This window comes from Podarcis bocagei, assembly GCF_964188305.1.
Source record: "Podarcis bocagei genome assembly, chromosome: 14".
Taxonomy (NCBI): domain Eukaryota; kingdom Metazoa; phylum Chordata; class Lepidosauria; order Squamata; family Lacertidae; genus Podarcis; species Podarcis bocagei.
The window spans coordinates 701,260-823,155 of record NC_138139.1 but is presented as its reverse complement, the minus strand read 5'-3'; the positions used below and the strand labels follow the sequence as shown (position 1 = coordinate 823,155).

The window sequence follows — 121,896 nt, the reverse complement described above, 5'->3', positions numbered from 1 at the left end:
TTAACTCAATAATGTGCTGAAGCCACCCATCCCAGCAGCGCAGGAGGAGTGTCTGGCTGAAGAAAAGGATCTGGGGGGGGGGGGGGTTTAGCAGATCACCAGCTTAACGTAAACTAACAGTGTGATGCAGCAGCAAAAAAAGGTAATGCACTTGTAGGCTGAATCAACAGAGGTGTAGTGTTCAGATCAAGGGAAGTCATAGCCCCACTCTATTCTGCCGCACAGACCCCACCTGGAGTATTAACAGACCAACTGACCATACATTTGCTAATATATCTTTGCATTCAAAGGCTAGACATTTTTATTTTTAAAAAACACTGGATGCTGAGGTCCTGAGGAAGCTGGATCCTGCAAGGCAGATTCTGCAATTACAGTCATACCTCATGTTATATTTGCTTCATGTTACGTCTTTTCAGGTTGTGTCCTGCGGCGACCCGGAAGTACCGGAAAGGGTTACTTCTGGTTTCGCCGCTCACGCATGCGCATAAGCGCCAAATCGCGATGCGGCACTTCAGGTTGCGGGCTTTACATGTTGCGAATGGGCCTCTGGAATGGATTCCATTCGCAACCAGAGGTACCACTGTATTCTGATCCCACCCACTTTAGTCTACAGACAAAAGCATGCATTTAGTACTTGCTTATCACAGACACATTGACTCTCGCATGTACTCTTCACATCCAATAGTTTCCTTTTTGCTGCATGGACAGCTCTGTGTTCTCTCCACACGTTGACTGATTTGGACCAATTAATTAATAACCCTGTTCTTTCTCAATATTTTTTCCAAAAGTGCTTCTATTACCTGCAAATTTTCCAACGGATTTTCAATTGTTAGCAAGGTGTCATCTGCAAAAAAACTTCTTTTCTCTTTTTCTTTATTGCTTATTCCTTTTATATTTCCATCTTCTCTAATTACATTGGCCAGAGTTTTAATGACCAATACAAATAAAATTGGGGGAAGGGGGCATTTTTGTCTTGTACCTTGGGCTAGTGTTATTTGTTATGTTATACCATCGTTCACTAAGTTATATGCCTTGTTCCTCAAGTATAATTGATTTATTAATCCTTTAAATCGTTCTCCAAATCATAAACTTTCTATAATCATTTTTTAATGATTATTAAAATGCGGTCTTGACTATGCTACCACTCAGTGGATTTGTAACTGGCTGACTGACCGAACCCAAAGGGTGCTCATCAATGGTTCCTCTTCATCATGGAGAAGAGTGACTAGTGGGGTGCCACAGGGTTCTGTCTTGGGCCCGGTCTTATTCAACATCTTTATCAACGACTTGGAATGATGGACTCAAGGGCATCCTGATCAAATTACAGATGACACCAAACTGGGAGGGGTGGCTAACACCCCAGAGGACAGGATCACACTTCAAAACGACCTTGACAGATTAGAGAACTGGGCCAAAACAAACAAGATGAACTTTAACAGGGAGAAATGTAAAGTATTGCACTTGGGCAAAAAAAATTAGAGGCACAAATACAAGATGGGGGACACCCGGCTTGAGAGCAGTACATGTGAAAAGGATCTAGGAGTCTTGGTTGACCACAAACTTGACATGAGCCAACAGTGTGACGCGGCAGCTAAAAAAGCCAATGCAATTCTGGGCTGCATCAATAGGAGTATAGCATCTAGATCAAGGGAAGTAATAGTGCCACTGTATGCTGCTCTGGTCAGACCTCACCTGGAGTACTGTGCCCAGTTTTGGGCACCACAGTTCAAGAAGGACACTGACAAACTGGAACGTGTCCAGAGGAGGGCAACCAAAATGGTCAAAGGCCTGGAAACGATGCCTTATGAGGAACGGCTAAGGGAGCTGGGCATGTTTAGCCTGGAGAAGAGGAGGTTAAGGGGTGATATGATAGCCATGTTCAAATATATAAAAGGATGTCATATAGAGGAGGGAGAAAGGTTGTTTTCTGCTGCTCCAGAGAAGCGGACACGGAGCAATGGTACAAGAAAGAAGATTCCACCTAAACATTAGGAAGAACTTCCTGACAGTAAGAGCTGTTCGACAGTGGAATTTGCTGCCAAGGAGTGTGGTGGAGTCTCCAACTTTGGAGGTCTTTAAGCAGAGGCTTGACAACCATATGTCAGGAGTGCTCTGATGGTGTTTCCTGCTTGGCAGGGGGTTGGACTCGATGGCCCTTGTGGTCTCTTCCAACTCTATGATTCTAATGCCAGCCATTCTACTCAGTCAAAAGCCTTAAAGATATCCAATGCTACTATACATGTTTTCAATTTATTTCTTCTTATTGTAGGTATTTTATTCAACACTCTTCCTATTAAACTAGACATCTGTTTTCCTACTAGAAAGGCTCATTGGTTTTTATTTATATATTTATACATGAAATTAGTCATCGTTTCCCCCTACTGATCAGAGAACGGAATGAGTTCACCAACAGAAGCCTCTGAACACGACGGCTCCACATATTGCTCCACAGCTTTAATTCTTTTAAACAAGCCCTGCTGCTAGCAATTAGGATTTACATCTCAGGCCTCAGCTAAATAACTTGCGATGCCTGGAGAATTATTACCCAAAGTACTGTCAAAACAGAGCTGCTCCCATGTTAAGTTTCTTTTGCTCTCCTCCTGAACATGGAAAAGCAGCCACCCCAGGCTACCTATCAATTCTCCATCTTGCTCGCAGAGTCCCTCAGAGCCGAGGGAAAGCCTTCTGCTTGTGGTGTGGACAAGTGTTCCAGTTCATAGCGGCCGTCCTGGGGGGCTGTGCTGACACTGGAAGAATCCTCCTTGGCGGCCTGCTGTAGGCTCCTCTTACGCTCCACGATCTGCTGCAGCTGGAGTCCCGCGTAGTCTGGCTTGGCCGTCAGTGGGCAGAGGGGGACAGGTATGCCCAGGATGTCTGGCACCATGTACGGACGGAGCCAGCCCACTAATGGGGTGCTACCAGGGTTGTAATGAGTTTCCTTGTGATAGAAGAGGAGCCCGTCCACCTAGGAAAGAGAACAGAGAGAAACCAGGTGGGCAGCAGCCTTGGGTCTATACAGTCCATGGCCTTACATGAGGCCTTACCTGAGCCCGGTCTTGGCTGGGATATAAATAAAATTTTTTATTATTATAATTATAATTATAATTATAATTATTACAGGATGGTCCAGGGGTAACCTGCCTTTTGAAAAATGGGAGAAAGTGCTGTGGGCATCCCACCTCACTTCCTGTTCTATTGGTTAGAAGGAAATGCTTCTTTCAAGCTTAAATCCAACAGGAGAAGAGGGGACTCTATGGGTATGCCTTTGGTGACAATTGGGATATTCTGTGGATTCAAAGCACACCCCTTTTGCTGTGGGAATCAGCTATAGCCTCTTTTAAAATAATGGCAATTTTCTTCTTTTACAAAAAGCCTACACCTTTTAAAAATTTCCACCTTTATTTTATGGAAGTAAATCACACAAACCAACAGAATAAAAATGACAGAAGTACATAAAAACAGTGCAGTATAGCTAGGAGAGACTGCCTATTAGGTTAGTAAAGAACTTAAGACCCTCAGGAAAGGCCAAATTTCACAGTGTACTATGGAGAGGGTGTTCTGTGAGTCTGTCTTTCCTGTATATAAGATAAAATCCCACCAAACGGCACAGAATTTTTCAGGGTCCTCCAAGCCCCTGGCAATATATACTGTAATTTACTAACTGCAGCTCCAATTCTACGGAGGCCAGCTTACTGTGCGGCACCGTGGGAAGGACAAGGTGTGATGATAGGCACCTTGCAGACCTTGATACCTTGAGCTCCTTGGATGGGAAATGATAACAGAATCTGAATCAAGTCCTACTGAATTCAGTGGGACTTGCCTATGAGTAGGCATGGATAGAGCTGCACCAGTTGAACTGAAATCCAATGTACATTTACCTGGAAGTCTGTCCCACTGAGCAAATATGTTAAAGGTTGTGCTTGTGGAGCAGAAAACATTCTTCCAAGCCAGGGGTGGGCAACCCGTGTCCTCCCAGATGCTGCTGCGCTACAGCCCCCGTTTCCCCAGAGTATTGGCTGGGGGCTGATGGGAGTCAGATGTCCAGCAGGAGCTGGAGGACCCCAGGTTCCCTCCCGCCATCCTCAACTGAAAACTGCTTTGAACACTTTGGCACAGCATGTGTTACCAAATAAATAATATGAAAAATGAGGTGCATTGATAGGGTAGCCAAGTAAAAAGAGGAAGTGGTGGTGGTGGTGGTGGTGGGGAGAATCCCCTCTTCTCTACAACTATTACAGCTGCAGAAGCCCTGTCTTTTTCTTTTAATCACCAGGCCACTGTAAGGTGCAATACAGATTTATAACTCTCTTGTGTACGCCATCACATGAGTGGCTTTTCATCAACTAGCCAAAAGTCTCTCTGTAAAAAGCTCCAACCCCACCCCCACACTTGGGTTATTTTTTAAATAGATACATGATTGGGTTTTGTATTTGCAAATCTAACAGCTTAAGGAGAAGATACCTGGATATCTAGTGCTGCTTAGTAATTAAAGCTGCCTGCATAATCCTGCTGGCATGTCCATCTGGCAAGGTCCCCATTGGTTGGGATGTAATGAGAAAACAAAAAAACATTTGCCTCCTTACTTACTTACTTCACCAAACCTTTATTAGACATTACAAATATAGGCCATCATCAAACATCCATATTTAAAAAAATATACAAATAAACAGCCATGTAAAATATGTAACAAGGGTTTTCATTGGAGTTTCTTCCCACTAAATAGTGCTATTCACCACTCTGAGATACTATTGACAAAAAACTCAGCCACCTTTGCAGTTACTTCCAGGTTAATGTCAGACAGATTGAATCTGATATTTTCACCATGCCGTGATGTTAGACTACCCAAAAAGGGGGATAGCACACGTTTGCGTAGCTGATTGTACAATGGACAGTAGAAAAGAATATGTTTTACAGCATCTAGCACATTCAAAGAACATCCACAATGTCTATTATTTCTGGGGATGTTTGAATATCTGCCCTTGACAAAAACTGAGGGGAAAACGTTCAGTTGGGCTAACATAAAGGCCCTGTGTTGGACTGGAATTATTAATTGTGAAATATAAGTGACCCTGTTATCTGTTGTATTTAAACCATAGAACTTGGGGGAGCAAATTTTATTTACAGCTGACTTGATATTTCGTTTTTCAATGACCCTTAATCTGGATTAAGTGATATATTGCTCACTTGAATTATACATGAGTTCCAAGTCGGTGCCAATAGATCTGATTTTGTTATGTAAGAGTTAGAACCATTTGGATTTATAAAAGTCCTCAAGTCAGAGAGCAGACTCGAGGGTTGGCAACGGAAATGGCAACGCAACCAGTGTTTTCCAGTGCTAGCCCACACCCAATATTCCATTGTGTGTATACCTAGTTCTGCACACATCGTCTCATACTTGATTGAACTTGGGAGCCCCAGGATACGTCTCAAGAAACTTGGGTGTATCTTATCTAAATCACTATTATATGCTTGTATCCATATTGGGATCCCAAAAAGTATCTGGGACGACACTTTAGTTTGAAAAATCTGAATATCAGCTGGTATAAATTGGTTACCTTTCTGAAAAGAAAAGCGAGCTACTGTTGAGGAGGTAAACTTTGCCTGTTTCATAGCACTTACGTGATGGTTTGACCAACTTGAGTTGCTCTGGAATAAAATTCTGAGATATCTTTGAATCTTCACTTTACTTGGATTTCGTGTCCTCTAATTTTCCATTTCTCTAATTTCCAGGAATTAGAGAAGATCAGAAATTTTGTCTTCTCATAATTTATTGAAAATGTATTGCTTTCATAATAGGAAACCAGGGAAAGTAAAAGATGTTTCAGACCTATCGTCAGTGATAATAAGGCCACATCATCCGCATACAGTAACAATGGGACCGGGTTTTGATTGATTTTGGGGGCATGTGATTCTACTTTTTCAATGTGCTCTGGAAGATCTGATAAAAATAAATTAAAAAGAAAAGAGGCAAGAATACACCCTTGTTTTACACCTTTCGTATTCGGGATGTTGGAATAAAGCTGACCTTTGGCATTGAGTTTGATTTGGCAAATGTTAAAGAAATATAAATTCTGTATTAAGATCAGCAAATGATGATCAATTCCTAATTCCACAAGCATCTTCCACAATATATTTGCCATTGGGGCAGAGTTGCTTGCAAAACAAGATTAGCTATGCTATTGCTTCTGTCCAATATGGAGACACCATTAGACATTTCCCAGGAAATAACGCTTATGTGAGATTTCAAAAGCAAGGTCCTATTAAGACCAATTTTAAAGATTTAGTACCCTACTTTGTTGACCACTGGGTCTACAAAGCCTTTGCCGAAGCCCCATCAGTGCAGTCATTGTGGAATGAGAAAACAGCAACATTGAAATTAATTTTTTAATCCATCACTTTGCTTCTATGTTGTTCAAGATAGTTCTTAAATGCAAAGCTAACTTATGGAATTTCACTGCAATAAGGTCCAATGGTGGCCACTAAGTTTGCGGTTTTTAAAAGGGGATAGGACAATTTTTTGTGACATGGGCTGTGGTCTAAACCACTGAGCCTCTTGGGCTTGTCGATCAGAAGGTCCTTGCAATGGGGTGAGCTCCCGTTGCTTGGTCCCAGCTCCTGCCAACCTAGTAGTTTGAAAGCACGCCCCCCCCCCCAAAAGTGCAAGTAGATCAATAGGTACTGCTCTGGTGGGAAGGTGAATGGTGTTTCCGTGTGCTGCTCTAGTTTCGCCAGAAGCGGCTTAGTCATGCTGGCCACATGACCCGGAAAAACTGTCTGCGGACAAACGTCGGCTCCCTTGGCCTGTAAAGTGAGATGAGTGCCACAAACCCAGAGTCGTCTGTGGCTGGACTTAACTATTAGAGGTCCTTTACCTTTTAGGACAATTTTATGGAGCAAGTTACTAGCCATAATGGTTCCATAGAACCTCCTGGTTCAGAGGCAGTATACCTCCAAACACCAGCTGCTGAGGGGGCAAAGGGAGATGATGTAGACCAGGGGTCTGCAACCTTTAAGACAAAAAGAGCCACTTGGACCCGTTTCCGAAGGGAAAAAAACTGGGAGCCGCAAAACTCGTCATTATAAAAATAACTTTTTTGTCACTTTTTTATTCTTTGTTTGACCCCTCAGAATTACTCCTCCTCATAGAAATAAACGTTAAATTAACAAGTTACCTTTTTGTGTGTGTGTGTTCTTCACTCCCCTTCAAAACAGTGACCAGCGTACATGCCCCCTTTCAATGCAGTGACCAGCGTACATGCCCCTTACAATGTAGCGGGTGGGCGGGAAGGTGACGTCGGGACGGTGCGTGACTAACGTATGCACCGCCCCCATGCGACGTCACAGCCAGTACAGCGCCCGCCACAGTGGGGAGTGTCGGGGCGCACAATGCGCCTCCTCCCCTCACTAGTATCCGCCCCGGAGCCGCGGCAAAGGTGTAAAAGAGCCACATGCGGCTCCGGAGCCGTGGGTTGCTGACCCCTGATGTAGACCCTTGTTGGATGCTTGATGGAGGCATCTAGCTTTCTATCGTGGAAAACAGGATGCTGGACCGGATGAGCCTTTCATCTGAACTGGTAAAGCTCTTACATTTAATAAACAATCAACATTTCCACAGCATTTCAAGTGTTCAAAGCACTTCATATGCAAATCCCCTGCTGTAGCTTCCTCTGGGGATGTCCCCATTTCTAAAAGCGCATTGTTTCATGAAAATAATACCAGCCAGACTGGTTAGTCTCAAATGTTCTAACTATTATTTTCAGAGGCAGCACCTAGGAAATACTTCTAAATATCTAACAAATGGCATTTGGGGCACACTAAATTAGAACGCAAAAGTTCTGCAATTCTTGTATCCCTTGAAACTGAAACAATGTCAGGGAAGTGCATGCTGCTGAGTGACCAAATCTTCTAATAAAAATGGAAGGGACAAGTCAAGCCTTGCACTGGCTTGAATGCAACCTTAAACATGCATTTAATAATAATTTAAATAATAATAATTTAAATAATTTAAAGTGTGCTTCCTTGGATACAAATACTTCCATTCCATTGAGATTCCAGGAGGGTGGGGGTGGGAATTGAGATTTGCATCCCAATGAATTTAGAATGTGAAAAATAGTTGCTGGTACCTCCAGCTTCATAAGGGTGGGGAGGGAGGGGAGAGTGGCTGTGTTTTGTATCTTCCTGCTTGCTCAGGCTGAAGAAATCCTTAACATTCCCAGGATCCTCCTCTCCTCTGACAATCAATGTGAATTAAGAGCATCCTGTGCTTTAACAAGCCTTAACTCTTTCCATCATTTCCTCTTGCTGCAATACTGCAGCTGGCGAATACTCCACACCCCTCCTGCTAGTCCCATGTACATACATTCCCCCTTTGGCAGTAAGAAAAGAAAAGAAAAGATTTTTTTATTACCCCTCATGTTCAGCTCCCCAAGGGGAACAGAATTTTACAGATAACCTGCTGTGGAGTTTCCTAAGATTTGAGCTTTTGCTACTTTCAGCTAAATTGGCCTGTGCTTTTAAAAGGCAATTTATGTGCAGGGAAGTGATGACTCTGGAAAAAGGAGCAGCGGAAGCTGGGAAGAAGTTGGGGGGAGAGAATGATGACAAAAGACACAAACTCTCTGCAAGCATTTCTGGCCGGTGAGGGGGGCTCCTCATTCCCACTCCAGGACTGCCTTTCCTTACGAGCTCTGGCTCGAAAGAAGCAGCTTTGATCAATGCCGCCAAAGCCAGCAGCATCAACCTTAGAATCACAGAATCACGGAGTTGGAAGGACACCAAGGATCATCTAATCCCAGCCCTTGCAATGCACACTGTCTTTGGGTGGGCTCCAGCCACCAACCTTCTGGTTAACAGCCAGACCCACTGACCCACTGCGTTGGCAAACCACAGCTTCCCAGGGACCACAGCCAAGACCCTTCCGAGAGAGACGTCATGGGTAATACCTTGGATTTTGTAAAAAGAAAATGCCCTGTTAGATCAACTCAGAAGCCCGTTTACCGGGTATCATGTTTCCCGAAGTGGTCCAACCAGATGCCTCTGGGAAGCCCACAAGCAGAATCTGAGCACAACAACACACTCCCCACTTGCAACTTCCAGCAAGTGGCACTCAGAAGCTTGTTGCCTCCACCAATGGAGGGAGAGCAGAGTCATCAGGGCCAGCAGCCATCCAAGTCAGTGGCCATCACATTCCTTCCTTCATTCCTTCACTCAATACCTCCTGTGGAAGCACATTCCGCAGTTTAACTATGAGCTGGGGGGGATACGTTCCTTTGACTGTCCTCTTTCAACATTCAGCTTCACTGGATGAATGCAAAGCTTGTAGCATCATTACAAAGGTTTGGTGTGCATGCTTTAAAGTATGTGTATCAGAACATACGGCGGGGGTGGGGAGGTGGCACCTGGCCTGACAGCAACACATGAAAAAAAGATCTAAGGCTCTTAGTAGACCACAAGCTAAACATGAGTTCACACAGGGTTGCAGCAGCAAAAAAAAAGCTAATGCTATTCTAGGCTGCATCAACAGAAATCTAGTGTCCAGATCAAGGGAAGTCACAGTCCCACTCTCTTCTGCCTTGGTCAGACCACACCTGGAATACTGTGCACAATTCTGGACAACACAATTTAGGAAGGATGTTGACAAGCTGGAACATGTGCAGAGGGCAAGCAAGATGGTCGGGGGTCTGGAAACCAAGCCTTATGAGAAACGGTTGAAGGAGCTGGGCATATTTAGCCTGGAAAAGAGGAGACTGAGAGAAGATACTATCAGGTTTTTAAGCAGAGGTTGGGTGGCCATATGTCGGGGTCACTTCCAACTCTAAGATTCTATGTGCATGTAACATACAGTATGTGTTACACCCACACATTCACCACAACACCCATCAACCAGGGTTCAGCACCTCACTCCCTCTGTATCCCTGGCACTCAGTTCTCACAGGATTGTCGGGTTCCATTGTCCCTTTACACCTTTTAAATTGGATGCTGAGAGTTTTTCTTGCACAAAACAACCTTCATTTAGTCATTTATTTTAAAAAAGCTCAGAACATGTGACCCAAACAAGGTTAATTGTTTTGGCATCTTATTTCCCATCTGTTTTTGGAGACTTTGGAAAAATTCAACCAGAGGGGCAAAGGAAGTATTGTCACCCTAACCCCCTCCCAAAAAACACACTGTTTGTGTTTGCTACTTTAAAAACTAAAATACTTACAAGAATTCAGTACCTGCACCCCTTAGGTCAAAACTATACAGCTATATCTTAAGCCAGCCTTCCCCAGCTGGCGCCCTCCAGCTCTTGGACTCTGATGCCCCCCCAGCCCATGCTGGTTGCAGTCCAAAACTAAAGGGGACACTTGTTTAATGACTGCATGGTTATCCTGCATCGCCCATATGGAACGGAAGATGGTATATACATGAGGTTGTTCATATTGCCAGCCCTTCTCCAGTTCAGACACTGGCCAGACCAAAATCTGCTTGCTTTCAGGATGGGGGCTGGCTGTACCATGCGCTTTTGGACCTTGCCCAACCACAGCCTTCTCCAACCAACATTTCACACTGGACCTCCCAACAGCTGGAGCCAGCTGGCTTGGCTGATGAGAATTACCAGGATGGACACTTTCAACCCTTCTAAGTGCATAAATCAGTTTCATACTATTTATACTGTTTGGGACACAAACAAAGAAAAAAGCTTCCCAAAGTGGGGGATGCCTGCCCTCTCCTAGCTTTTTTAAAAAAGAAGACTGAAGGGTTTCCCACTTGGTCACTCCAAAAGGAAGAGGATCAAGCCACACTCTCCCGCCTCAGTGCCCCCCCCCCAAAGATCAAGGCATTTAGGGAAAGTCCCCGGAGAGCAGCAGAATCCGGAGGCTCAAAGGCACTGCCTTTGTTAATAGCCTCTCCACTTTTCAGTAGCCCAGATTATTCCATCCTGTGAAGCTGCTCGTGTTTATTTAATGCACCGTCTGCCTCATTCCCACTGACTCACGGCACTGACGCCAGCTGAATCAGGAAGGATGGATGAAGTTACTGTTTGCCTAAAAGCCTGGGGTCTGACCGGCAAGGAGTAGCATCAGCACTTTGCTCTCTGGACAGCCAGAGGTTCCAGACTCTCTAGACGAGACAGAAGCAGCTGAGCTGCGAACTGTGGCAGCAAAATGGCCATGCGTGAGGCATGCTCAGAGCCAGACATGATGCTGGTCTCAAACCAAGGAACTGTGGGTGGGGGTGCTTTTGTTTTAAAAGGGGGCTCCCCAGAGACACATTTCCATCGCCACAAGCCATGCAAGTAGGGATGTGGCAGTGTGTGGAGGGGTGTCCATGGCCCCTTCAGTTGTTGTTGGACTGTAGCTCCCATCCTCCCTGACGGTTGACCATGCTGGCTGAAGCTCATGGGAGTTGGAGTCCGACACGATTTGGAGGGTCCCCTATGCCTGCCTTACAGACAGTGTTGCTCAACAGCTCCACCTAGGTTGCAGTACAATATGGTCAGCTGACACTCTCAGCTGATTCCCAGGGGCCAATCAGGTTCCGCCAAGCATTATAAAGCCACAGCCTCAGCCCCTGCCTTGCTGCCTTTCCGCCAGCGGCTTGCCTTGCTGGCAAGGACTTTGCCTGGCTGAGCAACAGCTCCCTTTGGACCCTGGGCTACACTCTGTGCCTCAGCCCCTCCCTCTGCAAAATGGGGAATACTACTGTATTAATGGGAGCAAAAGAGGACGGGCATGTAGTACTGCTGAGGTGTTCTGGGAAAAGGTTCCAGAATTTTGGATGGCTCAGGGCAACCGACACAGGGCAGTAAACGCTGCAAGAGGACACGAGAAGAGTTCTGCCAGATATGAGGCGAGAGGCCCATCACGTCCGCCTTCAGGAAGCCTCCAAACTGGACATGAGGGGGAAAGTCCCTTCCTGCTGTTGCTCACTCAGCCACAGGTATTTCAGTGGTACAATGCCTCTGGATAGGGAGGCTCCATTTTGCCTCCATGCACAGGGACCTAATTTACTCTGGAAACAGCCCTGTTTCTCTGTGTTTATTTTAGTCTGTTTCTCAGGTTTGTACTAACATTGTTTTTTTCTTTTTGCAGAGAGAAAAACCAAACACATACTAACACAATCATACACTGAACAATAATCATCCTTGGAAATTAGAAGTTTCCCAAATGATAGAGAAGGGGGGAAAGTAGGATAAATAACCTAATTATCTGTATTATCCTAATTATATGCACTGCACAACTCTTAATAAACTACAGGGCTGAGTATTATCCTGTACCTATTTTTGGTGCATCATGAACATGGAGCATTTCTCTACAAAACTGATGCATTGACTTGTTACATGCAGTACTCTGGAAAAGTCACAGCTTTTCCCCAACCTACAGATTGCTGTGAGATTATAACTCCTAGCAGCTCTGACCACGATGGCCAATGCTCAGGGGATGATGGGGCTTGTAGTCTACAATGCTTGTTTTACTGTCTGTATTTAAAAATATCTGCAAGCTTCAACATTACTGCACATCCCAGATCCCACTCATCCAATTTCTCAGTGATGGCAGGTCCCTCTGTTTCCACTTATGGCCAATCGCCCGCCTGGCTGCCGTTAGTAACAAATCATCATCTGTCCATCATCCATGAGTACTTTCTTTCTTACACTGCCAAACAATGCAAACAGCAGGCCGAATGACATGTTATAGCCTGGAATTTCCCAGCTATGACCCCACACCATTTCTTACTAATTACACATTCCCGAAAGAGATGTACCAAGCTTATTTCTCGTTAACAAAGAAGTCAGGGATCTAATTTGTTCTCATGCAAATGGTGCTGAGTTTGTTCAGATGCAGAAGACACCAGGCAGTTCCTATCACAGGAGGGAGGTATGGCTTGGCTGCGACGGAACGGGCTCTCTCCAGTGGAACATAATCATTCCTAAACTAACTGGAGCTAGATATTACCAGCATTCATACAACATACGAAGCACCTGCTGGATCAGGCCAATGGCTCACCTGTTTCCAGCATCCTGTCTCCAGTGGCTAACCAGATGCCTGTGGGAAATCTGCAAGCAGAACCTGAGTGTAAGAGCCCCCCCCCCGTGGTTTCCAGCAACTGGCATTCAGAAGCGTTCCTGCCTGACAGGGGAGGCAGAGCAGAGGCATTATGGCCAGGAGGCATGGATAGTCTTCTCTTCCATGAATTTGCCCAAACCTCTCTGAAAGCCACCCAACTTGCCTCCTGTGGGAGTGAGTGCCATAGCTTAACCATGTTCTGTGTGAAGAAGTCCTTTCTTTTATCTGGCCAGAACTGTCTGTATGTCTTGAACCGTCTGAATCTCCAGCTAGAGCTTAGGACAATGCTAGTCTGAAATTGCTAGTCTGCATGAAGACAATACTTTATCCTGATGTTAAATGGACAAATGGTCTATTCATCAGGATAAAGCAGCTTCTTTCTATGTTCCACTGAGCCAAGGAGTGCACGTGCCCCAAGGAAAAGGAAGGGGCAGAGCCCACTTGAGCTTGCAGGAAATCCCAGATCACCAAACCATGCTTTGCAGGTTGGGCAGTGCTGTGATATCCAACATCTATAAGTCACCCACACAGCCAAGTGTAGCATTTTTCCACCCTCGCCGCATCAAGCAGTTGGTCCCTTACCTTTCCTGCCCCGACCTGGCCACAGTGATCCATGCAATGGTCATCTCCAGGCTTGACTACTGTAATTCGCTCTACGCGGGGCTGCCCTTGAAGCTGTCCCAGAAACTCCAGCGGGTGCAGAACCTCAAGGTCCATAAATAGCAACACCCTAGTGGTCCCGGGCCCTAAGGAAGTTAGATTAGCTTCAACCAGAGCCAGGGCCTTTTCAACTCTGGCTCCGGTCTGGTGGAACGCTCTGCCTCATGAGACCAGGGCCCTGCAGGATCTGATTTCTTTCCGCAGGGCCTGTAAGACAGAGTTGTTCCGCCTGGCCTTTGGCTAGGAGCCAATTGATTCCCTCCCCCTCTTTCTTTTCCTTTCTCCTCCTGTGATGAGGCTGCATTTTAATGTTTCAATATTTTAATGTTGTATTTTAATCTTGTTTTTAAGTTTGTATTCATTCAGCTTGTTTTTATTATTACTTGTTAGCCGCTCTGAGCCCGGCCTTGGCTGGGGAGGGTGGGGTATAAATAAAAATTATTATCATCATCATCATCATCATCATCATCATCATCATATTACTGAATCAAGTCATTAACAAAAAAGGAGCCTTTGCTCCCAAGCTAGGCTTAGCTGCACTAAACTTAAATGAGGAAGAACGGAGTCTCCGTTTGTGTGTGTGGTCAAAATAGGCTTCCATTGGCCAAGTTCTGCTGGCACAGCTGCATTTCAGTTAGAACATGCAAGGGACTCCTCAGCAGTTTCCTTGGATCCTGGCCAGCAACTCCGGCGCCTCCCTTGGTCCCAGGACGGCTTGGAAAGCGGGGACCTGCCAAATACTGCTCAAATCCAGCTACTGCTACACCAGCCTGGTCAGAATCTGCAATGTTCAATAGCTGGGGCTGGGGGCTGCTCAGAAACAGGAGACTCTCCACTTGGATTTGGAGGATCATTCTGATCTGAGCTCTGCCAGTTGCTGGAGCCATTGAGGGCTTCATTCTACATGGAAGTACATGGAAGCAGCACACAGTTAAACTATGGGACTCCCACAGGAGCAGTGATGGCTACCAAACTGGATGGTTTTAAAAAAGAATGAGGCAGATAGGGGACGATTGATGGTCCAGGTTCTTGAGTTCATTGGCCAGTCAGTGAGTCTCTCTGTGAGTCGGCGTCTGCGCTACGTCTTGAAGCTGGAGCAACAGGGAGACCACAGGAGGGGAGAGGGGGCTGCTCTTGGGCTCAAATCCCGCTTGCAGGTTCCCTTGGGGGCATCCAGTTGGCCACTGTGAGAACAGGAGGCTGGACCAGTTGGACCCCTCTGGCCGGATCCAGCAGATGCTCTGCTTTGGTTCTTAAGAGAAGGTCTCCAGAGCTGCATCTCTTATTGCTTCACTTTCTTTCACTAGCAGCAGCAGCAGCAGCAGCAGCAGCAGGAAAATAGGCTTCCTCCTGCTTGCCTCTCCTTGCAAGCAAGAGGGAAAGGAAAGGGTGTTTGATTCCCTGAGACTCGGTCAGAAAGGAAGAATGTGATCTGAAGGGAGGGAGCTGGAGGACAGGCAGACTCGGAACGTCTGGTTCCAACATGTGGCACAAACAAGTTGTTAAGCCCTCTTGCACAACAACAGCATGGAGTCTGTAAGCAAATCCAACACATTCCCACTTCCTAACCTGATGCCTCTGGGAAGCCTGTCAGGGCAACGGCCCTCTCCACCTGAGGTCCCCACAGACTGGTATCCAGAGCCTGCTCCCTCTGAGTGCTGGAAGATTCAGGACAGATAAAAGATTTTTTTCTGTGCACAGTGCAGAGTTAAACCATGGAACTCACTCCCACAAAATGCAGTGATGACCACCAACTTGCCTGGTTAAAAGAGGACTAGATAAATTCATGGAGAGAGCTGACGATGGCTCCATGGTCGGAGGCAGCCATGCTTCTGGATTTTTATTTTATTTATATACCACCCTATACCTGGAGGTCTTAGGGTGGTGAATGCCATTTGGGAGAGATCATACGAGGGGAGGGGACTAAAGTGCTTGAATCCCACTTGCAGGTTCCCCACAGACATCTGGCTGGCCAGTGTGGGAACAGGATACTGGCCTAGAGGGGCCCCCATGGGCCGGATCCAGCAGGCTCCTCTTAGTGGTTCTGTTCTCTAAACCTGGACGTGGCATAGAACCATCATGACAGCAGCGACTGATGGCCTTATTTACTCATTTGCTTAGAGAACTGTTTTACTCACTCTTAAGCCCCCCAAAGGCTCTCATGACAGCAGCTAAGTAATGCCCAACAGAAGAGCACCCAACCTCTTTTTAAAAACCTCCAATAAAGAAGAGTTCACCACCTTCTGAAGTAGTCTGTTCCACTGCCAAACAGCTGTTACCATCAGAAAGTTCTTTCTAATGCTTCTTAACAGTTTGGTCCAGTGGAGAGAATGAGTGCTTCTAGAGGGCAACAGCATAAAAACCACCTCCTGAGCTGTAGCTGATGCCTGTGCCAGACCCAGCCATGTTCGCGAGTGACTGACAGCTGCCATCTGCTCCCCATCCACATGGTACTGGCCCGTTTCTCTTCCTTCCTGCTAATCCGAATATTTGTGGCACACATGTTCTCTGCTCCCTCAAAAGGACAGGGTCAGATCTTTGGGGCTTAAGTTAAAGGAAGGCAATTTCAGCAGAACATTGGACAAAACTCTGAAACCGTAACAGCAGCAGGACATCAGAGCCGACTCCCCTTGGGGGCAGGCTGGCTCTCCCTCGCTTGGACGGTCAAGCACAGGCTGGAAGCCATACTTGGGGGTGCCCAATCACAGCTCTGGGCTGTCTGCATCAAGCAAGGGGTTGAGGGCTTTTTCAGTCCAAGGCCTGCAGTCCCTCCCGGGTAATCTTTTGCATCCTCCTTAAAGCCATCCAAATTGGTGGCCATCACTGCCTTCTGTGGGAGCAAGTTCCATTGCTTAACTATGTGCTGCATGAAGAAATACTTTTTTATTGGTCCTGAAAACTTTATTAATTGGGGGGGGGGCAGTAAGCAGTATTGCTTAGCTGGAACCTGTTGCCCCTGGGGCTCCTACTCTCCAGGTTCTTTTGGGGGTCTTCTCCACCAGGAATACAAGTCTTGGGGTTGAAAGAGACAGAGCTGTGGTGCCAACAGATGACTGCTTACCTCAAAGGGGAAATCTGTGGCCAGAACCTTGCACAGGCTTTCCGGTGTGCAGGAATAACTCTGCAGTCCCACAAATTTAAACTGAAAGGGAAGAAAAAGGGGAAAAAAAGAAAGATCAGAACTACAAGTGCTCACATCTGAGACTCTCCCATGCATCTCTCAATGGCTGAATGGAACCTCCAGATTCAGAGGCAGTGTATCTCTGAATTCCTGTTGCTGAGAAGGCTGCTGCCCACAAGGAAAGGGCTATGCTCCCCTCACTGGAGGAATCCTCTTTGGTGGGTGACCTGGAGCTCCCACAGCAAAGCATCTTAGAGCAGCAGCCTGTGTTGAAGAACCAGGGGGCATGCCTGAGGGACCCAGCTCTCCCACTGGAGAGCCTTCTGATAACCTGTGGCTGAGCCATGGGCTATGTGGCTGGAGGGCCACAGGTTCCCCATCCAGATGGGCTTGGACTCCCACTCCCACCAGCCCAGCCAGCATTATAATGGTTATTATTGTTGTTGTTGCTATTATTATTAATAATAATTTAATTTATACACTGCTATAAAATAAATAGATGGTGAAGATGGGTGTTAGACACAGAACATACACATGGAGTTGGGGACCCACATTTCTTTCTTCAACAAGCCTTTAAACGGTGTTCAGCTCTCCAAAGTTTCCCAGAGAAGCAGTCAGCTGGCAGTGGAGAGGAAAATCCCAAGAGCCATTTCTGAAATCTTTCCAGACCAGAAGCCCTGTGTGGTTACAAGGGGGAACCCTTTGTGTGTGTAAACCAGAGAAAAGTGGGGGTTGGAGTGTCCAAGAAAGAGCATAGCTGGCAGGAATCCTGAAGAGGAGCACCCTATGCTCCAGCATTTTGTTGCAGCAATTAGTCCAGGGGTCAGCAAACTTTTTCAGCAAGGGGCCAGTCCACTGTCCCTCAGATCTTATGGGGGGCTGGACTATATTTTGGAGGGGGGGGGGGAAATGAACGAATTCCTATGCCCCACAAATAACCCAGAGATGTATTTTCAATAAAAGGACACATTCTACTCACGTAAAAACATGCTGATTCCCGGACCATCTGCAGGCCGGACTGAGAAGGCAATTGGGCTGGATCCGGCCCGTGGGCCTTAGTTTGCCTACCCATGAGTTAGTCCTTCAAACATAAAAGTCATCCACCTGAGACTAATGTTCTAAGGGGCTCTTTAGCACACTGTGGGTCAAATCAAGCAGTGTTCCTTTTCTTCATCAAAGCCTTCTACAAACTGAAACCTGGAGAGATGTGCTATTTGCTAAAGTTTCCCTGTACAGAAGGCAGGCAGATTCTGCCCCTGCCAGCTTCTCCTGCCCACAGTATAGGCACCAGGAGAACGCCCCCCACACCAAAAGAAGGTAGGTGGTTTCTGTTTACATCTGCCTTTGTAACAGGGAGAATAAAAGCAGGGATGAAGTCAGCTAATACCCAAATAGTAAGGAAGGAGGCACACACAATTTAATCTTCCGGAAGGTTTGCCTTATGCCCGGAAGGTGGTATTTCACCATTGGGAGATGTTACTGTGTCCAAGATTGGCAAGTCCAGGATAAGCAATTCTTTACTGAACTGATCTGCATCATGTACCCTGGGGTGGGGAACCTCAGGCAGGGGGCCAAATCCTTCCCAGACCTGTAGCCAGAGGAGCTGCTTTATAGATGCTCAATTTCTTCTTTGCAATGAGAAGAGAACAAAATTGTATACCTTGCAACTAGGCTGCTGCATTGCTGGCTGGCAGCTGCTTAGCAACTGGAAATACTACTACTACTAGTAATAAACATTTAGACCTCCTGCCTGGCCCCCGGGAGTCCTGGCTGCAATGTGTCCTTGAACTCTGATCCCGCCTCTTGCTTGTCTGGATGGATAATAATAATAATAATAATAATAATAATAATAATAATAGATTATTTATACCCCGCCCATCTGGCTGGGCTTCCCCAGCCACTCTGGGCGGCTTCCGTTTAGGGCTTTAAAGGTCAGCACCAACACTTTGAATTGTGCTCGGAAACGTACTGGGAGCCAATGTAGGTCTTTCAAGACCAGTGTTATGTGGTCTTGGCGGCCGCCCCCAGTCACCTGTCTAGCTGCCACATTCTGGATTAGTTGTAGTTTCCGGGTCACTTTCAAAGGTAGCCCCACATAGAGCGCATTGCAGTAGTCCAAGCGGGAGATAACCAGAGCATGCACCCCTCTGGCGAGACAGTCTGCGGCCAGATGGAGCAGGTAAACAGCTGCCCTGGACACAAATTTGACCTGCGCCTCCATGGACAGCTGTGAGTCCAAAACAACTCCGAGGCTGTGCACCTGGTCCTTCAGGGGCACAGTTAACCCATTCAGGACCAGGGAATCCTCCACACCTGCCCACCTCCTGTCCCCCCAAAACAGTACTTCTGTCTTGTCAGGATTTAACCTCAATCTGTTAGCTGCCATCCATTCTCCAACTGCCTCCAGACACTCACACAGGACCTTCACCGCCGTCACTGGTTCTTATTTGAAAGAGAAGTAGAGCTGGGTATCATCCGCATATTGATGAACACCCAATACAACCCCCCTGATGATCTCTCCCAGCGGCCGCATGTAGATGTTGAAAAGCATGGGGGGAGAGGACAGAATCCTGAGGCACCCCACAAGTGAGAGCCCAGGGGTCTGAACACTCATCCCCCACCACCACTTTCTGGACACAGCCCAGGAGGCAGGCACGGAACCACTGTATAACAGTGCCCCCAGCTCCCAGCCCCTCTAGACGATCCAGAAGGATGTTATGGTCGATGGTATCAAATGCCGCTGAGAGATCCAGTAGAACTAGGAAATAGCTCTCACTTTTGTCCCTAGCCTGCCTCTGGAGATCATCGACCAGTGCGACCAAGGCAGTTTCAGTCCCATGATGAGGCCTGAATCCCGATTGGAAGGGATCCAAATGGTCCGCTTCTTCCAGGCGTGCCTGGAGTTGTTCAGCACCCACTGGCTCAATCACCTTGCCCAAGAATGGAAGATTTGAGACTGGGCGATAGTTGACTATATTGGCCGCATCTAAAGATGGTTTTTTAAGAAGGGGTTTAATAACCACCTCTTTCAGCAGATCTGGGAAGGCTCCCTCACAGAGAGAAGCATTCACCACCCCGCAGAGCCCATCGCCCAGCCCTTCCCGGCTAGCTTTTATAAGCCAGGATGGGCAAGGATCAAGGAGACAGGTGGTTGGTTTGACTCGTCCAAGCAGCCTGTCCACATCCTCGGGGGTAACAGATTGGAATTGATCCCACACAATTTGACTAGACAGGACTCTAGCACTCTCCCACCCTGGCCCTGCTCCCACAGTGGAGTCTACTTCTTCCCGAATCCGAGCGACTTTATCTGCAAAAAACTTTGCAAAATCATTGCAGGAAATCTTGTGGCCCGTACTGGGCCCCGATGTAGCAGGTTGTTCCGCTAGATTGCGAACCACCTGAAAGAGTCTCCTGCTGCTGTTTTCTGCAGATGCAATAGAGGCGGTGAAGAAAGTCTTCTTCGCCGTCGCTACCGCCACTTGGTAGGCTCGACATTGAGCTCTAACCTGTGTCCGGTCAGCTTCAGAATGAGTTATCTGCCACCAGCACTCTTGCCATCACAGCGATTGTTTCATTGCCCTCAAATCTGTGGAAAACCACAGGGCTGTCTGGGCTCCATGCAATCAGAGAGGGCGCTTTGGAGCCAGACAGTCAATAGCCCCGGTTAACTCCGCATTCCAGCGGGCCACCAGGGAATCAGCTGAAAGGCCATCAACATGGGATAAAGCATCCCCTACCACTCTCTGGAAACCATTTGGATCCATTAAGTGGCGGGGGCGGACCATCCGAATCGGTCCCACCTCCCTGCAGAGGGGATGGGTCGCGGATGACAAAGAAGGGTGGATGATCCTGTGTAGAAGCTAGCACATGGTGCAAAAGCGAAGTCTATAGCTTTGTTCTCTGCACACTGTTGCCTCTGGCCCTGCCCACCAGCAGCATGTGGCCCTCAGAAAGCTGCCCAGAAGGGAATGTGGCCCTTGACCTGAGAAAGTTTCCCCTCCGATATATTGCCACAGCAAACTCTATTCTCCATGTGCCTGCCAGCCCTTGCGCATCCAAAACCAACAGCACCCAAGCACAAGGAGAAGGCATCAGCGAGTTTGCGGGTGAACCCAAAGGTATGCAGAAGCACCCACACAAAAAATAATAATTAAAAAATATTTAGGAAAGAACACCCTGCACCGCAAAAAAAAAAAAAAAAGCAGATTGAAGGCTGAGCATGCTGGCTGGTGGCAGGGGAGTGGGGAACAGGACAGAACACCAGGGATGGGGAGGGTAAATGGAATGGAGTATCCTGTAAGGGGGCCCTGAACAGGAAGACTTCACAGCAGATTGTTTCCTTGCAGGTCTCACTTGTCTAGAACATCCACACTTCTGGGCAAAAAGGACTTACTGGATTAAGACGGCTTTTCTTTCCCAGGCCATCCTCTTCCTGCATTTTTGAATGCAGCCAATAGAACCTGAAGTCTGTCTGGGGGGGAAAAAAGAGAGGAGGAGGAGGAGTTTGGACTTGATATCCCACCTTTCACTCCCCTTAAGGAGTCTCAAAGCAGCTAACAATCTCCTTTCCCTTCCTCCCCCACAACAAACACTCTGTGAGGTGAGAGACTTCAGAGAAGTGTGACTGGCCCAAGGTCAGCCAGCAGCTGCATGTGGAGGAGCGGGGAAGCAAAGCCGGTTCACCAGATTACGAGTCCACCGCTCTTAACCACCACACCATGCTGGCCAGGAGGGTCATGTTAGGGGACTAAATGATAAGCAGCAGCCTCTAGAGCTCTGCCCTGAATATGGGAAATCCATCTGAATTTCTATGAGCTCCGCATGGAACAGCCCCAAAAGGAGGCAACACAGAAGCTTTGTAGAAGCAGAGCAACTGCTTCTGCTCTGGATTGTGAAGCAAACTATCATGACTTCAACAGAATCCCTTATCTTGCTAAGCTCTTATGTTGGTTATAGATTAAAAGAAAGTATATGGAGAGGTGGCCAAGACAAACAGGGATCCACTATTTAGGGCTAGTCTTGGTCGCCATGCCAAAAACCGCAGTCAGCTGAACATCGGAAGCTGCAGCCAGCGCAGAATGCTGCAGCATGGTTGCTGACAGGAGCGAGGCCCTGTCAGCGTATTAACACCTCTGCTCAGAGATCTGCACTGGCTGCCAATTTGTTACTGGGCCATGTTCAAGGTGTCACTATTAGTATTTAAGTCCCATAATGGCTGGGGTCTACTTTGCTCCCAGAATTGTTTTACCTCTCATATGCCCCCCATTAAATAACAAAAATTAAAATTTAACTATGGGGCAACATCTCCAAAAACACCATTACAGGTGAGTTTTAGCAGAATCCAGGAAGTGTCTCAGAAAGGGAACAGAGAGGAGGAAACAGCTGCCAGGGATGCAAGCCAGTGGCAGGACCAGAGGCAAAAAGGTACCTGGCAGTCGTACACAGGGTGTCCCCGCCAACACATCACATCGAGGATGTAGTACATCTGCTGGGCCTCGCTGTAGATGCAGTCCAGGATTGTGTATTCTTCACACAACAAGAGGCAAGAGATTAATCTTGGCCAGTGGTTCCCAAACTTCTTTGGGCCACTGTCCCTTGCTTCCATACACTTATCCCCAGTGCTCCCTACCCTATAACAGGCATTATTTAGAATTGTTGTTTGCACAACCACTAAAGAAGAGCATTACACAATAATTCAAAATTTTGTTGTTGTTTAGTCGTGTCCGACTCTTCGTGACCCCATGGACCAGAGCACGCCAGGCACTTCTGTGGTGAAGTTGCGGTGGCGAAGGGGCTTGAATAACTCAGAGAAGCCATGAACTATGCCGAGCAGGGCACCCAAGATGAACAGGTCATAGTGGAGAGTTTTGACCAAACGTGATCCACCTGGCGGAGGAACCGGCAAGCCACTCCAGTATCCCTGCCAAGAAAACTCCATGGACAAAGACAACAGGCAAAATTCAAAATAGGAATGAATAATTGCACATTTAAAATCCAGTTAAAACTATTTGCTTTAGTTAATTCAGCCAAACTAAGGAAAGTCATCCTGAAGTTGCAAGAAAACAATGTTATAACAATGAACAATACAAATATGAAGAAACTTTGATCAAATTTACTCTAAGCTGTATAAAGCTCAAACAATCTTGGGGGGGGGGCAGGGTCGGATAGATGATTACTTGCAAAAACAACATCCAGCAAAAATCTCAGACACTCCCAAAAATAGATAAATAAAAATCAATGGCCCTTTAACAATTCAGGTGTTATGCGATGCTATTAAAAAATCCAAGAAAGAAAAGGTACAGCGGCCAGCTGCTAACTATCAATTTTTTGAAGAACTTTTACAACCCTTACAACAAGGACAATGAATAATATACTCATAAACCAGATAGCTAAAAAGATTTTTGGGATACAGAAAAAGCTTTTGACATTGTGAACTGGGAATTTCTGTTTAGAGCTTTGCAGGAAATGAACTTTGGGTGAAATTGATTTACTAAGCAGAAGACAGCTCACATAATTGTTAAAGGAGAATTAACAAAACCTTGTGAGATACAGAAGGGAACAAGGCAAGGGTGCCAACTGTCACCATTGCTTTTCATTTTGGTTTTGGAAGTCTTGCTTAGAGATATTAGACAAGATGAGAGAATTAAGGGGATAAAGATTAAAAAGGGAAACTACATTAGGAGTTTTGCAGATGATCTGATGATAGTTCTGGAAAACCCATTACAGGGAGTGGAAACTCTTATGAATAAATGATGGAGGACTGCTGTAGCCACCCCAACGACGTTCTCAAGATGGAGGGGGAGGGAACAGCTGCAGTCGCCTGCGGTTCCTGCACAATGTTTGCCATCTTGCCAAAGGTTGCAGGCAGCTTTACCTGCAGCAATTGCATGTTGATTGCCCTCTTAAAAGACAAAGTCCAGCAACTGGAGGAACGTGTAGCTACACTCCAAAGAATTAGAGATCTGGAGCTCTTCTTGGAAGCAACAGAGCACACCATCTCCACCAAGGAGGAGACAGGGGACTCCCCTGAGAAGGAGGCTAGTTCATTAACACAGGAGCCAGATATATGGAGAAACGTGACTCAAAGAAGTAGGAGGCCCAGGGTTCGTTCTGATTGTTTAGAAATACACAATCGCTTTGAGGTCCTCTCCCCTAGCATGGAAGATGAAGAGCAGACTCCATTTGAGGATCTCTCCCTCATTTCAGTCGATCAGGTATATGAAGACGAGCAGCAAAGTCAGTCCTCAGGGAATGTGCAGGTGACCTTGGAACGGACAGCTCATGGAAGAACCCCGACCAAACCTAAGAGGAGGCGTGTAGTGGTGATAGGGGATTCCCTACTGAGGGGAACAGAAGCAGTGATCTGTGGGCCTGACAAGATGTCTCGGGAAGTGTGCTGTCTCCCCGGGGCTAAGATCCAAGATGTAACTGAACGACTGCAAGGAATCATAAAACCCACTGACAAATACCCCTTCCTCTTGGTTCATGTGGGAACCAATGACACTGCAAGCAATAGCCTCCAGAAGATCAAAAGAGACTACGAGGCTCTGGGCAGGAAATTGAAGCAATTAAATGCACAAATTGTCATCTCATCTGTCCTCCCAGTTGAACGACGTGGCCCAGAGAGAGAGGGAAAAATAGTGGAAGTGAACAGCTGGCTTCGCAAATGGTGTAAACAGGAACGGTTTGGATTCTTAGATCACGGACTGCAGTTTCTTGAAGATGGACTTCTGGCAAGCGATGGGCTGCACCTCACAACGGTTGGGAGAAATGTTTTTGCCAAAAATCTCAGAAACCTCATCAGGAGGGCTTTAAACTGACTAATGTGGGGGAGGGAGACAGTGCTCCTGAAGGTAGGAGTCTATCAATTGATGAAGATGATCATCCAAATGTCATAGACCAAATGGAGCAAACAGCACGCAGACCTAGTGGTGGGAGGAAAAAAAACCTTAAATAAGAGACATGGGGGAATGATTAATGGACTTCAATGTCTGTACACTAATGCGCAAAGAATGGGAAATAAACAAGATGAGCTTGAGCTCTTGGTACAGCAAACTAAATATGACATAATAGGCATCACTGAAACCTGGTGGGATAAGTCCCACGATTGGAATGTAATAATGGGGGGATACAATCTATTTCGGAGAAACAGACCAGACAAGAAAGGAGGAGGAGTGGCGTTATATGTCAGGGATGTGTATACCTGTGAAGAGATCCAAGATTTAGAACCTCAAAGCCAAAGTGAGAGCATTTGGGTCAAAATTAAGGGAGAGAAGAATAACAGAGACCTCATTGTGGGAGTTTACTATAGATCCCCTAGCCAAACGGAGGACATAGATGATGCCTTCCTGGAACAGATGGCCAAGCATGCAAAAGGAAGGGAGATAGTAGTAATGGGGGACTTCAATTACCCAGATATTTGTTGGATGTCAAACTCAGCCAAGAGCATAAGGTCAAACAGATTCCTCACTGGCCTTGCAGACAACTTCATTGTCCAGAAAGTGGGAGAAGCAACAAGAGGAACAGCCATTTTAGATCTGGTCCTAACCAATGTTGATGACCTGGTTAGTGGGGTAGAAGTGGAAGGATCATTAGGCGCGAGTGATCATGCTCTTCTGAAGTTTACTATACAGCGGAAAGGAGCAGCCAAGCATACTAGGACTCAATTTCTTGACTTTAAGAAAGCCGACTTCATAAAACTTAGGGAAGTGCTGGGTGAGATCCCATGGACAGTAATACTAAAAGGAAAGGGAGTTCATGATGGCTGGGAGTTTGTTAAGAGGGAGATAGTAAAAGCACAACGTCAGGCAATACCAATGAGACGGAAACATGGAAGGGGCCTAAAGAAGCAAGGGTGGCTATCTAAAGAACTTTTAACTGAGTTAAGATTAAAAAAGGATGTGTACAAAAAATGGAAAAGGGGGGAAACCACCAAAGAGGAATTCAAACAAATAGCCAGCACGTGTAGACACAAAGTCAGAAAAGCTAAAGCACAGAATGAACTCAGGCTTGCTAGAGAGGTTAAAAGCAACAAAAAAGGCTTTTATGGGTATGTTCGTAGCAAAAGGAAGAACAAAGAAACAGTGGGGTCACTCAGAGGAGAAGATGGTGAAATGCAAACAGGAGATACAGAAAGGGCTGAACTCCTCAATGCCTTGTTTGCCTCAGTCTTCTCCGATAAAGAAAACAATGCCCGACCTGAAGAATTTGGAGCAAATGATTCAGCAAAGGAAACACAGCCCAGAATAACTAAGGAGATAGTACAAGAATACTTGGCTAGTTTAGATGTATTCAAGTCTCCAGGGCCAGATGAACTGCATCCAAGAGTATTAAAAGAACTGGCAGATGTGATCTCAGAACCACTGGCAGTCATCTTTGAGAATTCCTGGAGAACAGGCAAAGTCCCGGCAGACTGGAGGAGGGCAAATGTTGTCCCTATTTTCAAAAAGGGGAAAAGAGAGGACCCAAATAATTACCACCCAGTCAGTCTGACATCAATACCAGGGAAGATTCTGGAGCAGATCATTAAGCAAACAGTCTGTGAGCACCTAGAAAGGAATGCTGTGATCACCAATAGTCAGCATGGATTTCTGAAAAATAAGTCATGTCAGACTAACCTGATCTCGTTTTTTGACAGAATTACAAGCCTGGTAGATGAAGGGAACTCAGTGGATATAGCCTACCTTGATTTCAGTAAGGCATTTGACAAGGTGCCCCATGATATTCTTGTAAAGAAGCTGGTAAAATGCGGTCTTGACTATGCTACCACTCAGTGGATTTGTAACTGGCTGACTGACCGAACCCAAAGGGTGCTCATCAATGGTTCCTCTTCATCCTGGAGAAGAGTGACTAGTGGGGTGCCACAGGGTTCTGTCTTGGGCCCGGTCTTATTCAACATCTTTATCAACGACTTGGATGATGGACTCAAGGGCATCCTGATCAAATCTGCAGATGACACCAAACTGGGAGGGGTGGCTAACACCCCAGAGGACAGGATCACACTTCAAAACGACCTTGACAGATTAGAGAACTGGGCCAAAACAAACAAGATGAATTTTAACAGGGAGAAATGTAAAGTATTGCACTTGGGCAAAAAAAATGAGAGGCACAAATACAAGATGGGGGACACCTGGCTTGAGAGAAGTACATGTGAAAAGGATCTAGGAGTCTTGGTTGACCACAAACTTGACATGAGCCAACAGTGTGACGCGGCAGCTAAAAAAGCCAATGCAATTCTGGGCCTCATCAATAGGAGTATAGCATCTAGATCAAGGGAAGTAATAGTGCCACTGTATTCTGCTCTGGTCAGACCTCACCTGGAGTACTGTGTCCAGTTCTGGGCACCACAATTCAAGAAGGACACTGACAAACTGGAATGTGTCCAGAGGAGGACAACCAAAATGGTCAAAGGCCTGGAAACGATGCTGTATGAGGAACGGCTAAGGGAGCTGGGCATGTTTAGCCTAGAGAAGAGGAGGTTAAGGGGTGATATGATAGCCATGTTCAAATATATAAAAGGATGTCACATAGAGGAGGGAGAAAGGTTGTTTTCTGCTGCTCCAGAGAAGCGGACACGGAGCAATGGAGCCAAACTACAAGAAAGAAGATTCCACCTAAACATTAGGAAGAACTTCCTGACAGTAAGAGCTGTTCGACAGTGGAATTTGCTGCCAAGGAGTGTGGTGGAGTCTCCTACTTTGGAGGTCTTTAAGCAGAGGCTTGACAACCATATGTCAGGAGTGCTCTGATGCTGTTTCCTGCTTGGCAGGGGGTTGGACTCGATGGCCCTTGTGGTCTCTTCCAACTCTATGATTCTATGATTCTATGATTCTATGAAATTAAAGGAATTTGGCATGCTAGCAAGTTTTAAGGTTAATCATTAGAAAACGAAAATTTTAATAAAGAATATGACTACAGAAGAACAAGACTTTGACAGAGAAAACTGAATTTCAAATTGACAAAAAAGTAAAGTACTTAGGTATTAACCATGAGAAATTTGAATTGTATGTTGTTTCAAAATAATTATGTTAAGACGTGGGTGGAAATTTAAAAAGATATGTTAAGATGGAATAAATTATAAGTGTCCTTGTTGGGTAGAATTTCTGTGATAAAGATTAATATATTGCCCAGAGTGATGTTCTTGTTCCAAACAATTCAAGCAATGGCAAAAAGAAAAGAAATGAATGGTACACGAAAGTTGGCTTTGAGTAAGGACCTGGAGTGTCTCTTTCAAGCAGATCTTTGCCCACTGGGAGATTGCAGAAAGGGAGGGGAATCAAGAGGTTACCTTTCCCTGTTGCTGAAGTACGGCGACTCCCACCTGGCAAAAGAGAAGGGAATCGGTTGACACAGAAACCGCTTTTGGTGTAAGCTGCAGTGGAGCCCTGGAAGGAGAGAAGAGAGGGAGGAGGAGGAAGGGATCAAGAACAAACAAGAGTGATCCCCCCCCACTGTAAAAGGACTTCCTAAATTGTATACTCCAAGGAGAGCGGGGGGGGGGGGAGGCCCCCAAACCCCACATATATTTTATTATGTTTATATCCTTCCTTTTCTTCCATTGTGAAGCCCAAGGCAGTATTGCATGTGGTAGTAGTAGTAATAATAATAGTAACAACAACAAGAATAATTGTACCCCACCCATCTGACTGGGTTGCTGCAGGCACTATGGGTTGCTTCTAACATATATAAAAACATAACAAAACATTACACATCAAAAGGCTTCCCTATACAGGGCTGCCTTCACATATCTTCTATAAGCCAGATAGTTGTTTATCTCCTTGACATCTGGTGGGAGGGCATTCCACAGGGCAGGCATGACTCCCAAGAAGGCCCTCTGCCTGGTTCCCTGTAGCTTCGCTTCTCGCGCGGTGAGGGAACTGCCAGAAGGCCCTCGGCGCTGGATCTCAGTGTCCAAGCTGAACGATGGGGGTGGAGACGCTCCTTCAGGTTTTCAGACAACCGCCTGTTCAGACCCAGAACTGCTTAGCTTTAGCCTCATGTGCCTTTAGACCAGCTAGCTTCAACCTTTTCACACTCAGGACCCACTTTCAACCCAAATGTGCATTTGGGGACCCATTTCTTAATCTTTTTACCATATATTTGCATGGTGGTAGAACTCCTATTGCGACCCACTTTGGATCAGGCTGTAACCCACTAGTGGGTCCTTCCCCACCAGTTGAAGACCATTACTTGAGACTGTACCTTGGAACTGTATTACTGTTGAAACTCATTGCAGTGATGGCTGCTCTCATTTCTTTTTTTAAAAAAGAAACATATTAAGAGAAAATTATGGGTTTTTTTAACAGCAGGAGTGGGGGACCTCTAGCCCATGGGCCAACTTTGGCCTGCCAGGCCATTCCTGGCAAGCCATGCCAACAGATGCCAAGTGGATGCTGGAGGAAGGATGGAGACATTGGCTCCTCCCTCCGCCAGCTTGCTGACTCACCTATATGGAATTTTTTGTCACCTACAGTGATCATGCAAGTTGTTAAAAACAAGGCTGGGATCACAAAAATGTTAAAGGCCACAAACACAATGCACAATTAAACAAACCTATCAACAAAACAGTAGATAAGAAGCAGCAGGGAAAACAAGTTCTTAGAAATCATCAAAATACTTTTTAAAATGGAGTGTGTTTTTTAAAAATTAAAAAAAAATGCTCTGTTAAGCCCTGTTAAAATGCAGCTTGTTCAGATGGGGCGAGATGGAACAGATCCATTTCGTAGTCTTGGAGGAGTTTCACATGCAATAAGCCTTTGGACACGGACGCGAGAGTTGCCAGATTTCAAAGGTTCCTCAACCCCAGCTTGCCAAGCTATTAGAATGCGGCAGGAAGACAATTTACAAAGCAGCAAGATAAAAACTCTTCCTTGGTTTGGCTTGTGGTAGAAGCCACGGTCTCTTACCTGAGATGCCACAATAAGAGCCCTCTTCCCCACAGGGCACACCACCAGCAGCCACTCCTGCACCAAATCTGGGGGCACGTCAATCAGCCATTCAGACAGCATCAGCTACAAAGGCAGTAAAGAAAATTGTTCACTTGTAGCACTGGGGAAAATGGCAAATGTCACAGCCTTCTCTGGCCTGGTGCCTGCCAGACACTGTAGGATACCACTCCCATCAGCCCCAAGCAGCATGGCCAATGGTCAGGGATGATGGGAGATGCAGCTGGAAAAAAGTGGAGGCACCAGGCTGGGAAAGCGTGGCGCAGAAGGAGAAATGCAACCAGAAACCTTACTGGTTAAAGCCAGGCCTGAACAGCTGTCAAGGCTATGAGATGGCCATCACCCAGCGGCAGAGCACTTGCTTAGCATGCAGGAGGCCTCGGGTTCATTCTCCCCTGGAAAGGACTTCCGCCCAAGAGCCTGGCAACCCAGTCAGTACTGAGCCAGCACTGGATTGATGATCTGAGGATACCTTCTCTGTTCCTCTTTATTTTTATTAATCCTGGCCAAAGAGCCACTAGATGCAGCAAACTCCAGAGCTGCCACAATGAAGCAAACCGCAGAGCTCTAGGCACCTCTTGGGGTTTGAGATGGAGGAAGCTGCTGTGGTCAAGAGTGTTGAAGTTTCAAATTCCAAGAATGAGGGGTGCTAAAAAGTTGCAATGTGGCTCAGGAATTCTAAAGATACTTTGGTAAAACTGATTGATAAGATTGATTGATTGATTGATTGATTGATTGATGGATAAGAGTGACTGCTTGGTAAGTAAAATATGTGTAAAATTGCATAGAAAACAAAAAAATGATTGCCAAGTGCTTGAAGTTTTATTATTCATTATTATTGTTGTTATTATTAATCACTTTTCAGAAGGTAAACGTCTTTCATTTTCTGAAAGCTGTTTATATGCTTCTTAATCAAAAGTAGACTTACTAAGCTAAATGTTTTCCAATCACAAAAATAATTGCAAGTGTGAACTCACACCCAAAAACATATTTTTAAGATCCCTCACTGAAGAAATGTACAAAAATTAAGTTTCTCCCCCTAAAATGACAATTCCAGCCCACTGCTGTAGCTCTAAGCCCTCCAGATGTTATTGGCCTACAACTCCCATGATCCCTAGGTAGCAGAACCAGTGGTCTGGGATGATGGGAATTGTAGTCTCTGGTGGGCTGAGTTTGAGGAAGGCTGCTCTAAGCCACTTCCTTGGCTGGCTGGCAAGAAGGGAGAAAGAGAAAGCTTATCGCTCAGCAAAGGCTGATAAGAAAGGCCTCCTTTTGCAGAGAAAGCCATAACAAGCGGGCACCTGCTTATGGACAGCATTGAAACAGAACGTGCTTCCCAAACCAGTGGGAACTTAAAGAACCCTGGCTGCATTTGTCCCTAGAAAACTAAGCAAACAAAGTAAGTCAAAGGCCCTCAACAGCCCTCACAGTAAAGCCAACCAAGGCTTCCCTTTCGCCTTCACCCCAAGGGCTCACTGAGTAAGCCCTGCACTGGCAACTAGGAAGGACTCTTCAAATTTAAAATGCTTTGTTGCTTCAAAGTTGCCATGAAACTTCAGCATTCCAGGAACTCTTATGTCGCAGGACTAGAGGGATTTGAGGATGGAACCATCCGTAGGGGGAGACTAGCTTTGTCCTCGTGGTTTGTGGGCTTTTGCTATCATTTTCATATGACTTTTTAAAAATTCCTTTCCTATTTATTACATTGAGTATTATATCACTCCCTTTTTGTGGTTCTTGCTAAATTACCGTATTTTTCGCTCCATAGGACGCACTTTTTCCCTCCTAAAAAGTAAGGGGGAAAGTCTGTGTGTCTTATGGAGCGAATGTGTGTTCCCTGGAGCCAAATCGCTGTTGTCCTGTGCTCCTGGGCTGCTCTTTGGGGGTGGGGGGAGGAGCCACGGTGCTCTGCCGGCAGCCTCTGCTTTCCCCGAAGTCCCGACAAGGTTTGCAAGCAGCCGGAAGGCTGTGCGCTCCCGGGCTGCTCTTTGGGGGTGGGGGGAGGAGCTACACTGCTCTGCCTACAGCCTTTGCTTTCCTCTGAAGTCCCGACAAGGTTTGCAAGGTTTGCAAGCAGAGGGAAGATTGTGTGCTGCTGGGGTGCTTTTTGGGGGTGGGGGTGGGGAGCTACACTGCTCTGCCTACAGACTTTGCTTTCCCCTGAAGTCCGGACAAGGTTTGCAAGGTTTGCAAGCAGAGGGAAGGCTGTGTGCTCCTGGGGTGGAGGGTGGGGGTGGGGAGCAACAAATTGCTGTCTCTCAGTGCCTCCTAATTCAACTGCAAAGGATTGCCTAACTGGATTCTGAGCTCCATTTGAAGTTTAAAAATAGTAAGTTTGGGGATTTCTTCAAGTAGCAGTTTTGGGGAAATAGTCATAAATACATGCAAAGCATCTCCACAAACCAGTAATAGTAATTTCAGCTAAAACTGAGCAGGTATCTGGCTCAGGAACAGTTTAAACTGCACAGCTATAACCAGACATCCTGTGTGTGTGGACCATGTTCCTAGTAGCTAATCTTTACTGCTGAAAAGAGGCTCTGATATTCCACTCCAACTCTATAATTTATTATACAAATTCTTACAAGTACAGTCCACCTATACTAAACCAAAAACATTGTGTTCTCTTGGTATTGAATGGAAGCTATTTATCTGCCCTTTTTTCCTCCTCTGTTCTTTGCTCAGTCACTCCATTTTGAATCTTCCTTTCAAAACAACCATGCCTGTTTTGAGAAAACTTCAGAGATTTAGGAACTGGAGCACAATCATTTGATCTTTAGCTTCACAGTATTTTAATATTCTTTTGGAAGCCGCCCAGAGTGGCTGGGGAGGCCCAGCCAGATGGGCGGGGTATAAATAAATTATTATTATTATTATTATTATTATTATTATTATTATTATTATTATTATTATTATTATCATCATCATCATCATCATCATCATCATCATCATCTTTTTGCTGTTCCTCCATACTCCAAGCACTTCTCATTTGCACAGCCCTGGTTTCTCTCCCTGACTATTAATATTCTTGATTAATAACAGTAAAATGCTCAAATTTTAGTTTTTGTGACTGCTGCCAATACTGACTTCCCAGTGATAATGAAAACAGCTACATTATAATGGAATGTGTCCTTTTTCCATTCTCATCATTATATACCATGGCTCGCTTTAAAGCAGCAAAGTGGACAGGAGCCACACACTTTGCTGTTTTAAATAGTTTAGTACAAAATTTGAGTCAGATTTTTTTTTCTTGTTTTCCTGCTCTAAAAACTTGGTGCGTCTTTTGGTCAGGAGCGTCCTATGGAGCGAAAAATACGGTACTTCAGAACTCACAGTAATGATTAGGATAATTTAAAATGCAGGGTTTGATTTTCATTTTAGTTTAAAAAAAGCAAACAACACTGCATTTTTGTAAGTCATCTGGAGACTATTTTTTATTAGGAGACTCATAAATGAAATAAAATCAATAAATGAGAAATAGTCACATTAATATCACATAAGGGTCATTCCCTCAAGTAGTTTATTCTTTATGTTTATTTTCCCACTTTTCCTAGGTTGACCATTATACATGAGTAAACTCTTTAATTAAGCATAGAACTGTAGAGTTGAAAGGGTCCTCAGGGTCATCTAGTCCAACCCTTGCAATGCAGAAATCTCAACTGGATCTCAGTTTCAGTTACAACTTTCAAGCTGTATAAGCACAATACATTTAAAGACCATCCCCCTTAACTCCAAAAAGAACAATGGGAAATGCAGTTTGCTAAAGGTCCTAGGAGTTCTGTGAGAGGCAAACTACAGTTCCCAGGGTTTTAAATGTATGGTGTGTACATAGCCTGAATCTGTGGCCCTCTGCAGTTCCACTTTCTCTTTCTATAATGCTCCCAGATGACCATAATTCCATTGCTTGTACTCAAAGCCACAAAGGAGAAAAATCAAATAAGGTTGTAGTCAACCAAGTTCTACTCAGAGGAGATCCACTGACATGAATGTACTCAAGTTAGTCATGTCCATTAATTTCAATGGATTCCCTTCAAGTATTCTTAGGATTCGATATAACCCAAAATCTATTAACATTGTACCAACTATACAAAAAACAACAACAACCCACTCTCTTAATGGTGGTTATTATTTCTTAGATTTATAATCAGTCAGACAAACTTATTTGCTAAAAAAAGCTTGATCACTACAAAATACCAGATTGAGAAAGTTATAGTCTAGCACATGTGGCCCCCAATATACTAGAATTTTTTGTCTGATTTTCAGGGCATCTAGAGCAAACAGAGCACAATTTATCCCTAACAATCAATACTTGGCAATTTTCTTTCCAGCAATTCAAAAAGAAAACTGTCCAAAAATCCTATTTAAAACCCTACGGTAGTTATATACAAGGAGCAATATAACAGTATATTAACAGTATATTCCACCTCTGCTTGGTCACAAACACATTAAATGGTGTTGGATTTATAGTCATTCATCAATAAACATTTCCTGGAGAGCTTACAACACAATATAGAATAGCATTAAAAACCAATGGCAAATGGTATGAAAATATTTCCTTCCCTAAAGAAAGGAAAAATTGTTCACAACCTGGATTTAAAATATAGTGTGAAAGTCTATGCTGACTATATGAATGCACCTAACATATTAATTAGGACTGTATCAGCAAATAATAGAGGAACTGAAACCATGCATTGTCCAAGGGAGGTACAAATCTAGTTCATTCCAACACCAAACTAATTGGTTTGATTGGGATTGTAAAAAGTCTCCTACAGTTGCAAATATGCCAGAAAAGTCAAGACAAATCACTCTCCAAAGATTATCAAGGAATTTATAAATAAGAAACACAGGAAGCAAATTAGGGATAAGAAAAGCGCTTTTCAGAGACACTTTTGGCTTAGCTCCTCTCTCTCTCAATATATATAACTCAGCCTTTTGGGTGGAAATTAATTTATAATTGTTTGAACAGAGATAATTTTTTATTAAGTTCCCAGTTTGTCAGATTAGATTGGGGGAAGTATTTGTACCTCATCTTTTTAATTCTGACCCGCTTCCTCAGGTAGATCAACCATTAGGTTCTGCTCTCAGAACCACAAGTCTACAGCCTCCTGCCTCCACTCTAAAGAGCCAGAAACTTGAATTCACATTTTGCTAACAAATAAGGCTCTGGGGAAAATTATGTCCCAGGAGGGAAATAATCAGAATGATACCTCATATACACAAAAGCAACAAGGGCTGGCTTCTATTTGGAGCCCAGTTTTCCCCTTGCTCAGTTTTCCTCTCTGCTACCAGTCCCCCTCACCTGGTTGGCGTAGCGTTTTGGTAGCTTCGTCCCGACTTCCATCTCCATGTCTGCACTGTCTGCACCTGCCCCCTCCTTCTCCTTCTCCTCCTCCTCCTCGGTGCCTGTCCAATCATCCTCTGCCAGCCTCCTAGCATGGTTGACATAATCCAATCGCTTACTTGTCAGGAGAAAGAAAAAGAAGGAAAGATTTGAAATTTCCCACCAACTTAGATAGTAAGGAAAATTCTTTATATCCTGCCCAGTAACAATAGCTTTCGGGGTGACATACAAACAAAACAGTAATATTTTATTTAATATATATATACAAAAATAAAAAATCCAATAAAACAAGGGTAAAAGACAAAACAAAACAAAATCAGTAAACAATGCAACTACTATATTAGAACAAACCACCATTCCAAAGCAGAGATAGTAAGGAAAATGTCATAGAACAATAAATTAAGGAAGAAATGCAATAGCCCTAAAGCGATCAATTCCATAGTTAAAACCATTATACTAAATCCACCGTGCAGCTTTTGTATGGTAGCATCCTGCCTTCATAAGTCTGCCTGCCAGGCTGACACTTTCTGAACTTTTCATTAACATAGGGTTGCCATATTTCAAAAAGTGAAAATTCAGACAGAAAAGTTGATCAGCTTTTTTTTTCTTTCAAAATCTTGAAATTTTTTTTAATTTATTTTTTTTGCAATCCTAATTAACACTGACTTTGATGTCTTGCTATGGTCTGTTGGTTTCAATCTGAGCTGACCAATTTTATTCCATGCTGTGAATTTAAGATCTTCCCTCCACAATTTTTGCCATTCTGAGAGTTGTATATTATGACCTAGATCTCTTTCCCACTTTACCATGGCTGATTTTACCTCCTCATACTTCACTGACCATTCTAATAAAATGTTATACATTTTGGACAGTGTTTTGTTGTCATTATATATCATCTATATCTATCTATCTGTCTATCTATCTATCTATCTATCCATCCATCCATCCATCCATCCATCCATCCATCCATCCATCCATCTATCTATCATCTTTTAAATTTTATTCAATTTACAACACATATACACACACTTGTCAAACTGAACATAAAAATAATAATACAGAATCAAGAGAGAAACAAACAACAAGACATAAAACAAAACAAAAAAGTAAACATATGAAAACTTATACAAAACAAATAGTCATACACACACACACAATATTTCAGTTCTTCCATTTGATTTAATCCTCAACATGGTTCTTTTATCGTTTTTGGTAAACTATCTCCTTTTTAGTTCATTATTACTCCTTTTTCTTTGTTTTTAATTTAAGTACCATAAATTATTTTGCAGAAATCAATCAAAATAAGTCCAAGTATTAATTTGAGGGCACTGCTCTTAAAAATATTCTCTTTGTTTTACCCATTCTTTTTGGAATTTTTGTTTGGTTTGACCCCTAATTGCCTCTGTCAATCTGGCCAATTTAATATAATAAAATAATCTGTCTTGCCATTATTTTTTTGTCGGGATTATTTCTTTTTTCCAATTTTTGGCAATTAGTGTTCTCGCCACTCCCATGGTGTAAAGGAATATTTTCTTATTTTCTCTGGCAATATCTATGTCTAGTATCCCCAATAAAAAAGCTTCTGTTTTCTTAACAGTTTTGTTTAAACATTTTCTTTTAACTCTTCGTACACTATATCCCAGAAGCCTTTGATTTTATCACATGTCCACCACATATGTATGAATGTCCCCTCTGCTTTGTTACACCTCCAACACAGATTTGATTTTGTTTTATGTATTTTATATATTTTGGTTGGTGTTAAATACCATTTGTAAAACATCTTTATCAAATTTTCTCTTATCGCTTCATAAGTCATCATCAAGTCACTTTTGAATCTTGAAGGTTCTTTACTAAAGCCCTTTTTTATCTTGTTTAAATAAGTCACGTATTTGGTGGTATTGTAACCAATTGTTGACTTTAGTTCTTATTTCTTCAAAATTTTTGAGTCTTAGTTAGTTGCCTTCTTCACAGATAATTTCTTTATACGTAACCCATTCAACCATCTTGTTAATTTTCTTTACTGTCATGGCTCCCATCGGCAACAACCACCAGGGTTTCTTTTGTTCCAGGATACCCTTATTTTTTGTCCAGACTGCATATAGAGATCTTTTTATTACATGAGTCGTAAAATCTCTGCGAACTCTTGCCTTATCGTAGCATAAGTAAGCATGCCAGCCAAACAGTTGTTAAAACCCTCTGTCTAATAAGTTGGGACGTGGGTGGTGCTGTGGGTTAAACCACTAAGCCTCTTGGGCTTGCCAATCAGAAGGTCGGCAGTTCGAATCCCCGCGACAGGGTGAGATCCCATTGCTTGGTCCCAGGTCCTGCCAACCTAGCAGTTCGAAAGCACGTCAAAGTGCAAGTAGATAAATAGGTACCACTCCAGTGGGAAGGTAAAGGGCGTTTCTGTGCGCTGCTCTGGTTCACCAGAAGCGGCTTAGTCATGCTGGCCACATGACCCGGAAGCTGTATGCCAGCTCCCACGGCCAATGAAGTGAGATGAGCGCAGCAACCCAAGTCGTCGTGACTGGACCTAACGGTCAGGGGGCCCTTTACCTTTTTAAGTCTAATAAATGACCTGGTTAGGGACCTGGTTAGTGGGGTAGAAGTGGAAGGATCATTAGGCACGAGTGATCATGCTCTTCTGAAGTTTACTATACAGCGGAAAGGAGCAGCCAAGCATACTAGGACTCAATTTCTTGACTTTAAGAAAGCTGACTTCATAAAACTTAGGGAAGTGCTGGGTGAGATCCCATGGACAGTAATACTAAAAGGAAAGGGAGTTCATGATGGCTGGGAGTTTGTTAAGAGGGAGATAGTAAAAGCACAACTTCAGGCAATACCAATGAGACGGAAACATGGAAGGTGCCTAAAGAAGCCAGGGTGGCTATCTAAAGAACTTTTAACTGAGTTAAGATTAAAAAAGGATGTGTACAAAAAATGGAAAAGGGGGGAAACCACCAAAGAGGAATTCAAACAAATAGCCAGCACATGTAGACACAAAGTCAGAAAAGCTAAAGCACAAAATGAACTCAGGCTTGCTAGAGAGGTTAAAAGCAACAAAAAAGGCTTTTATGGGTATGTCCGTAGCAAAAGGAAGAACAAAGAAACAGTGGGGTCACTCAGAGGAGAAAATGTTGAAATGCAAACAGGGGACACAGAAAGGGCTGAACTCCTCAATGCCTTCTTTGCCTCAGTCTTCTCCGATAAAGAAAACAATGCCTGACCTGAAGAATTTGGAGCAAATGATTCAGCAGAGGAAACACAGCCCAGAATAACTAAGGAGATAGTACAAGAATACTTGGCTAGTTTAGATGTATTCAAGTCTCCAGGGCCAGATGAACTGCATCCAAGAGTATTAAAAGAACTGGCAGATGTGATCTCAGAACCACTGACAGTCATCTTTGAGAATTCCTGGGGAACAGGCGAAGTCCCGGCAGACTGGAGGAGGGCAAATGTTGTCCCTATTTTCAAAAGGGGGGAAAGAGAGGACCCAAATAATTATCGCCCAGTCAGTCTGACATTGATACCAGGGAAGATTCTGGAGCATATCATTAAGCAAACAGTCTGTGAGCACCTAGAAAGGAATGCTGTGATCACCAATAGTCAGCATGGATTTCTGAAAAATAAGTCATGTCAGACTAACCTGATCTCGTTTTTTGACAGAATTACAAGCCTGGTAGATGAAGGGAACGCAGTGGATGTAGCCTACCTTGATTTCAGCAAGGCATTCGACAAGGTGCCCCATGATATTCTTGTAAAGAAGCTGGTAAAATGCGGACTTGCCTATGCTAACACTCAGTGGATTTGTAACTGGCTGACTGACCGAACCCAAAGGGTGCTCATCAATGGTTCCTCTTCATCCTGGAGAAGAGTGACTAGTGGGGTGCCACAGGGTTCTATCTTGGGCCCGGTCTTATTCAACATCTTTATCAACGACTTGGATGATGGACTCAAGGGCATCCTGATCAAATTTGCAGATGACACCAAACTGGGAGGGGTGGCTAACACCCCAGAGGACAGGATCACACTTCAAAACGACCTTGACAGATTAGAGAACTGGGCCAAAACAAACAAGATGAACTTTAACAGGGAGAAATGTAAAGTATTGCACTTGGGCAAAAAAAATGAGAGGCACAAATACAAGATGGGGGACACCTGGCTTGAGAGCAGTACATGTGGAAAGGATCTAGGAGTCTTGGTTGACCACAATCTTGACATGAGCCAACAGTGTGACGCGGCAGCTAAAAAAGCCAATGCAATTCTGGGCTGCATCAATAGGAGTATAGCATCTAGATCAAGGGAAGTAATAGTGCCACTGTATTCTGCTCTGGTCAGACCTCACCTGGAGTACTGTGTCCAGTTCTGGGCACCACAGTTCAAGAAGGACACTGACATACTGGAACGTGTCCAGAGGAGGGCAACCAAAATGGTCAAAGGCCTGGAAACGATGCCTTATGAGGAACGGCTAAGGGAACTGGGCATGTTTAGCCTGGAGAAGAGGAGGTTAAGGGGTGATATGATAGCCATGTTCAAATATATAGAAGGATGTCACATAGAGGAGGGAGAAAGGTTGTTTTCTGCTGCTCCAGAGAAGCGGACACGGAGCAATGGAGCCAAACTACAAGAAAGAAGATTCCACCTAAACATTAGGAAGAACTTCCTGACAGTAAGAGCTGTTCGACATTGGAATTTGCTGCCAAGGAGTGTGGTGGAGTCTCCTTCTTTGGAGGTCTTTAAGCAGAGGCTTGACAACCATATGTCAGGAGTGCTCTGGTGGTGTTTCCTGCTTGGCAAGGGTTGGACTCGATGGCCCTTGTGGTCTCTTCCAACTCTATGATTCTATTCTATGTCTCCGCCCCTCCGCCTTTCCCTGCGTCGCTGTGTTTGTGTGTTAGCGAATGTGTTGTTGGTGAGCAATTTATTTTAATTCTGCACACTTACTGTTTAAAAAAGGGGCAACAACTTTGACCTGCCCCCCTAAAAAAAGTTCAACTCTGAACTAACCCCCCCATGGGTAGATCACTGCCAGTCCCCCCCCCCCCCGGGAGTAGATCGCAGTCTCTTGGGAGCTGGACGTCCCTGCTCTAGAGTATCTGGAAGTCACAATCGAAAAACAGGTAGCACTGTTATTTATTGATGCAGAGAAGGCATTTGACAATGTCTCCTGGAGGTTTGTGAAAAAAAATTAGAAATGATAGGAGTGGGAGAATTTTTTTATAAAGGTATAAACGCAATATACTTGCAACAAAGAGCTGAACTAGTTATAAATAACAATCTAACAGAAAATTGTAATATAAAGAGAGGTACAAGCTAGGGGTGTCCTTTATTCACATTGTTATTTATATTGGTGTTGGAAATTCTGAATACGAACATTAGAAAAGAAAAGAAAGGAAGGGGTATAATAAGGGGTATATTTGTTGGAAACAAGACCTTCAAAGTAAAAGCCTTCACCAGTGACCTGACTATAACCACGGAGAACCCAAAAGAAAGTGTGCCAATAGTGATAGAGAAGATTACGGAATTTGGGCTAGTTGCAGGCTTTAAACTTAAGAAAGAAAAAACTAAAATGATAGTCAAAAATATGAGAAGAGGATAGAAGAGAACTACATCATCTTACAGGTAGAGTCCATTTCAGATACAACAGCTAAAGGCCAGAAATGATAAACATTTAAGAATTTAAGAGACAGCACCTGGCATGTTGCCTGCAGACAATTATATATATTTTTAAATATATTAACTATTATCTTTCCTGAGCGACAGGTGAGTGTGGCAGGTAACTTAGTGGCAAATGTGTCTGCTTCTTAAATTCCCCACTCCCTGTCTTCAATATGGCAGTAACGGTACTTGCCTGCTTTACAAGGTTGTTGTACAGATGAACAAGAAGACAATGAGATGTAGTCAGTGTGAGCTCAGAGCCAATCCATTGAAACGAATGAACATTATTCATTTAGGTCCATTGATTTCAATGGGTCTACTCCAAGGAGAACTTAGTTGGATACAATCCAATGTTTCATATATACCGTATTTTTTGCACCATAACACTCACTTTTTTCCTCCTAGAAAGTAAGGGGAAATGTCTGTGCGTGTTATGGAGGAAATGCCTATGGGTGGCATGCCTACGGATTTTCCTCCTCTAAAAACTACGTGCGTGTTATGGTCGGGTGCGTGTTATAGAGCGAAAAATACGGTAATTTGCTTCCATGGCTCCTTTTTATGCCGCTTTGGGAGATTTATAGTTGCCTAATTATGTGGAATGACTATGATTAGCATTCTTTCGTTTTGAACGTGGAATTTGCATTCCCATGTTATATTGATGGTTTGGTTTACATTGCTTGGTTAGTATTGGACCTGAGAGCCCAGGATTCCAGCCCCACTCATTCATGAAGCTCACCAGTCTCTGTCTCTCAGCCTCACCTACCTGCCAGGGTTGTTGTGAGAATAAAATGGGAAGAAGAATCACCATGTGTGCCACAGTGGGCTCCTTGGAGGAAAGGCAGGATAGAAATTTAATAAATAAATAATACCTGCAACAACATGGAAATATAGCCATTTAGAGATGCCCCTTACGTTTTCTGAAATGCAAGGAGCTGCCGTCGCCTCTCTGCCTGCTCCAAGGAGCTGTACTTGGATTTGTACTGTGCCAGCCGGGGGTGTGGTGCTGCTGTGCTGTTGAGGTCCTGGGAGACAGCAAAGCTGAAAGCGAGAGCTTGGCTGAGCTCCTCCATTGTTTCTGTAGGTGAGACAGGGGAAAGAAAGCCAGACCAAGACATTTAGGTACAGCAGAATTAATTTGGTTCAGCTCAGAGTAGGTCAAGCCATTGCAAACACAACCAAAGGTCCATCTAGTCCTGCATCCTGTGGGAGTGGTCTAGATGATGCTTGGGGTCCTTTCCAACTACAGTGGTACTTCTGGTTAAGAACTTAATTCATTCTGGAGGTCCGTTCTTAACCTGAAACCGTTCTTAACCTGAGGTACCACTTTAGCTAATGGGGGCTCCCGCTGCCACCACGCAATTTCTTTTATCATCCTGAAGCAATGTTCTTAACCCGAGGTACTACTTCCGGGTTAGCGGAGTCTGTAACCCGAGGTGTTTGTAACCCAAGGTACCACTGTATACGATTCTACGATTCCTACAGTGGCTACCCAGGATACCTCCAGGAAGCCCAAAGGCCAAAGATGAAGCTCACAGCTCTTAAATTGAGAGGAAGACTGCTCTGAGCCAGGAATGTCTCACACCTAGGGGCCAATGTGCCCTTCAGAACTCTTGTCTGGCCCTTGTCACTCTCTCCAGGCCATGCCCCTTACTGGCCCCAGAGTTTTTGCCTGGCTGAAACATGTCCTTGAACTCTGATGATTCCACTTGTTTGTCTGGATGCAGGTCAAAGGTGTGTGTGAAGAAAGCAGCCTATTGGACCAAAATTAGATTCACTCTCATTGCTCCAATGGCCTTTTAGTCCATAAACGTTTATACGGCGATGAATCTGTCTGCTTCATCAGGTGCAGAAAGCCTTGTCTTTAACGGACTGAAATCTGCTAACTAGCTTGTCTTTGCGTCTCTGCTAACTAGCTTGTCTCTCTTGTCATCACCAAACTCAGCATGAGGATTCCCAAGTTGGGGCAGCCTCTTCACCCACATTTGGATGCCATTTTGAATCAAGATGGGAGACCAAAACATGGCCTGGCATGACTTCGTCCTTTTTTTGGCATAGGTTCATCTGCCTCTCGAGATACCACTGCTGAACTTGCATGAGACTTGGTGGTCTCTATCAACATTTGGACGCAAGGCACCATATGGAGTCCAGACGGCAGCTGAAACTTTGCCTGGTTTTTTGGCATAGGCTTGCCCACCTCTCAAGGTACCATTTGGCGAGGGCTCCTAAGACAGGAAACGGGGCCTGTCCACACTTGGGCCCCAAGCTGAATAAAGGCAGGGGACCAAAGCGGGACTTTGGCTTCACATGATGTTGGGGGTGATGGCAAACTCAGGAATTACACTCCCTACTGAAACAGCCCTCTTTGGGGGCTCCTGGAGTTTCCTGGGCAGTGGCGGGTGGGTAGACCTACATGTAGGTAGGGAGCGCCCGGCACTGCATCACCATCTTTATTCTCTCTCTCTCTATACAGTGGTACCTTGGGTTACATACGCTTCAGGTTACAGACTCCGCTAACCCAGAATAGTACCTCGGGTTAAGAACTTTGCTTCAGGATGAGAACAGAAATTGTGCTCCGGCGGCGCAGCAGCAGCCGGAGGCCCCATTAGCTAAAGTGGTGCTTCAGGTTAAGAACAGTTTCAGGTTAAGAACGGACCTCCAGAACAAATTAAGTTCTTAACCCTAGGAAATAAGCCCCAGATCCGAAGTTAACCCCTTCCGACTGTGATGACACGCCCTGGGGGGCTTCCCAGCATCCGTCGCCCTGGTCCGTCGCCCGGCCGGGGCTCCGCGGCTGGGCGGGGGCGGCGCTGATGCTTCTCGGCCGCCCGATATCTCCGCCGCCCCCCGCCCGCCAAGCCGCCCAGTCTCCCGCCGGAGCTCACCGTCCCCGCTGGACCATCCAAGGCGGGGTCTCCCAGGCGCCCTTACCAGGCGCGCCTCGCTGCCTCCCGGCGGGACTCGAACCGGCAGACTTCAGGGCGCGGAGCGAGCGGCCGACCGTCACGCGCCCGCGGCCTCCGTCTCGCCTCGGCCAACCGGCTTCTTCCCCGGAGTTCGCCGCTCGGCGAGGCGGAAGGGCGGGGCCAGGAAAAGCCCCTCCCCGGCCCGCCTCTCCCCCGCCTCGGGGGGACGCATGCGCATTCTCCGCCCCGCCCCTCGGCCGCTTGCTTAAGGTCGTATTTCCAAAAGCGCTTTGGTAGAGGCGGAAATGAAGAGAGCGCCTGCCCCAAGGAGACAGCCAGCTTATAAAATGTGTACGGCACAGAGAAAGCGTCTAAAGAAAAGATTCCCCCCTTTCTAGAACCTGTGGACATCCATTGAGGCTGAATGGGGGAAGATTCAGGACGGATAAATAGAAGTCCTTCTTCACATAGTTAAACTGTGGAACTCCCTTCCACAAGAGGCAGCCGTGGCCACCAACTTGGATGGATTTCATAGAGGATTAGACTAATTCATGGAGGCTATCAGCGGCTACTAGATGTGTGGCATAATGGATAGAGCGCAATGGTATCCTGGCTGCAAGGCCATGCACCATTCTTTTGGGAATAAGCCCCATGGGGCACAGACGGACCTCTGGTTGAACATGCATAGGATGGCACTGCCTGGCAGTTGCTCCCCCAGAAGCAGAGCTAATATGAAACGTGCTTTTGCAGGCATCCACATGTGACCTTCCTGACTGGCATTGTGGACCTTATTATTTTTATTGCGTCATTTATACTGCACTATCCATGCATATGGCCCTTGATAAAGTCCCTGGGGGCAGCAGTCTTTCCTGATGGGATTGCAATCTAAAATAGCTATAAATGAGAGTTGGAACAACCAGCTGCAAATCAATTCTGATAATCATATTTACTGCAACAGACTGCAATGGATGGAGGTGAGTATCAAGTTATTGCCCCTCACAGCAGACTCATTGAAATTAATCTGCACACCCATTAATTTAATTGGGTCTACTCTGAGTAGGACTCTTTGGATTTAACCCCTCACCTGGGAGGTTTGGGTTTAAATCCCCATTCTGTGAGAGAGCTTGCCTGGGCTCATCATTCTCTCTCTCATGGCCTAGACCAGGCTTCCTCAACCTTGGCCCTCCAGATGTTTTTGGCCTACAACTCCCATGATCCCTAGCTAGCATGACCAGTGGTCAGGGATGATGGCAATTGTAGTTTCAAAACATCTGGAGGGCTGAGGTTGAGGAAGCCTGGCCTAGACTACCTCCCACAATTGCCTAGCCGTGTTGGTCTGCCGTAGTCAAAACAAAAAAAAAAATTCCTTCCAGTAGCACCTTAGAGACCAACTAAGTTTGTTATTGGTATGGGCTTTTGTGTGCATGCACACTTCTTCAGATACCCACAACTGCCATAAGGGGAAAGGGGCAGCAGGAAGAGCATCAGCTCTTCATCAGCATTACAGGGAGGGATAAAACCTGCAGCACAACGTTGCAGCGCAGAGTGCTCTTGCTCAGGGTGCCAGCTATGACTCTTTCCAGGGTGCTCCATTCCACCCCACCAGTCTTCTTTGGGGCCCTCCCATTATTCAGTAAGCAATCCATGCCCACTGAGCATGCTCATTCCTCATGGGGTTGGTTTTTTTATCCCCTCATGCCCTTTCCTTAGACTGCAACCCGTTCTCTGACCTGCACACTAATTTGGGAGCAAGCCACACTGAACACAGTAGGACTTCTTTATGAGAAGACGTACATTGGATTACTCTGGTAGGGTGTTTTTTGTTTTGTATTTTGTAGACCTTGGTGTCTGCCCCCCCCCCCCAGCTTGCTGATGCCTCCTTCTTATGTGGGAGGGGTGCCATTTTGTCTACACAAGGAGCCACCCTTGGCACACCAGTTCTTTGCATATAGGATTAGCATGCACCAAGCCGGTCTGACCTGAATCTCTAAAATGCATCTCCTTGGAAGCAAATTCCACTTAAATAAACAATACTTTAAGTGAGCCTGAAATCTGTATAGGATAGAAGTATTGTTCTAGGTAACATGGTTACCTAGACGTAAGCACAACAGGGCAGTGAGTACCACTATCAAACAGGATCAGGCTGTACAGCTACAATCTGAACACAGTATTCAGTGGAACTTCAAAATAAGTGCAGGGTTTTCTGGTGTGCATTGAGAACTGGGGTGCAACGTTCACTCCAGGGGTCTGCCTTTCACTGATGCAATCATTCAGTGTTTGGACTGCAGGTGCACAAGCAAATGAAAGACATGCGTGCCCCTCCATATTTCACTCATTCCCTGGGCATAGAAAACCACAGGGAGCCCAATTTAAATGACTGCTTTCAATTAAATGTTCCCATCCCATGTAATTCCTAAGCAAAGTCTGTGTTAATTGGCTGGAATAACTTAAAAGCAAAACTGAAAAGCTGGAGTCTCCATACCAGCTAAGCCAGTGGTCAGTGAGGGTGCTGGAGGACCACTTTTTCTTAAAGATAGCCGTGGGTCACCTGAACAAAGCTGACAGGCCCCCGGTGGTCTGTAGAGCACAGCTGGGGAAATGCAACTCGCAGCTCTCAGCTGGCTGCGGATGATGGGAGTTGTAGCAGCAGGAGAAAAACAAGAGGTTGTGTTTTCGTTTTCCTTGAAGTCCGCTTGACGTGGCCTTGGCGCCTGCCGAGCTTCCCCGGAGAGCGGGCGCGGCTCCGGCAGCGGGCTGCAGAGGGCAGCCGCGGTCCTCGCTGCCTGCCGGGGCGGCTCTGGGTCGCGGCTGGGCGGGAGCGTGCGCGCGTGTTCGCGGCGGCCAGCCGGCGCCCCAAACTTCCGAGGCTGCCCGGCTCCTGGCGCGCGTCGCGGAGCGCGACCGGGCCGCGAGAGCAGCGCTGCGCCCCCGACGAGGCCGCGGAGGGTCGGGGCGGCGGGGGACCTTCGGGGCTTGAGGCAGCCTCGCGGGCGAGGGCCGCCGGGGGGCCGGGCAAGGGCTGCTCCGCCTCCCCGCAGCCCCGGCCTCGTTCTCGGCGGAAGTGGCTCCCGTTGGCCCGGATCCTGCTCTCGGCTCAACCAGCCGGGCTCCGTCGCAGCAACTCCGCGGAAACTTTCGGCGCTCGGCCTCCCCTTGCGCGGCGGGACGGAACCCGCGCTCGCCCGGAGGCTGCCCTTGACACCTGGACTCCGCCGGCGCCGGGAAGCGGCGACCGCCTCGCGAGAAGGACTTTCCTGCCCCGCTCTTTCGCAGCGCCCCTTTCTCTCCGCGCAAGAAGCAGGAGACCCCTCGGACGAGGCTGGCGGGATCCGCTCTGAAGGAGCCCCGAGCAAAAGGCACCTGCGGCCTTGAAGGGATTTCACGCTCAGCTGGCGGAGCGGAATCCCTGGAAGCGAGGAGATCTATTTGGAGAGCTGGTCACGTTGCTGCGTGGAATCCTCCTGCCTTTTCGCCCTCCCAAGGCCTGCAAAGCAGCAAACGACTTCTTCTGGTTTCTACTTCATTTTCTTCCCTCCTGGCAAAAGACATCAACAAGTCCTCTTGAACTCTCTGCCTGCCCTGTTGAAATAGGAGGGGCTGTGCATGTTTGTGTTATTCTGAGGACTAAAGGCGTGACCCATTCCGTTTTGGATGGACTTGCGACTTTGAATTTTTTTCCCCACCCCTCTGGAGGGTTGTGGATTTCGAATCAGACCCAAAAGGCTTGCAAAGGCTTGCAAAACATTTTCAATCTGTAATAACAACAGTAGGTTTTTTTCAGTTGTTCTTTTTTAATTCTTCTTGAAGGCGTTTTTTCCCCAGCACCATGATTGTGTATTACGCTGGATTTACTTTCAGATGAAATTGAGCAAAATTATTTAATTTTAAAAATATACATACATTTTGAAAGATAAACTTTCTTTACAAAAGCCCTATCTTGGATATCACTCACCTAATGGGAGACTGCTAACTTTTATGGATACCTCAGGTTTGGTTCAGGAATAACTTGTTTGCAAGATAAAATCAACACAGGACTGACAGTTTTCTAAATTATTCATGGATCTGACCAAGTCCTGTATAACCTGAAAGGGGGGCAGGGGTTGACAATGCTGTTTCCTTTGCCCTGAGTGGGTCACCCTTGACCAGGGCCTGCCGACTTGTTGGACCTGATAAACCTCAGGACTGATTCTGAAGAAAGAGACAAATTGTTTTGGTCTTTTCTGGGAAAGTCTATGAAACCCCTTTGATTTCGCAAAAGTGTTTCAGATTTTAAGGCACATGGCAAGTGCTGTGCTTAAGTAGGGACTTAAGTAATCAAGGAACAACGGCAGTGCTTGTGGTGGGGAGACCTTTTTGTGTCAGCAGCGGGTTGTGCCACAGTGAGCAGCCATGGCAATGAAAGCCAGAGCTCTCTACAGCTTCCGCAGCGAAAACAAGGAGGAGATCAGCATCGAGGAGAACGAAGAGCTGGTCATCTTCAGTGAGAACTCGTTGGACGGGTGGTTGCAGGGGACCAATAGCCGTGGCGAGACAGGCCTCTTTCCCGCGTCCTACGTGGAGATCCTTCGCTCCAGGACAGCCTCGACTTACTCGGACTATTCCAGCAGCCCAGCCAGGTCCCCTGGAAATGGCTCCTCCTGCTATGGGACCCCGTCCAACACCAGTGTCTCCCACCAGGGCAGCTTCGAAGATGACGATGACGATGACTGGGATGAGTGGGATGACGGCAGCACTGTGGTGGAGGAGCCCAGGAGCAGGCCTGGCACCAACGGGCACCCGTCCCCACACCTGTCTTACCCTGGGCCGTACAATATGGGCTACCGGCCCAAGCCTTCCTTGGAGAGGCAGGACAGCATTGGGTCTTCCAAGAGGGGCAGCGTGGTGGGGAGGAACCTCAACCGCTTCTCTTGCTTTGTCCGGTCTGGGGTGGAGGCCTTCATCTTGGGCGACGTCCCTATGATGTCTAAGATCTCAGAGACCTACTATATCGACATGGGCCCCAGTGGGCCCCAGTGGAGGCCCAGTCCGCACCCTCTGGTTTGCTCCGTGGAGGATCCCACCAAACAGACCAAGTTCAAAGGCATCAAGAGCTACATCTCCTACCGGCTGACGCCCAGCAGCACCAACTCGCCAGTCTACCGGCGGTACAAACACTTTGACTGGCTGTACAACCGGCTGCTGCACAAGTTCACTGTCGTCTCTGTGCCCCACCTGCCCGAGAAGCAGGCCACGGGGCGCTTTGAGGAGGACTTCATTGAGAAGCGCAAGCGGCGGCTGATCTTGTGGATGGACCACATGACCAGCCACCCGACGCTGTCGCAGTACGAGGGCTTCCAGCACTTCCTCACCTGTGGCGATGACAAGCAGTGGAAGCTGGGGAAGCGCCGGGCAGAGAAGGATGAGATGGTGGGCGCCAGCTTCCTGCTGACCCTGCAGATCCCGACGGAGCACCAGGATTTGCAGGACGTGGAGGACAGAGTGGACACGTTCAAGGCCTTCAGCAAGAAGATGGATGACAGTGTGCTGCAGCTGACCAATGTGGCTTCTGAGCTGGTGCGGAAGCACCTGGGCGGCTTCCGCAAAGAGTTCCAGAAGCTGGGCAACGCCTTTCAGGCTGTGAGCCAGTCCTTCCAGATGGACCCTCCCTACAGCTTCAGTGCGCTCAACGGTGCCCTCTCACACACAGGCAAGACCTACGAGGCCGTGGGGGAGATGTTTGCTGAGCAGCCCAAGAACGACCTGTTCCTCATGCTGGACACGCTTTCCTTGTACCAGGGGCTCCTCTCCAACTTCCCAGACATCATCCATCTTCAGAAAGGTAAGTGCAGAGCGCTCAGCCATCCAGGAGGGTGCTGCCAAGTGCACCTTAGGGGCAAAACACTGCTGGGGAGGAGGAGGCAACCGGTGTGGCTCGGGTGTTGCGTTCAACAACCGAGTGAGAGGCCGTCTGTAGTGGTGCCTCCTTGTAGCATCTCAGAGTGTGTGAAACGTTATTGTGTGTTGCTGCTACAGGACCATTGGCTCGCATGGTTCTTTGCAGAGTGGAGGAAGTCGGGTCCCGAGGGGCTTACGATCTACAACCTGCCCCCTCTCCAGAAGCTTGGGACTACAGCTCCTCTTAATGGGGCTGATGGGAACTATAAGCATAAACATCTGGGAGGGCACCAGGTTGGAGAAGGCTGTTCTTAGGAAAGAATCGGAACCCAGTGGGGAAGGAATATGTAATTCTTTCACTTATTGTTAATTTATTTTTAAATGTTTGTTGCTGATTCCTTGAAAATGGTGTGCAAAAGATAAAAACATCCAATAGATGATAGAAACAATGAAAAACCCCTCAATAATGCAAAACAGAACCATACAATCTACTCTCTGTGGTGAGCAAGCAGGTTTGCCAATCCATATCGATGGTAGAGCAGAGACAGGGAGGAAGATGGACATCTCCAAATGATGCTGGGCTCCAGCTACCCTCCCTTGACCACTGGCCATGTTGACTGGGCCTGATGTGAGTTAGAGTTCAGCATCCTCTGCATCCCTCGGAGTAAGCACGGAGTCTCAGGGTGTTGGTCCAATAACAAGGGTGACATATTTATTCCACTTAACTCTTCTCCAGGCTGGGCTTCCTGTATCCTCCCAGACATTGCAGGTCTCACAACTCCACTCAGCATCAGCCAGCTGGAGGGGGGTGGCAGCTGGAGTCTAGCAACATCCAGCGGGGCATAAGTTTCCTACATAAGACCCCCCCCCCCGGTAAATTAGAATTTGAACTTACTAGCTTCCCCCAGAGACAATTCCTGAACCCATCAGTATTTCACAACCAGACTTCTTTCTTTTCTTTTCTTTTTTAAAAAGAATTATTTCTGCCTGAAAAATATTAGAAGCCTTTCCATAGGAAATGGGCCCTGGCTCCTTTGGGATTTAACTGTTGGAACTGATCCCACTTCTAAGTGTAGAAGCCATTTAGAATCATAGAATCATAGAGTTGGAAGAGACCACAAGGGCCATCGAGTCCAACCCCCTGCCAAGCAGGAAACACCATCAGAGCACTCCTGGCATATGGTTGTTTGGGAGTTACAGTGCCATGGCATTTATTGCTTCCCTAAGGCCAGACAATAAGTGAGAGGCTGAGAATCCCAGGAAGTATAAGCAAAGGATTGTGGGTATTTTTTGGACTCATTCCCTTGAGGAAGGGGGACCATTTTCACAAGGGACACTTCCTTTTATCACACTTACACTAGGTGTGCCTGCTTGGAAGCAAGTCCCAATGAATCCAGTGCTTTTTTCTCACAAGCTCTTTCTTGTGTGTAGGTAGCCTTAAGTCAGGTTTTTTTGCACCACCTGCCTTGGTAAATCTGCTCTGTGTTGGTTTGTTGCTGTGGAGCCTCTGCAACTGATTGCCTAAGTTGGTTTGACAGCATGCCATGGTTGGAAGCCTTGCAGCTGCTCATGCTGCAGTCTGGTTTCTGTGAAGGAAAGGGACATTGCTAGCTTGGCTGGGGTTAACACCCTCATGCAGTCTCAAAAGACAGGGCAGCTTTGCAGAGCAAGACTGGGAGGCTAAGCGGGAAGAAACCCTGTGACAAGGAAGAGGAAGGAAGGGTGCAGAGGATGCATTGGGCTGATGACACTTGTCGGACACTGACCACTACACAACCACCGTCTCACTACTTCAGTGGGTCTGCTCTGAGTAAAGCTGACTCAGTGTAGTTGACTACATAGCAGAGCAAGACGTTGGGCACCATCTTCGCTGCAGGAGTTGCTGAAGGAGGCATCCTTCAGCTCCTAGAATTATTCAGCCCTTAGAATGATTCGTGGCAAAGGCTTTCAAGGATTAGAGCACCCTCCATTGGACGCAGGAATCATTTTCTTCAATACACACAGGAAATCATGGTAAATGGTTAAGGCAGGGAGGGGGAACCTGTGGTCCTTCAGGTATTGCTGGACTACAACTCCCAGCTTGCATGACCACTGACCATCTGGCCTCTGGGGCTTTTGGGGGTTGACATCCAGCAGCACCTGCAGGGTCACAGATTTCCAGTCCTTGAAGCAGTGCTGAAAGGTGATGAAACTCCTTTCATCACCGTCTGTGATGTACCGTCTGTGATGTTTCAGTACAAAGTTCAGCTGCAAGATAAGCACCCTGACCTTCACTGTAGCCATCACTGACAATGACACCATCTTCCTTGCTGTGGCATTTTGGCAATTTCACACCTGTAAGTGGGAGAGACCAGCTTAACTCAGACTGAGGCCTAAGCATATAGAAACCAACTGGCAATTTCTTGCTGGGAATATTCCTTGGAAGGTCTTTCATTGACCTTCCTGTCAGCAGCTGAGCATCTGGAGGGTCTGAACTGTTCTCCACCCAATTCCTGAATGCTGAATTTTTTGAACTGCATGCAGTGAGTCCAGCAAAAGAGTCTTGAGATCTCAAAACACACATTTGCTAGAGAATAGGGAAGGGACCCTAGCCCAGCACTAGAAGCTAGGACACCTGCTTGGCATGCAGAAGGTTTCAGGTTCTGTCCCTGGAATGTCCAGTTTAAAAATTTGACTTGCAGGTGGGAGGAAGGGCTGCTCCTGGAGGCCCTGAAGAGCTGCTGCCAGAGTTGGCCCAGACATGAGGCCAGTGAGGCTTTAGAAGCCCTCTAGGTGACATTCCTGGGGGTGCCCCGCCTGCCCTGCCCCTCCGCCATCAGCACTGATTTTAGACAAGATCACAGCCATGTTGGGCAAGATCTCACCCAAAATTGGAGCGAACTTGCCCAATATGGGCAGAGGTGGCGATGTTGCTTCTTTGCCAGCAGCGGAGGGGGCAAGGCACATGGCGGTGGCAGAGCAGGTGGTCACAGGAGCCTCAAGCGGCAAAATGGGACGTGCTGCTCCGGCTGTTGCCAGTCAGAGTAGACAATACTGACAAGTACCTGGCCTGGTCTGAGCGGTGGTGCCTGGGGCCTGCTGGGGAAAGCAAAGAGCCCAGCAGCAGGTGGCACCAGAGCCAGTGGCAGGTGGAGCCTCCCCATCCTAATTTTGTCTCCATCATTGTTGTGTTTCCACAAAGTTGGCTCTGGGACCAAGGATGAGGAAGGTGACTGGCAGGGCCATCCCTCAGACCAGATGCAATCAGAAGGCAGAGAGCTGGGGGTCTGCTGGGGGCAGAGCCTCACTCGGGGCCAGGAAATTCCCAGGGAGAACACTGAGCATAACAAGGTCAGGAACTGAGTGTGGTGCTGGGGAAAAGCATCTCTGGGAAAAGGGCCTGGCCATCTGACTGCTGCACACTTTTCTTGGCGGGCTCACAAGGTGACCTGTGGGGCCTCTGTGGTGATGGCAAGTAGCACACCAGCCCTGCCGTGTCTCCCTTTTTGAGGCAGAAGCCAGGAAGGATGGGAATGTTAGACATAGCTGTGTTTCCACCCAGGTAAAGGCTGCAGGATCAGGCCTGTGGGGTGGCTATATTGAGATGGTGGTTGTGTGATGCAGGGATAATTTTTACACCTGGAGTTTCTTTTCCTATGCTGTGCAGGTTGTGACCAAGATCTCTACATCTCTAGCCGGAATGTACCATTTCAGGACTGGCGCAGGATGGAGTGCTTTTCTCGGGCCCCTTTTGCTGCCCCAAATCCCTTCCATGCAGAAAAAGAGTCTGTCAGGGAGGAGGGAATGCAGCCCAGCCTTCATCTTGATCTGCTAGTTTTATGTGACTGAACTCCTAGGCATACCCTCAGCAGGCCTTGCTCCAGAGGGAGGGTGGCCCACCTGTTCTGGGACTCCCAGCTCCTCTCAGCCCCAGCCAACATGCCCAGTGGTCAGGGATATGGGAGTTGTAGTCCAGTAACACCTGGAGGGCAGCAATTGCCCCGCCCTGCTCCAGAGTCATCTTGCATAGCATTGCACTGCATGTGTATATAGTGGTGAATAATCTGAATCAAGTGGGTCCTGCAAGCCTGGCAGTGCCACTCTCTAGTGTGTCATGGGCCCCCTGGGCTACACAAGGAATGCCACTGGGCTTTGGAAATAGGAGGCAGGGATGCTGTTCCCATGTTATACAACTACCGCCCTGTGATTTTGTGCTCAAGGACTCCAGTGCAGTCTGTTTCTCTAGTCACATGCCCTAATTGCCCTCTGATTCAAAAAAAGCATGGCATGGGCTGAAGTGCAGTAAAAGCAGATCACTTGGATGAAAAGTGGGACATGTATGCTAACATCCCCTGTATCTGATAGATAGGGAGCCTCCCTGTTCCCTGCCCCCATAATGTTCTCCTGGAGGCTCAGCTGTGCCTGTTGTCTACATTTGCTGTGTCTGCCCTGCATGGTTTTAAAAGTCAGCCCTGCTTTATTTCCCTCTTCCCTGAGGCCATAAAAGAAACGCAAAAAAAAATAAAAAATACAGTGGTGCCTCGCAAGACGAAAAGAATCCGTTCTGTGATTCTCTTCTTCTAGCGGTTTTTTCGTCTTGCGAAGCAAGCCCATTGAAGGATTAGCAGATTAGCTCTATTAGCGGCTTTTAGCGGCTTATCTGCTGATCGGATCAGCTGATAAGCGGCTTAGAGGCTTAGAAAAGGGGGGGGGAGGGGAAAAAAACCAGCAGGAACTCGCAAGACATTGTCGTCTTGTGAAGCAAGCCCATAGGAAATTCGTTTTGCGAAGCACCTCCAAAACGGAAAACTCTTTCGTCTAGCGAGTTTTCCGTCTTGCAAGGCATTCGTCTTGCGGGGCACCACTGTAAACAGTGCATGAAATGGCTGATGACAAAACCTACAGGCTGTCAGGACAGGCAGGAGATGGGTCATCCGGTGTTAGTTGCCTCTGCGGCAGCAGCAATAGCAGTGCACAGAACAAGGTTCGGATAACTCTGAGCAGCCTTCCCCAACCTGGTGCCCTCCAGAAGCCCTCCCAACATAGCCCAGTGGTCAAGGTTGATGGGAATTGTGCTCCAACAAGGCCTGGAGGCTGTGCTGAAGCACAAGATGCTGGCGTGAGCAACCCTCCTTTGCTAGCTGACAGGCTTTTAAAGATCTTTGTTTTTTCCTTGGAGAGAGGCCAGAGCAAGGGAGCTAAGGTGGCACTTGCAGATGAGGCCAGACTGCAACTCCCATGATCCCTGACCCTCAGCCATGCTGTCTGGGGCTGATGCGAGTTGGAGTCTCACAGCTTCTGGAGGGCACCACGTTGGCCCTCTCTGTGCTGGAGAAACACAACTGTCCACATATGTCAGGAGTGCTCTGATGGTGTTTCCTGCTTGGCAGGGGGTTGGACTCGATGGCCCTTGTGGTCTCTTCCAACTCTATGATTCTATGGTGCGCACCGACCCCTCTCGCTCTCCAGGCTTCAGCGAAAGCCTGCATTCGCCCCATAGGACGCGCACACATTTCCCCTTCATTTTTGGAGGGGGAAAAGTGCGTCCTATAGGGTGAAAAATACGGTACTTTCACATTATTTTGCAACAGATCTATTTCAAACCTCGACCTCTCTGTATCAAAACCTTTTTTCTTATCTACTTTAAAGACGTCATTTTATTGATGATACTGTAACCAATCTGTTAATAACTCTCTTATATCTTCATTTTTAGTTGATCTTCTGCTTCTGTTAACGATTCTTTATAAGTGGCCCATTCTCCTCTCATATTCAATTTTTTAACCTAAATTGCTTCCAATGGAGAGTCACCATGGTGTTCTCCGCTCCAATAAACTTTTGTATCTATCCCATACCTCATAGATTGATTTTCTTACCACGTGGTTCAGGAATCCCTTGTGTACTCTCATTTTTTCATACCATAAATATGCATGCTACCCAAACCTATTATCATCACCATCCACGTCTAAAGATCTGGGGTTTTTAAAAACAAAATCCAATCCTGAAGCCAGAAAAGGCAGGACGCTTCATAATATAACTTCAAATCTGGCAAGGAGAAGCCACCTCTATCTTTAGAGTCTGTCAGTAACTTATATTTTATTCTTGGTTTAGTCCCCTGCCAGATAAATTTAGATACTGTTTTTTGCCATTCTTTAAAGTGCCCTACCACACTGATCGTGGTATTGATTGAAACAGAAATAGTATTCTTGGTAGCACATTTATTTTTATAGCTGATATTCTTCCCTAAAATGATAAATTCATCCTTCCCCACACCTCCAAGTTTCTCTTTACTTCTTTCCACATAGGTATGTAATTATCATTAAATTTATTAATATTTTTTGAAGTTAACTATACCCCTAAATAGTTGACCTTTTCCCCCACAGTTATTTCTAAGATCAATTATTTAGATTGTACTGTCATATTTTTGACCAACATTTTGGGTTTTGTCTTATTAAGTTTAAAACCAGCAACTTGTCCAAACTGCTGAATCTTTTCTAGTGCCTTTGTTGCACTAGTCAAAGGTTCTTCAACTGTTATTACAAGATTGTCCGCAAAGGCTTTCAATTTATATTCTTTGCTCCCCACCGAAATTCCTTTCACTCCTGCTCTTACATTTCTTGCAGGACTTCTAGGACTAAAATACTGGTAAATAATAATGGCAACAGGGGACAACCCTGTCTAGTTCCTTTAGTAATGTCACATTTTTCAGTCAGTACATTGTTAACAATCAGTATGGTTTCTGCTCAGAGTATATAGCGCCAATTCCTTTGAGAAATGATTCTCCAAATTCCATCTTTTCCATAGTCCATGAAATATTGTCAAAGGCCTTCTCCGCATCAATAAACAGCAAAGCTGCTTTCTTATCATTCTTGGTCTCCAGATATTCTATTACAGTGATGCCTCGGTTTAAGTCTGCTCTGTCGGTCGTCCATTCCGTGGAACATCTGTGGCAAACCTGGAAGTACCGCAATGGGTTAATTCCGGGTTTTCCACTCACTCACACACAGAAGCTCTAAATCACGCATATGCAGAAGTGCAAAACTGCTCCACACGCGTGTGCAGAGTGACGCTCTGTCGAGCGTCCGGGGCTCCAGAACGGATCCCGGACTCAAAACGAGGTACCACTATATGTCTATTATATTATGTTGTCTTTCATCTGTTGGCCAGGAAGAAAGCCCACTTGATCTTGATGAATAATATCTTTTAATACAGTATTTAATCTATTTGCTAAGATGTTGGCATAGTTTCTAATCATTATTTAGCAGCGAGATTGGCCTATAGTTTTTAACTTAAAGTACAGTGGTACCTTGGGTTATAGATGCTTCAGGTTACAGACGCTTCAGTGACAGACTCCGCTAACCCAGAAATAGTACCTCAGGTTAAGAACTTTGCTTCAGGATGAGAACAGAAATCGTGCTCTGGCGGCGCGGCGGCAGCGGGAGGCCCCATTAGCTAAAGTGGTGCTTCAGGTTAAGAACAGTTTCAGGTTAAGAAGAGACCTCTGGAATGAATTAAATTCTTAACCCAAGGTACCACTGTAAATCCGAATCCTGTTTAGGAATTAATGTAATATAGGCCTCCTTCCAAGTATCTGGTAATTTACTGTATTTTTCGCTCTATAGGATGCACTTTTTCCCCTCCAAAAATTAAGGGAAAATGTGTGTGTGTGTGTGTTATGGAGCGAATGCAGGCTGCGCGGCTAAGCCCAAAGCCAGAACAGGGAGACGGAGCGCTCCGCAATGCTCCGTCTCGCTGTTCTAGCTTGGGGTTAGCTGCTCAAAGCCTCCGCAGGGCAGCGGGGTGAAGGCACCCCGCTGCTCTGCGGAGGTTTCAAAGGCTGCGCTCCGGGGGCTTCAGGTAGCTATCCGCAAGCCTTCGGAGCGCAGCATGAGTTCCCGCTGTGCTCCGAAGGCTTGCAGATAGCCGCTTGAAGCCTGGAGAGCGAGAGGGGTTGGTGCACACCGATCCCTCTTGCTCCCCAGGCTTCGCTTTGCTGGAGAGGCGCTGCACAGTTTTCCCTCCCTGCGCAGCGCCCCTTCAGCGAAGCGGGAAGAGAAATGGAAGGGGCTCCGTTTCTCCTACCCCTTCACTGAAGGGGCGCTGCGCAGAGAGGGAGAGCTGTGCAGCACCCCTTCAGTGAAGCGGGAGGAGAAATGGAAGGGGCTGAGCAGAGAGGGGGAGAAATCCCCCCCCTGTTCTCCCCCTCCTATGGTCCGGTGCGTCCTATAGAGCGAAAAATACGGTGCCTCTACTCATTCTTATTCATCATATCTTTGAGTGGAAAACTAGTTGATCTTGTATTTTTTTTATATATTTAGCTGAGAGTCCATCTGGTCCTGGCAATTTTCCTGATTTGGCTTGTCCCATTGCTTGTTGTAATTCCATCATGTAATAGGTACATTTAGCTGGTATATCTTTTCTTTTGGAATCTTTGGTAATTTATTCTGCTTCAAATAGTCCTAGATTTTAACTATATCTTCTTTTCCAGCCCAATATAGTTCCATATAAAATCTTACAAATTGTTTCCTAATCTCTTTTGTCTTCTACTTTCAATTTATTAATTGTATTTATACCTTTCTGAAGCACAGCATAAATTAATAATGCAGAGTCTTCTTCAATAAAAGCTTTACTGAGTTAAAATAAACTTGTTTGCAAATAACAGCATAGTGAACAGAAGATTAAACTAGCTTCAGAGCATACACAGAGTTTCCACTGAGCACAGGCTTCACAGGCTCCGCCACACACATAGATTGAGACACTGCAGACACTGACTGAGTCACTGAGTATGCCTGCAAGCAGATACAATACTTATACGGGGAATGAGTCATCCTCAAGATGAGTCACAGTGATTTAGCATGCTAAATGATTCTGAAGCTTTTTAGCATTTCACATTTCTAGACTCCTTTACTGCTTCTGCTCTCAAATACCTTTGTCACATGACACCTTCTTCCTTAATTGCCACACTAAAAGTTTCCCTGGTTTATTAAGAAATTCAAAATTTTTATGTTTCATCAATTTTTCACCCACTCAACTTCCTGATTTATTAGCATCGAAAATTGGGTTTGTAACATCTTAATACACTGTTTTATCAGTTTGTTTCCGGGTTTCTTAATTAATTGCTTTTCATAATCAACTCATCTAATAACTCTTTTTCTTCTCCCTTGCCTTTTTCTGCAAGGTGTTTTGTTGTGTAAAGAAACCTCTCATCACTGCCTTACTTGTGTCCCAAACCACATTTAAGTCCGTACCATGATTCAAATTCAATTCAAAATAATCTCTCAGGGTTTTTTGAGCTTTCTGCAAGGTCATTTGATTATCTAATAGTCCTTCATTTAGCCTCCACCTAAATGGTGAGTTTTCTTCTCTTCTTAATTCCAATAAAATTGCATTATGATCCTAAAGTGTCCTTGGTTGTATTTCCACCTTTCTCGTTCTTAATGTTAGTCACTGGAAATCCATATTGAGGCTATTCTTCTAGCAAATTGATTTGGTTCTGCGAAAAAAGTATATTCCCTTTCCAAAGGGTGTTTGAATCTCCAAATGTCCGTTAATGTAAGATTTTCCACCAGATTAAAAAAAGGTGGCAAGTAGTCTCCCTTCTTTCGAATCCGTCTTCCTTATTGTTCTATCTATATCCAGGGACACTACCCCATCAGTGTCACCCGTAAATATTATTTTCTGATCTGTAAATTCAAATAATTTTTCCTCTTAACAGTTTATAGAGTTCCGATTTTCTTTCATTCGGTGCGTATATTCTATTACATTTTTTTTTTTTGGCCTTGTGATGTTATCTGTTTGGCTATCATTCTTCCCTCCTCATCTTTAAAAATTTGCTGCGGGTCATATCTGTCTATACATAAATTACTCTTTTTTGTCTTATCTGATGTTATGAATTCTTTTTCCTAATCTTTTATTTGTTAAGACTTTTCTCTGTTTCCTCGCTATGTGTATAGCAGTCTTGTATCTATACTTCCCATTGGAAAGATCGTACTTCCAGAGTTCAAGTAAGTCTTTATTTCCAAATTATAGCTCCCCCTTTATGTACAGGGATGGGAGTTAGTCCTTCTTTATTTTCCAACCCTGTAAATTATTTAGTGATAGTTATTTGGCAGCAAAAGAAAAACAAAATGCAATCCGCTACTCTAGCACTTGTAGAAATTCCCCATGCAGAGTAGAGCTCATCACAGCCAGGAAAGACCTCCTTTTTTCATCCCATCTTTTTTGCCAATTATAATCCAGATTTTTTTGCCAATTAATTAATCCTTTTGGCTTTTAGCTTTAATTTATCGGAGAGCTTGCAGCTTTTTTGCTTGGAGCCTGAGGCTTCTCACCACAGGGTAGCGAATGGATCCTAGCACTCGCAGCTCAATCTCGTCCTTCTTCCCTGCTCTTTATAGGGCGGATCGGGGGCAAGAGAGCTTGCTAAGTGCGCAGCCATATCCCCAGCGCCCAAAACATCCTTTCGGGCTTCTTCCAAAGGTACACAGCGCCTTTGTGTTTCCCCTAAATCCCTTGCGGCGATCGAGTCTGTCCCAGAAAACTAGTATCACACTCCAATGCGATCCGCAGCAAACCGGAAATCCACAGTGGGAATTCTGTGTCCATGTCTCAAAGCAGTTTCCGTGTGGCTTAACCTGCAGTGTCCTCGCAATCCCCAATGAGGATGGAACAAGGATGGCCAAGTTGGGAGGGCGAGAAACTGGCTGTTTCACAGGAACATTTCTGGGGAATTAAAGGACCTGAGGCCCTGTCCCCCCCCCCCCAGCATAAAAATTTGCATATGCAAATTATCTGTAGAGATGCCTCTGGCAGATTAAAGTGAAGGGGAGCAGAGACTGTACTTTGCCCAGCTGTAAAATAAGTAAAACAAAACAAAGTTTTTAAAAGGGAGGAAAGAGGCAGCAGATCTGGGGCCTTAGCACAGAAGTTCTAGAGCTGCCCCTGTTTGCTAGCTTGTTGAACCAAGCCAGTCTCTCTGGAAGCTTATTAATGCTCTGATCTCAACCCCTTGTTGCATGCATTTCGCTCAGCTTTCCCTATGGGAATTTTATTTATTTGTAACATAATTAATTTTATTCATATCCTGGGCTCCCCCTCCCTTCCAGCTGTTAATGCATGCAGATGCAGAATAGCTCACAAACTAAGTTAATGGAAGACTAGAATTTAAAATATAGTACAATAAAGAAGTACAATCCCAGGTTACTTTCAGGATTGCCTTACCCCAGACATGCCCTTTTGATCATGTCAATCTGCAGAACTGGTTACAGGTCCACATCATGCTTGCTCCGCACTCGTAAGAAGTCAGTCTTGTAGTGGAATAGCACCTACACTTTGGAACTCCCTGCCTGTTGACATTAGGCAGGCATCCTCACTGCAACCTTTCAGCACCTGCTTAAAATATGTTTGAGAAATTTACTTTTTTGATAATTTGTAAGCAGCTTAGAGGTTTTCTGTAATCAAGCAGCATATAAATTTTGTTATATAGGTAAAATAAATAAATGTAACAGACATGAAAGCAGAATTGAAACAAGGGATCGGAAAGGATTCCATGACACCCACTGCCTTGCCTTTTGGTTTCATTACAAAGAGCCGCTGCCTCTGTGTGTGAGAGAAACAGAGACAGAGGCCGGCTGAGACTTTCCTCCCTGGAACTGTGCCCAGGCATTGAGAAGAAAGGCAGACAGTTACACAGAGATCAGCGGCTCACAGGGGCACATGGGCATGGTTACACAGAGAGCTTGTCACCGCACAGGCAGCATTGTGGTGGCTCTTGGTGCCAAGACCTGGCGAGGCTGCCACGCTCTGCAGGGGGGGCAGAAGGAGGGCCTTGCCAGGGGCCTTGCCAGTTCAGCTCTGCTTCCCTCAGATTGGGGAGGCTCTTGTCCCAGGCAGACACTGTTGTAAAAGCGTAAGAAGAGCCTGCTGGATCCAGCCCATGGCCCATCTTGGCCAGCATCCTGTTCTCACCGTGGCCAAGAGCCCTCTTCCCTCCCTTCCAGCAACTGGTTTTCAGAAGAATCCCAGAGCCGAGCCATCGATAGGCCTCTCCTCCACGTAGGAGATGGACAGTATATAGTCCTAGGCATGTCTGCTCAGAAGAAAGTCTTCATGAGGTCAAAGGGCTTATTCACAGGGAAGAGGGATCCTTTTATGGGAAGATGCCAAGAATTTGTTGAACCCTCTTTGAAAGCCATCCCAGTTGGTGGCCCTTCCTGCCTCCTGTGGGAGGGAGTCTCATAGATCAACTGTGTGCTGTGGAAAGAAGGGCTTTCTACCATCTGTCCCGAATCTCCCAACATGCAGCTTCCTTCTGGTGTTGAGGGAAAAACACTTCTCTTTCTCCACTCCTGGCAAACTTCTCACATGTCCCCTTTTTAGTAACAAAAAAACCCCAAACACTGCAGCTTTTCTTCATAGTTGCTCCATCCCCTTGACCATTTGGGTTGTGCTTTCAGAACTCCAGCAATGAGTTTTATATCCATAATGTCAAGGTGGCAATGTTTAATCCACAAATCAGTTATACATTTGCATGTTTACTTGGGAGTAAGAATGCCAATTTATGTGCGTTTAATTGATAAAGGCTGCATGCTTACATAGAAGTAAATCTCACTGAAATCAGTACGACTTAATGCCTAAATAAATCTGCATGTGATTGTGATTGTACGATTTCCTTGAGTTGTCCATTGGGTTGTATTGAACAAGACATGCTCAGAGCAGACCCACTGAACTTAATGGACCTAAACTAGGAATGGGCATTAATTTTAGTGGGTCTACTTTGAGTACGACTAAGCTGGATATGAAATATATCAAATGCATTCTCCTTTTTTGTAATCTTTAAAACAACCATAAGGTAGACCAGTATTATTGTTGCAGATGGGGCAACTGAGATGTAAGGCCCTCTAGTGAGTACATGGCAGGTGCAAGATTTTTTAAAAAAGAAAAAAGGACTCCCAGAGACCCGATTTCAGACTAGTTTGCAGGGTTGTAGTCCCCACTGAAAAACTATTCCACACCCACTTGCTTGGGAGTAAGCCCCATTGAAATTAACATGATTATCATCTTAATGCACATTTGGGGTTGTGCTGTTACACCGCAATCCAATGTGCATCTACTTGGAAGTAAATATCGCTGAGTTCAAGGGGGCTTACTCCCAGGTAAGTGGGGGTCCTTTTTGGTTAATAGGAATTTCAGAAAAGTGCCACTGCAGCCCTCCATATAGATGGACTATGCAGAGGCGGAGCTGCTCCGGCACCCAGAGCAGCACACATGCTGTGCACCTGGGAGCGGGGTGAGCTGCCCAGGGGGCAGGGCGGTGATGTCACATAACACCTGGGGCAGACCGCACCCACCGTACCCCTTTCCTCCACCAGTGGGACTACGGCTCCCATCAGACACAGCCCTCTGTGCTGATGGTTGGGGATGATGGGAGTTGGAGTCTCAAATCTCTGGAAGGCCCGAGCTTGGGGAAGGCGGACTTCTTGGACCGGACCCAAGCCATTCCAGTCAGGAAGCTTGCCAGCAGGGCATAAAACAACCAGCCATGAAAGGTAGACTGCTTTGGAAACTGGAGGTTCCATTTGGACTTCTGGGGAAGAAAGATGGCAGACTAAGTTATCAGCTACTGGTGATCCCATTGGCAGAGATAATTATGCGGTGGTCAGAGGTAATCAAGGCATAATTCCCTTTTGAGATAAGAGAGGAAACCTCAGTGTCTTGGAAGAAGACGACAGCACACTGGAGACAAGGACGTTTTAGGGTTTTTTATTTTTCAAAAAATCTTTATTAAACATATTTCACAAAATTATACAATAATATAATATATTACAATTTATATCCCATCCCATACAACAAAAAAATAAAAAAGAATGCAATACATTTAAAAAGACCTAAAGCAGACTTCTGAATGTTCTCAAAAAAACTGAATTACTCTTGTTATATTTTACACAGTTTCATACTATTCTCGAAAGTGGCACTGGCCCTGTGGAACGTCCTCCCACCAGATGTCAAAGAGAAAAATAACTACCAAACTTTTAGAAGACATCTGAAGGCAGCCCTGTTTAGGGAAGCTTTTAATGTTTAATAGGTTATTGTATTTTAGTGTTTTGTTGGAAGCCGCCCAGAGTGACTGGGGAAACCCAGCTAGATAGGCGGGGTATAAATATATTATTATTATTATTATTTTCATAAATCTTTTTGATAAAGAAAAAGAAAGAAAAATTAAATAGAAACAATAAATTTACTTATATTATCTGTACATTGCAAGACTCATTCAAGATCTGCCAGGAGGTTTTTGCTGTCACAGTAATTTTTAAGATATTCCTTGAATATAATCCATTCTTGATTTACTTTTTGCTTCTAATACCCTCTTACCCTCCCTGTCATTTTTGCCATTTGCAGATATTCTAATAGTTTAACTTGCCATTCTGATTTTGTAGGTGTAATTTCATTTTCCCAATACACTGCAATTAAAATTCTGGCTGCGGATGTTGCATACATAAAGAGAGGTCTTACTTCTTTTTTATTTCAGTTGGTATTATCCCTAATTAGAAGGCTTGTGATCATTTTGTGAATGGGATTTTTAACATCTTTTTTAGTTCGTTATTTATAACGTCCCAAAACTTCCCAATTTTTCCACATTCCCTCCACATATGCATAAATGACCCTCTCCCCTCTTTACATCTCCAACAATTTTCCAACCTACTCTTACACATTTTGGCCAGTCTGGCTGTAGTGAGGTGTCACCAATATAACATTTTCATAATATTTTCTCTTAAATTATAGCACGCTGTGAACCTGACATCTTCTTTCCATAGTCTCTCCCATTGGTTCATATAGATATTATGGCCAAGGTCTTGGGCCCAACTTACCATTCCACTTTTCACTTCTTCTTTAGTTTCCCACTCGAGTAGAAGATTATACTTCGGAGATTATATTTTGGAGATATGCTTACTTTTGGCTTGTACTAATTCTTTTTCTAGTCTTGATGTTCCTTTTTCAAATCCTGTTTGTCTATCAATGATCCACCTCTTGTTTATTTGAAAGTATTGTAGCCAATCCGTCACATACCTTCTAATTTCATCAAATTTTTTCAGGTTAAAATTGTTATTTTCCTCTAATAGCATTCTATACATTGCCCAATCATCTTGTGCATTTTTTCTTTTTACTGCCGTGGCCTCTATCAGGGAGGTCCACAAGGGGATTTTAGGTTCCAATATTCTCTTATATTTGTCCCAGATTTTAAAGAGTGATTTCTAATTATATGGTTTAGAAACCCCTTGCGTACCTTAACTTTCTCCTAAACCATATACGTGTGCCAACCAAACCTGTTGTTGGAGCCCTCTAAATCTAATAAATCTGTGTCTTTAAGTATGGTCTACTCTCTAATCCATGACAGCCCAGTCGCAGCATGGTATACTGTATTTTTCGCTCTATAAGACGCACCAGACCATAAGATGCACCTAGTTTTTGGAGGAGGAAAACAAGAAAAAAAAATATTCTGAATCCCAGAAGCCAGAACAGCAAGAGGGATCGCTGCTTTCGCTGCGCAGTGATCCCTCTTGCTGTTCTGGCTTCTGGGATAGCTGCGCAGCCTCCATTCGCTCCATAAGACGCACACACATTTCCCCTTACATTTTAGGAGGGAAAAGGTGCGTCTTATAGAGCAGTGTTTTTCAACCACTGTTCCGCGGCACACTAGTGTGCCGCGAGATGTTGCCTGGTGTGCCGTGGAGAAAATTGAAAAATCCGAAAGATTATTTTTGTGGAAAAAAAGTCAAATTTTCGCCCACTAGGCGGGCGCCGGACTGTGTCCACCCTATTTTCCATCCGTCCTGGGTGGGGATCAGATCGGATGGGATCGGATGAGAGCGGACAGGCGGTCCGCTCTCATCCGATTCCCCATAGAGAGCAGCGGGGCTCTGACATCTCCCTCTCTGCACACAGTGTGGAGACGGAGCTGTCATCCGCCGGCTCAGCGGGGATCAGCGAATCGATCCCCGCTGAGCAGAGAACGGTCCGCAACGTTCGATTCCAGCCAGAATATCAGCTTTGTGTTCAGCCAAACAGGCCCAGGTTGCGCACTGAATAAAGTATTTTATAATTTTTCATATTTCTGTTTACTTACTATTTCATAATAAAGTAATAATAAAATACTTTCTTTGTGTTTATTTGATTCCTATTCAAGAGAATTACTTTATATATAGTCAATATAGGCACAGAGTTAAATTTTTTAACATTTTCTAATGGTGGTGTGCCTCGTGATTTTTTTCATGAAACAAGTGTGCCTTTGCCCAAAAAAGGTTGAAAAACACTGTTATAGAGCAAAAAATACGGTAATTCAAGATCAGGTTGAGCAAAACCCCGCTCTCCCTCTGGTCAATAAGAATTAGATGTTTTATTCTTGGCCTTTTACCATTCCATTTAACCTTGCGATGGCCCTTCTCCAGTTTTGAAAACAATTCATACCTCCTAAAATGGGAATGGTTTGAAATAAAAAAATCATTTTTGGTAAAACATTCATCTTAACTGCCAATATCCTACCCCAAAGGGAGAGGTGAAGTTTGCTCCAGATTTCCAAATTTTTCTTAATTTCATTCTATGATTTCTTGATACATGTCTATGCATTTAGCTGAGATCCAAACTCCTAGGTATTTTACTTTATTCTTAATCTCTAGACGTGTGCTTTCTTGTAAATCTTTCTCCTCCTCTAAACTCATGTACTTAACCAATGAATTAGTATTTTTTTGTTTAATCTAAATCCTGCTTGTTTTTGGAAGCCACCCACAGTGGCTGGGGAAGCCCAGCCAGATCGGCGGGGTATAAATAAATTATTATTATTATTAGAGGCAGCCTTGCCTTCTGCCTTTTCTAATCTCTATATTTTCTGTGGTAATGCCATTAATAATCAAGCTTGCTTTTTGATTTGTATAGATGGCCTCAATTCCTCTCTCAAATCTCTCTCCCAGACCCATTAATTTTATCTGTTTTTTTATAAAACACCAAGAAATGTTATCAAAGGCCTTTTCAGCGTCTATTAGCATTAAGGCCATTTGTTTATTATTTCTAAATTCCAGATATTCTAAAATATCAATAATATTTCTGGTGTTCTGTTGGAATTGCTTCCCTGAGGCAAGGAAGTTTCCAGGGGGTGGGTGAATGTCTTGATCAAGGAACTTTCCATGGGGCCCACCCTTTCAGGGCACCAGGTCAGCAAACCTCCTTCTTTTAACAATTTTTAAGACTGGAAGCAAATAAGAATGGGATTTTCTGTCTGCCAGTTAATTGCTACTCAGAAAAGAAATGGGCTGCTGGGAGATGGAGGGATACAATCTATTTCAGAGAAACAGACCAGACAAGAAAGGAGGAGGAGTGGCATTATATGTCAGGGATGTGTATACCTGTGAAGAGATCCAAGATTTAGAACCTCAAAGCCAAAGTGAGAGCATTTGGGTCAAAATTAAGGGAGAGAAGAATAACAGAGACCTCATTGTGGGAGTTTACTATAGATCCCCAAGCCAAACGGAGGACATAGATGATGCCTTCCTGGAACAGATGGCCAAGCATGCAAAAGGAAGGGAGATAGTAGTAATGGGGGACTTCAGTTACCCGGATATTTGTTGGATGTCAAACTCAGCCAAGAGCATAAGGTCAAACAGATTCCTCACTGGCCTTGCAGACAACTTCATTGTCCAGAAAGTGGGAGAAGCAACAAGAGGAACAGCCATTTTAGATCTGGTCCTAACCAATGTTGATGAGATGGTTAGTGGGGTAGAAGTGGAAGGATCATTAGGCGCGAGTGATCATGCTCTTCTGAAGTTTACTATACAGCGGAAAGGAGCAGCCAAGCATGCTAGGACTCAATTTCTTGACTTTAAGAAAGCCGACTTCATAAAACTTAGGGAAGTGCTGGGTGAGATCCCATGGACAGTAATACTAAAAGGAAAGGGAGTTCATGATGGCTGGGAGTTTGTTAAGAGGGAGATAATAAAAGCACAATGTCAGGCAATGCCAATGAGACGGAAACATGGAAGGTGCCTAAAGAAGCCAGGGTGGCTATCTAAAGAACTTTTAACTGAGTTAAGATTAAAAAAGGATGTGTACAAAAAATGGAAAAGGGGGGAAACCACCAAAGAGGAATTCAAACAAATAGCCAGCACGTGTAGACACAAAGTCAGAAAAGCTAAAGCACAGAATGAACTCAGGCTTGCTAGAGAGGTTAAAAGCAACAAAAAAGGCTTTTATGGGTATGTTCGTAGCAAAAGGAAGAACAAAGAAACAGTGGGGTCACTCAGAGGAGAAGATGGTGAAATGCAAACAGGGGACACAGAAAGGGCTGAACTCCTCAATGCCTTCTTTGCCTCAGTCTTCTCCGATAAAGAAAACAATGCCCGACCTGAAGAATTTGGAGCAAATGAGTCAGCAAAGGAAACACAGCCCAGAATAACTAAGGAGATAGTACAAGAATACTTGGCTAGTTTAGATGTATTCAAGTCTCCAGGGCCAGATGAACTGCATCCAAGAGTATTAAAAGAACTGGCAGATGTGATCTCAGAACCACTGGCAGTCATCTTTGAGAATTCCTGGAGAACAGGCGAAGTCCCGGCAGACTGGAGGAGGGCAAATGTTGTCCCTATTTTCAAAAAGGGGAAAAAAGAGGACCCAAATAATTACTGCCCAGTCAGTCTGACATCAATACCAGGGAAGATTCTGGAGCAGATCATTAAGAAAACAGTCTGTGAGCACCTAGAAAGGAATGCTGTGATCACCAATAGTCAGCATGGATTTCTGAAAAATAAGTCATGTCAGACTAACCTGATCTCGTTTTTTGACAGAATTACAAGCCTGGTAGATGAAGGGAACTCAGTGGATATAGCCTACCTTGATTTCAGTAAGGCATTTGACAAGGTGCCCCATGATATTCTTGTAAAGAAGCTGGTAAAATGCGGTCTTGACTATGCTACCACTCAGTGGATTTGTAACTGGCTGACTGACCGAACCCAAAGGGTGCTCATCAATGGTTCCTCTTCATCCTGGAGAAGAGTGACTAGTGGTGTGCCACAGGGTTCTGTCTTGGGCCCGGTCTTATTCAACATCTTTATCAACGACTTGGATGATGGACTCAAGGGCATCCTGATCAAATTTGCAGATGACACCAAACTGGGAGGGGTGGCTAACACCCCAGAGGACAGGATCACACTTCAAAACGACCTTGACAGATTAGAAAACTGGGCCAAAACAAACAAGATGAATTTTAACAGGGAGAAATGTAAAGTATTGCACTTGGGCAAAAAAAATGAGAGGCACAAATACAAGATGGGTGACACCTGGCTTGAGAGCAGTACATGTGAAAAGGATCTAGGAGTCTTGGTTGACCACAAACTTGACATGAGCCAACAGTGTGACGCGGCAGCTAAAAAAGCCAATGCAATTCTGGGCCTCATCAATAGGAGTATAGCATCTAGATCAAGGGAAGTAATAGTGCCACTGTATTCTGCTCTGGTCAGACCTCACCTGGAGTACTGTGTCCAGTTCTGGGCACCACAATTCAAGAAGGACACTGACAAACTGGAACGTGTCCAGAGGAGGGCAACCAAAATGGTCAAAGGCCTGGAAACGATGCCTTATGAGGAACGGCTAAGGGAGCTGGGCATGTTCAGCCTGGAGAAGAGGAGGTTAAGGGGTGATATGATAGCCATGTTCAAATATATAAAAGGATGTCACATAGAGGAGGGAGATAGGTTGTTTTCTGCTGTTCCAGAGAAGCGGACACGGAGCAATGGAGCCAAACTACAAGAAAGAAGATTCCACCTAAACATTAGGAAGAACTTCCTGACAGTAAGAGCTGTTCGACAGTGGAATTTGCTGCCAAGGACTGTGGTGGAGTCTCCTACTTTGGAGGTCTTTAAGCAGAGGCTTGACAACCATATGTCAGGAGTGCTCTGATGGTGTTTCCTGCTTGGCAGGGGGTTGGACTCGATGGCCCTTGTGGTCTCTTCCAACTCTATGATTCTATGATTCTATGATTCTATGATTCTATGAGATGATAAAGCACTTATTAACAGGCGTGAGAATGAACCAAAACGCTTAAAGTCTGAACCTGCTTTAAATCTTCAACATATATTGCCTATAACTCTCCATTGTGAGCGTGCTTGTTTGCTATGAAAAGCAAAACTGTGTTTGATTCCTTTGTTAAAGGAATGTGTAAGCAGACACAAGTTCTTGGAAGCAGAGACTCCCAAAGGGTGTGTGACTAAACAGAATTTGGTAAAAATAATGTTGTGTGGATTTTTTTTACAATGGCTACTAGATGAACAGCTGTCAGAATTAAGAGTCTAGATACATGGAATTCTGAGAGAGATCAAACTGGAGATACTTCAGATGGCAGAAAGCGCGGGATCTGCCCGAGGAGATTTGGATCAATTCTGCCTGCACGTGAGGCAGCAGCGGGTGATGGTGTGGACTGCCTGGAGGACTGGAAAGACAAAGGAAGCTGTTAAGATGCCTGAAGAGAGAAATAATAATAATTTTTATTTATACCCCGCCCTCCCCAGCCAAGACCAGGCTCAGGGCAGCTAACAAGCAATAATAAAAACAAGTTGAATGCATACAAACTTAAAAACAAGACTAAAATACATTAAAATATTGAAAATGCAGCCTCATCATAGGAGGAGAAAGGAAAAAGAAAGAGGGGGAGGGAATCAAAACTGATTCTAAGCCAAAGGCCACCGGGAGCCAGTGCAGCTGGAAAAGCACTGGGTGAATATGCTCCCATGGCAGAGACCCCATGAGGAGCCTCGCTGCAGCATTCTGCACCCGCTGGAGTTTCTGGGACAGCTTCAAGGGCAGCCCCGCGTAGAGCGAATTACAGTAGTCAAGCCTGGAGATGACTGTCGCATGGATCACTGTGGCCAGGGCGGGGCAGGAAAGGTAAGGGACCAACTGCTTGATGCGGCGAAGGTGGAAAAATGTCGCCTTGGCTGTTGCTGTAACCTGCGTCTCCATGGAAAGGGAGGCGTCAAGGATTACACCCAAACTCTTAACGGGAGGCAATGGCACTAATTGGGCCCCCACAAGAGAAGGGAGTTGGTCTCACATCCCCATGCCATCCCGACCCAGCCATAAGACATCTGTCTTTGAAGGATTTAGTTTCAATAGGCTCCCACAAAACCATCCAGCCACAGCTTCCAAGCATCTGGTCAGTGTATCCGGGGCCGAGTCAGTGTGGCCATCCATCAGCAGATAGAGCTGAGTGTCATCAGCATATTGGTGACAGCCCAGCCCAAAGCTCCGGACAGTCTGGGCAAGGGGGCGCATTAAGATGTTAAAAAGCATTGGGGAGAGGATTGCACCCTGCGGCACTTGCCACACCAAGGAGTGGTGCAACGACATCTCCCTCCCTAGCGCCACCCTCTGTCCCCGACCAGAGATAAAAGAGCACAGCCATTTACAGGCTTTGCCCTGTATCCCCATGTTGGTGAGGCAGTGGTCCAGAAGATCATGATTGACCATGTCAAAGGCTGCTGACAAATCTAAAAGAATCAGCCTTCCTGACCCACCTCGATCCAGTTGTCTACGGAGATCATCTGTTAGGGCAACCAGAGCCGTCCTGGTCCCGAAACCAGGACAGAACCCGGACTGAAATGGATCTAAAGCCGATGTTTCCTCCAGAAACCTACCAAGCTGTTCAGCAACTGCTCTCTCAATTACCTTACCCAGATATGGAAGATTTGAAACTGGGCGGTAATTGGATAGGTCTAAAGGATCTAGTGAAGTTTTCTTTAAGAGCGGAAACACCACTGCTTCCTTCAGTTCCCCTGGGAATGTCCCCGTGCCAAGGGACAAATTGATAATTTCAACCAGGGGGGGTCCGTGCGATATCTGGACACGCCCTAATCAGCCAAGACGGGCACGGATCGAGAAGGCAGGTGGTGGGCCTATCAGCTTGGAGGAATCTATCCACATCAGCAGGGAGTATCTGATTGAAATGGTCCAACACTGGACCCGAAGACAGTTGAGGGGCCTCCAGTTCAGTCACTGTATCTAAATTGGCAGCGAGGTCACGGCAGAGCAACAGGACTTTCTCCGCAAAAAGGCTCGCAAATGCCTCACAGCTGTGGGTCGAATTTGTGCTTAAATTTGCTTGTCCTCCTAAGGACGTTATAAATGGATTGATGACCAGAAACACCAAGAGACAAGCAGAGATGGACTTGAAGAAAGGCTCCAGGGCACAAGTGGAAGTGAGCACAGGATGAAAAGCCTCGAAAGTTGTGGTGGTTGCTGTGGGAAAAGATGGGAAGAAATGGAAGACACACCCCTTTCCCTTTTTTAAACAGGATGAAGCAGGATTATCTTGGAGTGTATACCTTGAATAAAGGTAAAGGGACCCCTGACCATTAGGTCCAGTCATGGCCGACTCTGGGGTTGCGGCGCTCATCTCACTTTATTGGCCCAGGGAGCTGGCGTACAGCTTCCGGGTCATGTGGCCAGCATGACTAAGCCGCTTCTAGCGAACCAGAGCAGTGCATGGAAACGCCATTTACCTTCCCGCCAGAGCGGTACCTATTTATCTACTTGCACTTTGACATGCTTTCAAACTCCTTTTTTTTTAAAAAATATTTTTATTGGGTTTTCACATTTTATATAAACACAAACAACACACCAAAACAAACATAAAAAACAACAAACATGAATAGTTCCCGAAAATCTTATTTTCTAACCCTAGTCCTTGACTTCCCCCCACCCCCTCCCCTGCATCCCTATTCCCAAACTTATGTCAGCAAGTTGGCATTTCTTCCATCTTAATATTAGTCCTTTTATGAAAAACAAAAATAAATTTTCCCTAAGTTGGACCCCAATTCTCTTCCCTCGATTTCTCATTTTTTCTTACATAATTTTCTTAATACTAAACCCCCTGGTCTTGAGTGTTGTTTAAATTTAATACTTCCCTCCCTCCCCTCCCCGCTTTGCGTCCTTTCCCAAGACATGTCCAAATTAACAGTTTTTAGCCTGGATTCCGGATATCCGAGGCTCTCAATTCTCTTTTAGTCCCTCTCCGCCGGTTTTGTTGGTAGTCCTTTTTGTCTATCATCGAGTCTCGAAAGATTTCCTTAACAATCAATCCAGTCAGTCCATAGTCTCTTCCCATATTTAAAGGCAACTGCTGAGGAATTTCCACAAGGCCTAAGTCTTGCTGATAGTCAAAATCAAAGTCTATGTGGAGGCCCCAATTGTACTTCTTTATTTCGAGCTCCTGAATTCCATAAAGTCCCAGGGCCTCCACTTTCATCTTCTGTATCTTTCGTAGGCTTAGAGTGGATTTAATCCAATAGTCTCCTTGCTTGTGTTCTCCAGATGCCGGCTTCTGGTTAGTACTTTCCCAGATAACTTGTTCTCTTTCTTGTTTTGTCTTCTCCTCTTCTTTGTTTATTGTTTCAAATTCAGCTGTGGGTTCTTTCTCACTCAGGCCCTCATTACTTTCAGCAGAACTACTTGTTTCCAAATCCAAGGTCGTCAATTGTTTACTCATAGCTGTAGTCTGCTCCTGTAGGGTTCCCACCAGTGAGAACATTCTTTCGATTTCTCTCAGTATCTTTCCACCCACAGCCATTGTAATTCCACAGAATTCCCCCTAGAGGGAATCTGGTTACTGAGTAACCTTTTCTCCAACAATCCTCTGTCCTATTATTGTTTCTTTGTTTCTCAAGATTTTAGTTCAATTGTAACTCCTTTTAATCCGGAGAGGTCTTAAACAGCAATTTTTTTCACTATTAATAGTCCATTTGACAGCTTTTGACAGCTGTCAAATTCTGCTCCTCTATACAGGCTCCAAATCAGGTCGCTCCCGGGCCCGGGAGGGAGGGTTGTTTACCACAAAACAAAGACTCTTCCAACACTCCACTCTCCTGCTCAAATTTACCTTTCTAAATCTTGGAAGTTACTGTCTTTTTAAAACTCACCCTTTACAGGGTAGGCACTCCAGCTTAGTTCTTATTTCGTTGCTCTGGATCGTCTGCAAGGGGGGGTGTGGGGACTTCCTTTTAGCACACCCCCCGGTCGTCTCAAATTCAAAAGGTAAAAGTTTTAAAGTTCAGTTCCAAATTACTCACGGGTTCTTTTTTCAGTCCGAATTTCAAGGAAGGAAGTCAGCGCTCTCCGGTTATGGCTCGCGGCTTCGCTCAGCGGCGGTAGCGGTCGACTCTCAGTGCCACGCCGTCCCCTGTATCCCCTCCGTAGCCTTTAAAAAGGCTCATTGCGAATCAGGGGGGGCGCTTAAGGCACCCGCCGAGTCTTCAGTCCGCAGGCTTCCGCGCCTGCGGTTTTTAAGGGTCCCCGTGTCGCCGGCACGGCAAAGACCCATCCACCGCTGAGCCGATTCCCTCCGGAGCTCGGAGGGAATCCGCCATTTCCCGATCGCGCCAACCCGGAAGTCCCATGCTTTCAAACTCCTAGGTTGGCAGGAGCAGGAACCGAGCAACGGGAGCTCACCCCATTGCGGGGATTCGAACCGCCGACCTTCAGATCGGCAAGCCCTAGGCTCTGTGGTTTAACCCACAGTGCCACCCACGTCCCTTATGAATACTTTAAATAATTGTTATAGATACAATTGGCAGACAGATAACCTGAGTGCACTCTTTTCATTTTTGTTTTTTCTTGCTTTTTTTCTCTTGCCTTTCTGTGGTCTTTAATCTTTGCTTGGTCTATGTTAATTATATATATATATATAATTTATGCTTTGCTTTTTGGCATTTTCTTTCTTGGACTAATGAAGAGACACCCCAGAAGGTGGTGGGTGGAAGATGAGGGGCCTTGCATGACAGGAAGTGTGCAGAGGATCTCCCAGGTGGGAGGCTGGCGGAAAGGGGTGAGAGCTCCCTCTTGTGTGTGTGGAATGAGGGTCAAGATACCATTATGGCAGAGGACCTTGAACTTCTTTCTTCTCCTCTTCTTTTTCTGTTACTTTATTCTTCTCTCTTGCTTCTCTTCTATTTATTTTCTTGGCTCAGAGTTCTCTTTATTGTACTCTGTGTGGGAAAACTCTCAATAAAGCTGACTTTAAAAGTCCAGGAAACGAGGCTCCCTTTGGAGAGCATTGCCAAAATGCCGGCAGCTGTCACTGCACCTTGTGGCAGCAGATTCCATCTCTTCCTTCCGGGTTAGCGCCAACGGCTAATGGCGGGTTCCCTCCGAGCTCCGGAGGGAATCGGCTCCGCAGGATTCGGGTCTTGCCGCTGCGGCGACGCAGGGACCCTTAAAAATCACAGGCGGGGAAGCCTGTGAACCTGGTGACTTGGCGGGCACCATTTGCGCCCCCCCGACCCGCGAAGGAGCCTTTTTAAAGGCTTTGGAACGGGGGACGGGGTGAGTGGCGCGGTGCTGAGAGTCTACTGCTTCTCCTGCGGAGTGAAGCCGCATGCCATGGTCGGAGAGCGCTGACTTCTTGTGAACAATTGGACTTTAAAGCAGCAACCCGTGAGTAGTACGGAAATTGGATTTCTAAAGAAAAAAAAATTTTTTTTTTTAATCAGGCACGATCGGGGAAGATGCAAACAGGAAGTCCGTCTCCCCGTCTTGTAAATAATCTAAAGCAAGGACTAGCTAACTAAAGTCGAGAGGATTTTTTCCCTTTTATTGGGTAAAAGATATTAATTGCACGATTTGGCAGTTTAAGCAATTTTACTGGAGGATAAGAGCTAATTTTCGGAGCTGAGGCGCCACCCCCCCCCGGACCCGGTTGGAGAGATATTGAAGAGTTTGACAGCTGTCAAATTAGCTGTCAAGACGGAAAAAGCGAACTTTGTTTTCTATTGTCTCTGCTGGTTATATTTGTTACAATTGGGCTATACTTTGTTGAAAACAAGGAAGAACTGACACAAACTAACTTGATTGTTGGATTTGAACTGGAATGAATACTAAGTAACCAAAATCCCTCTAGGGGGGGTTTTGGGACATTACAAGAATGGCTGAAGGAGGCAAAACTCAAGCTAAATTGGACAGAGTTTTCTTTCTCTTGGGACAGTTACAAGGCCAAATTGATGTTTTGGCTACCAATGTTGCAACTCTGGACTTAACAGTAAATAAGTCCATTGAATCTGATAAGGATTTGATCCAGGAAGCCCAAGCAGCCAGACAAGAGGAGAAATTTGAGAACTTTGAGAGTGTGGAGAAAGAGACACATGTTGTTTTTGAGGAAAAGGAAGGAGGAGATATAATGTTGCAGATGGCAAAGGAGAGCCAGAGGCCTGACATGATGGTTATAAAGGAAAATAAGAACTTGATGATGAAAATCTGGTCTGAATTGGTGATTGAAGAATGGAGAGATCTCTCTCTGTGGAGATCTGAAGACCCAAGGATTACAAATTTGATTAAGGTGAAAGTTGGAGCTTTGGGGACATTTGGATTTGAAAGGAGTAAGAAACAAGATTTGGGCTCCACTTTTAAACATGGAGGTCTGGCTGGAAGAAACATTGTCCTCATCGGGCTAGAGCATCTCCGAGGTCTGGTGTTTAATATTAAGGACTATCAAAAAAAACGGCAGAGAGGAACTGAGAGACAATTAAGAGCCTCGGACGTGACATCCCCAGGCTTATAGTAGATTAAGACTGATGGACATTTGTTGGGGATTGAAACCGGGAAAGGGGATGGGGTGGGGTTTGGGGATCCAAAGGGTGTATAATTATAATTCATCTTTTTATTTTTATTCTGTTTTGTTATTTGTATGAAAAATGGGGAATTCGTGGAAGGGAATTTGGGTCGACTTTAGAAAAAGGATTTAAGAATGAGTACTGATGCATAAATTTTGATGTTTATAAGGTAAAATCGGTTTTTTATAATGAATTAAACATAAAAAGGTTAAAAAATTGGGGATAAGAACTTGTTGAACTAACAATTTGAATTGGAATATAAGAAGGGGAGGTGTGGGGAAGTCAGGGAAATATGTTATTGAAAAATAAGGATTGTAAACTGTATATGTTTTTAATTTTTCTTTTTGTTTTTTCTTTTTGGTTTTTAATCTACTAAAATGGAAAATCTTCAATAAATATCTATTAAAAAACAACAACAGATTCCATCTCTTCCTTATGGCTGGTGGGAGCAGAGAAGGAGAGAATTGCAGACAATGTGGGCGTCTCTCCTGTTTGCATGCCTCACTAAGGTGACACACACATGGAATCTAAACCACACCTGTGGATTGAAGGTGGGGTTTGGAGTAGGCTGACACTCCCGTGAATCAGGGCAGGGGAAAAGGAGAAGTCATGTTTGAGCTCAGAGGCAAGAGCTGCCTTGTTTCCCACTGAAAAGCGAGGTGGGTGGTGATCCGTGCCAGATGGGTTTGAAAAGGTGGCCTAGGATCATAACCACAGCCAATTTATTGGTGCGCTGCATTTCCCACAAATCCATTTTGCTCACAGCTGTTCAAATCCAGTTTGGCAGTTTTGAACTTCTGAGCTTTGCTTATGGGAGACAAAATAAACATGCTGAATTTAGATCACTCTAGGGCACTGGAAAAATTCCCTATGCAAATCTCCCTAGTTTGCATAGGATTCTCTTCTGGAAAGTTTAAAGTCAAAATGTTCTGGGAAATCTACATCACATCACGGAACCTACTTTATTGTGAGAGTTATCTAACACAGTCCGTATATTTCATGTTCCAAAGTTCAATTGTCTTTTACAACCACTGCTGACCCCACTGGGCGTGGTAATCCAGTCAGGGAAAAAGGGAGGCAGACTATGTTTAGGGCACCTTTTCTAGCTCCTCCCCCTTTTCAGAGTGAGCAGAGTGGATCCTAAATAGGGCTGCTCAGTCATGGATACAGCTGCCGAGCTGTATTATATACAGCTGCCACTCCAATTGGAGAACAGCCTTCACCAAAAGTGTCATGGACTTTGAAGACATGCAAACTCGGGACGAAAGGGAGAAACATGCTAAGAGCAAGGCAAACCCTCACCGTGATCAACTCCTGCCCAGAAACCTGCGTCCCCACTGTGAAAGGCAGCCAAGGGGTCATCCAGACCAAACCCCAGCAGTTTTAGAAATCCCCCCGCCCCGCCATGGCCATCAGTGAAACCTTTGCGGCTGTGTGAGTGCAGGGGGAGGGAGCAGAGGGCCCCTCCAAGTGTCGGTGTGCTACAACTCCCATGAACTCAGGCCAGCATGGCCAACTGTCAGGGATGATGGGAGTTGTGGTGCAGCAGCATCTCGAGGTCTCTGGAGCTTGACCCAAACTCTGCTTTCTGTTCTGTAAGGTGTTCTTTTTCTGCTGAAGAAAGGCAGGAATCGTAAGCAGGGTGGGGGTGGGGGGTGTCATGAGGCCAGCTCCATAACTGCTTCCTGGGCTGCCACAATGGATTATATAACCTCCGGTCAGCAGTGAGGGAGGACATGAACTCCTAGGGAAGCAAGATCCTGTTTACTTGCACGCAAGTGCCAGGAGGAAAGGGAAAGGACAGCAGGAAAGCAGTGAGTCCCAGCAGCTTCTCAGCACATGGTTTAAAAGCGGGGGGGGGGGCAGTAGACAGAGAGGCCCCTTCCCACCCTCTGGTGTCTTATGTGGGCATATGCCTGGCCTGCCTTCCCAAAAGGCGAATGCTCTTGCTGTCTTCCTTGGGAGGAAATGAATGGCAGATGGTGAATAAGGTCAGCATTACAGTGTATCCCATCTGTAGTAATGCTGAGCCACACCCCCTTCCCCACCTGTCCTACAATCCAGCGGGACCCGGCTAGGAGAGGGAAGGTGGTGCCACAGGATTTACTTTTTCAGGACAAAACACAACAGAAGGGGTAGTTGCTGCCACCACTCCCTTGTCCGGGGATAGCCCAGAAGATTAACCCAAGGGAGAAGGTTACTCTTCCTTGTTACCGGCTGCCCCCACCCTGCATTGCTTTACCACAAATCGCAGGCAGAAATTCAACAGGTTCAGTAGGAGGCTAAGTGGTCAGACTTTGGATTCAAACTTTCCCCAGAAAGGCACACAGAACAAAATAGGAAAATCCTTTTTTAAAAGTTATTTAAAAAACAAGATTAAACATACTTAAAAGTAGGCACATCTCTTATGTGGTTCAGACAAGAAAATAACAACATTGTAAAGAATCGCTAGCTAAATGTACCGTATTTTTTGCTCTATAGGACGCACTTTTTCCCCTTCAAAAATGAAGGGGAAACGTGTGCGTCCTATGGAGCGGAAGCAGGCTCCCTGGCTTCAGCAATACCAACGCGAAGCCTCCAAAGCCTGTGCTCCGGAGGCTTCGCATTGCTTTTGCTGAAGCCAGGAGAGTCTGGTCTTTGAGGCTGGCGGGCAGCGGGAAGGCGCATGACGGCTTTGCGCTACTCCCCAACCTGGTTTAAAGGCTGGCGGTGGGGGAAAGCAGTGCTTCCCCCCACCGCCAGCCCCACAGGCTCAGGGGGCAGCGGGAAGGCATGTGACGCCTTCGCGCTGCTCCCGGACCTGGTTTGGAGGCTGGCGGTGGGGGAACGCAGCGCTCGGTCAAAAAGCCCACAAGAGCCGCGCACTCTTTAAAGGGTGTGTGGCTCCTGTGGGCTTTTGCGGGAGATGGGGGAATTCCCCCACTTCCCACAAAAGCAAGCAGAAGCCACACACTCTTTAAAGGCTGTGCGGCTTCTGTGGGCTTTTCTACGAGGTGGGGGATTTCCCCCACCTCTCAGAAAAGCCCGCAGGAGCCGTGCAGCCTTTACAGAGCGCGCCGCTATTGGGGGCTTTTCCCCAAGGAGGGAGAAGGGACTGACTGGCCGAGTCAGTCCCTTCTCCTTCCTGTGGGCTTTTGCGGGAGATGCGGGAATTCCCCCACCTCCTGCAATAGCAGGGAGAAGGTCTGGGAGAAGTGCACGGGCTGCGTGCAGCCTGTCCACTGCTCCCAGAGCTGGGGGGGGGGGCGGAATCATATTTTTTCCCTTGATTTCCCCCTCTGAAAACTAGGTGTGCCCTATGGTCAGGTGCGCCCTATAGAGCGAAAAATACGGTACTTACAAAACGAGAACACAAGAAAAGTTAAGACAGTTCGTAAAGTTCTCGGCTGAATCCGCATCTCAAGAAGACAACAGGAATTCTTCATCACAAAGAACACGCATATGAATGACGACTGCCGACAAGGTGGTGAATCTGGCAGAAGGGCGGGTGGATGCTGCCCGCTTGCCTGCTCCTTTCCTAAGGTTTTTATCCTTAAAACCCCACGTGTAATCAGACCCCCAAGGACCAATCAGAATTTCTAATTATTTACCAATGGTCGCCAAGTTGGATAATAACTCAGCTTGTGACAGCTGAAGCTTGTTTGTACTCAAAACCTTGGGATCAAAGCGTTCCTCCCAAACTTCTCAGAAACACAGCAGATCCTCCTTTCTCCTGTAATGAGGCTTGATAGCCCTTATTCACACAGGGACAGCTCTTAGTAACCAGGTGTTAAATCACCACTAATCAACTGGAAGTTTTCCTTCCTGCAGATGCATGAGATAAGTATTCACACTCCCAGAGCCAGTTAGTCTACAGTTTGAAAGCAACAGACGTATATTTCCCATAAATCATTTGGCCTTTGGTTTTCCCACAGTGCTTTTCTTCAGCTTGACCAAAGTTTGCCTACTGAAAGTTCCTAACTTCACTACACCATATTTTATTATAATTACAATATTCACTTATCACCTGCCCTTCACCCTACTGCCCAGGGTCTGCTGCAGCATTAAAACACAATATTAAAAACAGGAACACCATTTCAGATAAAATCACAGTGGACTTTGCTACCAAACTCTGCCATTTTGTCCTCACCCACAACCACTTCAAATTTGGAGATGACCTGTTCCTCCAGATCAGCAGCACAGCAATGGGCACCCGCATGGCCCCCCAGTATGCCAACATCTTCATGGCAGATTTGGAACAACGCTTCCTAAACTCCTACCCACTCAAACCTCTCTTGTACCTATGATACATTGACAATTTTTTTTATTATCTGGACACATGGTCAGCAGACCCTGGACACCTTCCATAAGACATTCAGTGACCTGGTCTATGCAAGAAATATATTTTCTGGACACTACTATAAAAATACAGGATGGGTGCATAGACACCACCTTATACTGAAAATCAACTGACCGACAAACATGCTACATGCTTCCAGCTACCATCCCAAACATACCAAACAATCAATTGTATATAGCCAGAGGTTCCAACTCTACAGACACGGATTCTCACCTAAGAGATCTACAGCAAACCTTTTTGGAACTAAAATACCCGCCTGATGAAGTCGAACAGGTTTGTTGAACAGATAAAAAAAAGCCAGACTGAAAGCTAGAGAGAACTCGCTGCAAGACAGACCCAAAAGAGAAAATAACAGAACACCACTAGTTATCATATACAGCTCCCAGGTTAAAACAGTTCAACTCATCATCAGAGATTTGCAACCTCTCCTAGACAACAACAGTTCTTTTTCTCAAGCTCTGGGAGGAAAGACCTTTCATTGCCTACAGACAGCCACCCAATCTTAAACAACTCCTCACCCACAATAATACAGCAACCAGGCTTAACATGGACACTGGTACCAGAGCCTGCAATAAACCTAGATGCCAACTTTGCTGCCACATAAACCCAGACAACACCATTACTGGACCCAACAACATCAAACATACCATCTCAGGACTATTTACTTGCTCATCTTCCAACATTGTGTATGCCACCAAATGCCAGCACGCCCTACAGCTCTCTATATTGGACAAACAGGCCAAACCCACGCCAAATCTGACATCAGGAATCACAAGACAGAGAAGCCAGTAGGAGAACACTTCAACCTCCCAGGACATTCAATACAGGAACTCAAAGTAGCTGTCTTATTATAAAATAATTTCAGAAATAGACTTGAAAGAGAAGTTACTAAATTACAACTTATTACTAAACATGGACCATAAAGAAGGCTGATCGCCAAAGAATTGATGCTTTTGAATTATGGTGCTGGAGGAGACTCTTGAGAGTCCCATAGACTGCAAGAAGATCAAACATATCCATTCTTCAGGAAATCAGCCCTGAGTGCTCACTGGAAGGACAGATCATGAACCTGAGGCTCCAAGACTTTGGCCACCTCATGAAAAGAGAAGACTCCCTGGAAAAGACCCTGATGTTGGGAAAGATTGAGGGCACAAGGAGAAGGGGACGACAGAGGACGAGATGGTTGGACGGTGTTCTCGAAGCTACAAACATGAGTCTGACCAAACTGCGGGAGGCAGTGGAAGACAGGAGTGCCTGGCGTGCTCTGGTCCATGGGGTCACGAAGAGTCGGACACGACTAAATGACTAAACAACAACAACTACTAAACATGGGTGACACTGTGGTCTAAACCACAGAGCCTAGGGCTTGCTGATCAGAAGGTCAGCAGTTCGAATCCCCGCTATGGAGTGAGCTCCTGTTGTTCGGTCCCAGCTCCTAGCAGTTCGAAAGCACGTCAAAGTGCAAGTAGATAAATAGGTACTGCTCCGGTGGGAAGGTAAACGGCATTTCCATGCGCTGTCTGGTGACTTCTGTTTCAGTGTATCTCAAGAAGTGTGCATGCACACGAAAGCTTTTACCCAGAACAAACTTAGTTGGTCTCTAAGGTACTGCTGGACAATTTTTTAATTTATTATTATTAAAACAGTTTAAAAGAACAACTTGAAGCCATAAAAGTAAGGCCTGTCCTCAGGTGCCCAAGGCCAGGGTGAGAAGCCAGAATCTGCTGCTGTGAAGGCACCAGACTCACTTCTGTGGGTCCCACAGTTCAGGGGCCACCACAGAGAAGGCCCTTTCCCAGCCCGCTCCCACTCCCTGGAGCCAGTGAGGGTGGGAGAATTCACCACCCCTGGGAGAGCAAGCCTATGTGTTCAGCGGGCTTTTGGGGTATTGCAGGATTCTATTTCAGACCTCTTCTATATCATCTTCTCTTCTCTGCCATTCTTCTCCTAGGACAGGGCTGGGGAACCTCTGGCCTTCCAGATGGTTCTGGCCTCCCATCAGCCCAAGCCAGCATGCTTAGTGGGAAGGGAGGATGGGAATTCTGGTCCAGCAACATCTGAAGCAGTTCCCCACCCATCTGAGGTTGACAGTTTGTAAAGAAGGGCAGGACGTGGGTATTTCCAACCACAATCTCTCTTGGCATCTTGCTAATGTAAACAGTGACAGGCTGTTGATTTAATAGAATTAATAGAGGTAGAGGGTATCCTAGTGGCCATCCGGTCTGGCCCCTTTCTTCAATGCAGGAATCCTGCAACTGCAGCATCCCAGACAGGAGGCCATCCGGCCAAGGAGAGGCTCCCCAACCCTGACTGTTAGGAGCTGGATCGGTCTTACTCCCAGGTAAGGGTTTGGGGTGGGATCATTGCTTTTACAATGGTGCAATTGGGTAAGCTTAAGCTCTGGGTTTGATGGGGTGTATCCAAATACCTTAGATCATGATACCCATTTATGCCAATGGGCCTATTCTAAGTACAACTAGCACTGGATGGAGCCCAATGAACTTAGATGGTGGCTTTTCAACTGTGATCTGTATTATGTCCCAGCCCTGCTGCCTTTGTGGGGGCTTTTCTACCCCTGCTGCCACCTGGGGCAGGGGCCTGCCCCAAAGTCCTATACTCAGGAAAGACCAGGAGGCAGGAAAAGTCATGGTTTCCTGAAGTGAGGCAACATTCTGTTGGCACATGGGAAGCGTCGAGAGTATGCAGAATCTTGCTGAATCTTTTTGTCTAGACACTTATTTTTGACATTTAGCTGCTTATTTTTGGAATAGTTTCATTTTGTTCTCCTTCAGACTGGCAGAGGAAGGATTTGAGGAGCAAATTAAGCTTGTCTACGTAGGGTTTGGGGGCTGGATTAATTTGGAATTGTTCTGATTATCTGCTTTCTGTTCACTGAAAAAACCCCAAGTCCCTGTGAAGACAACAAGAGTTGGAATAAAGACAGGCAAGATTCAATCCAGAGAAGATTTGGCTGAAGAAAGTAGCTGGAGAGGAGAGCCTAATGCCCAAGAATTTTTAACCAGGTCAGGAAGGGTGTTGCCCCAAATGAGACTGAAGGGCAGCCAAGATTGGGCAGAACATCCTCCACGGAAGAAAATAAGGACGTCCTCCTGGCACTCCTGTTCCCACACCAAGGATCACTCTGCAAGCCCCATTCTCTTCACAGTTAAACCTAATGGAAGGCTTGGTGGCTTTGCTGTGCCTCCACAATGGAGGGCAGACAGGCTTCTGAACCCTTCCAGGTGCTGGAAGCCGCAGGAGGGGAGAGTTGCTCTGGTGCGCAGATCCCGCTTGCGGGTTTCCTTTGGAGGCATCTGGCTGGCCCCTGTGAGAACAGGCAAGTGGACCAGGTGGGGCATCCACAAGACTGCATCATAAGATGGCAATCTTTTCTTATTTGTGAGTTAAGTACTTGGGAATAAGTACCATCAAACTCAGAGGATTGTGCTGCACAGTTACCTGGTTTGCAGTCTTCAAAATCTAACTACCTAATACCAATAATTTCGAGACAGAATAAATTCGCTGGTGCAAATGCAGATGCCATGGCAATAGTGGCACAAGTTTTGCAAGCAGATGTGAACGGGTGCATGCAGTGAGAAAGTATAAAACCCAATCAATTATAGATGGGGAGTACGTTGCAAATGACAGCAGGTGGCCTGGTTTCTGCACTCTTCCAATGCTATCCCTTCTTTTTGTGCCCAGAAGATGCCGTTTTATGCCTGAGTAAGTCCGAAGGGTGGCCGCTGTGCAGCAGCGAGAGCAGAATGCAGTCCGCTGTGCCTGCCTCGTGTATTAGGCAGTCCATCTGAATTATTTATTGCCAAAAACTGGGTTATTTCTTCATTTGCATTAGCGTGAGGTGGCAGCTGGATAGTGAGGACTCTTGGCTTCATTCTTTATAGATTCAGAATCTTGCGAACACGAGGAGAGTCCTGCTGAAGTCCGTAGTGGCTAATGGGATTCCTCTTGCTTGCTTGGGGGCTGGCCCAAGACATTTTGTTGCCTGAAGCAAAGGATAAGATGGTGCCTTCCTCTCCTTCTGCATGCATCTTCTTACGAGACCAGCAGTTAAATTTTATTTGTGATTATGGGGCAACATCTTCCACTGTACCTGAGGGTTGCAGACTTGCTTAGGGGCCCCAGAGCAAGCTACTTGAGGAGACCCTGGGAAAATGGAGATGGCTATGGCCCCCAGATTCTCATTCTGTCTAATGGTAGGGCCAGCCTTGTTCTTGGCCTTGTCTTAGACCAATAGTCCTTTTCACTCGGGTGGCATTGATGTTAGCCAGCCTTCCAAGCTTGGTGGTTGAGTCTCCCCCCAGTTATAAGTCATGGTAATCTGAGAAAATAAAGAACCATCTCCCTATCTCATGCTGGAACTGCTTCTTTAATATACCCCAAAAGAGAGCATGAGAGATGTTTCCTGTAAGAGCTTCATCCATTTCCATATATCTGGTGATATTTCTGGGCTGTGTGTGCTTAAAGAAATACTAGAAAATATATTGGCATGCTCACCCCACTTCTCCTAGCTAGCTAGCAGATTAATTAATTAATTAACTGCTTGATTGTAAAAAAACAAAAAAAACAGTTTACAGAAAAGATATGTTTGAGCAGACCACATATAGGATTCCACTGTTAGTAAACTTTAGATCAACCACAGTTTTCTAGTTTAGATGCAACAGGAAACTATAGTTAACTGTAGCTTCCTGGCTTTTTTGCTTGTGTGGGCAAATGCACAAAGCTTGTTCTTCACTATAAAAAAGATTCCTCAAGCTCAATATCATGAGGTGGCTAAATTTTGCACTTTAGTAATTAGGAAGCGTAAATCTCTTCTATTGAATGGCACACTGCGAAGTTCCCTTGTGTAACCTTTTTTCTTTTCTGAGGTTGTTGCTGATTTCTTGTCTGATCTTGTGGTGTTTAGTGTCACTGGCTTTGGCCGCAATAAAACTTGAACTTGAACAAAGCTTGTTTATATCAAAGGTTATTGATAGGACAATCCAAATGTGGCCCCTCTCTGGCTTTCCCAGTCTGTCATGCTTGAGGTCAAACTGCAAACATTTAAGATTGCATCATGCTTAGCTTGGAGAAGAGGGACAGTGATTTTAAGGAAGATATAAGGTATTCAAGAAGTCAAAGCAAGATCAGAACACAGAGCAGTCTTTTTGCAACCTTCTGGTTCCAAAATTAACTTAAACCAACAAGAAACCCTGACCTGTTAAGGCCATGGTAAATATTGTGGTAATCATTACTACCTTGGAATGTGAGACAGTTTATTTGAGATGGTTAGGTAGAACTGAAATGGTTTGCATTAGCGTAAAATAAGAATCAGGACGACTGAGAGCAGGTTTAGGCACCAGTAAAAAATAAAATAAAAAATGGGCCCCTCAGCAAGGGCGGAATGGCTAATTTTTTTTTTTTTACATGGCTATAAAATAAATGTGCAATTTTATTTTTATATTAAGAATAGATATAATATTTGTACTTGTTGAGAATATTAAGATCCTAATGACTAATATCAATAATATCAACACCCCCATGATTGTAGTCAAACAAACCTTATACTTTAAATGTTAAACTTGTACATGTAACACAACACAATGTGCACTATACAAGTTTGTTGCATTTGCACAGTGTTCACATAGAAAAACATACAAATGCAACTGTGCATAGTAAGATGTGTCTGGGCTGTCACACTGTCAAAGTGCAGAATCAGATATCTGTATAGAGTTGAAAATGCTTGGTTCACAGCACAGGTTTACAAGAATGTTACTCAGGATTGTGCATGCATTGGACATTAACTGTATATTCTGTTGAGAATTACATAAAACATGCCAGATAGGCACCAGAAAATTGTACCAGGTCCCCACACCCCGCTCTCATTGGCCCTGATAAAAATGTGCCAGGTATCCACTTGCAATGTTTCTCAACCTTGGGTCCCCAGCTGTTGCTGGGCTACAACTCCCATCATCCCTAGCTAGCAGGACCAGTGGTAGGAGATGATGAGAGTTGCCGTCCAACAACAGTTGGTGACCCAAATTTGAGAAACGCTGATAGAGGGATTAATACCCAGTTTATTCTGCAGCCACTGAGCGTGCTCAGTCCTCATTGGACTGTTTTCAGACTGTGTTCTCATTTCTGCTTCTGTAAACCTCAGGTTTCCCTTGGGCCTGGGTGTTCATCAGTTTTGTTGAATTAATTAAACTAAATAGCTTTAATTGGATTTTGAATAAATGTGCAATTAATTGTTACTGGTCTGAATTTTACTGTGTTAATATCTTCCTTAGTGGGTCATGCAAACTGCTATTCTGAATGATGCTTTTATAGGGTTTTATAGGGGGCACTGGGGATGAACCAAAGGGGTGGGGGGGGGGTCGCCCAAAATGAAGTTGGAACCACTAGTTTAAAACAACTGTTCATTCATAAAATCACATCCAACGCAAACGGTGCCTTTTAAAAGGGGAGACCGAGGATTATGAGTGGGGTACCCTCCATCTAATGGTGTTGCCTTTGCCTGCTGTCTCTCTCTGCCCCGCTCCCCCTGGGCAGGTGCCTTTGCCAAGGTGAAGGAGAGCCAGAGGATGAGCGACGAGGGGAAGATGGACCAGGAGGAGGCAGACGGGATCCGCAAGCGCTGCCGTGTGGTGGGCTTTGCCTTGCAGGCGGAGATGAACCATTTCCACGAGAGGCGCATCTTGGACTTCAAGAGGATGATGCAGTCATACCTCAAGCAACAGATCATCTTCTACCAGAGAGTCAGTCAGCAGCTGGAGAAGACCTTGCGGATGTATGACAGCCTCTAGTACCTCCTGGCTCTCATTTGCCTGGCAGGAGGATGAGCTGGGCTTGCATTTTCCTCTGTGCCTGGACAAGAGTACATCTGGGCATGAGAAGTGTGCCTTCCTACCATACAGCCAGGCTTGTACTTTTAAGGGGGTTTAGGAATGGGAGGGTGAGGTGGAGGCCTCATTGCCAGGTGGACTTGGGTGCCTTCAAGGCCCCTCAGTATGCACACAATCAAAAAGGGAAGCTTGCAGCACCAGCAACCCAACTCCATGTTGTAGCTTCTCTCTTCGTCCGAACTGAACGGAGAGGCAAAACGGCATTCCAGCGAACACACCATCCTGTCGTCCTCTGCTCAGGGTTTGCTGGCTTCCCAGTCTGCATTGTTTACAGAGGAAGTGAGAAAATATGTTTTGTAGACGAATTGGAAACAGAACTTTTGTCATCTTGGAGTTTATTATTTGTTTTCTGCTGCTTCTCAGGCTTGATCTTCTAGAGTTTTCTCATCCTAATTGTGCCCAGTTCCCCACTGAATTGGTGAATGAGATCAGGGTTGTTTGCTGCTTATCACAACAGTACTTTCTAGATAGGTTGTGGTGAGCTTAAATAAGTGTTTTTTTTAAAGGCAGAGGGATTGGAATATAAATTTTGGTGCAACAGAATGGATCTTTTTGGGAAATCACACAAACACACAAGGTATCAGCACCTTTGTATTTTTTTCCAAACTGTCCACAGAGATAACTACAGGATTATTATTTTTTGTATTCTAAAATCAAAACAATACTTGGGAACCACAATTTTTATGTTCTGCTTGGTTTGTTACTTAAAGTGTATTTTGGGGCAAAATTCAAAGGGTCCGTTGTATCGTCATTAATTAGTTTTTTAAAATGGGTGCAGGAGCTTTTGTTTATGGTGAACTGGGGCAAAGGATGGTCTGGAAAAGGTTCAGACATGTTGACATGCTGCGTTGCCTTGGCAGAGGGAGGCTGCACAGGGGGGAATCCCATTTGACTCTTTGTACTCAGGCTAGTGATATGAAAGGGTGGGTGGCCCCTATTTCTATCCTGCTCTTCCCCCTCACTTCCCAGGAGCTGCCAGCCTGTGGCTGGAAATGCAACCAGCACAAGCCCTGGCTGAGGAGCCTTTGCTCATAGCCTGGGGACGAGACTCGCTCTTGACATCTTGAAGATCATAATGCACTCCCTGAACTCGGGATGTTGAGCCCATTCTGGACAAGCTCCCGAGGGCCACATTTCAGGGGTGGGCGGAGCCAAAGGCCACAGTGGGCAGAGGAAACATGAGGCTGGTTTCTACACACTCCTCTTTTATCCTCCACCCAAAGAAGTAAGAGGCAACATGGGAGTTCCAGGATGCAATACATGCAGGAAGGCGGGGGGGGGGGCTAAGAGAAGGGGGCGGGGCTGGGGAGAATCCCATGTGTCAGATAAGTTCCCCACCCACATCAACGCATGCACATTGATGCACAGGGATTACATGACCCTTTGATTCCCTTCCAACTCTGTATAATTCTATGATTTTGTGAACTTTTTCAGGGTTCCTGAGAGCATGAAATGAGGTGGAGACACACAGTCTGATCTGAGCTTCAGCCGAACACCATGCATGCCTCTCCCTGCCCCCATGTCATCAATGCACATTCTACAGCTTCTAAGAGGCACTTGGACATACAGAAATGACTTGTAATGAGAAAGGCTTTTGGTCCCTGTGGCCCAGTATTGTGGACTCTGATTGGTAGGGTCTCCATAAGGGCAGTAGCTCCATGGTGGAGTGTCTGCCTTGCCTGTCCAAGGTGCCAGGTTCAATCTCCAGCATCTCCAGGTTGGACCAAGGATGCCTCCTGTCAGAAACCCTGGAGAGCTGCTGCCAATCAGTGTTGACAATATTGAGCTAGATAGACCAATGGCCTGACTTGGTATAAGGCCATTTCGTATATTCTCATTAAAGAGTGGTCATTTCCAGCTGTCCCACTTGAGAGCCATCTAACTTGGAGAGCCTTTGGCCTTGATAGTGCCTGGGGCTGATGGATTTGAGAGTCACAGGTTCGCTATCCAGATGTGCTTGGACTCAAATCCATCAGTCCCGGCCAGCATGACCAGGGATGACAGGAGTTGTAATTCAGCAGTTACTGGAAGGCTACAGATTAGCCACCCCTGTTCTAACTGCAAATGATTGAACCTGGGGCTCTGCATGCAGAGCATGTGCTTTATTGCCAGGTGAGATGGTACTCCTGTAACCACCTTTTGCATTTCCTGTGGCTCACCAAGCATAGTCATGCATATTCAAGTGTGTGTTTTCTCACCCTTGCAGAAGCTGTTGCAGCATCTGAATCCTCCCCAAATGTGGATTCTGAGCAGGTGTGGTCAGTAAGAAAGTGGGAGGGGCAGAGAGGGGTGGGGGGAAAGAGGACATATTTGCAAATATTTTGGAAAGGGGAAACAGAGGCAGATAGGTATGTCTGTGTCAAACTTGATTAGCAAGCCTGGACTTGACATGAAGAGATTTCAGAACGGAAAGGATTTGGCAGCAGTGATGGGAGGCCTCCGGCCAGATAGGGGTGCCCTGCAGTCACACCCAGCCGATGAACCAGAGATTCACCTTCCTCGCTGCAGTGGATTGGGAAGCAGGTCCTTGCTGCAGGAACAATGATGTCGAAGTTAAGGAGTGTCCCTGTTTTCATTTGCAAAAAGTTGAAAGTCCGAGTCACATGGGCAGGTGGGGTGGGAGTGGGCGAATGCAGGAAAGGGAGCAACGACAGGAGCAAAGAGCTACGGGTGGAGCATGACCTCTTGTTATTCAAAGCTACTTCACAATTGTGCCTACAAGACAGGATTCTGAGAAGAGGGGTGGATGTCCATGTCCGTAGGTATAAATTGCTTCCAGGCAGGCGCCTTTCCTTGGCTGATTGGGAGGATGTCAAAGTTAGTGGAGTTAGTTACTGTCAACACTTGCTGGCTGATAGATTGGCCTGGTGCGTGGGCTTTGTTTTCTCAGGGAAATATTGAGAATAAATTACAGCATAGAAAGGAAACCAGGCCTGGCTTGGACTTACTCCAGAGTTTCTCGCGGTACCAGAATGTTGTTTTAAGCCTTGAGTCAGTAACTCTTGCTGCTGAAAAATGCAGAGAAGCAACAAGTAATTTGCTTACCGATGTTCTTATGTCAGCATTGTGATTTCCATGTCATTTTCATAAACCAGGCAGACCCAATGTGCACCAGTTCTGCAACATGAATTTCCTGTCCCAGTCAAAATACCACACAGCCCTGGCACAGTGCTTATGCCTAGACCTCTGACGCATGAGGCCTCTGGAACAACAAGCTTCCTTCTACTTGTGCTCCTGTTTCAGATATTTAGCCCGTTACGAAAGAAGAGTTTCAAACTTCTGTAATCATGAGAACTAGACACTTAAGCCAGCAAACAAGCCTCAGATCGTCTCGCACACTTTGATTGCACACTTTGGATTCTAAGACAGTGATGGGCAGCCTCTGGCAGAGGCAGATTTAGGTTCAGTTGCACTGGGCACAGAATCTCATGGGGCCACAATTATGATGTAGAATGGAAGACTAGAGGCCAGGGTGCCAAATTTTGGCATCACACACACGGCACCTCTGGAATTTGAGACCCCGAGGTGTGCCACTGCCCATGGCTCTTTGGATGTTGCTGCAATGCAACACCCATCATCCCTCACAAATGTTCCTGGGTTGCTCTGCTACTTTTGCCTGGCATGTGGCCCCTGGAAAGTTGTCCAGAAGGCAGTGTGACCCTCAATCTGAACCCCCACCCCATCCCTGGTATAGGATGATGTTGGTCTCCAGGATCCTCAAGTCTGAGCCAGCATGGGCAATGGTCAGGAATGATGGGAGTCCAACAACACGATGGGTATACAGGGTATTCTGTGTTTTTGTTTCAGAAGTGTGTTTCCAGGGGGGATGGATTTCTCAGTGGATTTTTGCTAGCAGCAGCAGGGCAGGACCCTGGCAACATCCCCTTCACCTGCTGCGTAACTAAGTAGCTATGAGGAACTTGACAGCTCCACCTCATATTTTAACCCTGCCAGCTGGAAGGTGGGCAGCCATCTCTGATTATGATGTTCCCTTCCCTGTCCTCCATATCATCAGACCCAGTTTCTGACACGATGGCTGGGATTTTGAGCTGGGATTCACTAAGCTTCATTCACAGAGGTGGAACTTGCGGCCCTCTGGTGTTGTTGAGCTACAACTTCCAACAGCCCCAGCAAGTGTGACCAGTGGCCGGGGCCAATGGGAGCAACATCCAGCAACATCGGGGGGGGGGCATGCAAGTTGCCCCATATATTTCAGCTCTGCTAACCCTGGAAAGAGAGAGAGAGATGCAGAGCACTGAAGCATCACCTACCCCTGACTACAACACGACAACCACTGCTGCGATTTCACCAAGCAACACCTGCTCCAGGTTGGGGTTTGCAGAGGACAAGCTTTGATGGAGTCCAGGGTAGTTTGCAGGAGAACAGGACCATGGTTAGCTCCCTGCAGAGGTGGCGTCTAAGAGCAGAAGAGCAGGTGTTGCTCTGGCAATAGACTACAGGCAACTTCCCACTTACGTGGGGGTTACGTTTCTGGCCCCCTGTGCAAAAGTGAAAGCATGTAAAGTGGGGAGCATTCTCTAAACATTCTTTAAAAGTCCTCTGCTACTCTTGTTTCAATCCATATCAAAAAATACTATATCCAAAAATATCCACAACTCAGATTGAAGCTACAGGGCTGGCCAGAGGCCGGAGGATGTGAGGGACAGTGGCTGCTTCACTAGAGGTGCCAACTTGTGAGGGTAATTGGGGGGGGGGGCAATCTCTAGAATCCCAATCATGGAAACTTAGCAACTTCATTTAAGGAAAGATTAGAAAAATTCATGGAGGTGCTATTATAGGCACCTTCAAATATCTGAACATATGGATGATGGAGCATGCTTGTTTTCTGCTGCTCCGAAGAGTAGGATGGCTTCCTGACCAAACATCAGGAAGAACTCTCCTTCACTAGAGGTTTTTAAGGAGAGGTTGGATGGTCATCTGCCAGGAATTCTTTAGCTGAGATTCTTGCACTACAGGGGATTGGACTAGATGAGCCTTGGAAGTCCCTTCCAACTCCAAAGTCTGTGATTTGTTCTCCATCCTCCTTCTGTGATGTGTTTTTTTCTTGTGTGTGTGTTTTTAAAATTAAGCCTGAGGGTAAGGACCATTAATAATAAAGCAACGTGTAAGTTGCTGTGGGAGCATTTTGGGGCTTAAGAGTGGGATTAATAGTTGATACAATTAATACAGAGTACAAATAAGTAAATAATAAGGCTATCAGTGGCCTTATTATTTAGTCATTGTGGCTAAATGCTACCTCCAGATTTAAATAACATAAGCACCTAGTAATGTAAGAGGAGCATCCTGTTCCCACAGTGGCCAACCAGATAGAATTGGAAGGGAAGCCGAGAGTCATTTTGTTCAACCCCAACTCAGAAATCTCCATGAATTTGTCTAATCCTCTACTGCATTTTGTGGGAGTGAGTTCCATAGTTTAACTCTGCACTGTGCACAGAAAAAAATCTTTTATCTGTCCTGAATCTTCCAGCACTCAGAGGGAGCAGGCTCTGGATACCAGTCTGTGGGGACCTCAGGTGGAGAGGGCCGTTGCCCTGACAGGCTTCCCAGAGGCATCAGGTTAGGAAGTGGGAATGTGTTGGATTTGCTTACAGACTCCATGCTGTTGTTGTGCAAGAGGGCTTAACAACTTGTTTGTGCCACATGTTGGAACCAGACGTTCCGAGTCTGCCTGTCCTCCAGCTCCCTCCCTTCAGATCACATTCTTCCTTTCTGACCGAGTCTCAGGGAATCAAACACCCTTTCCCTCCCCTCTTGCTTGCAAGGAGAGGCAAGCAGGAGGAAGCCTATTTTCCTGCTGCTGCTGCTGCTGCTGCTGCTGCTAGTGAAAGAAAGTGAAGCAATAAGAGATGCAGCTCTGGAGACCTTCTCTTAAGAACCAAAGCAGAGCATCTGCTGGATCCGGCCAGAGGGGTCCAACTGGTCCAGCCTCCTGTTCTCACAGTGGCCAACCGGATGCCCCCAAGGGAACCTGCAAGCGGGATTTGAGCCCAAGAGCAGCCCCCTCTCCCCTCCTGTGGTCTCCCTGTTGCTCCAGCTTCAAGACGTAGCGCAGACGCCGACTCACAGAGAGACTCACTGACTGGCCAATGAACTCAAGAGCCCAGACTGCTGAGCTGATATCCCTTAATCATCTATAGAGGGCACTGGGCTGTTGCCATAGCAACTGGCTTAGTTAACATTGCACCTGCTGGCTTATCTGAGACTGGGGTGATTCGTGTCCATGAAAAAATAGCCCTATCCTCTATGTCCAGCTGCTCCTACATCTCTCTGAGATGTCTGGGATTGAATTTGTGGCCTTTGCACAAAGCAGATGCTCTGCCACTGGGCCATGGGCCTCCCCCGAAGTCTTCCTGGGAAAGGGTCACCAGTGTCCCTGCAGTTTGCGATGGTCTTCCAGTGTCATGCAGGTCACAAAGAGATGTTTCCTATTGGCATTTTTTTTTTTTAAAAAAAAGACCCATGAACAATGGGGTTCCACCAGCTGCTCTGCTGCCTGACCGTATTCCTCCTGGTCTCTTCCTTATCAGGTCTGCTTCCCTCCACTTTATCTGTGATGGCCTGGGAATCCGATTCAGAGGCTGAACCGGAAGAATCCCAGCCTGCACAGGAGTCCCCGCCTCCAGGGCCGGCTGAGCTGGGGCAGGGCCTTGATCCTGAAGCGCCTGCACCTGTGCCGGATCCTCAGGAGCAGGCACCAGGTGAATCAACTCTGGCTCCGGAGGCGATTGAGGACGCATTGCCTACAGGTGCGCCTCTCCCAGCCCTGTCAGGGGAAAGTGAGTCTTCCCCTGGGTCCAGTAAGCCACCGGCCTCTCCTGAGCTGCAGAGGCTCAGGGCAGAGAGGCGGAGGGATCTGGTTTCTCCCAGGAGGAGTGCTCGCCTTAAGGCCAGGAGAGGCGGGTCACCTGGGGGCCGGGACCGCCCCTGGCCTCAGAGATGATAAAGGCCAGTCAGCCCGGTCCCAGGTTGCGGAAGCAACGTCGTTGAAGAGCTGTTTCGGCCAGCACCCAGTCCTGTTCCCCCAGAGTGCCTGTCCTTGCCCGGCTCCTCGCTGTGGACCCCGCTTCGCCCGTGGAGGACTGTCTGCCGACCCTCGACTCAGGTCCTGGACCTCGCCCCATGGTAACCTCCCCCCTGGACCAGCACATTATCATCAATCTTGCTTTTCTACTGCCGGAGGCTGTCGCTTTGCTGCAAGACAAGTCCCAAGCAGAGCTGGGCTTTTCCATGGAGGTTCCTGTGGAGTCATCGAGTGGGGAATGTGGAGCCCTCTGGACATTGTTGGACTACAACAAGGGAGGAGGGAGAAATTAAATCACATTCACTTTTGAAAGTGAACCTGCCAAAATTGTGTTTTCCAAAACACAACCACCCTGAGAAAGTTTCCAAATTTTGCAGTGCAGTTTTCCAGCCAAGTTCTGTTGGGCATGTTCCCATTTCAGGTCCTGAAACTGAGTGGATTGGGTAGTTGGGTCTTACTTAACACTGGCAGTGAGACAGGATCCTTCATCCACCTGAGGGCAGAAGGCAGTTAATCTGGTCCTGGTAGGTATTGGGTCGGTTGGAGGGGTTTCATGTCTGTTAGATGTTCTTGGACCCAGTTAGCACCAGCCCCAGCCAATGGCAGAACCAGCCCAAGACATTTTGGCACCTGAGGCGAACCACAAAATGCCCCCCCCCCGGGAAGAAGGAGTGAGGGCAGATCAGAAACAAGGGGAAAGTACAGTGGTGCCCCTCAAGACGAAATTAATTCGTTCCGCAAGTTTTGTCGTCTAGCGAATTTTTCGTCTTGCGAATCACGAAATCCCATAGGAATGCATTGAAAATCAATTAATGCGTTCCTATGGTCAAAAAAAGGCCAAACAAAGCCAAATTTGGTACAACAACAGTTTATTAACTGCTCTTTAAAGTCACACATACTGTAAAGAGCAGTTCAAAAATTGAAGGGAAAATAAATTAACTTTATAAACAAAACATGTCTTTGTTTTTAGACAAAGGAAACAAAGTCGCGAGACGTTTTCGTCTTGCGAAGCAAGCCCATAGGGAAATTCGTCTTGCGAGGCAAATCGAAAACGGAAAAACCTTTCGTCTAGCGAGTTTTTTGTCTTGAGAGGCATTCGTCTTGCGAGGTACCACTGTAAACCTCTGCATCAGGATCTGCTACCCAGGTGGATCCTGTCACCTGAGGATGCACCACAGCTTGCCTCATGGGTGGCTGGTCCTAGCCAGTGGGCAGGAATGATGGGAGTTGGACTGTTAGTTCCCTCACTTTCTCATTTTGCAATCTTAAATTCAGTTCTCCACATATTTGCAGCAATGTGCAATTTTAAAAAAATACCCCTTGTGAGTGAGACATGGTCTGAATAATAATAATAATAATAATATAATAATTTATTATTTATACCCCGCCCATCTGGCTGGGCCTCCCCAGCCACTCTGGGTGGCTTCCATAAAAACCAAAAATACAGTAAAATGTCACACGTTAAAAACTTCCCTGAACAGGGCTGCCTTAAGATGTCTCCTGAATGTCAGGTAGTTGTTTATCGCTTTGACATCTGCTGGAAGGGCGTTCCCCAGGGCGGGCGCCACTACCGAGAAGGCCCTCTGCCTGGTTCCCTGTAGCTTTGCTTCTCGCAGTGAGGGAACCGCCAGAAGGCCCTCGGCGCTGGACCTCAGCGTCCGGGCAGACTGATGGGGGTGGAGACGCTCCTTCAGGTATACTGGACCGAGGCCGTTTAGGGCTTTAAAGGTCAGCACCAACACTTTGAATTGTGCTCGGAAACGTACTGGGAGCCAATGCAGGTCTTTCAAGACCGGTGTTATATGGTCTCGGCGGCCGCTCCCAGTCACCAGTCTAGCTGCCGCATTCTGGATTAGTTGTAGTTTCCGCGTCACCTTCAAAGGTAGCCCCACGTAGAGCGCATTGCAGTAGTCCAAGCGGGAGATAACCAGAGCATGCACCACTCTGGCGAGACAGTCCGCAGGCAGATAGGGTCTCAGCCTACGTACCAGATGGAGCTGGTAAACAGCTGCCCTGGACACAGATTTGACCTGTGCCTCCATGGACAGCTGTGAGTCCAAAATGACTCCCAGGCTGCGCACCTGGTCCTTCAGGGGCACAGTTACCCCATTCAGGACCAGGGAATCCTCCACACCTGCCCGCCTCCTGTCCCCCCAAAACAGTACTTCTGTCTTGTCAGGATTCAACCTCAATCTGTTAGCCGCCATCCATCCTCCAACCGCCTCCAGACACTCACACAGGACCTTCACCGCCTTCACTGGTTCTGATTTAAAAGAGAGGTAGAGCTGGGTGTCATCCGCATACTGATGAACACCCAGCCCAAACCTCCTGATGATCTCTCCCAGCGGCTTCATATAGATGTTAAAAAGCATGGGGGAGAGGACAGAACCCTGAGGCACCCCACAAGTGAGGGCCCAAGGGTCTGAACAGTCATCCCCCACCACCACTTTCTGAACACGGCCCAGGAGGAAGGAGCGGAACCACTGTATAACAGTGCCCCCAGCTCCCAGCCCCTCAAGACGGTCCAGAAGGATGTTATGGTCAATGGTGTCAAACGCCGCTGAGAGATCCAGCAGAACTAGGAAACAGCTCTCACCTTTGTCCCTAGCCCGCCGGAGATCATCAACCAGTGTGACCAAGGCAGTTTCAGTCCCATGATGAGGCCTGAATCCCGACTGGAAGGGATCCAAATGGTCCGCTTCTTCCAGGCGTGCCTGGAGTTGTTCGGCAACCGCTCGCTCAATCACCTTGCCCAGGAATGGAAGATTTGAGACTGGGCGATAGTTGGCCATCGTGGCCGCATCTAAAGATGGTTTTTTAAGAAGCGGTTTAATAACCGCCTCTTTCAGCGGGTCTGGGAAGGCTCCCTCACGGAGGGAAGCATTCACCACCCCACGAAGCCCATCGCCCAGTCCTTCCCGGCTAGCTTTTATAAGCCAGGATGGGCAAGGATCCAGGAGACAGGTGGTTGGTTTCACTCGTCCAAGCAGCCTGTCCACATCCTCGGAGGTAACAGATTGGAATTGATCCCACTCAACTTGACTAGACAGAACTCTAGCACTCTCCCGCCCTGGGCCTGCTCCCACGGTGGAGTCTACTTCTTCCCGAATCTGGGCGATTTTATCTGCAAAAAACTTTGCAAAATCATTGCAGGAGAACATGTGGCCCGTACTGGGCCCCGATGTTGCAGGTGCACGAGTGTAGCCATATGTCTGTGGAGCTGTATGTGGGTTTCCTCTTATGTAGGATGGCTGCCCAGAAATGGCATTTTAAGAGGGAATTCCTGGCAAGGTTTGACTTCGGGGTGTGGGTGGGTGTTTTTGTTTTGGTCTCTGTAATGGGGAGGAAAAGGGAACTACCTTCTTGAACCTGAGAGCAGAAGAATAGCCTGCTAGATCCAGCCAAAGGGGGGGCCCATCTCGTCCAGTCTCCTCTTTTCTCAGTGGCCAAGCAGATGCTTGTGGGAAACCTGCAAGCAAGAGCAGGTCTCCTCTCCTCCTGGGGTTTCCAGCAGCTAGTATTGTGCAGGTATGAAATATAAATTCTTCACAAACTGATATTGTGTCAGCCTGTGGTAGAAAAATAGCCTATCTGTTCCCTCACCTTCCTGTTTTTTGTTTTGTTTTTTACATTTCAACCCTGAACCCACTTCACTCCCCCCTCTCAGCCTGGCAGGGCTTTCAAGGAGTGGCTGGCACAGCAATGAGATTGCTCAGGTGGCTCCTGATGCCATCATGCGGCTGGAGTAAAACCTGCCTCTGAGGACTCCATGCTTTCCCTGCCAGCTACAACAGTTGCCAGCCGCTGCCGCCATATTCCATGCCTTAACACTGGAGGAAAGGCTCTTCCATGCTGCCAAAATCCAGCTGAAAACCAGCTCAGGCCCAAGATCCCAAATGGAATGCCACCCAGACATCGCCAGGAATGGGACACCTGCTGCCAACAGACACTCTATTTTTTGTAAGGGGAGGGGAGGGGGTAAGAAACGCAGAGCACTGAGCAAGCCTGCTTCCATTTAACATTCCTCCCTGTTCTTTGTGGCCTGGCTTTGAAGTATGTGTTTGATCCCCCCCCCCGTAAGTTCATGCTGTGCTGCAATGACTAAGCAATGCAGGAAAGGAAGGTAGGTAGGTAGGTAGGTAGGAAGGAAGGAAGGAAGGAAGGAAGGAAGGAAGGAAGGTGGTTGCATCTTACGGCATTTTTCAGCAATTGTGCTTTATGGAAAAATGGGTTATACCTACATGGCTGGGTTCAAGAGCTTTGCAGTCCTTGGATTCCACACTGCATTTGGGAAGGAGTTAGTTATTTCTTGCATCATGATCTCCAGGTCCCAGAAGTGAGCTAAACTGAAAGGCAAACTAAAGGCTATTTTTGTTTGCACCACTCTAATTTTTAACCCTGGAGCTTTCTCCCCCCCCCCCCCCGCCTTCCTTCTCCGGTAACAGACTTAATGGGTCTGTTAATAATTCAATAAAGCTGACATAGCAGGAGAGAGCTGAAAAGTCCCCATGGCTTTGTGGGAATGTTCAGGGAGGCAAGAGAGGATATATTGTTTAATGATATCCTTCCTAACTTGTGTTAGCTAGTTCTATATCTTAGCAGAGTTTAAACATTCCCCCTTTTTAAATTTGCACAGCAGTTAGCTTGTTGCAGGCTCGTCTGAGCCTCTCTAAATAAGATTCCTTGTAAGATCCCTTCTTGTCCCTCTTAAAAAGAATAGACACGGCAATCTTATTAAAGTCAATATAAAAGTAGTTTACTCACATTCATTCAGTTCACAGTTGGATCCCAGAAGGCAGACTTAGGTTACAAAACTATATACACATGTGGAACTAACCCATAAGGGAGTTAATTCCTAAGTGACTGCAAACAGGCAGTCACTTCTGCTCACATATAGAGAGAAACAAAACTGAGAAGAAGAGAGCAAGAGAAGAACGTGTGCTCCTTCTTGCCCAGATTAGGCCACACCTACTCTCTGGTCACATGCAGAGGAAGTTTGTCCCAGCTCAGGAGAAAACAAGAAGTTTTCTCCTGGCTGGTACAAAGCATCTCCTAGCATGTCCATTCTAGGAATGTTGTACTTGACTGCTATGTGTTTCATATCCCACAGGCTTGCGAAGAGACCCTCTACAGAGCCTGAAGAGGATGTCAATGAGCCCAAAGTCCAGAAATAAAGTTTTTAAAAACTGTAAAAAAGAAAAGATTTCAAGGGCTCCAAAATGGGAGTTCTCGCTGCTGCTCCGCTACCCCCCACAACAACAGCTGTTGGGTGGGAAGCTGTATCACAAGGGGCTCCCCACTTATGTGCATTTCGCTTATGCTTGCGGGGCCCCAGAACGCAACCCCCACATAAGTGGGGAGTCAACTGTATTTCAATAACTGTTGAACCTGCTCTATCGAAGGATTATTGCTTCCTTGAACAAACAAGGGTTTTTAAAAGTGACTCCTTGGGTCAGCGTATAAGGGGCAATATAACAAATAAAGAAAAATATCTTCCACCTGCAATTGTGCACATATGCATAATCTATCTGCATTTGGTATCCTGTTTGGCATTGCTTGACATCACAACTCAATAAAGGCAGATCTTATTGCTACTGACATTTTAATTGCAAACATTAATATTGTTCAGCTTGAAACAACTGAATGCATAAAGCTGACTCTTTTTGGAAGGAAACATTGTCTGAACCCATTAGCTATTATTCAAAATTTTACTTGCAGAATTTTCTTCAAAACAGAACAAAAACATCAAATATGCATCCACATAATTCCATAATACATGTGCTTATCTTAGAAATAACTTTAAAAAGGACTGTGATCAAAATTCGGTCTCTCTCCGATTCCAGCCTCCATTGCAGCCTAAGGCTGTGTGATCCTGAAGAGCTTCATTATATCTCTGCTTCCACAGAGCCTGGGAAAAAAGACTCCAGCTACGACCCTTCCAAGATGGTGATTTGCAATTCAGCAACCTCTCATTCGATCTAAAGTTAAACACCTCATCAGAGAACAATAACAGTTAGTGATGAACCCATCAAGCAGCTCAGCAAGCTCTTTTGCTCTTCTTTAGCTTTAACAGAGTCTTCTAGTTAAATACACACAGGCATTCTCCATTTCAGTGTGAATTAAACAATTATACTTAACCATTGAGACAAGTAGCTGACTCTGTTTTCAGTACAGTGGTACCTCGGGTTAAGTACTTAATTCGTTCCGGAGGTCTGTTCTTAACCTGAAACTGTTCTTAACCTGAAGCACCACTTTAGCTAATGGGGCTTCCTGCTGCCACTGCGCAATTTCTGTTCTCATCCTGAAGCAAAGTTCTTAACCCGAGGTACTGTTTCTGGGTTAGTGGAGTCTGCAACCTGAACCATATGTAACCTGACGCGTATGTAACCTGAGGTACCACAGTAAAGGGAAATGCAGGACACATTTAGATGATTTAATCACTTGTAAGTCCAGATCAAGGGAGTTGTAGTCCCACCCGCTTTCTCACCCTTGAGATGCAGCCATCATCTCCACAGACCAAAAGGTTTGAAGCTTTGTGTATTCTAATGGTTTCCTTTTTGAGGAGGTGGGGGAATGTTGCCTCAAATGCATCTTACAGCTCTGCATCCAGCCTTGCTTGTGGGTTTCCTATTGGCGCATCTGGCTGTCCACTGTGAGCCAGATGAGCCCTTGAGCAGATCCTGAAGATCTCTTTTTAGGTTTTTAAGTCCATATATCAAGTCAGCTGGTTTATAGAACTGTAGTCTCACCCCTTGACCCCATCAAGCCCTATTTATCTCTTCTAGACAAGGGATCTGTAAACGGTGTTTCCGTGCACTTCCCCGTGCTAGTAGTGGTTTAGTCATTCTGGCCACATGACCTGGAAAGCTGTCTGTGGACAAACGATGGCTCCCTCGGCCTGAAAGCAAGATGAACTCCATACCCCATAGTCACCTTTGACTGGACTTAACCGTTCAGGGGTCCTTTACATTTACCTTTACCTGTGACAAAAGTGCAAAACATGTTCCTCAGAGACAGGCTAAGACATTGCTGTATTTTAGATGGCTATTGTTATTTTTATTGTGATTGTGATTGATTGATTGATTGATTGATTGATTAAATTTATTAGTCACTTTTTGCCACTGGAACTCAAAATGACTTACAATATTTTAAGAAAGAAAACAAACACATACATTAAGACTAGCCAACAACAGCAACAACCACTAAATTAAAACACCCCCCCATGCAAAAATGCCACCAATAGTTAAAAGCCAAAAGGCTTGATTAAAATGGAATCCTTTTGCCTGGTGCCTAGAGATATGTAAGGATGGTGCCAAGTGAGATTGCTCAGGGAGAGCGTTCCACAAGTGGGAAGCCACCCACTCTTCTTGTGTTGCTACCATCCAGACCTCCCAAGGAGGGGACACACAAAGAAGGTGCTCAGATAATGATGGCAGCTCCAGGTTGTTACATATGGGGAGAGGCGGTCCTTGAGCTATGGGGGTCTTGAGCTGCATAAGATTTTATAGGTCAAAACCAGCACTCTGAATTGGGTCCAGAACCTAACTGGTAGCCAGTGCAGTGATGTAACCTGCTCTGGGACCTTAGCGTCCAGAGTCTTGGGTCTTTTAAAATTATTATTTTGTAAATAAGTGGGAATTCAAGTGAGCGTCCATAGAAAGCTGTCTAACCAAGACAGACCATTGGTCCATCAAACTCCTTCTTGCCTGCAATGACTGGTCGGGCCTCTCCAGGGTTTCCTACTGGAATCACAGAGACCTTGGAGATCATCCAGTGTAACCCTCTTCTCACTGCAGGATCTGCAATACAGGATGCAACTACAGCATCCCTGACAGGTGGCTGTCCAGCCCCTGCTTAAATAGGTCTAACAATGGAAATCCCAACACCTCTTGAGGCATTTGCTGTGTTTTTTAATAGCTCCCACCATTTGGAAGCTCCTCTGAATACTGAGCTGAAATCTCCACCTCTGAAATTCCCATCAATTGGCTCTTTCCTTCACCTCTGGAGCAACAGGGAAGAAGCCTGCTCCATCATTTGCAGGGAAAACCTTCCACATGTTCCCACCGTCTTTACCCACTGATGCTGGAAATCGACTCTCACTGTCTGCATGCAAAGTATTGCATTGAGCTGCAGGACAGGTAGAAAATCCAACAGGGAAGTGGATCCAAATCCAGCACATGCTCTTGCCCTGTAGAACCCAGACTACGTTTGCCCCAATACTTTAGACCTATTTCAACCTCTATTGCATTTTGTTCTAACTATAGAGTATTAAAAGAACTGGCAGATGTGATCTCAGAACCACTGGCAGTCATCTTTGAGAATTCCTGGAGAACAGGCGAAGTCCCGGCAGACTGGAGGAGGGCAAATGTTGTCCCTATTTTCAAAAAGGGGAAAAGAGAGGACCCAAATAATTACCGCCCAGTCAGTCTGACATCAATAGCAGGGAAGATTCTGGAGCAGATCATTAAGCAAACAGTCTGTGAGCACCTAGAAAGGAATGCTGTGATCACCAATAGTCAGCATGGATTTCTGAAAAATAAGTCATGTCAGACTAACCTGATCTCGTTTTTTGACAGAATTACAAGCCTGGTAGATGAAGGGAACGCAGTGGATGTAGCCTACCTTGATTTCAGCAAGGCATTTGACAAGGTGCCCCATGATATTCTTGTAAAGAAGCTGGTAAAATGCGGTCTTGACTCTGCTACCACTCAGTGGATTTGTAACTGGCTGACTGACCGAACCCAAAGGGTGCTCATCAATGGTTCCTCTTCATCCTGGAGAAGAGTGACTAGTGGGGTGCCACAGGGTTCTGTCTTGGGCCCGGTCTTATTCAACATCTTTATCAACGACTTGGATGATGGACTCAAGGGCATCCTGATCAAATTTGCAGATGACACCAAACTGGGAGGGGTGGCTTACATCCCAGAGGACAGGATCACACTTCAAAACGACCTTGACAAATTAGAGAACTGGGCAAAAACAAACAAGATGAATTTTAACAGGGAGAAATGTAAAGTATTGCACTTGGGCAAAAAAAATGAGAGGCACAAATACAAGATGGGTGACACCTGGCTTGAGAGCAGTACATGTGAAAAGGATCTAGGAGTCTTGGTTGACCACAAACTTGACATGAGCCAACAGTGTGACGCGGCAGCTAAAAAAGCCAATGCAATTCTGGGCCTCATCAATAGGAGTATAGCATCTAGATCAAGGGAAGTAATAGTGCCACTGTATTCTGCTCTGGTCAGACCTCACCTGGAGTACTGTGTCCAGTTCTGGGCACCACAATTCAAGAAGGACACAGACAAACTGGAACGTGTCCAGAGGAGGGCAACCAAAATGGTCAAAGGCCTGGAAACGATGCCTTATGAGGAACGGCTAAGGGAGCTGGGCATGTTTAGCCTGGAGAAGAGGAGGTTAAGGGGTGATATGATAGCCATGTTCAAATATATAAAAGGATGTCACATAGAGGAGGGAGAAAGGTTGTTTTCTGCTGCTCCAGAGAAGCGGACACGGAGCAATGGATCCAAACTACAAGAAAGAAGATTCCACCTAAACATTAGGAAGAACTTCCTGACAGTAAGAGCTGTTCGACAGTGGGATTTGCTGCCAAGGAGTGTGGTGGAGTCTCCAACTTTGGAGGTCTTTAAGCAGAGGCTTGACAACCATATGTCAGGAGTGCTCTGATGGTGTTTCCTGCTTGGCAGGGGGTTGGACTCGATGGCCCTTGTGGTCTCTTCCAACTCTATGATTCTATGATTCTATAGGGAAAATGTGCAAGAAATTGTGTGTGCTCCCAGGAGTCCAAGGAGGAAGCCAGCAAAACTCTGGGGAAATGGCACCTAGACAAAAACCAGGGGCACCAGGGGACAAAAATCAGTCTGCTCTCTTCCCATGCCTTTATCAGCAGAAATCAGCTGGTGGAATTTTCCACCATGGAGAGGTGAAGTTTATTGCAGGGAGGGGAACCTGTGGTCCTGCGGATGCTGCTGGATTCTGTCAGCTCCAGTTCCTGGTCAAGGATTATGGGAGTTGTAGTCCAGCAATATCTGGAGGGCCTCACCTTCCTCCACACTGTTCTATCATTTTGTCGGCTGGCCAATTTCTCCCTAGAAATAGAAGAGCAGAAAAGACCCAAAGGCTGTGAGGCAGGTTAGGCTGAGAGACTCCAGACACACTTTGGTTACCCCATGAGCTTCAAGGCTGAGCGAGAACTTGGACCTGGGTCAATCCAGTCCTGGACTGATGCTGCAGCCACTACTCCAAGACATGGGTGAGGAAGTACTACTAGAACCTAAATACCATTTTTAAAAATCATCACAACAACCCTGTGAGGTAGGCTAGGCTGAGCGAGAGAGGGACCTCATTGGTCTCTGAGCTTTGGGACCGAATGGGGTTTTGTAATCCCATAATACACAAACTTCTAAGAGGCTGCCTATGGTTCCCTGAGCCAAACTGGCTCCTTCCTTGTGATGATGAAGAGAGGCCCCTGACTCGTAGCAACACCTCAATCTTGCACTGCCTCCTATTTAAAAATAGTCTTTTTACATTCCAAATTTAGGACCTGGAGAAAGAGTTTGGTCAATTGGCTGAGCCTCCAAAGAGCCAGCAGTTGGCCAGCAACTAAGTGGGGCAGTGATGGGGCAGAGAGGCAGTCAAAAAGGAAAAAGCAAAGACCTCCTATGTGTGTGCCCCCCCCCACAGTAGAGCTTTTGCGGCTTGGGGTGGGGTGGAGACAGAACAATTCCTCCTGCACAGATGGTTGCTGCAACGCTGCTCACACGCTGCCCTGTGTGCAACTCCCCGCCTGCCCCCCTGCACTGGATAATCTTGGCATTTCGTCACATTCCTTCAGGAGCCGAGATCCACTGGTCAAGATAGCAAGTTTTCTCTGGCATTTAGCAGCTGCATTTATTAAACCCTGCGGTTGCTCTTGGAGAAAGTGAGAGAATATCCCTCAGAAATATCCCCCTCCTCATCAGGCCTGGACAACCTCTGCTCCAGTAAAAATGGGTAAAAGCCCAACATGTCTGGCTTGATAAATTTCTCTTTTAAACAGTAGTGGCTCCATCCCAAAGAATTCCAAGAGCTGTAGTTTGCCAAGGGTGCTGAATCCCACCCCCTGCCCAGAGCTACAATGCTCAGAGTTCCAAGGTAAGAGGGATTGGCTGTTATGTGACACTTCATTTTATGTGACACTTCAGTGTGTACCCAGAACGGAATCTCTAAGACCGCTGGTTTTCAACCTGTTTGCCATGGCACCCTGAGGTCAGTTGAGGAATGTTCAGGGAAGCCCCAGGGGACTGTCCTCACCTTGCAGCCCATTAGTTTCCCAAAATAAAACAGGAGCAAAAAAAAGTGGGGAAACACTTTTGCACGACTGCTTATCTTCTTAAAATCTCCCCCCCCCAACAAAAATCCTTCCCAGCTTCAGTAACTAACAGTTCCCTAGTTTTACATAAAGGGCTTGATAAATGCAAGAAAAAAAGCAAAGTAGCTTGATGGTCCATGGGCCTGGATATGTGTGTGTTCTATAGGGAGGGATTTAAAAATAACCCTGAAAGCGGGGAGTGTCTGCTGTGTTTCTCTCTCCTTCTACCCTCAACATCCTTCCCCCCCTCTTCCTGTCTCCCTCCCCCCCCGGCAACCCCCCTCCTTTTTGACAGCCACCCAGCTTTTTGAGGACAGAGAGAATGTTGCAGGAAAGGACCATGTCTGCATGTGTGTCCTGTGCTGTGTGTTTCTCGCTTTCCTTCCCCACAATGACAAAATATTTCTGCTTTTAATCGTAATCTTGTTTTGCCCTCTCCTCATTCATTTCAGGAAAGGCAGGCTGGGGCTGCCAGCTGGAGTGTGTCAGCTCGGCCCTGCAGAGCAGTGGCATTGCTTGGGCTCCCATAGGAATGTGTGCTCCCACTTGCATGTGCACCAAAACTGCACCAAAAGGGGGGGGCACACAACGGGCAAATCCCCACTTATGCATGTCTTGTAACGGAACCTCAGCGAAAGTGGCTTTCACAGGGGAGCCGCAGAAAGAATGTGGTTGGAGCTATGGACTCATAAAGGTTGAAAACCACTGCCTAAGACAGTAGGATGGTGTCTTGTATGCCTCATTCTGGCAACTCCTGCAGCCAAGCTGATGCCAAATGCCCTTTTTCCTGTGGACCACATCAGTGAGGCTGACAGGAGGATCTTTTTGTCTGGGCAGCCCACAACCCCCAGACACATTGCCCAGGCTCATGTCCCAAGGAGGTCACTTTGGGACTGCAAACACAGCAAAAACAATGCAGGAGGCAGCATGCGAGTTATAAGCTCCATGTGATTGGCCTAAGGTATGAGCACTACAGGTTGCCTCCGTTGGTGGGAGAGATTATTGTGTCTCACTGGCCTGCCTTAAACTGGACAGCCCCCAGCCAGTGAAGTGCCAGCCCACCATGGTCTGCCTGCTTCGGTGTGTGTGCCAATTTTGTTCTCAGCCCAAAGAACGCACATGGCAGATATTGTCACAGGGTTAGAATGGGACCTTGGAGGTCCTGAAGGCCATCTCTTAGCAGGTGGTTGTGCAGACTTTGCTGAAAGCGCTCCCGTGACTTGCCATGTCTGAAGCAAGTGCATAATAGAATAATAGAACTGAAGAGTTGGAAGGGGGGAGCCAAAGTGTCATCTAGACCAACCTACTGCAATGCAGGAATCACAACCACCTCCAGCACATTTCCTTCTGAAGAAGGCCTCTTAAATATGTCACTTGGATGAGATATAGTGGCTCAGGGGTTGGACACTGCATGCAGAAGGTGCCAGGGTAGCCCCAGAGAGCTGCTGCCAGGCAGTGTAGACAATACTGAGCCGGATGGGCCAGTCATTTGACTCAGTAAAGCATCCTCCTATGTATGAGCAGGATAGTGACTCTCAGTCATCAGCTTTATCTGCACCCAGGTGCCTGGAAGAAACACATTATTCTGCTTTTTCCAGAAAAGGAGCAAAGCACAGCAAGCTTGGCACAGGAAACTGGGGTGGTGCTGGCCTATGATGCCAAGTTGCACAAAGGATGTGCAGAGTGCCTTGGACAGGGCTGGACCAAGACATTTTGGAAGCTGCAGCGAACCACAAAATGGCACCCCCCCTTTCCCACCAGGGAAGAAGAAGAGAGTAAAGACCTATATCAGAAAGGAGCAACGTAATATCTACATCAGGACCTGCTGCCCCTGTGGATCCTGCTGCCGGCCCTGGCCTTTGGGCAAACGAAGGTGGCGGGTGGCTGGGATCTCATGGGCATTGCAGTGCACTCTGCTGCCCTGAACACATAAGACCCCCACCTACCCTAAGTTTGAAAAACACCCCTACAGAAGATTCTTCAGTTTCCTTTCGTGTGCAAATCAGAGAGGATTACTGGTATCTAGAGCTGCTGGATGGGCCCTAAGGAACTGCTGATATCCTGCTGTGGCCTCCAGGATTCATTTATCCTCAAGAGATAGCTCAGTCAGTACAGCAAGAGACTCTTAATGTCAGGGTCATGGGTTTGAGCCCCACATTGGGAGAAAGATTCCTGCATTTCAGGGGGTTGGACTAGATGACCCTTGTGGTCCTTTCCAACTTTACAGTTCTATGATTCTAAGGGAGTCACGCCTCAGGGGTGGTGGTGAGGCTTAGTGGGGGGAGCCTCAGTGCTCAGAGATTGTTTTATAGAGAAATCTGGGGGCCCAACATTGCTATCATGTGAGGAATTTTAAGATCCTGGATAATTTAGTGTTTTGTCAGTGAAGTGTGTGAGAAGGAGTATAGCATCTAGATCAAGGGAAGTAATAGTGCCACTGTATTCTGCTCCGGTCAGACCTCACCTGGAGTACTGTGTCCAGTTCTGGGCACCACAGTTCAAGAAGGACACTGACAAACTGGAACGTGTCCAGAGGAGGGCAACCAAAATGGTCAAAGGCCTGGAAACGATGCCTTATGAGGAATGGCTAAAGGAGCTGGGCATGTTTAGCCTGGAGAAGAGGAGGTTAAGGGGTGATATGATAGCCATGTTCAAATATATAAAAGGATGTCATATAGAGGAGGGAGAAAGGTTGTTTTCTGCTGCTCCAGAGAAGCGGACATGGAGCAATGGATCCAAACTACAAGAAAGAAGATTCCACCTAAACATTAGGAAGAACTTCCTGACAGTAAGAGCTGTTTGACAGTGGTATTTGCTGCCAAGGAGTGTGGTGGAGTCTCCTTCTTTGGAGGTCTTTAAGCAGAGGCTTGACAACCATATGTCAGGAGTGCTCTGATGGTGTTTCCTGCTTGGCAGGGGGTTGGACTCGATGGCCTTGTGGTCTCTTCCAACTCTATGATTCTAAGACACCTTTGGGGCTGCAGGGGAATTGGTGATCCTTTAGCCATTCTTTTGCCTCAGATCCTGCAAAAGCAGTTTGTTATGAAGGCAAATTAACCTGTTTGGATGCATCAACAAGCATCTGCTCTTTGTCAGACATGCAAAACCAATCACTCTGCACAGGTTGCTGAATGACCTTGGTGGATAGTGACTGTAAAGGGTTAAAGATTAATTTTCATTAAAAGTTGTGTTTGTGTGCATTGTGCCTGAAACTTAGTGGAGGTTTGCATTTGCAGAATGTCTTGTTTTGCAAGTGCAAAAGGGTACAAAAAGCTGCAAAAAGAGGACTGATTCTTTTGTTTCAATGGTAATGTTAATTGTATTGGTGCAGGAGAAATACAAATATATATAAAAGGATAATTCTTGGATGCCAAGATCCATGTTTGGGGTAAGTACTCTAGGGAGAGAATCCCAGCAGAGATTTAAAATCATAAAACATGCAGCAAAGTAAAGCACTGGAATATAGACTGCTAGACCTTTAAAATATGCCCTTGTTCTTGTTGGCTAAATATTATAAACTTTTAGAGGATCAGTTAACTCCGGTGTTATGTGAGATCATGAACAGCATTTTGCGAGGAAGGGAAGACACCAGGTACCTGGAAAGAGGCTCATATTACGATGATACCTAAACCCGACACTGACAGTTTGAACATAAAAAATGACAGACCTATATCATTACTAAACAACGACTACAAAATTTTTGCAGAAGTATTGGCAAATAGACTTTAAAAATGTTTAACAAATTTTATACATAAAGATCAAGCAGGATTCCTCCCGAACAGACAACTTAAGGATAACGTAAGACACATTATAAATATTATTGAGTATTTGGAATATAAGAATGAAATACCAGCAGCGCTAATCTTTATCGATGCTGAAAAAGCATTCGATAATGTATCATGGCAGTTCCTATTAAAATGCATGGAGAAGGTGGGGCTAGAAGGTGCAATCATGGAGGGAATAAGAGCGATCTACTCGAACCAAACAGCCAAATTAATTATTAATAATAGCGTAACAGATTCATTCAAAATTGAGAAGGGAACAAGACAGGGATGCCCTCTATCTCCTCTTTTATTCATAATGGTTTGGAAGTAATTGCGAACAAAATAAGAGCAACATCAGAAATACGAGGAATTAAAGTTGGTGTTAAGGAATACAAACTGAAAGCGTACGCAGATGATTTGGTGTTATCATTAGAAGAACCGAATTGAATTGAACCAAACTGAATTACAGACTGGGATCAAAGCAACTAAAAAAGTAAAATACCTCGGAATTTGGCTAACGATGAAGAATATACCGTATTTTTCGCTCTATAACACGCACTCGACCATAACACGCACGTAGTTTTTAGAGGAGGAAAATCCGTAGGCATGCCACCCGTAGGCATTCCCTCCATAACACGCACAGACATTTCCCCTTACTTTTTAGGAGGAAAAAAGTGAGTGTTATGGTGCAAAAAATACGGTAAATTTAATGGAAGACAACTACACAAACACATGGAAAGAAATAAGGAAGGACCTGGATACCTGGAACAGAATAAAACTCTCTTGGTCGGGAAGAATGGCGGCAACTAAGATGAGCTTATTACCGAAATTGCTGTTCTTATTTCAAAATATACCGATAATCAGGGGAACCTCAGTATTTAAAGATTGGCAGAAAGTACTCTCTAAATTGATTTGGCAAGGAAAAAGGCCAAGAATTAGATTCAAATTACTCATGGATCAAAGAGATAGGGGAGGATTTGCGGTTCCAAATTTGAAGCTGTATTATGAAGCCTTGTGCCTTTGCTGGGTTAAAGATTGGATTGTCATCAAAAACACAGATCTGTTAGATTTAGAAGGCTTCAATATAAGATTCGGTTGGCACGCTTATCTGTGGCGTAATAAGGAAAAGGTCCACAAAGGATTTTCTAATCATATTATTAGAGGGCCACTGTTGGAAGTATGGGAAAGAAACAAAAAATTATTGGAAAGAAATACCCCTTGGTGGTTATCACCAATCGACATCTTAACAATAAAAACAATAAATATTGAAGGAGAAAGGTGGACTTATGAAGATTTGCTAGTAAAAACAGAAAATGGATGGAAGATTAGGCCATATGAAGACATAAAAAATAAACTGACAGGTTGGATCCAATTTCATCAAATCAGTGCTATGTGGATTGAAGATTAAAAGAATGGGATGAATGAAAAAAAAAATCCAGATTCCAGGTAGAAATATTATAAAACAAATCAAAACTCCTATCAAAAATGTACAGCCAGTTGCTTGAATGGGACACCAAAGATGAAGAAATAAAAGAAGTAATGGTGAAATGGGCGATAGACTTTGGATACAACATAGAGTTTGATAAGTGGAAGAAACTTTGGAATAAAGGTAGGAAATTCTCAGCATGTACAACACTTAGAGAGAACATGGATAAAATGATGTACAGGTGGTACATCACGCCTGTAAAATTAGAAAAAATGTACAAAACTGGAGACAAATCATGCTGGAAATGTAAGATTAAAGAAGGCAATTTTTACTACATGTGGTGGTCTTGTGAGGTAATTAGAAAGTTTTGGGAATCTACAATGAACTAAAAAAAATATTTAAATATACCTTCACAAAAAACCCGAGGCCTTCCTTCTGGGGATAATTGGAGAAGAAATTAAAAAGGAAGACCAAACACTTTTCCAATATGCAACAGTGGCTGCTAGAACACTAATAGCACAAAACTGGAAGACATCAAATGAATGAGTGGCAATCTAAATTATTTGATTATATAGAATTGGCAAAAATGACACAGAAAATAAGAAACCAAAAAGGTACAAAGTTTCATAATGAATGGAATAAATTTATGACATATATTGAAACAGATGTAAAAAATCTAAAAATCACAGTAGGCTCGATATAATGCCTGCGATGCAAAGAGTTTTAAGAAAACGAAACTGCAGATAGAAAACCTTTTGTAACATATTCCGAAACAGAGTTGAAGGGAAGTCAATTATTGTTGTGTGATTTAGTTATTTAGTTACTGTAAATTTAATTTGTTGGTGTTTTATGTTATGTAATGTTTTTCTTTTTTTGTTGTTTTTTGTGTTTTGTTTGTCTTTTTTGTTGCTTTAATGTTTGGTGTTGTATAATGAATTGAAACTAATAAAAATTAAATGAAAAAAAGAAGAAGAACCGCAAAAAAGTGTTAGTAAAGCCCTGGAACTACTAGAGGAATTCGGTAAATTATCTGGTTTTAAGTTAAACAAAATAAAGACCAAAATGATGATTAAAAATCTGGAAAAAAATATAAGAGAACAATTAGAGTTACAAAATGGAATTAAAGTGTTAAAAAAAAAATACTTGGGAATTTGGTTAACTATGAAAAATATAAATTTAATTGGTGATAACTACAACACAACTTGGAAAGAGGTCAAAAAGGATCTAGATACGTGGAATAGAGTAAAACTTTCGTGGTCAGGAAGAATGGCAGCAATAAAGATGAATATACTCCTGAAAATGTTATTCTTGTTCCAAAACATTCCAGTGATTAGAGGATCTTCAATATTTAAGGATTGGCAAAAAACTCTTTCAAAATTTATTTGGCAGGGGAAAAGGCCAAGAATCAAATTTAAATTACTTGCGGACTGGAGGGAGAGAGGGGGATTTTCTGTCCTGAATTTAAAATTATACTTTGAAGCCTCTTGTCTTTGTTGGATTAAGGAGTGGATTAATTTTAAAAATACGACTTCCGGGTTAGCGCCATCGCCAATGGCGGAGTTCCTCTGACTGAGAGGATCCCGCTCCGTGAGAATCGGGTCTTGCCGCCGCCGCGAAGGCGGGGACCCCTTAAAAATCCCAGGCGGAGAAAGCCTGGGAACGTGGGATTCAGCAGGCACCAAGAGTGCCTCCCCTACTCACGAGGAAACTCATTTTGGGGCTCTGGAGCGAAGTGGGGTGAGCGGCACGGTGCTTTGAACTGATTGCTACTGTCACAGAGTGAAGGCGCACAGCTGTTGCCAGAGAGCGCTGACTTTTTCCTGTGGACAATTGGATTTAAAAGTAACTACCCGTGAGTAAAGTGAAGAATTGGAGTTTTAAAAGTTGAATTAATTTGGCACTGAAGCGGGAAGGTCTAAAAAGGAAGTCCGCCTTACGCTTTTGTAAATAGATTGAAGCAAAGACATTGCAAGCTAAAGTCTGGAAAGTCGTTTGTAAAGCACTAAATTTCCATCAGCTAAAAACACCAAAACCCCCTTGGAAGCAGGAGAAGAGGGGGGAAATCTTAGATTGTTTAAACCTGCAGGAGAGAGAGTAAAGAAAGATAAATTTCCACCGTCTTGAACCTGGGAACGGGGTGTCAGAGACAGACGCTTTGGGGAAGTTCATTGACTGTGAATAAAACGTTTTTTGACAGATAGTTAAAAAAGAGAAACATATTGATTCAAATGTTTCCTTCTGCATATAAAAAGGAATAAAATATCTGGAAAATGAAAGTAAAATTGTTGCTGGAGCTGCTTTCAAAAAGACGGATACAAACAGAAATTGTTTCCTCTAGAGGGAGCTTGTGAAACTGTTGCTGGAGTCGATCTGGGGAATTTTACAGCTGCAGAGATTAAAGATCGTGGGAACCTGACATTGACCTTGAGCAAGAATGTGTCTAGAAGAAGTTTTAGTGCTTGCTCTTTGCAAGACAAGCGCTGTACTGGAACAGCTACATGAAAAGATGGATTTGATGACTGTTGCAGTTAGCAATTTTGGACAAACGGTGAATACCTACATAGAAACTACTCAGGAACCATCTCAGGAATTTGCTTTGACAGGGCAAGTTGTGCAGAAGACAAAGGAGGAGGTTGTTGCTGAACCTCAAGTAATAGAAATGGAGAGAGCCGCAGCCTTGCAGGAAAATAAGTTGTTTCTGACGATTGAACCTGGAGAAAGTCAGATTGGGAGAGATGGAGTACTGTTTGGTTTGGAGATGGGAAGCTGGATGGATCCCCCTATGCAGGGATGTTCTGACTTTTGGGATCTGGTTGTGGGCCAGGGGGAGCTTGGAGTTGTGGGGGCCCTTAACTTTGGAGGGACTTTGAAACATGCCTTCAAATATCTTTTGGATTTCAGTGCTGACTGTGGAGAGTGGGCTGACCTGTCGACAAGGGATAAAGACATTGTCAAGTTGGAGTCTCCCCGAGATCTACCCCTCAGTGAGAAAGGAAGGAAATTAAGAATAAGATCAGCAGAAGATAAAGTAAAGTGCAGGTATAAACATGAAGAAGACCTGCAGAAGGGACATGGAAAAGACTTAAGAGCCTCGGATAGAAGGTCACCAGGTTAATGGACTAGATGGAAGGGATAGAAAGGATTGACAAAACCCGAGACCAGGAAGAAGAGACGATGGATGAAGATTGGAAGAAAGTTTAAAAATTCATTTAGAGAATTAGTGTAAAATTTAGAAAAATGCTGGAATGAAACTATTTGGCTTTAGTAGAAATACTATAAGGAATTATGTATAAATAAGTTTTAAGTTTTAAGCTCTAGGGCTTTTTATGGTAAGATAAGGTTAAAATAAATTAAGGTAATTTAATGATAGAATATAGTGAAAGATGGAAAGGATTTGCTGAGATAATTAATAATTAGAATACAAAAATGGGAGGTGTGAGGAGGTTGATGAAACAGGATAACAAAAGATAAAGATTTGGGAATATTGGATTTGTTTTTAATTTTTTTGTTTTTCCTTTTTTGTTGTTGGTTTTGATGTATTGTGTGTTTTGTATTTTTCTTTTTTTCTTTTTATTGACTTGTATTGCTTAATTCTTTGTTTTTCTGATTATATATATATATATATTTCTTTTTTTCTTTTCTTTTCCTTCTTTTTCTTCTTCTCCTTCTCTCTTTTTTATTCTCTGTAATGTTAAACTTTCAAAACTTTTAAAAATACGGATTTGCTGGATTTAACAATACATATGGATGGCACGCATACCTGTGGCTCAACAAATAAAAGGTGCATAAAGGTTTTTCAAATCACATCATCAGAGGACCAATATACAAGGTCTGGGAAAGGAATAAAAAACTTCTGGAAAGGAAAACACCCTAGTGGCTATCACCGATCGATATCTTAACAACTAAAAAAATAAATATGGAAGGGGAAAGATTGACTTATGAAGATCTATTGATAAGAACAGAGAATGGATGGAAATTGAGAACATATGAAGAACTAAAAGATAGATTAACAAACTGGTTGCAATTTCACCATTTGCATAATTATTATGGAACGAAGATAAAAAGATAGGGATGAATGAAAAAAAAATCTAAATATCAGACAGAAATACTAGAAGGTAAAACTAAGTTTCTATCTAAAATGTATAACTTTTTGTTAGAATGGGATACCAAAGACGAAGAGATAAAAGAGGTAATGGTAAAATGGGCAATGGACTTCAGATACAATATAGAATACGATAATTGGGTGAAATTATGGAATAAAGGAATGAAATTCACGGCTTGTGTTACGCTTAGAGAAAATTTGGAAAAAATGATGTACAGATGGTACATTACACCGGTGAAATTAGAAAAAATGTATAAAACCGGAAATAAAGCCTGCTGGAGAAGCGGACACGGAGCAATGGATCCAAACTACAAGTAAGAAGATTCCACCTAAACATTAGGAAGAACTTCCTGACAGTAAGAGCTGTTCGACAGTGGAATTTGCTGCCAAGGAGTGTGGTGGAGTCTCCTACTTTGGAGGTCTTTAAGCAGAGGCTTGACATCCATATGTCAGGAGTGCTCTGATGGTGTTTCCTGCTTGGCAGGGGGTTGGACTCGATGGCCCTTGTGGTCTCTTCCAACTCTATGATTCTATGATTCTATGAGATGTAAGATCAAAGAAGGGAATTTTTACCATATGTGGTGGACTTGTGAAGAAATCAAAAAGTTTTGGAAACTCATATATAATGAATTAAAAAAATATTTAGATATACCTTCTCTAAAAAACCGGAAGCCTTCCTATTGGGAATAATTGGGGATGAAATTAAAAAAGAGGATCAGACATTATTCCAATATGCGACAGAGGCTGCCAGGATATTAATAGCACAAAAATGGAAGAACCCAGACACCCCAACTGTCAAAGATTGGCAAATAAAATTATTTGAATATGTGGAATTAGCAAAAATGACACAAAAGATTAGATACCAAAAAGGTACAAAGTTTATTAGTGATTGGAGTAAATTTATAACATATATTGAAGGAAATTTTAGAAGCTTAAAAACCACAGCAGGTATAACATAAATCTTACGACGTGTAGATTATTAATGATGAAACTGCAAAAAAGGAAGATTTACTAAGAAGCTCGAAATCGGGAGGGAGGGAGGTCAACATGTATATACAGGAGGGATATTAATAAGATGATGTCATCAATGAAGGACTGTAATAGAAATTTATGCCAGTTTACTTTGTTTAACGATGTTTGTTTTACTTTTGGTTTATTAAGAGAAAATTAATAAAAAAGAATTTTTTTAAAAAAATATGCCCTTGTTCTGAATACAGTAGAACATTTATTTGCAACCATAATCTGTTCCGGAGGTCCATCCAGAGGTTGAAATGGGTCGCTGGAAGAGCCACCGTTGTGAGCAGGCACGGGCAGCGATTACCTCCTTCTGCGCATGTATGAACGGCAATTGCCCGCTCCTACACATGCGCAAATGGTGGCAAATCTGCCAGTTACTTCTGGGTTTGCCGCGGTCGCGACTTGGAACGACCATAAGAAGCGGTGGTGGTAAGTAGAGGTTCGATTGTAGTCCAAAGTTTTTCTCTTCTAACCCAGAAAAAGACCACACATTTGGTGGGTTAAAAATGGTTTACTTACAAAATTTCCAAAGGTCAAATTCATGTGCTTTTCCATACAGCATTCAGAAAACATTGCCCAGGCAATAAAACTTCTGCGTAGACATGGTTAAGGCTACATTTGTTAGTCCCATTGAACTTAATAGTACTTACATCTGAGTAGACGTAAATAGTACAGTGGTACCTCTGGTTGCGGATGGGATCCGTTCCAGAGCTCCGGTCGGATCCCAAGGTTTCCGCAACTGGAGGTGCCTGTTCTGCACATGCATGAGCGGTGAAAGCCGGAAAGATACTTCCGGGTTTGCCACTTTCGCAACCCAAAGGTTACATTACCCGAGGGACTGGGTGGCGCTGTGGGTTAAACCACAGAGCCTAGGACTTGCCGATCAGAAGGTCGGCGGTTCGAATCCCATTGCTCGGTCCCTGCTCCTGCTCACCTAGCAGTTCGAAAGCATGTCAAGTGCAAGTAGATAACTAGGTACCGCTCCAGCGGGAAGGTAAACGCCGTTTCCGTGTGCTGCTCTGGTTCGCCAGAAGCGGCTTACTCATGCTGGCCACATGACCCAGAAGCTGTACGCTGGCTCCCTTGGCCAATAAAGCGAGATGAGCGCTGCAACCCCAGAGTTGGTCATGACTGGACCTAATCGTCAGGGGTCCCTTTACCTTTACCTTAATGTAAGCCGAGGTTCTACTGTACTGTATTTCAAAAAACAAGTATGCAGAACTTTAAGCAAGTCTGGACCCCCCCCCCCATTTTTGTTTAGCAATAACAAAATAATGAAAATAATAGTTTTGAAAATCCACAGAGTGCAAGTCTTTCTGAGCTTGAATGTGGCAAGGAGGATTACATCAGTGACAAGGTATGTGACCCAGCTGGAACGTAGCCGCAGGCTGTTACACACACCCTCGCCAGGGCCTGACTTTGGTGAGGATATTTTCTTGAAAAACCTTGAAGAAACAGCCCCTTTCTTTGCACACATAGATAGACTGGATGCAAGGGCAGACCTGCATGTCCACATAGGATCACTTTGGCGGTGCACAAACAATGGCACTAGGCACATGCCAGCCAGCCGAGGGGGATGAAGGACAGTCTAGGGGCCCAAACCTTTCTTCTTGTTCCAAAATCTTCCTTGTAAGAAGAGGGAGCCATAGTCAGGAACAGACACGCATGTCAGCTTCAGTTTCTCTCCCTTTCTCATTCTTTCTTTCCACATCAGTTTGCATTTTTCTTCTTCAAGACCTCATGAAAATTCATCAACATTTCAGTGCACACTCCTCCTAATATTTTTGTATGCAGTTTTTCCAGATGTACCCTTTTTTGTAACCAATGGAAGTTCTGGTGACCTTACTCTTTACCAAAGGTGTCCTGGACTTTGAAGAAGCACAAACTCAGGGTGGAAAGGAGAAACGAGCTAAGAGAAAGGCACGTTTGGTAAACCCTCACCGGGATCAACTCCCACCCAGAAACCTGTGTCCCCACTGTGAAAGGACATGTGGATCCAGAATTGGCCTCCACAGTCACTTACTGTTAAGAGCGTTTTCATGAATGACAATCTTAGTCGGCTCATCAAAGAAAGAAGATCCCCAGCCAGCATAGCTGACTGTCACAGATGATGGGAGTTGGAGTCCAGCAACAAATGGAAGACCACCAATTGCCTGCCTCTGGTGTTGTTGTTGTTGGGCATCCATCTTTCCTGAGACGCAATGGAGCATGACTCCGGGGTTCACAGCCAAACCACTGGAGAACCACAGTGCCTGTTGTGGCTGCAGTAGGATTGTCATATTTCAAACAGTGACAGAAATTTTTTTGAGCTTTTTTTTGGGGGGGGGAGGGCAAAGTTGTTTTTTAGTTTTGCCCAAAGTTATTAAGCTATTTTTGGAAAATCAGCAAGAGCGGCGCTGCCAATACAGGCTGCCATACACCCGGATTTTCCAAGACATTTGGCCGATTTCCGCCTGGATACAGCTACCGACTACACTATTCCAGATATGTCTGGAAAATTCTGTACATATGCCATCCCTAGGCCTTGGAGACTGGGAACTCATAACTGCAGCCTCCCATGTTGTTTTTGCTGTGTTAGCTTGGGCCATGTGCAGAGAGGTCCTGGGCTGCCCAGATGATAAGATCCCCCTCTTGGCTTCACTGATGTTGCCCAGAGGAAAGCAGAGCAAGACGTTTGGCAGCAGGAGTTGCTGGAAAGAAGCCTCCAAGGCTTTAGGGATTCCACTCTGGATTTGTGGAAGGTTGACTCTCACTATAATCCTCTTTGCCTTCTCTCTCTCTCTCCTGCCCCCCTCAATTAATTAAATCCCACTTTGCACTCTCCTTCCCCTTCTTCAGTCTCTCCCCACACCTTGTCTCATCGACTCTTCACACTCACCCAGCACCCCATCCCTCCCCTGCCTCATCCTCCTTCTCCTCCCAGCCACCACCTGCACCAACCATGATCACCTCCATGGTTTGCCACAGAAACAGCAGAGGCTGCTGTCTCCTCCCCTTCTCTCTCTCTATCTCTCCCTCCCTCCCTCCCTCCCCTACCCCACAGGCATGGAAAGAGCAAGCAGAGATGAAAGACAAATGGGGCTTGCGCTCACCAGCTGCTCACAGTGCAGTGAGGCAATGGCATAGCAGCGCATCCAGGGGGAGAGTGTGCATTGCGGGGCAGTCAAGGGGAACGGGACAACCTGTGGACAGAGAGCAGCACCTGCAGCCCCAAACAAGGGCCTTCTTTTCCTGGCGGCTTCCACCTCCTGCTTTTCACAATCCCCCTTTCAGCCATGGGTGCCTGCTTGCTGTCCCCACCTTCCATTTACCTTGTCACAAGATTTGAAGGGAAAAAGGTACTGTGTACCAATTAAGTATTTCCAGAAAAAAAGCACTGGGTTTACTCCTTAGCCTTATCTTTTCCCAAAGATGTCTCACAAGGCAGCTGCTTTGGATTTCTCCTTGGGGTTTACTCCTAAAGCCATTATCACAAATGAGAGAGCCAGAGGCACCACGCTGACCCACAGAATGAGGGGGTCTGGCATATGTTGTGTGTGCATGTTGTTGCGTCACTGGAGGAAGCCAAGCATCCTGGAGGAGCCAACCGCTGAAGTTGTGATGCGCCTTGATATGGTGCATGCGTCCACATGGAGGAGGCCCAGCCCCTTTCCAGCCAATCTTGAGGGGGCTGAAGACATCTTGGTCCCCTAGAGTTGGCGCGCCTAAGCATAGCTGCAAGGCAGTGGAGGTTTACCTCTGGCATAACCTTCTGAGATTTTACTCAGGAGCAAGTCCCATTGCATTCAGTGGGGTTTACTCCCTCGTAAGTGTGCCTAGGACTGCAACCTAAGTTATGGAAGTCATGGCCACAAGACAGGCCTCAACTAGAAGCTGGCCTTTAGTGCTGCTGCCCAGAGGGAGGCCCTTGTCCAATTTGGTGGAAGCCAATGAGTCCGGCTCTGAAGGACCGTGGGACCTGATTTTCTGAATGAAACCCACAGCAGTTCATGGTTACAGAGAGGGCAGGGTTTTTTAAACATCTTCTGTGTAAATGTCCCTCAGGCTATCACAGCAAATAACTGCAGGAGAGGAGACACCCAGCGATGTGGCCTACTTGGGAAAGATCCAGTGATTTCTTTCTGGGTTGAGCTGAGTAGCAATAAATACATGTGGGAATACAAAGGAAACTCTGCCCTCCAAGCACATTGGATTACATGGTTTGGAATCTTTAGCAACTAGGAAAGCAAAGCCCATCTCCTCCTGCTTGAAAATGTTTGTTGGGTTTTCAGTAATAAGTAAATACATAAGCAGGTGATGTTATCTGTTCAATGAAGTTGCACCATTCTACTCCCCTCACTCAGCAAGCAAACATACAAAGAAAAGGTATAACAAATATAGGGTTCCACACATCTGGAATTTCCCAGACATAGCCAGGATTCGGTCGTCAGAAAGCTCAACACTTTTTGTGTCCGGATTTTCACTTTTTGAAATATGGCAACCCTGACAAATAAGCAAGTTAAGAAATTGAAACAAAGCTAAAGTATAAAGTGGTACATCTGCTTACGTACTTAATTCATTCCGGAGGACTATTCTTAACCTGAAACTGTTCTTAACCTGAAGCACCACTTTAGCTAATGGGGCCTCCTGCTGTTGCCGTGCCGCCGGAGCACGATTTCTGTTCTTATCCTGAAGCAAAGTTCTTAACCCGAGGTATTATTTCTGGGTTAGCGGAGTCTGTAACCTGAAGCGTATGTAACCTGAAGCATATGTAACCCAAGGTACCACTGTGACGTGACGTAAATCATTAGTTTTATCATTAACAAAGGTGGCTGTGCAAAGTAATCATTCTGTACTTGTTCCCTAATTACTGTATTTTTTGCACCATAACACTCACTTTTTTCCTCCTAGAAAGTAAGGGGAAATGTCTGTGCGTGTTATGGAGCGAATGCCTATGGGTGGCGGGGGGGGGGTCTGCTGCAGTCGTGAGCAGAGGATCCATGGTTCCCCTTCCTTCCCTTCTCCGTGGCTTGCTTTGAAACAGCAAAGCGGGAGAAGAGCCGCTGAGTGGGGAGGAGAGAGGGACAGAGAGCCTGCTTCTTTAAAGGAGCAAAGCGGGAGAGGAGAGGAGCCGCTTACACGAGTGTATGCAGCTCCTGTCCGGTTGGTTCCTTTAAAGCAAGCAGGCTCTCTGTCCCTCTCTCCTCCCCACTCAGCTCCCCACTCAGTTTTTCAGCTCACTACGCGGGGATGAGCGGGGAGGAGGGAGAAAAGCAGAGCCTGCTTGCTTTAAAGGAGCAAAGTGGGAGAGGAGAGGAGCCTTACCCCCTTATACCCCTCTTCTTCATTATTAGCAGCATCCTTCTCCACCCACCCCACGCGTGCTCCTTGTCCCTTGAGTGCTTCCCCCCCCCCACTTAAAACGTGGTTACAAAGCACGGATTCACATGGATTCTCAGGATTTTTGCACTGGGTCACCCCAAATTCACCATCAGATCACATAGCATGTCCATGGCTACATCTTGCACCAAAAAAATCACACACCCACTGTTGCCTGGGGCCACAGTGCTGCAAAAACGTGGTTACAAAGCATGGATCCACATGGATCCTCAGGATTTTTGCATTGGGCTACTCCAAACTCACTGTCAGATCACATGTCTGTGGCCACAGCATGACCACAAAAATCATACATCCACTGTTTTGTTTAGAATATTTTTTTTTCTTGTTTTCCTCCTCTAAAAACTACGTGTGTGTTATGGTCGGGTGTGTGTTATAGAGCGAAAAATACGGTATTT

The 121,896-nt window shown here is 45.6% G+C and overlaps 2 protein-coding genes across 6 annotated transcripts; one reads left to right on the top strand and one right to left on the bottom strand.

The window, feature by feature from the left end:
• Positions 1-2,242: 2,242 nt before the first annotated feature.
• SNUPN (snurportin 1) lies at positions 2,243-43,829 on the bottom strand. Its single transcript, XM_081170667.1, has 9 exons — positions 43,650-43,829; positions 41,680-41,842; positions 35,068-35,227; positions 29,733-29,837; positions 28,115-28,211; positions 22,256-22,353; positions 21,221-21,298; positions 16,768-16,848; positions 2,243-2,965 (listed from the first exon to the last, which is right to left on the bottom strand). Exons 2-9 carry the CDS (start codon positions 41,835-41,837, stop codon positions 2,636-2,638), a joined length of 1,107 nt encoding a protein of 368 aa, XP_081026793.1. The 5' UTR covers positions 41,838-41,842; positions 43,650-43,829; the 3' UTR covers positions 2,243-2,635.
• Positions 43,830-46,626: 2,797 nt separating this feature from the next.
• On the top strand, positions 46,627-95,125 carry SNX33 (sorting nexin 33). 5 transcript variants are annotated; one of them, XM_081170607.1, is made up of 3 exons: positions 46,631-49,488; positions 82,743-82,839; positions 87,048-88,133. In XM_081170607.1, the coding sequence occupies exons 1-3, from the start codon at positions 48,060-48,062 to the stop codon at positions 87,289-87,291; spliced, it is 1,770 nt and encodes a 589-aa protein (XP_081026733.1). In that variant the 5' UTR covers positions 46,631-48,059; the 3' UTR covers positions 87,292-88,133. The 5 variants fall into 5 exon arrangements, with proteins under 5 accessions (XP_081026732.1, XP_081026735.1, XP_081026736.1 ...); XM_081170606.1 differs by lacking the exons at positions 82,743-82,839; positions 87,048-88,133 and adding an exon at positions 93,949-95,125 and having other exon boundaries at positions 46,627-49,488; XM_081170609.1 differs by lacking the exons at positions 82,743-82,839; positions 87,048-88,133 and adding an exon at positions 71,672-71,966 and having other exon boundaries at positions 46,630-49,488.
• Positions 95,126-121,896: the final 26,771 nt, after the last annotated feature.

Bases quoted from the DNA above. Each gene is read 5' to 3' on its own strand.
- SNX33 (XM_081170606.1), top strand. From the start codon at position 48,060: ATGGCAATGAAAGCCAGAGCTCTCTACAGCTTCCGCAGCGAAAACAAG. The intron at 49,489-93,948 runs GTAAGTGCAGAG...CTTCCTTATCAG, and splicing joins CATCATCCATCTTCAGAAAG to GTCTGCTTCCCTCCACTTTA.
- SNUPN (XM_081170667.1), bottom strand. From the start codon at position 41,837: ATGGAGGAGCTCAGCCAAGCTCTCGCTTTCAGCTTTGCTGTCTCCCAG. The intron at 35,228-41,679 runs GTAAGGGGCATC...TCTCCTGACAAG, and splicing joins CTCCTTGCATTTCAGAAAAC to TAAGCGATTGGATTATGTCA. The intron at 16,849-21,220 runs GTAAGTCCTTTT...CTTCCCTTTCAG, and splicing joins AGAAAAGCCGTCTTAATCCA to TTTAAATTTGTGGGACTGCA.